General features: G+C 46.3%; 4 protein-coding genes across 5 annotated transcripts; 2 read left to right on the top strand and 2 right to left on the bottom strand.

Annotated features, from left to right (window-relative positions):
* Positions 1-5855: 5855 nt before the first annotated feature.
* CLSTN3 (calsyntenin 3) lies at positions 5856-43010 on the top strand. Its single transcript, XM_035140952.3, has 18 exons — positions 5856-7543; positions 15522-15644; positions 20121-20316; positions 23020-23228; positions 25683-25832; positions 27160-27345; positions 27812-28081; positions 29075-29187; positions 29287-29449; positions 30120-30176; positions 31189-31346; positions 31543-31691; positions 33565-33791; positions 36252-36422; positions 38329-38474; positions 38591-38726; positions 41288-41505; positions 42017-43010. The coding sequence occupies exons 1-18, from the start codon at positions 7471-7473 to the stop codon at positions 42188-42190; spliced, it is 2919 nt and encodes a 972-aa protein (XP_034996843.1). The 5' UTR covers positions 5856-7470; the 3' UTR covers positions 42191-43010.
* A 384-nt stretch (positions 43011-43394) lies between these two features.
* On the bottom strand, positions 43395-58653 carry LOC118097753 (solute carrier family 25 member 36-A). The gene is made up of 7 exons (XM_035140953.3): positions 58295-58653; positions 48614-48790; positions 48373-48450; positions 46969-47069; positions 45888-45954; positions 45056-45339; positions 43395-44929 (listed from the first exon to the last, which is right to left on the bottom strand). The coding sequence occupies exons 1-7, from the start codon at positions 58333-58335 to the stop codon at positions 44733-44735; spliced, it is 945 nt and encodes a 314-aa protein (XP_034996844.1). The 5' UTR covers positions 58336-58653; the 3' UTR covers positions 43395-44732.
* Positions 58654-66596: 7943 nt separating this feature from the next.
* PEX5 (peroxisomal biogenesis factor 5) lies at positions 66597-85089 on the top strand. Of its 2 annotated transcripts, XM_035141149.3 has the most exons (16): positions 66597-66813; positions 68842-69025; positions 69529-69564; positions 70491-70623; positions 70850-70984; positions 71192-71297; positions 72537-72627; positions 73800-73922; positions 74250-74342; positions 74454-74573; positions 75840-75983; positions 76303-76373; positions 79229-79447; positions 80498-80663; positions 81656-81813; positions 83976-85089. In XM_035141149.3, exons 2-16 carry the CDS (start codon positions 68885-68887, stop codon positions 84175-84177), a joined length of 1938 nt encoding a protein of 645 aa, XP_034997040.1. In that variant the 5' UTR covers positions 66597-66813; positions 68842-68884; the 3' UTR covers positions 84178-85089. The 2 variants fall into 2 exon arrangements, with proteins under 2 accessions (XP_034997040.1, XP_034997042.1); XM_035141151.3 differs by lacking the exon at positions 73800-73922.
* A 7067-nt stretch (positions 85090-92156) lies between these two features.
* On the bottom strand, positions 92157-139618 carry CASR (calcium sensing receptor). Its single transcript, XM_060269210.2, has 7 exons — positions 139467-139618; positions 124346-124802; positions 122510-122816; positions 115372-116253; positions 99902-100132; positions 96208-96331; positions 92157-93729 (listed from the first exon to the last, which is right to left on the bottom strand). The coding sequence occupies exons 2-7, from the start codon at positions 124528-124530 to the stop codon at positions 92288-92290; spliced, it is 3171 nt and encodes a 1056-aa protein (XP_060125193.1). The 5' UTR covers positions 124531-124802; positions 139467-139618; the 3' UTR covers positions 92157-92287.
* Positions 139619-141013: the final 1395 nt, after the last annotated feature.

Here is a 141013-nt window from a genome sequence, read left to right as displayed (position 1 = left end):
AGAAGCCTTTCCCTTTTCTGATGTTCCATATTTGTCAGAGTTGAAAATTCCTGGTCACACCGTCACAGCAATACGTCGTGGAGAATATTGTAGAAGAACAGCTGATGCTTTTGAAAAGAGAGGGGTGTGGATACTGTTTTCGGTTGTATATTTATTTTTTAAAAAATATTTTGATACTATACAATACTACACTGAAATGTTTAAATGTTTCTTTGATTGCCCTTGAATCTCCCCACAACACTTGCCAACTTCTCCTGCCATGCCAGTGTGCTATGCCACCCACACCTTTTGAGAACCACTGACCTAAAGCAAATTGCATGGGACCAAGGGTTTCTCAGCTCAGAATCGTGCAGTCCAGTGGTTTTGTTGTTGTTTAGTTGTCTTAGTCGTTTCGACTCTCTGTGACCCCATGAAACAGAGCATGCCTTGGAAACGCTCGCTTTCTTCTCAAAGCTTCTCCTTCCCCATGGAATTCAAGGGGACTTTTCACCTAACTAAGGACCTATAGAAAGGGCTGTGCAAGGACAGATGTTGTTGGATTCCAGCACTCAGCTGTCCCAGCTGCCATGGACAAAGGTCAAGGATTATAGGTCAAGGTCAAGACATTGGATTCTTATCTCATTATACATGATAAAGCTATCTTTAGCCATCTCACCCCTTGCTTTTTCCTGCAAGACCAATCGCAGTTGTTAACAGTCGTCAACAGGTTTACCACTCCTATCAGCCAATCACCCTTTCCCACCACCCTTCTGAGTAATACCCCTCCCCACCCTCTGACTATACATAAGGGTCTGGTGACTTCTGTTTCAGTGTATCTGAAGAAGTGTGCATGCACACGAAAGCTCATACCAATGACAAACTTAGTTGGTCTCTAAGGTGCTACTGGGACCCAGGTGGCGCTGTGGTTAAACCACTCAGCCTAGGGCTTGCTGACCAGAAGGTCGGTGGTTCGAATCCCTGTGACGGGGTGAGCTTCCGTTGCTCGGTCCCAGCTCCTGCCAACCTAGCAGTTCGAAAGCACGTCAAAATGCAAGTAGATAAATAGGAACCGCTACAGCGGGAAGGTAAACGGCGTTTCCATGTGCTGCTCTGGTTTGCCAGAAGCGGCTTTGTCATGCTGGCCACATGACCTGGAAGCTATACACCGGCACCCTCGGCCAATAATGCGAGATGAGCGCGCAACCCCAGAGTCGGTCACGACTGGACCTAATGGTCAGGGGTCCCTTTACCTTTACCTTTTAAGGTGCTACTGGAAGGAATTTTTTATTTTATTTTTTTGTAAGGATTATGGGAGTTGTGGTTCAAGGGCATTTGGCGGGGGGCACAAGGCAAGCCCCCATCCCTGGCCTACAGGATTGCCCACCTTGTTGCTTGCTTTGCCTGCTTAGCCCGGCCTGGCCACTGCAAACTTAATACAGCTGGTTCCCTAGTGTTTAAATACCAACAAGAGAGGTACCAACACTCAGTCCTCCTTGGACATTCCAATCCATCCTTTGCTGTAAATCCCAGATGTGCGGTTGAAGGTGGAAGGAGTTAGGGGTAGCCATCTTGAGGGGGAAACCCCTCTGTCTGCACATATCAAGACACAGCTCTCTAATGTTTCTAAAGGTGTTTGGGCTCAGCCTTGCATGTCTCAAAGCTGCATGTAGTGTTTTTTGCATTTTTGAAGCACTTCACTAGCACTAGCCCAGTTGTTGGCACCTGTCTGTCCCAATAGACTATGCTGTGCGCCTCCGGGGATGGTGGAGTCAAACCGCTGCATTAGCAGCACCAAAGTGACCTCTCTGGGGCACAAGAAGTGTGTATGGAGGTCCCCGTGTATAGTGTGTCACATTCATTGAATACAGTGGTACCTCGCTAGACGAATGCCTCACAAGACGAATTTTTCACAAGACGAATGCGTTTTGCGATTTCAATGGAGACTCGCAATACGAAGTTTCCTATGGCGCGCTTCGCAAGACGAATTTTTTTCCGTCCCATAAGGTGCCTTGCAAGATAATTTTTTAAAAAAATTCGTCTTGCGAGGTACCCTATGGGAAACTGCACTTCAATGCATTCCTTTGGGAGCCGCTTTGCAAAACGAATTTTTCGCTATACGAAGCGACTCACGGGACGAATTAAATTCGTCTTGCGAGGCACCACTGTATAACCGTACATTCAATCACTGACTTCCCTTCCCCCCCTTCCATGGTTCCATTTATTTGTCCATTAAAACTGCATATTTTAATTTTCTCAATATATTCATATTTCTCCCTTCCCCTTGTATCTTCTATACTTTGAACTGCTGAATTTACATTAACCCTGCTGACACGATACGTATTTAACGTAAGCCTTCAGATATTCTGCAAACATTTCCCACTCTCCCTTAAATACTCCCTGATCTCTTATTCTACTAGTTAAATTTGCTAATTCTACATATTCGGTTAATTTCATCTGCCACTCCTCCATTGTTGGTATTACTCGCTCTTTCAATTTCTGAGCATATACCATTCGGGCTGCCATAATTGCACAGAGAAACAAGTTCCTTTGATCTGTGGGGACCTGCATTTCAAATATTTCTAACAAAAAGGTTTCTGGTCTTTTTATAAAAGCTTTCTTGAACATTTTTTCCCCATTTCATTATATATCATCTCAAAGAAATGCTTCACAAATTTCCATGTCCACCACAGTGGGGAGGACCTAGGCTGCCCAGGCAAGCAGACCCCCCCCCCTCCAAAGGAAAGCAGAGCAATACATTTGGCACCAGCTTGGTGACAGGGAGCTGCTGGAAGGAGGCGTACAAGGCACCATCTAACCGCCTTAGGGACTCCACTCTGAATTTGTGTAGGGCAGGGGTCCCCAAACTAAGGCCCGGGGGCCAGATGCGGCCCAATCACCTTCTAAATCCGGCCTGTGGACGGTCCGGGAATCAGCATGTTTTTACATGAGTAGAATGTGTGTTTTATTTAAAATGCATCTCTGGGTTATTTGTGGGACATAGGAATTCATTCTTTTTTTTTCAAAATATAGTCTGCCCCCCCCCAAGGTGTAAGGGACAGTGGACCGGCCCCCTGCTGAAAATGTTTGCTGACCCCTGGTGTAGGGTTTATTCCTTAGTCTTAAAGCCTTTACCTTTACCTATATGTACACAGAGCATGGATTCCCTTTGTACCTTCTTCCTTCCGCCTCCTATGCCATAGAGAGTTCTCTCCCACCCAGCCCCCATTTGTCAGTCTGGCATGTTCTTCAGGCTCATTCACACATGCAAATTCAGTTGACTTGATGGCTGTATGTGTGAATGAGTCATTGCAGACGTAACACCACCATTTTCAATATTATGCAGTGACTTGGGGCTCATATTGTACTTCCATTAATTCTCTGTTATCCATAGGACATGTTCCTTCAAATCACGGCCTGGGCATAACCAGGGTTTTTTTTGGGGGGGGGAGGACTTTATTAGGGGAGGCAGAACCAATGTGATTGATCCGTGAGTTAAATATTTCTATAGTTTTTCTTGATGGGCGAGGACAGCTGTCCCCCTGCCTAGTACGCCCATGTTCCTCACACTTCTCGTTAAATCTCAGTCTGGATTTTATCATGCCTCTGAAAAGGAGAGGGTTTGAGAGAATCTGGATTGTGAGAGGGGAAACACACACTTGTATTTTAATTACAGGTAGGTAGCCGTGTTGGTCTGAGTCGAAACAAAATAAAAAAATTCCTTCAGTAGCACCTTAAAGACCAACTAAGTTTTTATTTTGGTATGAGCTTTCGTGTGCATGCACACTTCTTCAGATAAGCGCCTGGGGACTCCTATTTCAGTGTATCTGATGAAGTGTGCATGCACACGAAAGCTCATACCAAAATAAAAACTTACCGGTAGTTGGTCTTTAAGGTGCTACTGAAGGAATTTTTTTATTTTAATGTTCTGTTGGAAGCCGCCCAGAGTGGCTGGGGAAACCCTGCCAGATGGGTGGGGTATAAATAAATTATTATTATTATTATTATTATTATTATTATTATTATTATTATTTGGAGGAGACTGTCGCATGGACAATGGAGAATTAATGGAGAGGCAGGGGGCTCGCTATCCACATTAAATGTCAGTGAACCCTTGCTCACCCACTGTCATTCAAGTTATCATACATTGCAGATGTGTGAGCTGCTGTTTATCAGGGGTGAACTTTGGGCTCTCAAATTTCAGCAGCATCCTGTGCAATGCTAAAATTTGGCACCTCCTACCTCTCACACTCCATTCTACATCACTGTTGCGGCGCCTCCTGCGGTGCTGGCACCCAGTGTGGCTGAACCAGTCATGCTACCCTAAAACCGCCTCTACCTTGGGATCATGCAATGACCATCACTTTGTGGTGGCAGATATCCTAGGAGACCCTCATGGTTCTTTCCAACTCTACAATTCTATTATCCTATATGGCGACTTTCATGTGTGAATGATCCACCAGAGATCAAGTGCTAGGCAGGGGTTTACAGTACATCTCACCTGATGACGTGGGTGGCGCTGTGGTCTTCTAAACCACTGAGCCTCTTGGGCTTGCCAATCAGAAGGTCGGTGGTTTGAATCTCTGCGACGGGGTGAGCTCCCGTTGCTCTGTCCCAGCTCCTGCCAACCTAGCAGTTTGAAAGCATACCAGTGCAAGTAGATAAATAGGTACCGCTGCCATGGGAAGGTAAATGGCATTTCCGTGCACTCTGGCTTCTGTCACGGTGTTCCGTTGCACCAGAAGCGGTTTAGTCATGCTGGCCACATGACCCGGAAAGCTGTCTGTGGACAAACGCTGGCTCCCTTGGCCTGAAAGCAAGATGAGCACCCCATAGTTGCCTTTGACTAGACTTAACTGTCCAGGGGTCCTTTACCTTTTTACCTGATGTCACACTAGTGGCGGACCTACATTTTTGGGGGGGGGGCTCTGAAGCTTGAACTGTTATGGGGGGCGCTTTGCAACCAGCAACGAGTTACCATATCTTCTTCAATGGGGTTGCTCCATGACAGATCACCACATTTATTATTATTATTATTATTATTATTAACAACTGCATCTCAGATTTTGATTAAGACTGCTGTGCTGGATTATCTCACGTATCCAAGTTATTGGTGGAAACAAAAATTTGCTATGCCTTGTAGTTTTCGAGTCGTGTCTACAATACGCAACAATTTAAACCAATGTGGACTAAAGTGGGCACCCCTCTGAGGTTAGAGTCCCTGAAGCTTAATCTTCATCAGTTTCACAGTAGATCAGACCCTTTGCGTCACATGAAGCCAAAGAAGGTTTCTCTAGTGGAGGCAGCTCATACTGTCACCTTACAGAAATCAAGTGCTGTGCGTTGAGCCGATGAAAGATTGTACTGCGTACCTACACATGTGAACCTACACAGCCCTGTGTTCTATACAGCACCAAGCACATTTGCCAGCATTGAATACAGTGTGGCCAATTTGCCTCTCAGGATGCCAAGAAGCTCTGCCCCTACCCTAAATAAGAGTGGCAGAAACACAAGCAACTGTGTGAACCTTATCAAGGGAAGACCAGGTACTCTCCAGCCCAGGAGGAATCCACCTTCTAATAGTGCCATGCCTCTGGCATACAGCTATATGACTAACATCCTATATCAGTGGTTCTCAAACTTTACCTTGGTTTCTGTTTCAAGTGTATCTGAAGAAGCGTGCATGCACACGAAAGCTCATACCAAAATAAAAACTTAGTTGGTCTTTAAGGTGCTACTGAAGGAATTTTGTTATTTTACCTTAGGGGGGGCACACTTTCAGAATAAAAAATTGCTTGTGCCATACTAAATGCTTTTTTAAAAATAAGAAAGATGTTGGTAAACAAAAAAGAAACAACTTCTAGAAGTGCTTGATTTGTAACATAGAACACAACAACTTTATAATATAACCATGGGACAGTTACATAAGGACTCGAGTCACCCCCAAAATGAAATTATGAACAAGGCTTTTCCATATGTACTTTGAGTATGTATACAAACTCCATGAGAGGTGTGAGCTTGCTTTTGCCAGGCAATCTCATTTATATGAGGTCTGATGAGACAAATTCTCATCTCCTCATCGACACCAAGAAGTATTTCCCTTTTCTGATGTTTCATATTTGTCAGAGTTGAAAATCCCTGTTCACATTAATATGTTGAGGAGAACTGTAGAAGAATAGCCGATGTTAATATGTTGAGGAGAACTGTAGAAGAATAGCCGATGTATCTGAAGAGAGGTGTGGATGCTGTTTCTGGTTGTATGTCCAAGAAAAATTATTTGGGTGCTATTCTATAGTACACAGAAATGTTCAAATGTTTCTTTGATTGTCCTTGCCACACTTGCCATCCTTGGAGAACCACTATCCTAAATCCTTTTAAATGTGTTTGCGGTATGAGGGGGTGATTGGTTTGTTTTGTTCTTGTTTCTTGTCTTTATTATGCATTCGGTGTTTTTATCTCATATTTTCAAGTTGTGAACCGCCCTGAGACCTACAGGTGAAGGGCGGCATACAAATTTAATAAATAACACAAGCTATTTGTAGGCCGCTTTCTCTCTCCGCAGCTCCATACCAGCTATGGAGCAGAGAACCCGGGGAGAATGAGCTGCGCTTTGTACTTTGTACTCATTTAGTGGTGTCCGACTCTTCGTGACCCCATGGACCAGAGCACGCCAGACACTCCTGTCTTCCACTGCCTCCCGCAGTTTGGTAGCTTCGAGAACACTGTCCAACCATCTCGTCCTCTGTCGTCCCCTTCTCCTTGTGCCCTCCATCTTTCCCAAAATCAGGGTCTTTTCCAGGGAGTCTTCTCTTCTCATAAGGTGGCTAAAGTCTTGGAGCCTCAGCTTCAGGATCTGTCCTTCCAGTGAGCACTCAGGGCTGATTTCCTTAAGAATAGATAGGTTTGATTTTCTTGCAGTCCATGGAACTCTCAAGAGTCTCCTCCAGCACCATAATTCAAAAGCATCAATTCTTCGAAGATCAGCCTTCTTTATGGTCCAGCTACGCTAAGATGCCCCAACTCGGCTGAAGTCCCCTCTAAAGTTCCCAGCCCAGCAGCCTCGACGGCCCACGGCTCGCGCGCAGGAACCCGCCTCCCTCATTCCCCAGAGAGGAAAAAACCCGGGAACCCTCCCCCTCGCCCCCCGCCCAACCTTGGTCCCCTCCCTCTCCTGCAGCACCTGGCTCCGGCGCCCCTCGCATTGGCTGCTAGCGCCCATCAATCAGCGTCGGGCGCTGCTGACATCATGCTGCAGTACAGGGGCTGGGCTGGCTGGGCTGGGCTGGGGCAGTGAAGGCAGCGCGAAGCAGCGAACGGGAGCTGCCCTCCGTCTCCAGCCTGCGCTCGGTCGGTGCCCCGCGAAGCGAGCGCCTCCTCGACAGCCCGCGCCTGCTGGAGCTGAGGTGGGGTGGGAGCAGGCGCGAGGGCGAGGCGACCGCCAAGCCACCTCTGCGAGCGGCCGGAGCGCGCGTCCCGCTGGGGTCGTCGTCCAAGATGGGCAGGGGGCAGCCCCTCGCCGCGCTCCCCCTCGTCCTGCTCGTCCTCGCTTGCGCCCTCGGCAACAAAGGTGAGCGCGCGAGAGGGCGTGTGAGCGGGGAAGCTCCTCGACGGCGGGCGAGCAAGAAGGACCAGGGCTCCCCGAGGTGGAGGAGGAGGAAGAGGAGGGCAGGCAGGCAGGCGCGCGGGTGGGTGGGTGGTTTGCGCCCTCCGCCCGCGCCTCCCCGATCCTAGCCAGCCATCTGGTCCGACCGGGCGCGCAGCTGTTACACTGGCTCCACTTCCACCCGTCCATCCCTGGGGCTGCGGGGAGTGTGTGTGCAGAGACGGAGCTGGGCAGAGGCTCCCCCCGCCGCCCTCTCAGGGCCCAGCCCAGCCAGCAATCGCCCCTTTGCCGCTGCTCGCTCTCCGTCTTCCCACCTGCTCGCTCCCCTTGCAGCTTCAAGTCCTTTCCTGCTGCACCCACTTGTGTGCCTCTCCTGTTTATCTGCCACCCACCCACCTCCCTCCCTCCTTCCCTCGCCTATCCGTTGGCACACGCCCAGCCCATGTTTTCAAGCCCATATCGATTCGAAACGCCATGGGGCTTCTTCTTTAGCTGCCCCCTCTTCTGTGGCTGTTTGCCCATCTCCCCGATGGATGCGCTTCTTCTCTGTACAGCACCCAAGCCAGCCTCCCCATCTCTCCCCGGGTTGCCTCTTTCACAGCCTTAGGTCCTAGTTTGTTCGCCTGTCTGTCGGATTAATTATGGAGAAATCTATAATCTATTTGAGGAGGGTGGGGACAGAGCGGGGGGGGGAGCTGCAGAGCTAAACGGGGAGCTGCAGAGCACGGTGCAACAGCTTCAGCATTCGAGGCACGGACCTTGGAAACACGCACACACGCATCTGTGTGTGTGAGAAAGAGGGAGGGAGGTTACAAGATCTGTGGTCGTGGGCACCAGCAACACAAGAAAAAGTCGGGGGGGGGGTAGAAAGGTGTGCAAAACTCAGGAAAGGGGAAAAGGCAGAACCTAAACATTTGCGGGTGGGATGGAGGAGATTCTTTGCCATCGCATGCAGCAGAAGGAAGGATGGAGAGTGCTAAGGAGTCTTGATTTCTGTTGCCACTACTCTCCTGCCTCAAACCTTGTGTGTGTGTGAGAGAGAGGGGGGGGAGCTGGGGGGAGCTCTGCAGCAGCATTGGGATTCAGCATGCCTGTTGGTTTTGCAGATCAAGTGGAATAGATATTCTTGCTCTCCCTGATACCCAATTCTGAGCACACGATGCAGCCACGGGTGCCTGGCTTGGCCTCTTCATTGGAATTTCTCAGGGAGGTTCAGAATCCGCCCAAGTCCCCAATTGGAAAAGGAAAAGGAAAAAAAGCCTCTTCTGAAGAAATCACCAAGGGCTCTTCAAGTGGCAGACGGGAAAAGTAAAGGATTTAATCCTCTGCTACCTTGCTTGTTACCCCAGCAACAGGGGTATCTTGCACAGCAGCAAATTCCTGTTTTCTATTGGTGGGGTGGTGGCAAGGGGCAATATATGGGGACTCAGAACAGGGTGTGAGATCGGAATGTGTGTGTGTTCCATTTTAGGGTATGCAGGATTGTGGCAAGTCACACAAGCAAGAAATAGCAGCATACTAGCAAGAAAGGGGAAATAGTAGATGTTATGCTGGGTTTTTTTTGTTTTTTAACACGACAACCTTGAAATCAATTTGGTGAGATGAATATCCTACCTTGCAGACCCCCTGTGGCTTCCTTCCCCATTCTCCAACACACACACACACGCCAGTATTCCATCCCAGGTTTTGCACATCTATTCTTCCTCGGAGCTGGTATTGAATGCTAGACATGCACAAGAATATAAGTGCAAAAGGACTGCCTTTCTGGATCAAGACCATCCTCTAGGGTCTACTGGTATTTATTTTCCATTGTTGGGAGTAGAGCCTAGTGATGGCCTCCCTCTCCCTCTCCGCCCCCTCTCTCGTGTTTTGCCCTCAGCCTCTGGTACTCAAAGGCACACTCAAAGCTACCATCACCGGTGATGTGATAGACCTAACCTTATCCTGCTGAATTTGTCCAATGCCATTTGCACCAGCTCCTAGGGGCTGAGGCAGTCCCCTCCATGGTTGCTGTTTTTTGAGGAGGCCGGGGCCCCTCAGTGTTCAGAGGGTGTCCTTGTGATGTTGTGCACATGCAACATCAGGACATCGTGTCTGGCCCCCTCAATCAACTTGAGAAGATGGCACACCTCTGTCCCAGGCTCTTCAAAAGCTGTCAAACAAGGCTGTCCCAATACATTTTGCTGCCTGAGGCAAAGGACTCTGTGGCTCTCCCCTCCTTTGGTTCCATGTAACAAAACTGGACAGGCAACTGAATCTTGTTTCAACACTGGTGGTGGTGCGGCTGCAGCTTCTGCCGTACCTGAGGGCAGCAGGCTGGCTTGCTAGGCGCACAGAGATCTATCGTCCCAACACTTTGCTGGCATCCACCACCACACCCCCAGCATCTGCTGCCTGAGGCAGCAGCCTCCCTCTGCCTTATGGTAGGGCCGAGCCTGTCATCAAAGCTAATGGCTGTTACCACACTGCATCTTGTAATGAATTCTGTAAGGAAGGGTGTTCCTTTCTTGCAAACCATGTTCACTAGAGCTCTCCAGTTCTGGTGTTATTATGACAGAGTGGATTTTCTTCTATCTCTTTTTCTCTCCACCCTGCTCAGCATCCCTGGAATTGGCATGGATCCATAAGCAGGCAGTGCCCCATGGGAGACCCTCAGGAGATACGGAGCCATCAGTGGACTTGCATCTGGACCTGGCTCCATTTGCATGGACTGCTTGCTCCACATGGCAGCTGTGTACATGTCTGCATCCCTTTTTTTTGACCTTGATGGTGCTTTTTTGAGGTGCTGTGGTCATTGCACAAATGGTAACAGCTGTAGATACAGTGCGTGGCTTGGAGGTCACACAGTTCTCCCACATCAGGATGGCCTTGGTGCCTGGCATAAGGACTGGCCTAAGACGTTTTGCTGGAAAAGCCAAATGGCATTCTCTTTCTTTCTTTGAATAAATTTTATTAGGATTCATAAAGAAAAATGCAAAACTTAATATCATATATATATATATATTTGTCCAAAACTAAAACAGTGATCTAAATACAATAGAAACAGGTGAAAAGAGAAAGAAAGAAAAGCAGGAAGAAGAGAGAGAGAGAGAGGAAGAAGCAGAAGAAAAGAAGAAATAGACGAGATTAAAATAAAGAGAGAGAAATCATAGAATCATAGAGTTGGAAGAGACCACAAGGGCCATCCAGTCCAAACCCCTGCCAAGCAGGAAACACCATCAAAGCATTCTTGACATATGGCTGTCAAGCCTCTGCTTAAAGACCTCCAAAGAAGTAGACTCCACCACACTTCTTGGCAGCAAATTCCACTGTCAAACAGCTCTTACTGTCAGGAAGTTCTTCCTAATGTTTAGGTGGAATCTTCTTTCTTATACTTTGAATCCATTGCTCCGTGTCCGCTTCTCTGGAGCAGCAGAAAACAACCTTTCACCCTCCTCTATATGACATCCTTTTATATATTTGAACATGGCTATCATATCACCCCTTAACCTTCTCTTCTCCAGGCTAAACATACCCAGCTCCCTAAGCCGTTCCTCATAAGGCATTGTTTCCAGGAATTTGACCATTTTGGTTGCCCTCCTCTGGACACGTTCCAACTTGTCAGTATCCTTCTTGAACTGTGGTGCCCAGAACTGGACACAGTATTCCAGGTGAGGTCTGACCAGAGCGGAATACAGTGGTACTATTACTTCCCTTGATCTAGATGCTATACTCCTATTGATGCCGCCCAGAATTGCATCGGCTTTTTTAGCTTCTGCATCACACTGTTGACTCATGTCAAGTTTGTGGTCTACCAGGACTCCTAGATCCTTTTCACATGTACTGCTCTCAAGCCAGATGTCTCCCATCCTGTATTTGCGGAAATAAAGTTCCACTAATTAGCAACGACTCCACTCTGCCAGGAAGATCACCTTCATAAGTTTCATGCTTTAGTGCTGCAAGAACTCTTCATTTCAGGGAGGTTTAAGCAGATGAAATTATCACTGGATTCAGTGATTCAGGCGTATCAGCCTCCCACTCTAGAAAAGAGGCAAACTTCTTTTTTCTGAATCAATGTCTCAAAATGGCATCCTTATAAGGAACACTTGTGGAAATCCTCAGTAAGCATAAATGGGCTTAGGGCTGACCTGTGACCTTTCACTGCCTGAGGCCAAGGACAGATGATGCCCCTCCCTAGTCCAAGTTCAGAACCCAAGTGGCAGAGCCGCTGAATCTCATTTCAACACTGGCAAGAGAACTGTATTTTCCCACCACACCTTGGGGGCAGTTGGCTAGCTTAGAGATGTGCTGGCCCTCCAGCATCTGCAGCCTGAGGTGGTTGCCACATTTTGTCTAATGGCAGGGCTGGCCCTGTATAAAAACCCAGAGTATTAGGGTCACCACTAATGCCAGTTTCACACCAGAAGGCTATGGGGTGGTTCACTGCAAGAACTGGGGAAATACTGAGGAGGGAATATCCCCTAAGGGTAGATGCTTTTGAGACATTGGGCTTGTACATACTGGAAACAAAATGTGGACCCCCGTCCCTGTGTTGTTCCGGGCATTTCCACCTTTAAATTCAGGTTTTTCCAGTTGGGACTTTCCAGGGGTTGAAACCCCCGGCATTTAAATAGGGAAAGGTCTGGGACAACACTGGAATGAGGAGGACATTGTGTAGATGCCCATACATCAGTGGAGAGACAGGCTGGTGCAAATCCACATTTTGCTGCTGTGTGAATATCTGAATATTCTGAATATCTTCCCAAGGGCTTTATAGCGTTGCTCAGTTGTGAATGGACAGAGCCCTGTTGCCTCTGTGAGGGATGAGTTCGTGAGCTGGGGGGGTCGCAACTAGGCCATTGTGATCTAATCCCAGAGACCCAATTTTACCAAGGATTGGTTGGTGGGGAGGGAGCGTGTTAATTTATAGCAATTCTCCCTTTCTGAATATTCTCTCTTCACCTCCCCCCCCAAACCTTCCTCTTGTTTTCCTTGCCCTGGAGGTTGTGTGATAAAGATTAATTTGCTATTTCTGGGCCTGTGACATTTTTCAGAGCCTCCTGCCGGCTGCTGCCTCAATGTTGAGCCTGGACCGGATCCAGCCAACAGGATTAGCGCTTTGGGCAACAAGGAGGGGCCAAGGGGAATATGGCACATGCCAGGGCAGAGCAAGGGATATTGGGACGGGTGGATGATGCATGGAGAAAGCTGAGCTGAGGCTATTTCGGGGGGGGGGTGTATCTTAAGGCCTCCGACGTGAATGATAAAAACCTGCTTTTCTCCTTGGGGGTCTCTTAGGCATAACCCTTTAGTCCTCATTTCCAATCAAAACTAGCTAAGGACGACTGCGTTTGCTCTCACGCACCCTTCCCTCAATGTTACTCTTCACTTTTCCTTCTATCCTCTTGTCTGCTGTTGAAACACAGGAGTTGTAAGCTCCTTACAGGCAGGGATCTGATGGTCTGCTTATGAAATTATTGGTTGCATGTGAAATGTATCGATGGCACTGCCTAGAATGAGGGTGATGATTTGCGAGTTGCCGAAGGTTCTATTTTTAAGCTTCTTATTGTGTCAAAGCAAACAGATGGGTTTCGGGATTTTTTTTTAATAGATAGCTTTCCGTCATTCCGCAATCATTTTCTCGAAATGCAGGGCAAAAACTCCCAAGCTTCCACATCCTCAACCCCATCAAATAAATGTCAAACCACGAGATTTACAAGATTTCAGGATACTTTATTATTGTTGTTATTATTATTATTGTTGTTGTTGTTGTTGTTGTTATGATGATGTTGCATCGTCAGATGCTTTGAGTAAGGATCTTTCTGGGCAGAATGTTGTTGGCATGGTTGGTTTGTGTGCATATATAGAAATAAAAGGATTAAACAAACAAAAAACATTGTCTAGATGCTGAAAAAGGTTGAGGAGCTGCCCCGTCAAATATTGACAAATCATGATCAACTATCTCTAAAGCTTTTGACATTATGAGAACAATGTAGAACCACCAGTAGGTTTGATACTGACATTAATAATCACGTTAACAAAAATTCCCAAAACGGAACCCTGCTTTTGTAAAATAATGTTGTTAACGTAAAAAAAAAAATGCCGTGAATTATTTATTTTCATTACATATTTTATTTTACCCCCAAGGTTTATCCCCACAACAACCCTGTTAATTAGGCCAGGCTGAGAGTTTGTGTTTGGCTCAGCTTCATCCTAGGGAGGTTCAAGGCCACTCAGCCCCTTCGACAGTGGCCTCTCTCTGTCTGTCTGTCAATCATTTTATCTATCTATCTATCTACCTATCTATCTATCTATCTATCTATCTATCTATCTATCTATCTATCGCATTTATCTCCCACCTTTTTTCCGCTAAGGAGCTCAAGGTGGTGTACATGCTTCTCCCCACAACAACCTTGTTAGGTAAGTTAGGCTGAGAGGCAGTGAGCGGCCCAAGGTCACCCAATGATCTTCATGGCTGAGTTGGGATTTGAACCCTGGACTCCCAGCTCCTAGTTTGGCACTCTAGCCATTGTTGAAATGTGTCCCTGTTTGGAGACACCCGCAGGCATGGCAGGCAGCCATTGGGAGAAGCTGTGCTATGCCTCTTAGTTTGCCTCTGACTGCTACAGGGCGAGGGGACCTTGCTAACACATAGAATCATAGATTTGTAGAGTTGGAAGGGACCCTGAGGAACATCTAGTCCAGCCCCCTGCAATGCAGGAATATGCAGCTATCCCCTAGGATTGAGGATCAAACCTGCAACCTTGGCATGATCAGCATCATGCTCTAACCATCTGAGCTATCTGTGCACTTGACACTATGATAAAATAAAAACAGCAAGGATCCAGACAGTGGCATTCTTGGAACATTGAACAATATTTGATCAGCCGACTGCTGAACATGCCGACCTTAATCCCGAGTCCCTAAATCCAATTAAAGCTAGTTATATCCTCATTTGCAATTAATTTACATCCCGTTGCTTTCGACGGAATGCTCACCCCAATCCCATCCTTGTTTTCTCAGAAGTAAGTCAAACTGTTTCAGTGGAACGTATTACGTTTAATATAGATGGGACTGCACTCACAGCCATTAATAACCTCAGCTGATTTTTTATTTATTTTTGTGGGGGGGGGGGGTTACTGGGTTCCCCTCAAGTATTTTCTCTGTTCTTGTGAAAAGTAGAACTGTATCCAGAGGAAAAGGTACAAGGACTTGGAAAATCTTCATTGAAAAAATCCTGCGTTAAGCTAGAAGTGTCCAGGGGACAAATTGCTCGAGATAGCTTCTCTGCCATTTGGTCTCATCTTATTTTATATACAAAAGCTGTGGCTCAGGAACGTAGGAACTACAGGGCTATGTGACTTCCTGCATTTACTACAGTCCAGGGTTATTTTTTAATCTTCCTTTTTGAAATAAAAATTTGCAATTGTTCTGATTTAGACCATGAAGCCCTCTGTAATTATAAGGACACATCCTGCTTTCCTGGTACGTTTTATTATTGACTCAGTAAATCATATAGCCAGTGCTTTTTTTTCTGCAGGGACGCAGGGATATGCATACCCCTAAACATTTTGTGAATCTTTGTACTGTACTTTTGTCCATTACAGTAAATTTATTTTCTCCGATTTGAACTATAAAATGGTGATTTCCTTGAGTTAAAATGAGAGTACCTAAACATTTTTTTTAAAACACTGCATATAGCTGTATTCTATACTTGGCAATCGTGGCAACCTGACCTTTTTCAAATGAAAAAAAAACCACCCTCCTTTATTTCTTAAACCTGTTTGTTCTTATTAAAATTCCATTTAAAAAATTGTTGGGAAAATATAAATGAAAGAAAGCTACAAGGAGGATGCAGGGCTGCCGGCAAGGTGTGTGGAAAAACGTGAACCTGAACTCGTGCATATACCTGAATGGTTTTATTCCTGCTTACCACCCTTTTTACGCTCCCGAATTTCCCCAGCCAACAAGCACAAGCCATGGATCGAGGCTGAATATCAGGGCATCGTCATGGAGAATGACAACACAGTCCTGCTGAACCCCCCACTCTTTGCTCTGGACAAAGATGCTCCGTTGCGCTACGCAGGTATGTGGTTGAGATGGAAGAAGTGTGGGAGGAAGGTACAAAAAGCAGAATCATGGCATTCTTAGATAATGTTTCCGTGCAGCCTTAGCTGCAGTGAGAGACTTTGTGGTTGTACTGCTGAGTACGCTGCATGAACGCATCATAACTTGCAAGTCACTCGCATATGTTTGCTTTAAATTTATTTAATTTGATCCACACTGTTTAAATTACAATTGTAGTACTTTTTTTTTTTAAGTGGATGTCAGTTATCCAAGTGTTTTTGTATTCACTGGCTGGCTGGTGGAGGCAGGTTTGTGAGAAATTGGGTGTTAGGCTGCCAGTATATTTTTCATTATATGGGACCCAGGTGGTGCTGTGGTTAAACCACTGAGCCTAGGGCTTGCTGATCAGAAGGTCGGCGGTTCGAATCCCTGTGACGGGGTGAGCTCCCATTGCTTGGTCCCAGCTCCTGCCAACCTAGCAGTTCGAAAGCACGTCAAAATGCAAGTAGATAAATAGGAACCGCTACAGCAGGGTAAATGGCGTTTCCATGTGCTGCTCTGGGTTGCCAGAAGCGGCTTTGTCATGCTGGCCACATGACCTGAAAGCTATACGCCGGCTCCCTCGGCCAATAATGCGAGATGAGCGCGCAACCCCAGAGTCGGTCACGACTGGACCTAATGGTCAGGGGTCCCTTTACGTTTACCTTTTTATATTTTTCATTATATTTGTATAGAGCCAAACTAGATATGTCTTTAAGGCGGAGTGTCACCTTTACATGGTTTCTTGTTTGTTTGTTTGTTTGTTTGTTTGTTTGTTTGTTTGTTAACTAAATAGCAGCTGCTGGAGGACCAGCTCCAGGCTGGTATTGCATCTTGGGGAGAGAGGAGATTTAACCCTTTGTCCCCACTTAATAGCCTCATCTGGATTCCACTTCCTTTCCGCACTCTGGTGGCTGTTAGTTAGTTTACCCAAAGCTTACATGCGTGCAAGAGCCAGCCATGCGTGTAACACAATGTCTGTCTTGACCCTAAAAGATCCAAACTGAGGGCTGGATCCAGACCATAGCTGCCAAGTTTTCCCTTTTCTCACGAGGAAGCCTATTCAGCATAAGGGAAAATCCCTTTAAAAAAGGGATAACTTGGCAGCTATGATCCAGACTATGCTCCTTGTGCAGCAATTTATGCTCTCTCAAAGCGTTCAAAGAGCTCGACTTTTGCATGCGGAAGGAGTGCCAGAAGGTTAGCAGGAGAATCCTGCATATGGAGCAGCAAGTAGGGTGGTGAAAGGCAAAGGAGGACAGGGGTATTGCACCTTTCATAGTTGTGTAGGAGAGGGAGTTTTTATTCCTGCTTCTGTACTACTGTGAAAGGGACAAGACCTGTTTAGCGTATGGCCACCCATGTTTGCCAGACCTCAGGGTTTGATCCAAGGTTTCAGGGGTTTAGCTTCATCTGCTAAATCTCTTGCAGAATGACCGACTGACTCTGGGCTTTACTGCCTCCTTGGGCAGGCATCGCTCCTGAAATCTTAAGGTCCCCTCACTAAGCCCACATTCGCACCATGCATTTAAACCAGGCATAGGCAAACTCTGCCCTCCAGATGTTTTGAGACAACAATTTCCATCATCCCTGACCACTGGTCCTGTTAGCTAGGGATGATGGGAGTTGTAGTCCCAAAACATCTGGAGGGCCGGGTTTGCCTAAGCCTGATTTAAGCTGATATGATACCGCTTTGAACAGCCGTGACTTCCCCCAAAGAGTGCTGGTAGCTCTTGGTGAGAATTGTTAGCCTGACCATACAGTCTTCAGCAGGCTTCCTCAACCTTGGCCCTCCAGGTGTTTTTGGCCTACAACTCCCATGATCCCTAGCTAGCAGGACCAGTGGTCAGGGAAAATGGGAATTGTAGTCTCAAAACATCTGGAGGGCCGAGGTTGAGGAAGCCTGGTCTTCAGGGTTGCTGTGAAGAGGGATTGGTTACTAAACCACTTTGAGAATTGTAGCTCAGGGGTTGGGGGAATAAGGGTCTCCCAACATAGAATTGCAGAGTTGGAAGGTCCACAAGGTCGCTCAACCATTGCTACTGTGTCCTTTCTTCTAGCAGATCAAGTTAATCAGGCAACAGCAAAAACTGCAAAAGTTTCATCAGGGGCAATTAGAATTAGATCTATTATTTGATTATTGATGTAAGCCTCCAGAATGCATTTTTTGTATAGCTGAAGTTTTTTACCTCTATCTTCAGTTACACTGTATTTTATTTTATTGCTATGGCTAGTGGCTGAGGCAAAAAAAGGTTCTTCTGATGATGTCCAACCCCCTGCAATGCAGGAATCTTTTGCCCAATGTGGGGCTCAAACCCATGACCTCTGAGATTAAGAACCTCCTGCTCTACCAACTGAACAGTCCCTGAGAGTTAAATGGTATATAAATTGTTTAGATAAAATAATAATAAAATCAAAATTAAATTACACACATGGATAAGCATTGCGCATAATAGGTTTTCCGGCTATTACCAGCAAGAGCTTCTCTGCTGAGGAGCTTCTGTCCTCAGAGGAGCTGCTTCCCGTGGGTCAGGCTGAGGAGAATCTGCAGTCCCATCTGAGGCTAGACTGCAGGGCCTGGCAGGAATTAGGCAGAATGTGCAGTGGAAGTCCAAAGCCAGAATCTTAGGTGGTGCACTGTGGAAGCCAGAGACAAAAGTTTGATTAGCCAGCAGAACCTCAGCCAGATAAGGAGTCACCTGGGGTGTTGGATTGACAGTGATCTGGGTCCCACTGAGGGCTGAAACAGACTTCCAGGGAGAGGGAGGGAGGGTGTTTCAGGTCCTATCTCCCCAGGAGAGATATCTTCTCAGTTAAAGGGTCTGCACTTAGTTCCTGAGGGATGCCCTCTGGTAAGGCTGTGGTCCTGCTGCCTTTGGAATGGATAAAGGCAGGATCCGCAGAAATGGGGGAGTTTCTGAGGAGGGATAAGTGGTGGGTCACAAATTTCAGTGCGACGCCAAAATTTGGCACACCCCGCCCAGTATGATGGTGCAGTGGGAAATTGATGGCATCCAGTGCCTTGGGACTTCTTTCACTTTCTCGTATGTGGAGGTCTCTGGCAGAGGGACTGTGTCCTGTGATGATCCTGGCAGAGGGTCATAACCACAGTCCAGAGACAGTATGGGCAGGTGGCAACCCAATCTGTGCTAGAATTACGTGAATGTGGGTGGTTCCCCCTCACAGGATGCCAAGCGGAGGGGGGGGCTCCAAAATGATGATGGTGATAGTAATAATACCTACATGTATATGGGTAAATATACATACTTTATCTGTGCTTGGTTTTCCAGCTGCACAGTCATGGATAGGAAAGTGCTCCAGAAGGTCATAACCACAGCCCGAAAGATTATATCAGTCATCCTCTCCCATCTCTGAAAGAACTATACAATTCCAGTTGCCTTAAAAAAAGCAAATAATATTTTACAGGATTCATCTCATCCTGGATATAGTCTTTTTGCACCGTTACCTTCGGGCAAGAGATACAGAACAATTAAACCAAGAACAAATAGATTAAAAAACAGTTTCTATCCAAGAGCTATAACCATCTTAAATGTTGTAACTAAATTATATGATCTTGGGGAGTTGCGATGGGTGTGTGTGTGTGGCTGTAATTGTGTTTTTGTTTTGTTTTTATGGAATGGCATTCAATTTCGTTGTGCTATGTACAATGACAATAAAGTATCTATCTATATATCTATGGGTAAACTGTACCAAACAGAATTACTGTGAAAATAAGAAATATTTAAGGGGTGCCAAATTACGACATGAGTTTGACCAAACTGCGGGAGGCAGTGCAAGACAGGAGTGCCTGGCGTGCTATGGTCCATGGGGTCACGAAGAGTCGGACATGACTAAACGACTAAACAACAACAACAGGGCATCATATTACCAAAGTCCACCCCTGTAGATACATGGCTTTCCAGTCTAGCCTACCAACGAATGAAACACCAGCAGAAAAATTTTCTTAGTGGTGTTGGGAGAAATGATGGCAATTGACTCCATACAAGCGGGTTGCTAGATGCAGCAGTTGCCCCGTGGATGCCGTTTCAGATGGTTCCCGTTCGGCAGCCATTTTGTGTGAGGTGGGTCTTTGTGGCAGAAATCTGGAATGTGTTGAGTGACAGGTCTGGCCTAAGATGTTGTGGTTGTCTGAGGCAGAAAACCCTGAGCGGCATTCTCCCAGCTCCACTGAGGGGAACTCCACGAAAAGCACTTCCCCTAATTTCAGTGGGTCTTGAATAGTAGAACTTCCTTTCAGATTCAGAATCTCTTAGCTGTCCACTTGGCTGACCTTAATGGCATCCGGAACTTTCTGCTGTGGCAGCGGGGAGCATGTGTGGTGCAACGGAATGGTGGGTGGTTGGCCGGCAGGAAAACGGGAATATTTGCCTCTGAAATAAGCTCTTTCTTCACATTCCCTTTTTCCTATGTCTGCTTCATCCTTCTGGGAAACCAGGTGAGATCTGTGGATTCCGGATCCATGGGGCAGGGGTGCCTTTTGAAGCCGTGATCCTGGACAAAGCAACAGGCGAAGGATTGATCCGGGCCAAGGAGCCGGTGGACTGCGAAGCTCACAAGGAGCACACTTTCACCATACAGGCTTATGACTGTGGAGAAGGGCCTGATGGGGCCAACACCAAGAAATCCCACAAGTAAGACTGATTATATGTTCATTTTTCTTTTCATCTGGCAAGGTTTTTAGGCAGCTATCATATGGGATAGTGCAGTGATGGCGAACCTATGACACGCGTGTCAGATGTAACACGCAGAGCCCTCACTGCTGGCACGTGCCCCATCGACCCATTCACACTGTTGTTGTTTCCCCCCTCCCATCTGTTCTCCTGCTCCTCCTCACACTACAGCTTGTCTCCGCTGTTAAAACCCGGATCTTGTTGTTGTTGTTGTTGCTGGTAGCCAGAGATTGGTTTTTAACCCTTTCTATGCTGTTTTGTTCTGGCGCTTTGGCAGACTATGTCGGTGCTGCGTGTTAGTTCCAGCGAAGGTATTATTTGTCCTTTTTTCTGTTCTCTTCCCCCCCCCACCAAAAAAAACGCAGCAGCTTTTGGGCATCCCCCCCCAAAAAAGCAAAGCAACTTTTGCACCCCCCAAAAAAAAACCTCCAAAACTTTGATCAGCAGCTCCCCCAAAAAAGCTTTGGCAGACTATGTCGGTGCTGCGTGTTAGTTCCAGCGAAGGTATTATTTGTCCTTTTTTCTGTTCTCTTCCCCCCCCCCCACCACCACCACCAAAAAAAACGCAGCAGCTTTTGGGCATCCCCCCCAAAAAAGCAAAGCAACTTTTGCACCCCCCCAAAAAAAACCTCCAAAACTTTGATCAGCAGCTCCCCCCAAAAAGCTCAACAACTCTGGGCACTTTGTGATAAATAAGGGTTTTTTGGTTTGGTTTGGTTAAATAATTAGTTTTTGGTTTATTAAATACTGTTATATATTACAATTATACATTTTTGTTATTTAAACTATAAATATCGCAAAATTGTGTTTTTTCTCTCTCGAAGTGACACACCACCCGAGTTATGCTCGGTTTTTTGGCGAATTTTGACACACCAAGCTCAAAAGGTTGTCTATCACTGGGATAGTGTCTTTAACTGAGCCCCTTCCCCACAGAAATACTGTTCATTTTTGGAAATGTGAAATAATCTATGTCAGATGGCTGGGGGATGTTTGAAAGTATATAGTAGAGGCAATGCTTTTTTAAAAAAATTAATAAATAAATCTGGCATTACTTTGATGGCCCTTCTGCTGTCAGTACAGTGGTACCTTGGTACTCAGAACAAATCGGCTTCCGAATGCCGGAAACCCGGAAGTGAGTGTTCCAGTTTGCGAACATTTTTTAGAAGCCGAATTTCTTCCGCGGCTTCCGGTTGAGTGCAGGAAGCTCCTGCAGCCAATCGGAAGCCGCGCTTTGGTTTTCGAATGGTTTTGGGAGTCAAACGGACTCCCGGAATGGATTAAGTTCGAGAACCAAGGTACCACTGTACATTTGGACACACCACACAAGCTCTTGCAGGTTTCTTTGGGATTTTAACCCCTGCCACTTTTTCTTGCCTTCTGCCTGGCATCTACTGCCCAAGAGAGTTCTACTGAAAGTTTTGGAACTCCCTCTCTTTCCCATACTTTTATTTTTGTGATCCATTTTTGTTGTTTAGTCATTTAGTCATGTCCGACTCTTCGTGACCCCATGGAGCAGAGCACGCCAGGCACTCCTGTCTTCCACTGCCTCCTGCAGTTAGGTCAGACTCCTGTTGTGATCTATAAGAAGTCTCATATTCTCATTCTGAAGTGTAGTTTGTACTGTTGGGGACACTCCTTGTCGGCAGCACCTAACTGACCCAGGACTTAAATTTGAGCCACATATTATCACTAAAGCTGGACTGTTACCGCCACCCCTGACCCTTTGGCAGAACCGATTAGCTGGTGAAGGCAGTCCAGCTGCCACTTGAAGTGAGGAAATGGTGTTTATTTTTGTCAGAGAAGGACGGGGGGGGGGGGGGAGAGACCGCCATCCATTTCATGTCTACAGATAAAACATCCCTTCTGTTGAAAATTCTTAGAATTGGACAACTTTTTGAAGCATGAATTTTGGGGGTGGCAGTATTAACGTTAAAGATGAAGGCCCCTCGCCTCCCCCCCAAAAAAGTCTTGCCATCACCTCAGAGTCAGGTTGCATTCTTGCAACAGAATTTCCTGTGGGGGAAAGACCAATGGTCTTAATTCTGTATCATTCCTGTGGGGCATTCTGTCCCTGCAACACGGCTAGATTGTTGAGGGTAGCCAAGCTATTACTTTGAAGCAGCGGCAACACTTTTCTAAGAAAACTTTTCATCTTTAAAGGTTAGACTACCAACTTGGACATTCATAGATTTTTCCCTCATCCCAAAAGTTTACCAGTAATCCTCATAGAGGGAGTTCACCCCTGCGAAAACATACCGCAGCAACTATCGCAACTCAGTCCTGGAAACAGCCACCGTTGAGGTATATTGCCCCAAAAGAATGCCCCTGAGCAGTGCTTTTTTCCCTGGGGGGGACACAGGAGTATGGATACCCCTAAACATTTTGTGAATCTTTGTACTTTTGTCCATTTACTGTCTTTATTTCCCCTGATTTGAACTATAAAATGGTGATTTCCTTGAGTCAAAATGAGAGTACCCCTAAATGTTTTTTTTTTAGAAAAAAGCACTGCCCCTGAGCATATGCAGAATACATTCACTTAACATGGAGTAACTACAGCCAGGTCTTCCATTTCTGAATGGAGGGGTTCAGCCTGAGACAGGCAGGTTGAAGGCCCAGCATTTCTCTTCTTTACAAAGGAGCCCCTGACCTTTCTTCTTTGTTCAGGGCCACAGTTCACGTGCGGGTGAATGATGTCAACGAGTTCGCTCCCGTCTTTGTGGAGAACCTTTACCGCGTGGCGGTGACAGAAGGGAAGCTCTACGATCGCATCCTGCGTGTGGAAGCCATTGATGGCGATTGCTCCCCTCAGTACAGCCAGATCTGCTACTATGAGATCCTGACTCCCAACGTCCCCTTCCTGATTGACAACGATGGTGAGAACCGAAACAGGCCTCTTGGCTGCTGAATCGCACTGGGAACTATGGAGCAGGCACCCCCAAACTCCGGCCCTCCAGATGTTTTGGGCTACAATTCCCATCTTCCCCGACCACTGGTCCTGTTAGCTAGGGATCATGGGGGTTGTAGGCCAAAACATCTGGAGGGCCGAAGTTTGGGGGTGCCTGCTATGGAGCAATGTTGGTGCAGACTTGAAAATTGTACCAATTGTTTTGTGGGCAAACTAGATGATACTTGGGAAACATGTAAAATGTTCCTCTGGGTGTGTCTGGATGATGTTATTTTTTTTTACTGAAAAGCAGTTGTGGAGGACTGCCAGTTTCAGGGGAGGAATGGCGAGCATATATTTCCACCCACAAATTTGAAAACAACCTGAAGGTAGCAGTTCTGAGAGGGAAAATGGCATGAACAATAAAGGTTAAACAGCCCCTCCCTCTGCTGCAGCTCTCACTTCTGAACACAACCTTTGATGCTGCTTTGCAGTTTAAAACAAATGGAGGTAACAGTTCAATACCTCCAGTGTATTGTCAAGTTTGGCACTTGCTTTTTTTGCGAGATGGCAAATATAACTTCATATCACACAGCTTTGAACAGCAGTGCCGGCTCTATGGCCAGGCTGGGTGACGCAGGGCGCCACGGCGCCGGCCCGCCGGGGGGGGGGCACCACGCAGCTGCTCCCGCCGCCCGCTCCGCCGCGCTGTGCGCTAAGCCCGCCCGCCGCGCAGCAGTGCCCTTGGCTGGAAAACGGGGCAGCGGGGGGCGGTGGAGGGATCCGTCGCACCACGGCACCAGGGCGCCAAAGGTGCCTAAGACGGCCCGGTGAACAGCTATGGTTTGCCCCAAAGAATCCTGGGAACAATAGTTTGTAAAGTTTGTGAGTTTTTAGGAGACCCCCCTATTCCCATCACAGAACAATTAACAGAGTGGTTTAACAATCAGTCCCTCTTCCCAGTGAATTCTGGGAATTTGAGCTCTTGGGGTCCTCTTACATTTTTACAAACTAGAGTTCCCAGGATTCTTTGGGGGAAGCCAGACCTGTTTAAAGCAGTATGATACTGGTCTAAACGTATAGCATGACTGCATCCGCACATACTTCAAGGTCAACAAATACTATATTACAGGAACCAGATTGCCAGGTTGTGCGTGCGAATTTTAGCAGAGATTTGACCTAGCAAGCTTGGCTCTTGCCACTTGCTCAGAAAGCACTTAAAGGCAAGTCACATCTTTTACAGATCTTTCCGCACGTTTTATAGCAGCAAGCCACTGGGTGTACACTTGCGCTGTGGCGTATCGCCTGTTTGTAGATGTCTAACTGGCATCGCACCTGTTTGTCCCATGCACTTCACAACATTAGCGCGCACATAAAAATATAACATGCGGAGGGCGAGGTCAAACTTCTTGCAGTAGTAGTAGTAACCCTATGTGTCCTGTCATTTTCATCCGTTTTCAGAGCGGTGTTTTCTTCCTTGGAGGTTTTTAAGCAGAGGTTGGATGGCCACCTGTCATGGATGCTTTAGTTGAGATTCCTGCATTGCAGGGGGGTTGGACTAGATGGCCCTTGCGATCCCTTCCAACTCTACAATTCTGTGATTCTGTAAATTGAATAAATAACCATAGTACTCTAGTGTTTCCTGCAATAAACACACATAGAGTAAAGGGCAGGTTTGTGGTGCTGCCTGGAAAACAGGGACCCAGGTGGCACAGGGACCCAGGTGGCGCTGTGGTTAAAACCACTGAGCCTAGGGCTTGCTGATCAGAAGGTCGGCGGTTCGAATCCGTGTGACGGGGTGAGCTCCCGTTGCTTGGTCCCAGCTCCTGCCAACCTAGCAGTTCGAAAGCACGTCAAAATGCAAGTAGATAAATAGGAACCGCTACAGCGGGAAGGTAAACGGCGTTTCCATGTGCTGCTCTGGTTTGCCAGAAGCGGCTTTGCCATGCTGGCCACATGACCTGGAAGCTATACGCTGGCTCCCTCGGCCAATAATGCGAGATGAGCGCGCAACCCCAGAGTCGGTCACGACTGGACCTAATGGTCAGGGGTCCCTTTACCTTTACCTTTACCTGGAAAACTCCCCATAGCATCTAGGGATACGCACAAGCCCTTTATGATTTACATGCTTTGTATGGAAATCACCAGTGTAACACTAGTACTGATGAATGCGGATGCATAAAGTGGGAAGTAGCTTGGAGGATGGAAACAGCTGGTTCATGTTACCCGGTGATTATTGAAATCATCATGAGTGCCCACCCAGGATGTGTGGATTGTGCCATAGCTGTGGATGAAAGGCTGTGCTTGCTGCAGCCTAGAAATGGCAACAAAGGGATGTTTGGACCATGTGTGTGTGTGTGTGTGTGTGTGTGTGTGTGTGTGTGTGTGTGTGTATCTGTTGTTCTTTGCCTCTCTAACTTCGAGGCCTTTCTATTTCTGGCAGGGAACATTGAGAACACTGAGAAACTACAGTACAGTGGAGAACGCCTCTATAAGTTCACAGTGACAGCCTATGACTGTGGCAAGAAACGCGCCTCCGATGATGCAGAGGTAGAAATCCAGGTGAAGCCCACCTGTAAACCCAGCTGGCAAGGTAGGAAGCCTTCCCCCCCCCATGGTGCATCTTTCTCTTCCTTCCTTCCAGTGACTCCACCAAAGGCGGCGTTCGAAACTCCCATTGTTCTAGGTGCATTTTGTGATGGGGAATTTCATTAAGGCAAGCAGTTTCTGAGCTCGGGGAGCAGTACTGCGTCTAAGATTTCTGATTAAGACTGCCACGGCTGGAACGAGAGGAGGACCTTTTTCTGCCTCCCCAGTTCTACCCACTCTCTCAGGACTGGAGAAGGGACTCTCATAAGAGTATTAGAGGGGCAGCCAGGGGAAGTATGGCTTTGCTTTTTGCAGTCTTCAGATGAGGACTAGACCATGTGAAAAATGAATATAATATTTTAGCTGCAGTTCATTCGTTTTCAGCTTTGTATTGTTATAAAAAAGTGCGCCTAGACATTCCGTTGCGGTGCCCATAACCTACGTTTAAGGTGCCATTTTAGCTCCTAGCTTTCATAGCTCGGTTTCTAACACTGACCAAAGGATCATTCAGATACTTTGCCTTTTATTTTTACCTCTACCGACTTGTTTATTTGATACAGCTCATTTTAAACTACATAGCCTGATATGTATTAACTCATATATCATAGGTGTGTGTGTGTGTGTGTGTGTGTGTGTGTGTGTGTGTGTGTGTATTATGAGAGCTGTTAACATAGATTGCATTAGTCTGCTCTGTTTTGTGTAACTTTTATGTTGTAACATGCCCTGGGAAAAGTTAAAGAAAGAATATATATGTGAGATTGATCGATCGATCGATCGATAGAAATAAATAAATAGGTAGGTAGATAGATAGATAGATAGATAGATAGATAGATAGATAGATAGATAGAGATATTCAGGCTTTAGTCAACCTAAGACTAAGATCTGTTATTGTGCTTGAGGAGCCTGTGTACTGTAATTGACAGTGTTGTTTCTTTATGTATAATGTCCTTTAAAGGAATATTTCCTTAAAGGAAGGTTGGGATAGAAATACATTCCATAATTAAAATAGTTGGTGGATTGGTTTTCCATGTGGCTAGACCTCAGTAGCTCTCAGGGAGGCTGGGAGGTTTATCAAGTCTGTGCCAGTTGCACCAGCCTGGCAATATTCTAGATCCCGGTCCTGGCAATGTTTGAAGGGTGTTAATAAAGGCACAGTGTGTTTGGGGGGGCATACAGATCTGACCCACGGAGCATAATCTGTTAGGAAATGTATGGTCTTGATATTGATGACTGGACAGTACTTACTTTCTCTGTTGTAACCAGCCAGTGGGCGGAATGTGAAGTGTAAACATAAAGCAACATGATTTGCCCATTCAAAAACCTCCCCACAGGTTGGAATAAGAGGATAGAGTACACCCCAGGCACGGGAAGCCTTGCTCTTTTCCCTAACATCCACCTGGAGACCTGCGACGAGCCCCTGTGGAACATCCAGGCCACGGTGGAGCTGCAGACAAACCACGTGGCCAAAGGCTGCGATCGCGACAACTACTCCGAGAAGTCGCTGCGCAAACTCTGTGGTGTGTATTCCCTTATCGCACTGAGTGGTGCTTGCAGGAGGGACCATGGGTCAATTGCCTCACAATATTTTCTTCCAGCAAAACTGGGTGAGGAGTAGCTTTAGGTGCCCTTAAGTCAGAAGCAAAATTAAGTGGCAGATATTGGGCATCGTTAGGGCACATAGATCTGACCCATGGGGCATAGATTGCGAAGTTGTCCTCCTCAAGGCCCATTGAGATGGAGAGGAGCTGTACCAGAGCACTGTAGGGTTGGCACTGTGCCATTCCTCAACATTTGATTGGAAATATTTCTAGTATATTGTGTCCCCTGCTTAATTAGCAGAAGCGGGGAGAGAGGTGTCTCGTGGCTTTTCCATTACCAGGCACCAAAGTGTCTTGGTCTAGCCTTGCCCTTGGCGAAGGCCACCAGTCACCTGTTTTCAGATGGGCCTCCTCTGTTCTTATTTTCCTCTCTTGCCCTCGACAGGTGCTGCCACAGGTGAGGTAGACCTGCTCCCTGTTCCTGGACCCATGGCCAACTGGACGGCACAGCTCTCAGTCCATTACAGCCAGGACAGCAGCCTCATCTATTGGTTCAATGGCAGCCAGGCAACCCAGGTGCCCATGGGGAGTGGGACCGGTGCCCTTGAAGGCCTGAGCGACCATTTCACCTTGTCCCTGTGGATGAAACACGGTGTGACCCCAAGCAAGGGCAAGAGGGAGGAGGAGACGGTGATTTGCAGCACCATGCAAAGTGGTAAGAGCCATTTCCTTCCCCGTGGCAAATATCGGAATAGGTGGGGAGGGAGCAGCTACTTTGCATGCAGAAGGTTCGTTCCATGGCAAGAAATCTCTGAAATATTGGCAACAACACCCTAAAGAAATCTAACCCCTGAGGGCCAGATCAGGACAAAATAGGAGCAGCGGGGTTGTTTTTTTTGCCAAGGATGGGTATCGGAACTGTCCCCAGTAGGGTGATGACTTTTTTACAACCTCATTTCCCTGTATCATAATTTGATGAGCTTTAATTAACGATTAGATAAAATCTTACTTTCAAAGAGATTTGATAAAAAAAAAACCCTCACGCACAAAATGATTTTAAAAAAATTATTTATCAGTTTTTTGACCATTTTTGAAGTCACTGTAAGCAGATATAAAATTGAACCCAAGCTTTAGAGTCACATATATACAACATTATATAGGGCCATCAAACACACAAGGAAGCTTTTTTTAGCTGCAGTAACAGTATAGATGCCGCTAGAGGGCGATGTTTTGCTACCTCTCCTGTAGGTTCTTTTCCCAGCATGTCCGGCAGGGTCTGCTGGCTGAGTTTTGAGGTCCCCAAAAGGGGCTTTTACCTTGCGCAGGTGTGACATTTGTATACCCTCTGTTGCTAAGAACACTCCCCATTGTGGAATGTGGCGTTGTGTCCAAATTTGATACGAAATATATATAGAATTGTTAATACAATTTTATGAAATGGTAAAACGGCATACAATTTTTTAATGGTTTGTGCGTGACCTTTTTAAATATTTCAATGGAATATACCTCATTTTAGTCATTAATAGGCAAAAGTTCATCCATTTGTGCTACAGGACATAATTTTTGAGGGGAAAAAATTGAAAAAGTCATCACCCTAGTCCCCAGTAACCAGGGCAGTTGGAGCATCTGAGAGAGCAGGATGGTCTTAGGTGAATCAGGACAGGCTGGCCATAACTGCTAAGTCTGATGCCTCCTTCCCTATCTGCAGAGGACGGATACTCCCATTATTCCCTTGGTGTGCATGGCTGCCGCATAGCTTTCCTCTACTGGCCCCTGCTGGAGAGTGCAAGGCCTGTCAAGTTCCTCTGGAAACTGGAGCAGGTGAGGAAACAACCGCCATCTTTGTTCGTTCTTCTCCAAACACAAACACACAGACGCTTGACGCTCTATGCCCTGATCTCTCCTTTTCCCTGCTCGCAGGTCTGCGATGACGAGTGGCACCACTATGCCCTTAACCTTGAGTTCCCTACCGTGACGCTTTATGTAGATGGCGTCTCCTACGATCCTGCGCTGATCCACGACAACGGCCTCATCCACCCCCCGCGGCGTGAATCTTCCCTCATGATTGGAGCCTGCTGGGCCGGTGAGCCCTTCTAAGTGACTGGGAAATAGGCAGAGGAAGTGGAGACTCAATATTCTCGGGTTACTCAGAGAGGGATGCAAATTTTCAAAAACGTTGAAGTTTAAAATGGTTCTTGGGGGGAGGGGAGGAGTACCACCCAGCTCCTTTGAGGAAAACCTAAATAATTTGACCAAACTGCGGGAGGCAGTGCAAGACAGGAGTGCCTGGCGTGCTCTGGTCCATGGGGTCACGAAGAGTCGGACACGACTAAACGACTAAACAACAACAACAACAACTGTATTGACTTAGGCTATAATGCTAAACTCCCAATGAAATGGCCTTCAGGTTTCCAGAAAGTGAGCTTGGAAACCTTGGAAAAGCTTCATGGTTCCCTTTTCCAAATCTGCAGTGCCACCCGCTTCCTTTGATTGCGACAAGTCTCATATCCTATTCCCCGAACTACAGATGGCACCTCTGAGGTGTGACAATTTGGTTGCCTCATTCGCCAATGCAGGGCCAGCCCTGTCATGAGGCAAAGTGAGGCAACAGCCTCAGGCAGGTGGTTTTGGATGTCATGAAATGGCAGGAAAGAATTCATTTGCTTGTTCACTTTTACTGGTAGAGAGAGTTCTAAGAAGCACTCAAGGGGTGACTCTTGTTCACCGTTTTGAATTTCACTTCTGTTTTGCAGAGGAAAGAAACAAAGAAAAGGCAAAAGTGAATGAGAACTCCACAGAACTGGGGCAAGGTAGTTGACTTTCTCTGTCACCACGCATGGCTCTCCCCTCTCTTCATGCATGCCATTCCCTGTCCATGGCCATTTCCGTTTCCCTCACCCCTCTGGGAAGAAAGTCTTGGCACCTGGACGACTTTGCCAATGTAGCTTCTTCTGGGCAAGATGGTGTTTTAATCTCTGTGGTTTGTGAGAGGGCCTGAAGGTGGAACAAAGGTGGTCTGTGAGAGGCTTTTTCTTTCCTTTTCCTATTTTTTTAAATTATTTTTAACAAATACAGTTCAAACAAACCAAACAATCATAACTGATAAGTTGCATCAACGCGGTTAACATTTTTTGGAGCAGAGGTCCAGCTCCGAGGGCCTTCTGGAGGTTCCCTCACTGTGAGAAGTGAAGCTACAGGGAACCAGACAGAGGGCCTTTTTGGTAGTGGCGCCTGCCCTGTGGAACGCCCTCCTATCAGATGTAAAGGAAATAAACAACTATCCGACTTTTAGAAGACATCTGTTTAGGGAAGTTTTTAATCTTTGGTGTTTTTTCGTATTTTTGATATTCTGTTGTGAGCCGCCCAGAGTGGCTGGGGACACCCAGCCAGATGGGTGGGTTATGTACGTGTGTGTGTGTGTGTGTGTGTGTGTGTGTAAATATGATGATGATGATGATGATGTGTGTGGAAAATTTCTCAAGAGTGTTACCTTTCAAGGATCTCAAATTTTTGCCTTTCGCTACCACATTGCCTCAAATGGTCTTTGGGGCAATTTTTTCTCCTCACGAACTCTCTGAAACCACAAAGAGGAAACAAGGTCTGCCTCCTTTCCTCGCCACCCCCAACTCCTGCGCTGCAGTCTCCCTATTTCTCAGCTGGCTGCACATTCAAGACTCCCCCCTCCACTCCTCTTCCTTCTTCTTTTGCCTCTCCTCCCACCTGCATCTTCCACCTCCTCCTCCTCCGTGGTCTGTTTTCTCTTTCTCCCCCCTTTCTCTCCATCTGTCTCTCACACCATCCCTCCTCCTGTATCCCCCTTAGGAGACCCTCTGCCGATTCACCACTACTTCCACGGTTACCTGGCTGGCTTCACTGCGCGCCCTGGCAGCCTTGAGAGCCGGGAGGTGATAGAGTGTCTCTATGCCTGTCGCGAAGGGCTAGACTACAGCGACTTTGACAGCCTTGGCAAAGGGATGAAGGTACACCCGGAAGCCCCCCCCCCTTGCCCTCTGGTGGCATGACCTCCCTCCCTTCCCTCTGCTAGCACCTTGGCTTGGCTTCCTGCCTGCTCCTGCCTCCTGCAGAATCTCCTCGTGTTCTCCTGCGTCTGTGCGTCTCGGCCCACCAACCCGAGCCCTTGCCTCAAAGCCCGTTGGCTTCCTCCTTCCCCTGCAGGTTCACGTCAACCCCTCCCAGTCTCTCCTCACCTTGGAGGGCGACGACGTGGAAACCTTCAACCATGCCATCCAGCACGTCGCCTACATGAACTCGCTGCGCTTCGCTACGCCAGGAGTCCGACCCCTGAAGCTCATCACGACGGTCAAGTGAGTGTCAAAGCTTTGGCGGGATTATAACCTGCATCCTTCTGGGCCTGAGGAGTGAGCAGAGCCTTATTTTTTTTAGTTGTGGGCAGATAGGTTTTGCTGCTCAGATTATTATAGCTTTACTTCTTTGTTCAGTTTCACCATTGTATATACAGTCGTTCCTTGGTTCTCAAACAACTTAGTTGTCAAACAAATCGGCTCTCGAACGTCACAAACCCGGAATAGTGTTCCGGTTTGCGAATGTTTTTTGGAAGCCAAACATCTGACGTGGCTTCTGCTAGAGTGCAGGAAGCTCCTGCAGCCAATCAGAAGCCGGACCTTGGTTTTTGAATGGTTTTGGGAGTCGAACAGACTCCCAGAACAGATTAAGTTGAAGAACCAAGGTTCAGGGCCAGATTTAGGTTTGATGAAGCCCTAGGCTGCTGAAGGTAATGGGGCTCTTTATATGTCCAGCCTTCCTTTGTCAACAACAAATTGTCGCTGTTTCTTGTGTTGAATATATGCTATATGGCAGGGGTGGCCACCTCCCAAGAGACTCTGATCTACTCACAGAGTTTAAAACTGGGAGTGATCTACCCCCTTTTGGGGGGTTCAGGTCAAAGCTGTTGAGTTTTTTTCAAAGAAGGGAAGCCCTGTTTGGGGGGGGTTAGGTTAAACTTGTTGAGCTTCTTTTAGGAAGGGAGGGAGGCCCATTTTTGTTTAGGGCTTCAGGTCATAGTTCAACTTTTTTTAGGGAGGAGGAAAATTTTGGGTGAGCTTTTTTTAGGGGTGCCAGTGACCTACCAGTGATCTACCACAGACATCCAGTGATCTACTGGTAGATCACAATCTACCTGTTGGACGTGCCTGCTATATGGTAATTTATGGACCTAAGGTAATAGGTATCTAAAGCCATTTGCACATAACAAATAGGAGCCTACACAATACAAAACCCTGTTGCAGTATGTAGGTTTTATTTTATTTGTTTTTTTATCTTATATTTTGGAAATGTACATTCAGGTTTTTTCCCCTTTAAATTTTTTTTGGGCCCCCAAGAGAATGGGGCCTTAAGCTATAGCTTGTTTAGCTTATACGTCAATCCGGCACTGCCATGGTACCACTGTATGTGGGACTTTACAGAATCAAACAGAAGCTTAGCCTAAGGGTGTGCTCACATGATACCTTTAAAGCACAAAATCTGAATCACATCACTTCACTTAAAGAATTCCAGGCACTGTGGCTTACCCCACACTTTCAGCTCACGACACGACATTAGTATTGGATTAGAGACGCAGAAGAGACTTCAGGTGTGCAAGCTTTGAAGTTCCACAGACCCAGAAGAAGCGATGTGACTCCATTAAGGGTCTCATCTTGCCTGTTTGTGTCGTTCCCCTTACTGCTGCTTTTGCTTTTAACAGCTCTGGATTGATAGTTTGAGTATTTATAAGAATCCTGCTTTGCTCTGCAGGGGAAAAAAAGCAGGGAGGAATGGCACTTACTGGTTCATATGAACATGCTGTGTGGACATGGGTAGCTCAGATTTAATTCCCCTGAAAGATAATGGTGGGATTTCCACAATAGGCTCGGGTAGCTAGCAACATAATCAGAGGGTCTACCACCAAGGAGAGGTAGCTAGTCCCTTGTTCTCAGGCTGCTTTTATTTTCTGCACTTGTGGGTTTCTCTCTCTTTATTTTACAACTATTTGATGGTATTGCTTTAAATACAAGCTGTCCAGGACACTGATTAAATGGAAGGATAGGCTATCAATTTAAAATAAAAATAAAAATGTGTTCTTAGAAACAAAGGTGTCCCTTGGTGCCGAGGAACAAAAGGGAATCCTGCCTTCTTGCAGACTGGGATCAAGGGGTGTTGCTTTCTCCTGTCTTCCATTAGATGCTTCAGCGAGGAATCCTGCGTCTCCATTCCGGATGTGGAGGGTTACGTGGTTGTGCTTCAGCCTGATGCTCCTCAGATCTTACTGAGCGGCAGTTCTCATTTTGCCCGGCCTGTCTCCGACTTCGAAGGTCCCGAGGGAGTCCCTCTCTTTCCTGACCTCCAAATTTCTTGCTCCATTTCGCATCAGGTAGAGCCAAAGAAAGATGAGAGCTGGCATGGCACAGGTGAGCTGAGCGCTTCGGTAGAGATGCTGTAGCAGCACAGGGGGGGTTGTGTGTGTTTGTGTGACAACCCAGGCAACAGAAGCAGAAAAAGCAGGCAGTTTTGCTAGAAGCAGAAAGTGTCATTTTTTACCAATATGATCCTGGAAGGATATGGACTTCCCAACCCTAGTAATAGGAACAAAACCCTCTTGAGACCATTTAACATATTCTTTTTTTCATTTACAGTGGTACCTCGCAAGACGAATTTAATTTGTTCCACGGGTCAATTCATTTTACAAAAAATTCGTCTTGCGAATCGCGGTTTCCCATAGGAATGCATTGAAACTTAATTAATGCATCCCTATGGGCAAAAAAGCAGGAGAAAGCATGCGGGGCTCGCCCTCCTGCCGGCCTGGATCAGCCCCCTCAGCGCCGCAGCCACTGTGCGCTTTCTCCTTTCCTCGGGGAAGGCAGGCGTCGAAAAGCTCCAGCAAGCAGCGCCCATCGCACTTTGGCTCCAGGGGAGGGAGCCGAAGCGCGGCGGGCGCTGCTTGCCAGGGCTTGTCGCCGCCTGCTTGGCAAGCCCCGGGGAACCAGCTGTAGCGCGGGAAGGCGGCAAAGGAAGATCAGCTGTCAGTTTCCCGCGCTGACAGCTGATCTTCCTTTGCCGCCTTCCCGCGCTACATTCTATGGCCGCGCTTCGCAAGATGAAGCGGCGGTCATAGAAAACCTTGTCTCCTTGCGAGTCCCTCACGCAACGCAAAACGCTTTCGTCTTGCGAGTTTTTCGTTGCGCGAGGCATTCATCTTGTGAGGTACTACTGTATAATAATTATACTTCTCCAGCATCTGAAAGGCTAAACACTATCTAGAAAGAACACACAGTCATATAGCGTAATTGTCATGTTGGTTTCTGGAAGCTATAGTTTGCGGAGGCTGCTTGGAGATCCTTAAACTCATTCACAGAACTACAGTTCCCAGTGTTCCCTGGATAGAGGAAATGGGGATTGCTATGGCATGGGAGGCCAGAAACAAAAAGAGGAAGCTGAGAAGGGGTGGGGAAGGGATGGCTAACCAGCAGAGAATGAGAAGGGAGGAAAGATAAGGAGCAAGAGCAGTTAGGATCTTTGGAAAAGAGGTGAGGCGAAGACTGAGTGCGAATGTATTCCAAAAGCAGTAAGGACAAAGACAGAGGTCATTATTTCGGAGCACTCCTACTGTCTTTTATACAGACATATTTGTTCTTCTCCAGGGTCTACCCCTGAAAAAAGTGATTCTGCAAATGTAAAGTAGAGCCAGGCTGTGCTCAGTGCTGATTGGCGGTCCGCTGTGATGTCACCAAACCACCCTCCTCCTTTCCTGGGAGCTGTTTGGCACTTTTTTAAAAAAAATATGTCCTTTTATGTATGTGTGTCTAGGCAAAGCTTTTAAACTTGGGAAGCCCACCTGAAGCAGGGGCAGAGGGGGCTAGACCAGCAGCTAAGCAAGACCAACTGTATGGTTTCCTTTTGCACATGTCTGCCATTTCATTTCTGAATCCAGGCTCCCCATGGCAAAGAGACATGCTGTGATGATAACTCTCTTTGCATTACATCTGCCTTTCCCCTAAGGAGCAGAGAGAGAAATGGAGCTGGGAACAAGAGAATAGGAAGGAATCAAAGCTTCATCAGAGCTGCTTTAATGAGGTCGGGAGGTGTGTAAGGAGATGGAAGAGAAAAGAGAGAGGTAGATGGCAAAGATTGCAAAGAGGTTTAAAATTAGGAGGTAATCAAGGGCAAAATAGGGAAGGGAAGCTACTGAGGACAGTGAAGGAGCAAGAAACTCGAATGGAGATTCAGCCAGACTGGGGGGAGGGGGGGAATCAGTTTTGTATTTTTAAATTGCTTACGTCAATTTGTTTTTATATCTCATTTCATCAGTATTTTTAATTTATATTTCATGCAAACAGCTTAGAGGTTTTGTTGATTAAGTGGTACAGAAATGCAATGCAATGCATAAAATAAAATAAAATATCCAGGCCGTCTCTTTGTTCCCCTTTCTATACTGAATGGGTGTAAGCTGTTTGTTTTCAAGAAAGGTTAGAGAAGCAGGAAGGTAAGATGATAAGCAGAGGGCCAGGCAGGAGAATGAGACCCTTTTTGTTTCTAGTGAGTGAATGAAAATGATCCTATTCTCCCCAGTTCTTATCAGGATGGTAACCGGGGATGAGGGTGCAGAGAAAGGGGTGTGGTGTGAGGGCCCCCAGAGGGCATCTTCCTTGCCCCCCCTCCGAAACCTATCAGCACCTCTGACCACTGTATGTGCTCACCTTTACAATATAATTCTCCTGAGCAAACCTATATTTTGATGCAAAACGCTTAGCAGAGCCGCTTAAACGCACCTCTGGAGGCTCCTTGGGAGGAAGGGTGGAGCGTGGATGCAACAAATAAATGTGGTTCCCGCCCTTCTCTCGTAAGTCTTCCCTGCCTTCTCTCCCTTGCAGTGGCAGATACGCGGATGTCGGACGAGATTGTTCACAATCTGGATGGTTGCGAGATATCCCTGGTCGGAGAAGACCTGGACCCCGAGAGAGAGTACCTGCTCTTAGATGGAGCCTCCCTGCAGCAGCGAGGCCTGGAGCTCATCAACACCTCTGCCTACCTCTCCGTCACAGGTGTCCATCTTCCTTCTCTGGCCTCAACCACCTCCATCACAACACAGTCTGGAAATGCTGAGAGTCCCTGGGATGATAAAGCTCTGGTTACCCATCGGATAGCTTTCATATATCCCATACGCTGGGATAGCTCAGACGGCAGAGGATGGGGCTCTTAATCTCAGGATAATAATAATAATAATAATAATAATAATAATAATAATAATAATTTATTATTTATACCCTGCCCATCTGGCTGGGTTTCCCCAGCCACTCTGGGCAGCTTCCAACAGAAAAATAAAATAAAATAATCTATTAAACATTAAAAGCCTCCCTAAACAGGGCTTCAGATGTCTTCATGGGTTCGAGACATGGGCAAAAGGTTCCTGTATTGCAGGGGGTTGGACTGGATGACCCTCGTTGTCCCTTCCAGCTCTGCAGATCTATGATTGTGTTATTCATGTCCTCACAGCCAAACTACTGGTAGTGGTGTCAGTTCCGTTTGTTAAAGCCAGATCTGCCCCAATCATCTATCAGTGCTTCCCAAACTTGGGTCTCCAGCTGTTTTTCGGACTACAATCCCCATCAGTGATCTTGCTAGCTGCGGATGATGGGACTTGTAGTCCAAAAACAGCTGGAGACCCAAGTTTGGGAAACATGGATCTTTAAAGAGGGTAGGTGGGTGGGCGTGCGTTGAATTTTAACGACAAATGAGTTGTGCAGTGGCATATGTGCACAGACCCCTCCTCCCACTTTCGGTGTATCTCTCTATCCACATATTTCTGTCTCTTATCTAAGCCCCAGTACTGGAAGTGAGTGTGGTTATGGGGGGAAAGCAAGAAAAGCAGACTTCAGGGAAGTAAACTGCAACGGCAACAGGGGTTAGGAGAGGGTTTAAACATGAAATTTATTTACCTCATGATTATATTTTTTTAAAAAAAAAACCTTCAAAGCAGCTTATGAAAAGAATCAAGCAGTAAAATTAATAAAAACATACCCACTAAAATTTAATGAAATAAAATAAAACCAGCAGGAAACTAGAAACACATCTGCATTCTAGGTATCTGGGTAGGCTAGAAGCCTGATAGGCTCTGTCTTATTGGCAACGGTGTGTGAAATGGATGATTTGAAGTGAAGAAGCAGTAAGGATAATGCTTAATCCTTCTCCACCCATTATCTCCCCCTACTTTCCTGCTAAGGCTTCTTTCTTGACCCTGAATTCCAGATGCTTATTTATGAGGTAAAGATGTATGGAACTGTCCAATGAGGAAAGGTGGAATAATAATAATAATAATAATAATTATTATTATTATTATTTTATTTATACCCCGCCCTTCCCAGTCAAGACTGGGCTCAGGGCAGCTAACAACAATAATATCAAAGCAAGCATAAAAGAAACAATTCAATTAAAATGCAGATTAAATACAATGTTAAAATTCAATTTTAAAATTAGGAATCTACATTTAAATATCTGTAGGATAAAGCCTTAGGGGAGGGTAACACCGGGGTCAGACTGAGTCAGTCCAAAGGCCAAGCAGAACAGCTCCGTCTTGCAGGCCCTACGAAAAGATGACAACTCCCGTTGGGTCCTAGTCTCCTGAGAGAGAGCGTTCCACCAGGTCGGGGCTAGTACTGAGAAGGCCCTGGTCCTGGTCGAGGCCAGTCTAACCACCTTGTGACTTGGGATCTCCAGTATATTATTATTTGAAGGAGCAGACTGGAAAAGTAACTTGCAAGGAAGAATTTAAGCACTTATATGCCCCTTCTGCACTTTTGGCTACCCCTGTTTTGCAGTGATAAAGCAGGCCACTGGGTTTTGCATGGGAAGTTTAGTTTATATTGCAAAGCTTGAGCTCAACCAGCTTGGAAGCTTTAAGTCTCCCCTCCCACCCCTGACCTCCGCCTGGATATCTTTCCCCATTTCTAGGCGTGGAGAGCATTGCTGTTTACGAGGAGATCCTTCGCCAAGTCTCCTATTGCATCCATCATGGCGCCGCCCTTTATGAGAGGAAGTTCCGCCTTTCTTGCACCGAGATGAATGGCCGTTACTCCAGCAACGAGTTCACCATTGAGGTAAGCGAACCGCAAGGAAGGGCGCGGGATTCAAAACGTCTGCGAATCAGGCTGCAGCTGCGGTGGGTGGCAGCAGCCTGGAACCAAGAATCCCGACCATGGGTTTCTCGTTGCAGGTCAACGTCCTTCACAACATGAACAGAGCCGCTCACCCCAACCACATTATGAGTGCCCAGCAGTTCATGCACCGGGGACACCATCTGCCTCCAGAACTCTCCGGCCACAGCCTGGCTAGCCCCCACCGCAACTCCAGTACGTACCGATTGATATGCTACTGTGAAGTGGCAGGTTGACTGAGAAAAGGGGGGTGAGAGAGGGTGGCATACTCAATTTTGGGGTCAAAGTTGATGAGGCCTGTGGCTGGGTCCCCCAGTGTATTTTACTTTAGTCCAGGTGTCAGGCTTCAGAGAATCCTATTCCTCCCACGGTGGGACGCCAAGAAGCAGGTAAACAAGAAGAGTTCTTACCAAGTAGTTTATTCAATATTCACAGAGAGAGATGAAGGAATGCGGTCTCTCTTAGATAATGGCATTGCTCCAAGTAAAGTCCCACCCCCTCAGTCCCTTCTATTCTGCATCATCCCTGCGCCGGCTGGTCTGTGCTTTCTGCCTCTGAGCTTTCTGTTCTACTGTTCTCAAGGCACGCCTGGTCCTCGGAGAGCGGGGGTCAGGAATGCTTTCTAGAGACACTGAGTCTGCTAGCTGTCTCTCTTCCTGCTGCTCTCCCAATATTTCCCAGATTTTCCTCTCTGCAGCTTCTGAAATATAACCTTCTGCAAGCCACTGTTCTAAATCTATACTGTTCTCCTCTTCTCGGGAAGGTGCAGGAAGGGGGGCGGCGGTCCCCACCATTCCTCCTCAGTCCAGCCCCTTGAGTGGTGGGAAATGATGGCTGAATTGAACAGGGCTATCTCTCATCTGAGAAAGGGCTAGAGAGGAGGAGGAGTCTTGTTCTCACTGCGAGGAAGAAGGGGAAGGATGCCAAAGAGCAGGGCTGTTGCCAGAGAGCTCTTAGTTTCACCTTTCCATTACACTGATTTAGGTCAGTCCTAAGGAGAGGCTAAGCACTGCACTCATTTCACAGACCCGGAGAGAGGTTGGGAGACTGAGCTTGTCTTGTCGCTGTGGTTTCCCCTGTAAAGTTGGGTTGCTCTGGTGCCAGGATATTATTTTCACCAAAATCACCTGGTGAGGAGGCTCAGCTGTGAGCTTTCTTTTCCTGATTGGAGCCTGGCAATTCTTGCTTATGCCTTCATAACCTCCAGGATTTAACTATTGCAATGCTGGCTGACGTGCCCTTGAAGTTTGTGCAGAATCACAAGCAGGTAGAGTGCTGCTGCAATCGCGTCCCTTCTTCAGGACTTCCAAAGGTATCTGGTTGGCCACTGGACTGAATGAACCATCGGAATCCAGATAGATGAGACATTTGTAACTCATCAAGGCCACTCTAGAACTGCCCTCAACAGTGTTCAGTCCAAGCATTCATCACCTTAGTAATAAAACACATTTCAAAATTATGTTGCTTGAAAATATAGCAGTTTACCTACCTGGAAAAAATGAGGGGGGCTGGGAAGGAGGTAGGCCAAGTGCCATTATCTTAAGGTAGCTTCTAGCACCAAGATGATGAATGGGCAGATATACACACAGAGCGGAAAATTCAGGTGTAAATCATACCTATCAAGGAATCAAATACTGAAGCCACAAGGAAGCCAAGCTCACCATGTGGCCGAAGGGACTGCCACCTGTCCTCTTTTGACAATACCTTGTCACTTCTCCCTTTGACTTGGGACAGCCAGGTAAATGTTTTCTCAAGCAATAAGGCCTTAAGCTCAGTGCTGTCGGTGAGGTATCTAGGCACACTACCCAGGGCAGGGACTGTCAGTGTTTTGAAAAATATGGCAAAGCTTCTGACCTGCTTTGCCTGGCACAAAAGACTCCACGAAAAGAGTGTCCTTGCAGAGTATATTCTGCTTTTATTCTTAAAAGCCTTTTAACTGCAGAACGACTAACTATACAGACATCAACACCACCAGCTTTCTCCAACCAACCAACCAACCAACCAACAAACGCCACTAACATATATACAGGTACAATACAATTAGGTGAAAGGTTGCATGAGTCACTGCAGGCCGCTGACTCATGCTGACTCAGCTCCCCCAGTATTTATGAAACAGCGGCCAATTTTTAGCCGTGACAGGGACTCCCAATATTCAAGATGCTATTTTTACCTGTAAAGCCCTAAATGGCTTGTGTGCCTTCTCCTTAGCAGCTGATCTTTTTAAAATACGCTTGAGCTTTCAGGAAAGGACACGACACCAATGTATATTAAGTAGTACATGAAAGGAGAAACTGGAGGTCATTGGAATACTAGCTGAAAGGAGCCAAGGCAAAGGCCTGGGGGGATAGGCAGCCACTCTTGATGAGCGAAACAGAAGAACTGCCATACTGGGGCTCACATGGCCCAGCATTATGACACCAGCAACAGCCACCCAGATGTTTCTTATAAGCAGGGCATGCAAAAGCAATAGCCCTCTCTTCACCCTTTGCCTCCCTGCAACCGGAATGCAGATATAATGAACCTGGAAGCTCCATTCGCATAGAATCCTCTTCCTGTACTACTTTTCGACAGGCCTCTAAACCACTGGCCATCTCCACATCTTGGGAGCGGCAGGTTCTAGGGAGGGTCTCCCGTTGAAGTGTGGCGTATGCAGCTTCTGCAACAAAAAGCCTGCCCTCTGGAACCACATCCTACCTCCTCAGTGGGCAGCCACGAAACAAGCTGGCTTTATCTTCCCCCTTGCTCTTTCCCTGCAGTGGTCCCCAGCGCTGCAACCATCATCATTGTGGTCTGCGTGGGCTTCCTGGCGCTCATGGTGATCCTGGGCGTCCTACGCATCCACTCCTTGCACAGGCGAGGGGGCGAGCGCGAGGGCACAGGCGAGGCCGCGGAGAGCCACGGAGGTGCCCAGGCCAAGGAGAGCGAGATGTTCTGGGACGACTCTGCTCTCACCATCATCGTCAACCCCATGGAGGTGAGTGGAGTGAAGATTGGGGAGGGAGCAGGGCAGGAAAGAGACTCCACTTCTGACACCAGTGTTGCAAGCTACACCAATCAGTGCCGAGCCGTGTATGAGATTCCAGGGGTCTGTGCTCCTTTGGAGAATTGAAGACGTGGCAGAGGCTGTTGTAGCTTTAAGAAATATGATTTATTCATACATTTAGTTTAAATCCCCACAACAGAGTGAGTTCCCATTGCTCTGTCCCAGCTCCTGCCAACCTAGCAGTTCGAAAGCATGCCAGTGCAAGTAGATAAATGGGTACCGCTGTGACGGGAAGGTAAACGGTGTTTCCGTGTGCTCTGGTTTCCGTCACCGTATTTCATTGTGCCAGAAGCGGTTGTCATGCTGGCCACATGACCCGGAAAGCTGTCTGTGGACAACGCCGGTTCCCTCAGCCTGTAGCAAGATGAGCACCACATCCCATAGTCGCCTTTGACTGGACTTAACCATCCAGAGGTCGTTTACCTTTTTACCTTCTTTCTAGTCATACCAGAGCTGCCAGGAGAGGGCAGCAGAGGCTTCTGGGTCAACCGTCAGAGAAGTAGCTGAAGAGGAGGAAGAGGAAAGCAGTGACTCTGAATCACCGGATAGCCCAGGCAGCGACACAGCTGATGACCAGCGTATTGTGGGCAAGCACGATGCCCCTTGCCGCTTCTAGAGGCATGTGATGGATGGGGGAGAGGAACGCCAGTGAGAGAGGGAGGCCCTGCTTATGTTTATTAATTGGGGGGTGGGGTGTCTGGCCTCCCCCCCATTTCTCTTCCCGCCCCCCCGGCCCTGCATTCTCCAGACCTCTTGTATTTGCACAGCGGAGGCTGGCTCCCAAGACATGACATTTTGGCGCATGAGGCAGACTCCAATTGGCACCTTCCCTTCCCACGAATTAACACGAGAGCACAATCCACCGGGAAGTTCTCCTGCGCAAGTGTCTTTAAAATGGAACGGAAGCTGTGCAAGAGCATCACGGTGGATTAATAGTGCCTTGTGCCTCAGATTCCCCCCCCCTCCATAAAATCTGGCTCTCAAGATGGCTGCTTGCCCTTGCCCCAGCATAGGCCCACTGTTCTGCCTGCTGCCTTTGGATAGCAGCGCCCAGGGGGAGGAGCCTCTCTTCGACCAGGTCCTTGGCTCTTCCCACCTCTCCAGCCGCTTGCTTCAGCTCAGAGAAGGGTAAACTGGATTGGCATGATAAAAGGGAGAGGAGTAGGAGGTGGGGCCACGGCAGCAAACCCAGGGGTACGACGACAAGACGCCCCAAGATACTATATATATATATATTGTATATTTTTTCAATGTCGTTGTTTGAGGTTCAATCTTGTTTTCTTGTTTGATGCAAAGAAACAAACAAAAAAAAAGACCTGCAGCTTGTGTCGCTTTGTAAAATTGTCAATAATATTCCAATAACAAGTGAAGGAAATACATGATGTGAAGAAGAAAAATGGAGCAGATTTTAAAATAAAAAAGGATTTAAAAATGTACGGTCTGGAAAAATTCCTTCAGTGGGATAGCTTTCTTCTCTTAATAACTTCTCCACCCCATGCAGGAATAACAAGAATAGAAAAGGGATAAAGGCTGAGGGTCTTCCAATATCTCATTAGTAGAAAAGGATTTGGTTGCCCTAATGGTTGCTTCCTGCAATGGTTCAATGAGAGGGTCTCCCCATCCTCTGGGCTCCTGGATGAGTCTTAACAATGTAGAAGAGTCTGGCACCAGATCCTAGTAAAGAGCAATCATAGAATTGTGGAGTTGCGAGGGACCCCCAGAGTCATCTAGTCCAACCCCATGCAACGCAGGAATCTTTTGCCTAGCATGGTGCTCGAACCCACAACCCTGAAATTAAGAGTCTCATACTCTACCAAATGAACTGTGTTAACATTGGTTTTTTTAATTAATAAAATACTTTATTAAAAAACATTAACTTAAAACATATAATAATTTCGGTTTGTCCAAGAATGTCTTGCATCCTTACTCCTATGCAACAAATGGAGTCAGAACTCAGTGAACCCCCATAAAGCTATGCACAGCAGGACACACCAAATTTCACTTTCAGGCTGCTCTCCACCCCGTCACAGCGCAGCAACCTCCTGCCCCCTCGAAAGACAGCCCACCCTAGATGCCTTTGTTCTCCCCATGACCCCCCCCTGTTAGGGGAAGGCAAGCTCTACAGTGGGAATACTCTACATATACAGTCATACCTCGGATTACAGACACTTCAGGTTGTGTACCACGCGAACCCCGTTCGGGTTCTTCCGGGTTTCCGCGCTCGTGCAGAAGCGCTAAATCACGGCTTGCGCATGTACAGAAGTGCTGAATTGCGACCCGCACGGATCACATTCACAACCCGAGCGTCCACTGTACAAGCAAGGCAATAGAAAGTAAGCCTGCCAGTGGTCCACTGTGAGCCATTTCTCTTTGCAGCAGGGACCACACACCCCAGGGCCGTTTGACTGTGTTGCTTATGTGCTTCCGTGAGCAAGGGGCCAGGAGCTGACCATGAACTTCCAAGGGCGCAGCTGCCCTGCCTGCCTTCGAGAGATGGCAAGTTGCCAGTGGCAAGCTCAAAAGGGAGTTGGCGTCAAAAGGGAAGGAAGGAAACATCTGTGTCTTCGGCAAGAGTCGGAGGCTCACTGCAGGGTGTCAGTGCCAGGGGAGGGGGGTCCCCCCTTTGAGACTAACCACTGATGGACCACCCTGCTTCCTGGAGAGAGTTCCCCGCTGCTTTTCTTTCATTTTACGTGGCTTCCATACAAACCCTCTCCCTTCCCGGCCAACTGGCAAGCCGGACTCTGGCTGCAGGGGAAGTGGAGCAGAACACTTCCTCCGCACTGAATTGCACAACCAGCACACTGGAGCCTGGCCACTGGGGAAGAGCGTTTGCCAACCGAACCGCCCTCCGCAGCCCTACATTTCTGCATTGTTTCTTCTGCACGTAAAACTCTTGCACCTGTCCAAATGCATCTTCGAGTGGTCCCTTGCCCACTGCTGCCTTTTAAGGCATCTGACGAGAGGCCCAGCACACCTGAAGACGTCCTTCAGTTACCGAGGCTCGCAAAACAAAAGATTACAGGCTGGCTACTAGTTTTCGAGCCTCTCCCCACAGCATCGAAGCATGGAATGGGGGAAATGTGATCGTTATCAAAGGCTTCACATTCCTAAAGGCACTTGCCAACAGCAGCCAATTCTCAGGGATGGGAAAGGAATCACATTTTTGTCGCCAAATGAATGATTAGTTCATAGGTGACCATGACGATCGCTGCGTTGGGGATCTGGCGGGTCAAATGAGTCAGGAGCCCACGGTAAAGAGCGGCAGGGCCCTCTTCTCTCACCACAAGCTGCAGAGTTTGCACAAGGGAGCGGTAACGCGAGCCCTCTTCTCTCAGCCGCGTCCGGATGACCTCTGCAGGGAGCAGAAAGGAAACAGAAAAGAGATTAGTTATTGCAGTCCTCTGGAGAAAGCTCCTCCAGTTCTGGCTAGACAGGTTTTTTTTGGGGGGGGGCAAGCCTGGAACACAGAGCAGCTCACCGTGTGGGTAGGCAATACATGATGCACATGTTTTGGAAACCGCGGCTGCTGCCATCAGCCCAAGGAAGTCCTGGCTGCTTGGTGAAAAGATAGGAGTCGGAGTCAGGAACGACCGATGCTCTCTGAGTCGCTGCTTCAGTGCCTCGTAGATAACAAAGTGGATGATGGTTTCAGAGACGCCAGCATAGGAGGCAGTGATCCCGCGGTAAAAGCCTCGCAGGCCCTCCGTGTGGTAAATGCGCATGGCACATTGAAGGCCGCTGGTGCGTCGCTCGTCTTTGGCCCTGCAGAGGACAAAGGACACAGTTGGGAACTGCTGAGCTCTACCCATTTAATGCACTAAACTGCATTAAAAATGAAATTTTCTGCTAGGGCAACTTGAATTCTCTGCCCCGAGAAACTGAATTCCTGTACGAATGGCAGAAATCAAGAGAAACTGGGCATGATTGTTGTTTCTTGTTTTGCATAGTTGATTTGGCTTCTAGTCCCTGAGGATTATTACCCCACCTTCTAACCATGTGAAATCTGATCCAGAACTCGTTTGGCTACTGAGATGCACCAGGCATTGGGCATGCTTTTGCATATTCATTTGCAACTTTAAAGAGAGTAATGGGGGGGAAAGACTCGGGTTCTTAGGCAGCGGAATTCTGTGCTCCGTGCCAAATTCTGAACTTCGGTGGAATTGCGACATACACCCAATCGCCCTCCTGCCGTTATGTGCTTGGGGGCTTGTCCTGTCTACCAGTCTTCCATTATGTCCGGAATCAAATTCTGCCAGTCCCAGTGCCTCAAAACAATGTTATGAACTGGTACGCAGCCAGGATTTCCTTACCTGGCTTCCAGCTGCATTCTGGTCTTCACCAGCCAGATGGGGTTTGTCAAAGTTGAGGCAGTGACTCCTGCAGGAAGGAGAAGTCAAAGGTACCAAGGTGAAACTTGTGCTACGTGGAAGACATTTGCAATTTGTAGGGTCCTCTGGCGTCTAATCCAAAGCTTTCATATCCAGCTGATCTCAATGGGATAAAATGACAAGCTTAACTGTTTCATAGATTTCAGTGGCAGCTCTGCAAGAGCTTAACTCAGACTGTGAATTCCACCCATGGATTTTAGCTTTAGCTGTGCCTTCCCCTTAGTCACTCGCCACCTCTGCCTGACCTCATTTCTTAGCACTTAAAGCAGAAAAGAGGAGGCAACAGGCTGCTTCAAACCTGAAACGTCCCCTTCACAGATGCAAGGAAGAAAATGCATTCACCCGTACAGTGGTACCTCGGTTTTCGGACGCAATCCGTTCTGGAAGACCGTTCGAGTTCCGAAATGTTCAAAAACCAAAAACTCAGTACAGAAGCCTCAAAACGGAAAACTCAGCATGGAAGCTGCGTTTCCGGTTCGACTTCTGAGGCACGTTCGAAAACCGAAGCATTTCCTTCTGGGTTTACGGCGTTCGAAAACCGAAATGTTCGTCAATGGAGACATTCGAAAACCCAGGTGCCACTGTATTAGCAGGCATATATGAAAATTGTATGCACCCCTGCTTTGCCAGCTGTAGCTTCCCAACATTTGTAACCCCAGAATTTGAAGGCGTGCGGTTAGGCCACGCATCTGAACTCCAGCTGAAGTCGCTGCAGCACACCGGGCGGAGAAGGGTGCAGCAGTGGCATGGTTGGCACACTGCAAATGTGCCAGCAGCGTTGGATTTACCAGGCCAAGCATGCTGCTGCCACGCTCCTCTCCATCCAGGTGTGCTGCAGTGACTTAACCAGAAGGAGGTCAGATAAGCAGTGCGGCTCTGCCACACTGTTTGCTGCTGCGTAGCACGCATGCACAAATGTGTGTCTAGGAGCCTTCCTTTACTCAAAGCTCAGAACACAACAGGTGAAATGACCCAAGGACACTCGAACAGATGTGTGTTTTACCTGCACAGGCTGCCGAAAGCATGTGAACCTTCTTAGACTCTGGCGCAAACACCATGTTGAGTTTCTCCTTGGCACCCGAATATGCAGCAAAATAAATGGCCCTGGAAAAGGGGAGGGAAAGGACTTGAGTCCTTTTAAGCTACTTAACCAACAGAAGCAACGACAAGCAATCTGCTCTAGATTCGCCCCGATAAGCCTGTGCTGTTGCCCAGATTCAGGGGGTTTAAAGGCTGAAAGCAGCTCTCGATTCCTTCTCATGTGAATGGTGGCCAGAAATGCTCATTTGCATGCTTACTGTCTCTCCCTCGGTTTCTGCTCTGTATGAACAATGATCTGCTGTTTACAGGAAGAGCGTCAAAAAGGCTCTGAGGCCGTTTGAGCCTTTGTATAATATTTTTTTAAAAAAACTAGACAAAAGCAAGACTCAAGTACTCCAGTTTGGTCACCCACCAGCACAACCCACAGTCATGGGTCTCAGATGTGTCCCCCTTTAGCCCATATCGTGATATCGGTTTCACAGTTTTTGACCCGGCAATACATTGTGAATCGTGTGTGTGAGCGCGCTATGCAAAAATCACAATGCCGGAAAAACCATTAAGCCAGCCAATGCCTCTACATAGCTCCATCCATATTTCAGACATCACAATATATCACGATGTTTAGCTGGTGCTTTATCACAATGATGAAAACCAGGTATCACCCAACCCTAGGAGGAGATCTCTGGACCCTTTTGAGCAGGCACCCCCAAACTGCGGCCCTCCAGATGTTTTGGCCTACAACTCCCATGATCCCTAGCTAACAGGACCAGTGGTGAGGGATGGTGGGAATTCTTAGAATTTTGAAGTGTCAAGCATAGCTCTAGTGGCTTTAGCCCAAACATAGCAGAGTTTTCCTGCACAGCGCAGAAGCTAGTTGAGGTGGAAATGACTAGCCGGCTAGATGCAGAATAACTATTTACAGGATTTATTAAAAGAAAATAAAAGCAGCAGAGTTTCTGCATACAAAGCAAAGCAAAATAAATCCTCTCTGTCTCTCTCTCTCCAACCACACACAGCACTCCTACTCCTAACACCCAACAAGAAACAACTGTGCTAGCATTCCTAGATAACAGAGTTCAGTGCTGGTCATTAACCAATCAGAGAGCTGATGCCAGGCCAGGCAGACCTTGGCTTTCTGCCAAGAGTAAATTGACACTGCCTTGAGTTAATTGTATGAAGCAAGAATCTGTAAGTTTCCCATGAGAACCAATTAACAGAAACTGAACAGGAATTGTAGTCCAAAACATCTGGAGGGCCGAAGTTTGGGGATGCCTGCTTTTGAGGGTTGGTTTCAACGAGAATCCCTGCGAAAGTTCCGCTTGGGGAAGCAGGAACAGGAACCCTGCCCTTGTAAACACGGTTTTACCTGGAAGGCGCAACTCCGACTAGATTAGGCCCCAGGCCTCGGAAGAGGGAGCGGATTCCTTCTTTCTCTAGGATGGTTCTGTGAAAGGAGAGAACGAACGAGCAGGTCAGTTTCCAACCTCTGCCGGGGGGGGGGGGGCAGCAAAAGCTGCCACCGCCACCAAAGGTACAAAACAAGGGAATCCCATCCAGGGGACCCTCACAAGGACCCCCCCACAGCTACTCCTGTCTCGGCCGCTCACCTCAAGAGCTGAAGAGCCCCTACGGAGGGCAGTCCGGGGCGGATCAATGCTCCGCTCACCCCTTGCATCTGCACGGCAGGGAGGCAAAGCGGCCTCACGGCCAGCGAGGAAGACTGCAGGCGGGTCTTCACCACCTCCAAAGGGCAGGTCAAGATGGCTCCAGCCGTGCCACCAAATCTGGGAAGAGGGGAGAGGAAATGCAGTGTCAGGGCAAGTTTCAGAGGCAGCGTTCAAAACTAGCCAGGCGCATTTTGCACCCGACCATCGGCCACTTGCAACCAAGTGGAATTCGAGAAAAGGGCAACAGAGAATCTAAGGAAGACTGGGAACCATTTATGTTATGTTATACCTACGGAAACAATGTAAAGATATGGACTCACTAGCAAGTTTTGACTAAACATTTACAATTAAAATAATAATGTAACAACAACAGGAATTATAATGATGATGTGAAAATGAGAAGAGTACAGTCAAACCTCGGTTTGCGACCACCTCCGTTTGCGACTGCTTCGGTTTCCGACCACCGCGGACCCGGAAGTGTTTACATCCAGGTTCCGCGGCGCTCAGATGCGCAGAAGCGATTTGCACAGAGCGCGCATGCGCAGAAGCGATCTGCATAGCGCTGCGTGCACAGAAGCGCTCTATCGGCGCTTCGTGCATGCGCAGAAGCGTGCCTTCGGCGAGCGACCAATTCAGGGAGCGACTGCCTCCACAGAACGGATTGCGGTCGCAAACCGAGGTACCACTGTATAATAATAATTTAAAGATATTAAGATATATCAAAACAAGCAGGAGAAGTTCATACAGTATGTATAAGAAAAACCAGAAGAGGAAGTTGAGGGAAATTTTGGAATTGTATTTTTGTTGTTGCTATTTGATATGAGATTTTGATGATTAAAATGTGAAACTTAATAAAAAATTATCTCCACCATGTGGAGGATACATGCCTGGGGATCATTGGATCTTGACTGTTTTCACACACTTAATCCTGTAGAATTCTGCCCATTTTATTCATTTATCTGCACTATCAGAATGAATTTCAGGAACCAAAGTGCTTTTTCTGCACAGCCTGAGCAGGAGCAGCGAACAGCGTTATAGTTAATTGTTGCAGCCTGTCTTCAGTTTACCCCACCCCACTTGCCCTGCTCACAGTGGTGAAGACCATCCCTACATTATGAATGGTCTGTGTCACCATTAAAAGATAAAAAAGGCAGAAATAGAAATATATATGTGGACTGGCCCCGGATCCAGTGCCTTTTCTTTTTTAAGCTCTCAACATTCTTAACCTCGCTCAAGGTTGCCATCTGAGCTAGCCAGGTATTTTAACCAAGAATCAACCACAGTCGGTCCATCCTTGGAAAAAATAAGACTTTAGAGCAGGCATCCCCAAACTTCGGCCCTCCAGATGTTTTGGACTACAATTCCCATCTTCCCCAACCACTGGTCCTGTTAGCTAGGGATCCTGGGAGTTGTAGGCCAAAACATCTGGAGAGCCGCAGGTTGGGGATGCCTGCTTTAGAGCAATCTTGCCCCAACGTTTCAACTACAACCCTGGTTTAAGGAGGCCTTTGGCACCTAGCTTATGCACCTGAGTTTCTAACTGTTCGGAGGCTATCCTCAAGACAGTTATTCAGGGGCAAACAAACAAACAAACCACCCCTTGCCTACATGAAGAGGTCAATCCCCAGTGCTTCAAAGGCTCTTCGCAGCAGGAGTGTCCCCAAAAACTCATGAGAAGGGGGTTCATTTGTATATTTATTAAGATTTTTTTAACCTGCCCTTCCCCAGAAGGTCACAGGTCAACTGACACCAGTGGCAGTATAAGCAAATTATGATTCAGGCACGCAGTCCAAATTCTAAATGCTATCCACAAGAATCACCTAAACTGTTTGAAATTTCGTTATCAGTGTGCAGAATCTGTGCCTCTCTAGTTAAATGTACATTTTAAGCTAGACCAGGAGCCTGGGAGACGAACAGTGGGGACAATGTATGACCAGATAAAAACTGAAAGGACCTCAGATAGGAATACGGGGAATCTAGATATTTTCAAATTAGGTTTGAAACGCTGCCTCTTTTGAAAGTCTTGCGCTCTCGAAGAAGGCCTTTGCTCTTTGAGTCATTGCCTTAAAGCTGTTTGAGGCTTCGTGGGATATTATGGGAAGTTCTGTTTCTTTACAGGGGGGCATCTCATATTTAGAAAACGAAAAAAGAAATATCAAGAGTGGAAGATGGATCTCATTATTAGAATGAAATTAACTGTAGATTTTGATCCAACGGTTCTGATGTCCAACTAGAGGATGGCAAGGCCTGTGAGGATATGATGGGGTTTGCTAAATCTTCTGGGGGGGCATCATCCTAGCTCTGAGTTGCATCAAAATGGGCTGTATATTCACAGTATAGTATAAATGCTTATAGTATTCTCTCAGTGCAGGAATATAACATATACGGTTGTATAATTCTGTTATGAGGATTCATAGGGGGCGGGGAGAAGTTTTCCAATCAATTTGCACAATTGGGGAATGATTTGAGATTTTTCCATTTCAAAGATAGGAGAGAGTTGGGACAGATCAGGAATTATTATTATTATTATTATTATTATTATTATTATTATTATTATTATTATATCGCTCTACAGTGGTACCTCGGTTTATGAACACAATTGGTTCCGGAAGTCTGTTCATAAACTGAAGCGTTCATAAACTGAAGTGAACTTTCCCATTGAAAGTAATGGAAAGTGGATTAATCTGTTCCAGACGGTCCACGGAGTAACCGTTCATAAACTGAAGCGAACTTTCCCATTGAAAGTAATGGAAAGTGAATTAATCCGTTCCAGGTGGGTCCGCGGCGTTCGTAAACCAAAAATTCGTAAACCGAGGTGTTCATAAACCAAGGTTCCACTGTATACCCGCAGATCTCAGGGTGGTTCACAACATAAAACCACAATATAAAATCGCAAAATGCATAATAAACTGGAAACAAGAACAACCCAATAACCTCCCCCCCCCAACACATTTAAAAAGGGCATTGGATGTCAATAGGAATAGGCACCCTTTTTCCTCTTGAAGGCTGCATTCCATTGGGGGTTTATCTATAGGGACTGGTGGGGCTGCCGTGCTAGCTGTGCAGTGCCAGAACCACAGAAACCGGCTCTGGATTAATCAATCCGGAATAAAGACAGCTCGGCATCCGTTTCTACCGCAGCCACTTTGAGATGAGAATTTCCAGCGTGAGGCTGGATTGCTCAGAAGCAAGCTCTACTACATGTGACGAGGTTACTCTCAAGCATACAAAAGGGTCTGTTTGTTTTGCCGGGCTCACCCCGTGCCCCTTGGCTGTGGCGACATGGGGAAGCCTCGCAGCGGAACACAGCGTGTTGGGCAATGCCAGAATGCAAGGCCGTGACGTTTGGGCCAGCGCCTCCCCTGTGGACTTTGGAGCCCTGGCAACCTCTGCTCACAGCAGGGGGGGGGAGCCAAGACGTCAGTGTGCTAATCATTGGCAAATCCGAAGGGTGTCTGTGTGGCGCACTGCCAGAGGAGAGGGAGAGTCGGAGGCGGCGGCGGCAGCTGCCCCAATTTGGCCAGGACATGCTTTACACTTTATGCAACCGGCCCCCTTGCTAGGACAGCCCTTAACTGACAGCAGCAGCAGCCTGTGGTTTTGGTTTGACATTCGCTGAGTGAGTGAATCCTGGCAAGGTGAGGGGTTCTCCATTTACTGCTCCACCTTCATCAAGGGCATTCGCCTTGGCGAAGTTTGCAGTGGGAAGCACAGCACACACACACACCCGATTGATGCAACAGAGCAGCTGTGGGTGTGTTCAAAGCCATTGCACACATTTTTGACCCTGAACACAGGGATCCCTTGGAACAATCCAGTTCTCCCACCAGGGTGCTTTTAACCTGGCGACCACACCTCACTCTTCACATGCTCAGGGGCTTGCTCTAAAATAGCATTGCTGCGAAGAGCTTTTGAAGCACTGCGGAATGACCTCTTCATGTAGGCAAGGGCTGTTGTTGTTTGCCTCCTGAGGATAGCATCCGAACAGTTAGAAACTGAGAGTCAGTGGCTGAGATGGGATCACTAATCAGTAGCTGGATACCTTAAAACATCTGCTTCTACATTCACATTCTCACTAGCAGCAGACAAGCATCACTTCAGGCGTCACGACTGGATGCTCTTCCATACAAAAGCAACAATCCCTCTGCGCCAATAATTAGATGATCGGGATGACACATTTTCCCTGACATGCTTGCTTTCTGCTTGCGGGGATATCATTATTTTATTTTAAAGCAAGGAGAGCTCAACCTTGTGAACGCCCTACCTGCACCTGGGCACAACCTGTCCAGAAACAGGTTTACCATTTCGCTTGATTTTTGTGAGAACCAGGACTAGGATGTGTCCCCAGTGCCGGAAAGAGGGTCTCCTAACTCCATCACCCCTTCCCCTCCATCCTTTTATTTGCAAACCACCTGGAAACTCTGCCGAATATACAAATCCTTTAACTATAAGTGCAGCATGCACACCACTTACAATTCTTGCAAATAAATAAATGATAGCACGGCGGGGAAAACGGTTGCCTCCAAAAGCAGAAAATAACTAAGTACATTTTTAAAATGCACCATGGAAACTGTTTCCAATGGATACAGCAATTCCTGCAACAAGGCTGGCAGAAAGAAACCAATTATTTCTCCTTCCGTTCAGAGGGCTTGTTTGTTGAGAGAAGATGAAACATCTTTAGATGGCCTTTCCTGGCCCAACCCTGAGCCTCCCGTTCTTTTACCGTCGCAGAATATAGACAGATGATGATGAGAGAGACCCGGCCGTGAACCAAAGACCTAACCCACTGTGTCTGTCTTCTGCTCAGCTTGCAGAGATGCTTCTCGCAAGCAGAGCCCCCCTCTGCCGTCTCAAGGGATGTGCGCGGGCGCAGCTTGGGTTAGCAGAAGGGTAGCAGGTCAGAGAGGGCTGGCTGTTGGGCAGTTGGAAGGCTAGGCCAGGAATAACCTTCTAGAGTTGTTCTGAGGACGCTTTATGAAGGAGGACATTCAAAAACTAGATAACTTTGATTTCCATCAAAATATTATAACGGGTGGTGGTACATGTTTCCCGTTGAATCAAGGCATATAGCCCATGCCTCAGATTCCATCTTATCTGTCTGTTCTTTCTGTCGCAGCCCACAGATTCGCCTTCATTAAAGCAAGATTTAATGTCTTCCCATCCAATGTCCTGGGGCACAGGTTTTCCAAAGGTCAAATTTCAGTTTCATGCACGTGTGACAACAGAACAATAGAATCCCTCTACCACATGCCCGCTCGGGCTAGAATCTTGTAGCCTCTAATTCTGGAAATCATGGACAAGCCGCCGGAGTCCCAATTAACATACCTGCTGCAAGATGATGATTCGACCAGAACACTACTTGTAGCAAGATATTTGATTTCAGTTCTTTCTTACAAAAAGCAGCATAATTTACTTTACGATTACTGATATCAAGTCACATCATTCGAGTAACCTTCAGATCTGATGAATGAGCAAGGAAGGCCTGCAAAGTACTACCGTTTTAACCATAGCTAAAAGCCCCACAAAATTACTTGAAACGTTTAAATATGTTGTACATAAGTTCCTTGTATGAGGGGGTTGTTTTTGTCTGATTGTTTTTATGTTTTTATTTTGTCTGATTGTTTTTATGTATGACGGTTTTATACTGTTTTATCCTTGTTTGCTGTGTGTTATGGGCCTATGGCCGAAATAAAGTTTATCTATCTATCTATCTATCTATCTATCTATCTATCTATCTATCTTTATGACGGAGGACAACCCGGCCGAAATAAAGTTTATCTATCTATCTATCTTTATGACGGAGGACAACCTTCAGAGTAAGGAGCACAGCTGGCCCCGGTAAGATGCCGTTCCCTTTCTGCTTCAAAGGGATATTTGGGATATAGAAGGTTGTTATAGTGTGCAGGGTCTCTGGAGACGAAGGGCCCGTGCTTTTCCTGAAGATATACCAGCTGGGAGTCGGCAGATTTCAACAGAAGTCCCACTACATTGGAAGAACGTGAGCTATGGCACTACCTTGGCAAGCAAAGCTGGCAAAGTTACCAAGGGCGGAGTTGTGGTTGGGTGGCACACAGGGTTTGAAATTAGCCAGGCGCATTTCAACCACTTGGAACCAAGTGAAGATGCCTGGGTGCCAGGATGACATTTGACAGGAGTGCCAACATGGCTCCATGACCATGGTGCCATGCAGCGTGCATGGCCCTGGCACTGAATTTTGTGGGTGCCCGGCCCCTTCAAGGGGGAATTTTGTAGGTGCTCGGGCACCAAGGGTGTTGGCACCTGTGCTACCTGACATATCCAACATTTGGGGATCGTTGGATCTGTATTGCTTTCACACACAAATACTCCATCCTGTAGAATTCTATCGGTTATATTTTATCTGCACAATCGGAATGAATTTCTGGAACCAAATTCCTTTTTTCCCCCCTGTGAAGCCTGAGCAGTCACCATTTGCAAAAAGAGGTTGGAATGGGCCAATATAGATGTGGACTGTCGTTTGATCAAGTCACTTTTCTTCTTTAAGTTCTCAAGGCTCTTAACCTTAGCTCAAGGCTGTCAGCTGAACCAACCAGATGAATCAATCACAGTCAGTCCATCATTTGAAAAATAAGACTTGGCCCAAAATGGCAACCAGACTTTCTGTTTTGGTGACTGCAACCTTCGTTTAAGGGGGCCATTTGGCGCCTAGCATATATATTTGAGTTTCTAACACTGCGCCAGAGGGTGGGCTTCAAGGGGCTTCCCAGTTGGGGGATCGCTCCTCTTCCTCTTTTCCAGCCTTTGCAGCAGGGCAGAGGAAAAGATGAAAGATTGTAATTTATCGTTCACTATTAAATTGCCTCCCCTTACCAGCAACGGTGGCTAACCAGCTCTTTTTCCTTTAAAACAAAAGCAGCTGAATTAAGCATGTTTTTAAAGAACATAACATGCAGTTTGACCCTGAATGTAGTCCACCTGCTGGGGGGAAAACAACCCAGCACTATACATTCCCAGATGTGAACACTACAGATTTAAGACGTGCCCTCTTGAACAGGCATCCCCAAACTGCGGCCCTCCAGATGTTTTGGCCTACAACTCCCATGATCCCTAGCTAACAGGACCAGTGGTCAAGGATGATGGGAATTGTAGTCCAAAACATCTGGAGGGCCGAGGTTTGGGGATGCCTGCTCTTGAACATCCTTTTCAGAGGTAGATACCACTGCCTGAGTGTATTCCTAAGAACATGGCCTCAGGGGAACAGCATAGTCAAACTCTCATAAACACACACAAGGGAAAGGCAAGATATTACACGTTTCAGTTAATACAGTTGTATCAGTTAATACAACAAATAGCACCTGGCTTCCCAGAGGCTTCTGCCTCCACTTAATGGGAAGAACAGATGAAGGCAAGAACCCGAGAGCTTCCCCAGGGCTGAGAACTCAACAACAACAGCACCACATCAACAAATTAAAATCCTGCGCTCAGATACAAGTTCTGTACTCAGAAAGCTAAATTCTTTGACTTACATAGTCCTGTTCAAGCATTTAAACACTCATAATCTCAACTGTAGGGACGTGGTCTAAACAGAACCTAGGGCTTGCCGATCAGAATCATAGAGTTGGAAGAGACCACAAGGGCGGTTCGAATCCCCGCCACGGGGTGAGCTCCCGTTGTTCGGTCCCTGCTCCTGCCCACCTAGCAGTTCAAAAGCATGTCAAAGTGCAAGTAGATAAATAGGTACCGCTCTGGCAGGAAGGTAAACGGGGCGTTTCCGTGCGCTGCTCTGGTTTCGCCAGAAGTGGCTTAGTCATGCTGGCCACATGACCCAGAAGCTGTCTGCGGACAAACGCTGGCTCCCTTGGTCTATAGAGCGAGATGAGCGCGCAACCCCAGAGTCATCCGCGGCTGGACCTAACGGTCAGGGGTACCTTTACCTTTACCTAATCTCAACTGTAGGAGAAGTTGAGTCGAACCTGCTGGGTCCAACTCCTCCATCCTATCACCAGGCCAAGCTCAGCAGACCTCTGTGACTGCCAGCCTCAATGAAGGATGGGTGCTGGATAATGTGAACAATTTTATGGGTACGGTAATAGATAAACCCTGTTGTTAATGTAGTTGTTGGCATCTTACTGTCTTGGGAGACAATGGAGTGCGCCTCCAGGGTGAAGCCAAACAGCTGTATTAGCAGCACTGAAGTGACCTCCCTGGGGCGCAAGCCTGGGCAGTGTGCTCCTCGCTGATGGGAATGAAGAGTAGTAATATGTTTGGCACCAGCTTGGCTGGAGGAGTTGCCAGAGGCAGGTGTACAAGGCACCATTCAATCGTCTTAGGGACTCCACTCCAATGTTACCCCAGTTAACTTTGCTCCCACCCTCTGATCCTTCTCGCTTAGGCTCCTTGTGTTAGTGCACCCTCAGTTTATTTTTAAGAAGCTTGCACAGAGGAGCCAATTTTTGCTTTGCAGTGTGGATTTTTTTGCTTGTTGGTTTTTAATTAGTCTATGCTGTAGTTTAAAATATCACTTTTTTTGTAAACTATATGCACTGACGGGTAGCTCTATAATCAATTACGTGACTTAAAAACTTTTTTTTTTTTGCACAAATGTAAAGTGCTTCCTGGCAAGCGTGCATAGGACTGTGTATTCAGGCAGGTCACTATTCCATCAGCCTCAGGTTTTTCACAGCATTACAACAGTAGTAATACTGGTAACAGTTGTAAAGGTGACTGAGATAATGTCTGTACAGGCTATACTAAATGGGTGATACGTTTCCCCACGTGGATCGGCTTGCAGATCGGCTTGCAGATCGTTTCATGCAGTCTTCGCACAACTGGAGGAATTCATGCTGCAATGGCTCATGTGCCAGGAATAGAAGGTGACCACAAATGGGCCCAAGATAGCAACCAACAGTGAACCAAGAAAAGAAGCAGAGGCATCTGACATTTTCTGTTCCTTCTGGCACACAATCCTGACTCATTCCTCCTACCCCATTCCTCCCACAATAAGGAGTGCTACTACAACCGACTTCCAGATCACATGTGAGCCAGACTCACTCCTTTAGAATCTGGGCACTTGGCTGTCTGTTTGCTGGAAACACAGCGGGACAATTCAGTTGGCTGCAGCGTAGTGCAGACAACGCCGAGGTTGCAGGTTCGATCCCTATAAGGGTCAGCTGCATAGTCCTGCATTGCAGAGCGTTGGGACTGGAACTGGATTAATCCTCAGGATCCCGCCCAACTCTATGATTGTACGAGACCAATATGGCTGGCAGTTGCCATTCCGGCACATTCCCAGCCCTGCAACTCGAAATCGCTTCACTAGTAATAATAATTACTATTGCAAACTTCTATTTTCCAAAACAGACGTCTTGCAGAAAGGATAAAACATTTCAAACTATAAAAGCAAACTATTTTCAGAACTTTATGACAATAACGAACTTGTATAAAACGGTGCCCCTCCAAGGTCAGTCGTGCGCCCCTCTAAGGTCTGCGTCCTAGGCCTGGATCGACTTGCCCATGAGCACGCGGCGGATCCGGCCCTGCCGTCGCCGCCCGTTCCCCTTGGCAGCAAGTCCCGGGGAACCAACCCGATTAGGAGCAGACTCGCCTGGGACGCGCACCAGAAGCTCCCTCGTGGCTACTCACCCGCCGGCCATGAGGTGTAGCGCGGTGCTCCGACGGGGCATCCTTCCTCTGTGCCACGCAACGCCGCCGCTCCCTCCGCTTCTCGCCTTCTCTTCCGTGCGCGCCGTCGAGAACCAGGCACGGCTCACTTGCCGATCGTTGCGCGCAGGCGACCCCGTGAGCGCTCCGAGGCGTTTGCCGCGCGCGCTGCGCCCTCCGGCTTCCGGCTGAGCCCCGAGCAGCTCCGCCCTCGCACACGGCCACCCGAAACCCACTCCGCCCTCTCTCCGCCGCTTGCCCCGCCTCCGATCACAGCCGAATTGCTCCGGTTTCCCGAAGCCCTGGCTGGGTGAGACGCCCAGAGCTAGACTGGCTTCGGAAAAGTGCCAGGCGGGACGCAGGTCTACTTGAAATGCCACCCTCCCTGGCGCAACTGTGCAAACTAAGTGGTATTACAGTATTCCCTTTTTTTGGTACACCGCCCGGGAATCTTTTGCTGACGGGCAGGGAAGAAATGTACGTAACCAGCAAATCATTAGCTCTGCCTTTTCTTTTTAAAACACAGTGATTTTGTACACTAAGCCAGACCTTCCACGTGTCCCCATTTTTCAGAAGTCTTCCCCGTTTCTGATTTGATCCCGGAATATCCCGCTTTAACTTAGGAACGTCCTCTGACGCCTCTGCAACATAGCTGCCAAGTTATCCTTTTTTTACAGGGATTTTCCCTTATGCTGAATAGGCTTCCTTGCGAGAAAAGTGAAAACTTGGCAGCTATGCTCTGCAAGCAGGAGGTGCTGCTGGCCGGTCTCCTCCTCCCGCCCTGTTTCTGATACAGATCTTCACTCAGCCCCTTTCCCATGGGAGTGAAGCTACGTTTTGTGGTTCGCCTCAGATGCCAAGATGTCTTGGGCTGCTGAACATTACAGTGCTGGGATGGCTCTGAGCCCAACCACTAAAGTGTGCATAAGACTAGTTACAGGTAGGTAGCCGTGTTGGTCTGAGTCGAAGCAAAATAAAAAAATTCCTTCAGTAGCACCTTAAAGACCAACTAAGTTTATATTTTGGTATGAGCTTTCGTGTGCATGCACACTTCTTCAGATACACTAGAAACAGAAGTGTCAGACCCTATATATATACAGAGGGTGGTGGGGGTGGGTGGGAATGGGAGATGGGCTGATGGGAGTGGTAAACCTGTAGATGGGTGTTAATGGCTGCTGATGGCTGCAATTAGTCCTGGGCTGAGGTGCTAAAGAGAGCTTGATCATGCATAATGAGATAAGAATCCGATGTCTCTATTCATCCCAGGTGCTTCCATGGTTTTAAGCTTGGTAATGATTTCCAATTCAGCAACTTCCCTTTCCAGTCTGTTCCTGAAATTTCTCTGTAATAAAACAGCTGCTTTGAGATCTTGTATAGAATGTCCTGGGAGATTGAAGTGTTCTCCTACTGGTTTTTCAGTCTTATGGTTCCTGATGTCAGATTTATGTCCATTTATCCTTTGGCGTAGGGTTTGGCCTGTTTGTCCAATATAGAGAGCTGAAGGGCACCGTTGGCATTTGATGGCATACACAATGTTAGAAGATGAGCAATTAAATAGTCCTGAGATGGTATGTTGGATGTTGTTGGGGCCAGTAATGGTGTTGTCTGGGTGTATGTGGCAGCAAAGTTGGCATCTGGGTTTATTGCAGGCTCTGGTACCAGTGTCCATGTTAAGTCTGGTGGTTGTATTATTGTGGGTGAGGAGTTGTTTAAGATTGGGTGGCTGTCTGTAGGCAATGAAAGGTCTTCCTCCCAGAGCTTGAGAAAGGGAGCTGTCATTGTCCAGGAGAGGCTGTAGATCTCTGATGATGCGTTGTACTGTTTTAACTTGGGAGCTGTATGTGATGACTAGTGGTGTTCTGTTATTTTCTTTTTTGGGTCTGTCTTGCAGCAGGTTCTCCCTAGGTATCAGTCTGGCTCTGTTGATCTGTTGTTTAACTTCATCAGGTGGATATTTTAGTTCTAAAAAGGTTTGCTGTAGATCTCTTAGGTGAGATTCTCTGTCTGTAGAGTTGGAACAGATACGGTTGTAACGTAGGGCCTGGCTGTATACGATGGATTGTTTGGTATGTTTGGGATGGTAGCTAGAAGCATGTAGATATGTTTGTCGGTCAGTTGGTTTTCTGTATAAGGTGGTGTCTATACGTCCATCCTGTATTTTTATAGTAGTGTCCAAAAAATGTATTTCTTGCATAGATTGGTTCATTGTTAGGTTGATGGTGGGGTGAAAGTCATTGAATGTCTGGTGGAAGGTTTCCAGGGTCTGTTGTCCATGTGTCCAGATAATAAAAATATCGTCAATGTATCGTAGGTACAAGAGAGGTTTGAGTGGGTAGGAGTCTAGGAAACGATGTTCTAAGTCTGCCATGAAGATGTTGGCATACTGTGGGGCCATGCGGGTGCCCATGGCTGTGCCGCTGATCTGGAGGAACAGGTCATCACCAAATTTGAAGTGGTTGTGGGTAAGGACAAAGTGGCAGAGTTTGGTAGCAAAGTCCGCTGTGGTTTTATCTGAAATGGTGTTCCTTATGGCTTTTCAGCATTTCAGCATGGTTTAGATTTTGTTGTAAGTGATGGTGTTTTCTGGTCACATCCGTTTGGATTCTGTGGCGGAAGCAGTCGATGTACAGATCTAGTGTGGTATTGCGTCCATCAGGAGGGGTCCACGTGGAGTCCCTTTTTGTGTAACATCTTTTCGGTGGTGGTTAGTGGTCGATGTTCTGTTCATTAATGTGTTTGGAGGGTGATGGTTGTTCCCCAGTAAGTTGAGAGGTGTTGTGTTGTGGGGATGTAGTTTGTTCTACTTTGTCTTGTTCTTGTTTGTGATGAAAATACTCCTTCAGGCGTAAACGGCGGAAAAATGCTTCCAGGTCCCCGCAGAAAACACCATCACTTACAACAAAATCTAAACCATGCTGAAAGGAGAGCCATAGAAAATCTCAGGAACAACCCAGACATTATAATTAAAGAGGCAGACAAGGGTGGAGCTGTCGTCATCATGAACAAAACTGATTACATCCAAGAGGCCCACAGACAACTTTCCAATACTGCCTTTTACATGAAATTGGACTCAGACCCCACACAAGCATACAAAAAAGAACTGAACAAGATTGTCAAGGAGCTACCCCTACACATCCAAGAACAGATCCTCACAAACACACCAGCGGAACCTCGACCAGGAACTTTCTACCTTCTACCTAAAATACACAAACCAGGAAATCCAGGACGCCCCATCATCTCAGGTATTGGCACCATTACAGTGGGTGTTTCCGGCTATATGGACTCTGTTCTGAAACCATATGCTATCAGTGCTCCCAGCTACGTACGTGACACCACAGATTTTCTGAGGAAAATACAATCTTTGAACAATCTTCCTAACAATGCTATACTAGCCACTATGGATGTGGAATCTCTATACACCAACATCCCACACAATGATGGTTTACAAGCCATACAATGATGTACAAGCCACACAATGATGTACAAGCCACACAATGATGGTTTACAAGCCTTTCCCAAAAAAACCTGAAGCTTTTCTATTGGGACTAATGGGAGAGGATATAGCAAAAGGAGATCAGAGATTATTTATGTATTCTACAACCGCGGCAAGGACTTTGTTAGTCCCAAAAAATGGAAATTACAAGAGATACTGACGATTCAGGAGTGGCAGACGAAAATGATTGACTATGCAGAGTTAGCAAAGTTGACCTGCGGGATCCGTAACCAGGGAGAGACAAAGTTTCAAAGGGAATGGAATAAATTCATTGACTATATAGAGAAAAAATGTAGAAGTTTAAAGACACTTGCAGGACTGAAATAAATCCTATGAACTGATTTAAAATGTGGGTAAAAAGGAACTGCAAGATAAGAGTGAGAAATAAAGCCAAATGACGGGAGGGAGGGAAGTCATAGCTCAGCAGAGCGAACGAACTGAGATGGGGGAATATAAGAGGAATTGTATAAAAAATTGTTTTTGTTTTGTTTTGTTTGTTAAAAGTTAATAAAAATTATTATTTTTAAAAAAAGAATGCGGGATGTCATGTTTGGAAACTACCAGCCGCCTCTGGGCTGGTAGAAATTATGAGAGGAAACCAACCTTTAAAGTCTCGCTCCCTCCCCCAATGAAGAGGGGCTAATAATTAAAAAGAAGGCAGAAGCCACAGGGAGGTAACTTCCAATTAAAGTTGCAGGACACTGCTTATTGAGATTTAATTCTTAAGTATAGAAAGTTGTTGGCGCTGGTATGTGGCAATGCCGGATAACAGAGTGCTGTAGAAGCACCCCTTTAGTTCCAGCAAAATGTGGGGGTGCAGCAGCACCTCAGTAGTGCAAACATGGAAATGTCCCTTCTCTGTTTCTCTATAAGCAAACGTTCCAAGCATTAAACCGGGTTTGATAGACCTCCCAAAGATTTTTCTCTCATTGAATGAAATGGGCTTCTGTAGATAAATCTGACCATGGACTATTGGTTTAACTCAGGGTTTCTCAAGCTTGGGTCTCCAGCTGCTTTTGGACTACAGTTCACATCATCCCTGACCACTGGTCCTGTTAGCTAGGGATGATGGGAGTTGTAGTCCAAAAACATCTGCTGGAGACCCAACTTTGGGAAACCTTAGTTAACTCTTCCACACTTAAAAAGTTTGCTCTTTTCCTAGCTCAGCGGGCTAATCCCAGGTTTGCTAGATCTTGCTGAGTCTTCTGCCCAGGGCCAGTCTACCTATGAGGCAAGGTGAGGCAACGGCCTCAGACAGCAGGATCCTCAAGAGCAGCAGATCCCAGTATCAGTCTTTCTTCCTGTCTTGTTCCTGATGTGTAGATCTACACTCACCCCTTCTTCCCAGGCAGGGAGGGTGCACCATTTCGGGTTTGCCTCAAGTGCCAAAACACCTTAGGCTGACCTGGTTTTTTACCAGTGGACTTTTTACATCTGCCTGACGTATTTTGTAACAGCTGATCCGGCAAAGTCTTTATTTCTAGCTGACTGGATTTGACCTCTCCCTCTAGCGCAGTCTGACTAGGTTGCACTTTGTTCTCCAGAACAGATTAACATGCCTGGTTCTTTTCTTCTGTCAGTAGTGAAATGTGGCCCCTTTGTATCTTTTGTGAGCATCTCCCGGCCCCTTGGTTCACAATGAGGTCCCTGTCTCACGGTTAGTCCCAATTACTGGCCTTCCCCAGGCTGGTGCCCTGCAGTCCATTAGGCAGTGCAAGAGGGAATCTGCTCATCTCTCTCTGGCACAGTTCATCTTGGGAAGCACTCCCTTTTAAAGGAGCTTTTCAAGAGGTCTAAAATGAAGCTTCTCCACTAACCCACTATAAGTGTTTGTGCCTCAAGATACCAACATCTGCATGTACTTCTCTTAAGATGATACAGGCCTGTTTCACATGGCAAGACCCTTATTTACATTAGTGCCCCCACTAGAGTACAGTTCCTTCCAATATTTCTCTGATGAAAATTTGTTGTTGTTTAGTCGTTTAGTCGTGTCCGACTCTTCGTGACCCCATGGACCATAGCACGCCAGGCGCTCCCGTCTTCCACTGCCTCCCGCAGTTTGGTCAAACTCATATTCGTAGCTTCAAGAACAATGTCCAACCATCTCATCATCCCCTTCTCCTTGTGCCCTCAATCTTTCCCAACATCAGGGTCTTTTCCAGGGAGTCTTCTCTTCTCATGAGGTGGCCAAAGTCTTGGAGCCTCAGCTTCAGGATCTGTCCTTCCAGTGAGCACTCAGGGCTGATGAAAATAGGGACATCCTATTCCATAATAATAATAATAATAATAATAATACTATTTATACCCTACATCATCATATTATTTACACATTTGACTGGGTTGCCCCAGCCACTCTGAGCGGCTTTCAACATATATTAATATTAATATTAATAATAAAATTTATTATTATTTATACCCCATCCATTCGGCTGGGTTTCCCCAGCCATTCTGGATGGCTCCGAACAGATTAAAAACAGAATAAAACATCAAACATTAAAAACTTCCCTCTACAGAGCTGCCTTCAGATGTCTTCTAGGAGTCAGGTAGTTGTTTATTTCCTTGACATCTGAAGGGAGGGCGTTCCACAGGGCAGGTGCCACCACCGAGAAGGCCTTCTGCCTGGTTCCCTGCAACCTCACATCTTGCAGTGATGGAAACAGAATAAAACATGTGTTTAAATTTCCCCATACAGGGCTGCCTTCTGGGATGAAGTTGTTTTAGTGCAAATATGTTGTGGTGTAACAGTGGGATTTTATAGAAGTACTAGAGCGCCATCAGATGAACCTGAGGAATGGTGTGAGCTATGAGCAGGAAAATGCCTGGTTCCAATTTCATCCAACTTCACTCCCTGATAGGGTGATTTCTGGTATGGCAACCCATCGTTCTCTCTGCTCCTTCCTATAAATATCCCAACCATATAATATTGGCATACCTGAATGCGCTATTGTACCACTTGTTGAAGGTTACGTATGTGAAGAACTTTGAGCTCCTAACAGTTTCTTTATTATCAATTACTGCAGCACCGGAACATCAGAAACAGCCTTGTACTGAGTCAGAACATTGGTCCACCTAGCTCAGTACCGTCAGCTCTGACTGGCAGCAGTTCTCTAGAATTGCAGACATAAATCTTGCCCAGCACAGCCTAGATCTCCTGTATATCCGTGAGCCCTGGCCTTCTCCCAAGAACGTGCTATATGTGGGACTGCCTTTGAAAACAGTCCAGGAATAGAAACTTCAGTTGGTCCCTGACTGAGCAGCAAGCTTTTTAATTGGGACTGGCTGTTATTTATATATTTGCATGCTGTTTGCAAGATTTGTACTGGCTGCAAATCTGCTACTGAGTAAAGTTCACGGTTTTTGGGGCTAACCCAGGCATCCCCAAACTGCGGCCTTCCAGATGTTTTGGCCTACAACTCCCACGATCCCTAGCTAACAGGACCAGTGGTTGGGGAAGATGGGAATTGTAGTCCAAAACATCTGGAGGGCCGAAGTCTGGGGATGCCTGGGCTAACCTATAAGGCCCTTTAGGCCCCAGGCAAAAACATTCCGCTTTAGATCTTTGGCCAATTGGTATCTGATGACCTCTAAAGGTGTTGTGGAAGGGGGGAATATTGGGTTGTCTTTGGGTGTCCTGCCCCCCCCAAATAAATCCTGGCTACGCCCATGGCCTCTTGAGTAAGGGGGTGTTGATTCATGGCACTGTGCCTGACAGTTTGAGGCAGTTTCAGTCAGCTGCCTCCCTCACTGCTGTGTCTCCTGGTGGATTGATGCCAAAATCCGGCATTGCCTGAGCTCTTTTCTGGAAGGTGTGCTTTTTCCAAGAGAAATAGCAGGAGTAAAGGCTATAGGTCAGCAGAAGAACACATGTTTTGCATACAAATGGTCTTATGATCAGTTCTTGGCATCTCCCAACAGGACTGGGGAAGACCCCTCTCTAAAAAAGCCTTGAAAAACTGTTGCCAGTCAGTAGACAACCCTGTGGTAGAGGGACCAATATTTTGACGTCACATAAAATAGCATGCCAGCTTCCTATGTGGGGGGAGTGGTACTTTGTTGTTGTTGTTTAGTCGTTTAGCCGTGTCTGACTCTTCGTGACCCCATGGACCAGAGCACGCCAGGCACTCCTGTCTTGCACTGCCTCCCGCAGTTTGGTCAGACTCATGTTGGGAGCTTCAAGAACACTGTCCAACCATCTCGTCCTCTGTCGTCCCCTTCACCTTGTGCCCTCCATCTTTCCCAACATCAGGGTCTTTTCCAGGGAGTCTTCTCTTCTCATGAGGTGGCCAAAGTATTGGAGCCTCAGCTTCAGGATCTGTCCTTCCAGTGAGCACTGTGGTACTTTACCTTCCCCTAATGGCTCCATTGAAAGTTGCCTTCTCTCGGAGCAGTTCTGTGTGTGTGGGTACTGCCCCACCTGCAATATCTTATTTGCTCCATTTCAGGTATTTCTGCGTGCACACCTGATCAAAGGGAGCCTAATCCCCGGAAGTTTATGCCACAACCAACGCTGCCTCAATCCAAGCCCCCTCCTTGATTTCTCTGCAACAGACCCTGTCCCGAGGGAGCGCCCCAGGAGAGGGCTTTTAAGAAAGGCCGATTTTTGCAAGCTCAGCGGGACTCGCTCCCAAGCAGCAAAGCTGAAACCACCTCCGAGGAAGGAGCATGCGCCGCTTGGCGGAGCCCGTGTGGGCTTTCACTTCCGACGCCAAGCTCCTCCCCCCCCCACCTTGCAAACAGCGGCCCGCCCGGGTGGCCACCGGAGTTGCGCCTGTGCCTTTAAGAGCTGGCTCCGCCCCCTCCCTGCTTGCTTGGCGAATGTTGCAAGATCCAGGCAGGGAGTTTGCAGGTCGGGGTTCCATTGGGCGGAGGAGGCGGAGGAGGAACCCCGCAGCCGCCGACCACCTCCGGATCCGAGCACCTGGCCGATCCCCCCGCCCCCGCACCGAGTTAGGAACCCAGCCGAGGAAGGGGCTCCGCAGCCGGAGGGAACGAGGCCTTGCAAAGCCTGGTGAGTTGTTTTGCTTCCATTCCCGAAGCTTGCGGGTGGGTGGTGGGGAGCCCGGCTGGGGGGCGGCGTCGTGCAGCTGGGAGGAGCGGCAAGGTCCAGGCATCAAGCCCGCCCCACCCACGGCCTCCCTGTGCAGACGTTGCTGAGATGCGTGGAAAGAGAGTGCCTGGGGGGCTTGGCTTGGAATCCACACACACACACCCCAATTCCAACCAGCCCTAGAGGACCTTCTTTTCCATGCCAGGCTTAGCCCTTGGGTTTTGCGAAGTAGCCACGGGGAGAGCACTTCTGAGCATGTGCAGAGTCGCATTCCACCTCTACACATCACCAGGAGTCGGGAGAGGCCAGAGCCGAACGTGGGAGTTGCCAGGGGTGAAACTTGAATAAAATATTGGGGGGCCCAGGTAAGCCCCGCCCCACAGAATCCATCACATGATGCAGTTGCATGCACACCATGCCCATCAACTTTTTTTGGGGGGGGGGGAGGTAAAGGTAAAGGGACCCCTGACCATTGGGTCCAGTCGCGGACGACTCTGGAGTTGCGGCGCTCATCTCGCTTTACTGGCCGAGGGAGCTGACGTTTGTCCACAGGCAGTTTTTCCAGGTCATGTGACCAGCAGGACTAAGCTGCTTCTGGCGAACCAGAGCAGCGCACGGAAACGCCATTTACCTTCCCGCCGGAGCGATACCTATTTATCTACTTTGGAGGGTCCCAAAGGGACCTCGGCCCTTCGGACTTGGCTCCTCTGGGGTTTGCCACTGCCCCAGTCGAAGTGCCTGCATGATGCGGGTGTGTCGTTGCATTCACATGGTTACATTTTTAGGCGTGTGTGTGAAAACGTACTGTGAAGGGGCTCCCGGGCTTGTAGCTAGGATGGTTCAACCTTTGGTTGGACTTGGCACTCCTCGAGCTTTTGGCTGCTGCAGGTGGTAGTGGTAGGTTGCATAATTTGCAAGTGGCACTTATTCCAGATTACTTCGTAGGTGTGTGGGTGTGTTGCTCCAGCATACAAGGCAAGTGGGCAGAGGAATGTCTCCCCGTGTCCTGCCTCCCTTGGGCCCCACCCACACCATACATTTGAAGCAGGATCCTGCCACTTCCCCTGAAAGAATCCTGGGAGCTGTAGTTGAAGGGTCCCGGCTGTTGTTAGGAGACCCCTGTTCCCCTCACATGGCTAGGGTTCCCAGAGTGTCTTAAAAGTCAATCCCTCCTCTGAGGGAACTTTGTGAGTTACAACTCTGTCACGCCCTTCACAAACAGTTCCCACGATTATTTGGAGGAAGCTTTGATGTGATCCCCCTTTAGATGTGCAGTGCAAATGGGGCCTCAGTTGTTGGTGATTTTTGTAAACCTGTCTGTTGTTGTTGTTGTTGTTGTTGTTGTTTAGTCGTTTAGTCGTGTCCGACTCTTCGTGACCCCATGGACCAGAGCACGCCAGGCACTCCTGTCTTCCACTGCCTCCCGCAGTTTGGTCAAACTCATGTTGGTAGCTTCGAGAACACTGTCCAATGGGTTTATATAAGCTTTTTTGTATATTATTATTATTATTAATTTTACTTGTATCCCACTCATCTGATTGGGCAGCTTCCAACATACATAAAAACATAATAAAACATTACACATCAAAAGGCTTCCTTATACAGGGCTGCCTTCAAAATAATAATAATTCAATATTTCAATTGAACAAAATAAAGCAGCAATAAAACAAGAAGTGCAGGAAAAGTTAGACTTGCTATATACACAGACAGTTTCAATTCCATATTTGCTTGTTGTTATCCTGAACGTATATGTTTAGTCACAGTACTATAGATTGTATAAACGCATTCCGAATGTCATTATGTTTGTCCATGCAGAGTCTACGCAATCTGTTCGTAAGCTGTGAGTGTAGTCGTATCTTCAGTCCGTTGAGTAATCTCTCCAGTGCATCAGTGTCGGAAACTCGCCTCGCCAGATTACCCTGGTGCAGGAGTTGAATAATAATAGCCTTGTGACTCTACACGGTTTGCCATTGCTTCTCTTTTGGGCAGGTGAGGGCCGCCGTGGGGCTGTGGCCTTCTCCTACCTCCCGCCATGGCAATGAGGGAGCTGGTGGAGCCGGAATGCGGAGGCTCCAATCCTCTGATGAAACTGGCCAGCCACTTCACTCAGGACAAAGGTCTGCAGCAGGAGGGGCTCCGGGCTTGGCCTCCCAATGCCCCTGTGCCTGAGGGGGTAAGTTTGGCAAAGCTGGAAGGGGAGAGGGGGGGTTCAGAGAGTGGTACCGCTTTGGGGGGCAGGGAATCATATCTCTCTCATCCAAGGACACTCCTGTTAGTGTCGGTCTGTTCAGGAGCACTGCTTTTTCTTATTAAAAAGGAAAATAATCCCTCGGTGGTTAATTCTAGGCCTTCTTATCTCCCTCCCCCCATATCTCTGCCTATTTTAAAAATGGATAATACCCATTTGTCCTGAAATTGTAAAAAAAAAAGCATAGGGATAAAGAAAGCACAAATTCGTTGGGGGGTGCAACTCTTTAATCCAGGCATCCCCAAACTGCGGCCCTCCAGATGTTTTGGCCTACAACTCCCATGATCCCTAGCTAACAGGACCAGTGGTCGGGGAAGATGGGAATTGTAGTCCAAAACATCTGGAGGGGCCGAAGTTTGGGGATGCCTGCTTTTATCCTTTGCGATTTCTATTCTGCCATCGGGTAACAATCTTTTCCTCTTTTGCAGGTGTCCAAACCTCTTGGAAGAGCCTCTGGAGATGAAGTAAGACGTCCTGTGTTTCTTTTCTTTGTTTTCCTCCTTCTCCCTGACCCACTCAGTATTGTTTCCTCGCACACATGCTAGGGCTGGGAGATAACTGGTTTTCAAGATCATGAAATATCACCGGCTAAACATCACGGTATACCAATATGTTACTACAACATCTGAAATAAGGATGGAGCTATGTAGAGGCATTGGCAGGCTTCGCGGTTTTTTCTGCGTCGTGATTTTTCCCCAGTACCTGCTCTCGCGACTCGCTGCCCCCCTGCATGAGACGGGAGAGCTGAGCTGGCAGACCTAACAGGGGCTGCAGGAATCGAGAGAAGCTTCTTTTCCCACACTGTGATTTTTGCCTAGCACACACACACACACACACACACACACACACACACACACACACGTGTCATGATTCGAGATACATCACCAGCTCAAAAATTATGAAACCGATATCGCAATATAGACTTCAAGCTGGTTTTGGACGATACACCACCCAGCCCTAACACACACCATGATTCACAATATCATGCCAGCTCAAAAATTATGAAACGGATATACAGTGGTGCCTCGACTTACAAATTTAATCCGTTCCGAAGGCACCTTCATAGGTCGGAAAATTCGTTAAGTCGAAAAGCGCCATTGGAAACGCGATTTCCCATAGGAATGCATTGGAAACGGAGAAAATCGTAAGTCGAAGCAACCCCATCTAAAAATTCGTAAGTCAAAAAAACCCTATCTAAAACCGCCACGGTTTCCGTTCAGATGTCGAGAAATTCGTAAGCGTGCGGCCATTTGCCCCATTCGTAAGTCGAAAAATTCGGTTGTCGAGTCGTTCGTAAGTCGAGGTACCACTGTAACGATTTGGCCTTCAACTGGTTTGGGACGATAGATCACCCGGCCACAACACATGCTGACGTTATGTTTTCTGGCAGCTGGTGGCAGAGTTCCTTCAAGAGCAGAATGGCCCCCTTCTGTCCCGTGCCCCACAAACATTCAAGATGGATGACCTGCTGGCCGAGATGCAGGAAATTGAGCAATCCAGCTTCCGGCAGGCTCCACAGAGAGGTAAGAGAGGCCTGTCCTGGGAGTCATAGCATGAACAAGAGACCAGCAAAATATTTCTTGGGTGAATGGCGGCCATTGAGGGGGATGTACCCCCCAAGAAAGGGGATGGATTGGGAAGAAGGACAAGGACAGGGAAGCCATTGGGACTTCTCTCATCCTTGTGGGCAGTAGGATGCTAGCACCTGAGCTAGCGCATTTCTGACTCCCTCCGGCTTCCTCTTCTCAGCTCCAGGTGTGGCGGCCTTAGCTTTGTCGGAGAATTGGGCGCAGGAATTCCTTGGCGCTGCCGACAGTACAGTGGACGTCTCAACGGATTACAATGAAGCCGATTGGTCCCAGGAGTTCATTGCTGAGGTTACAGGTGGGGCAGGTGTTGGTGAGAGGGTGACAGGCCTGTTTAGGGAAGTTTTTAATGTTTGATGTTTTATCGTGTTTTTAATATTCTATTGGGAAGCCACCCAGAGTGGCTGGGGAAACCCAGCCAGATGGGTGGGGTATAAATATTATTATTATTATTATTATTATTATTATTATTATTTATTGTTATTTTATTATTGTTTCTTCAAAGATCCCTTGTCTGTGTCTCCTGCCAAGTGGGCCGAAGAATATTTGGAGCAGTCGGAGGAGAAGTTGTGGCTGGGTGAATCAGAAGATCAGACCCTGGCTGATAAATGGTGAGTACCTCCGCTGCTACTTCCTGCAGTGACGTCGACGAGATATTGGGATTTGATCCACGCTGCAGCTCAGAGTAGCACTGCCCAAGTTCTGTGTTGACAGTTACAGGTAGGTAGCCGTGTTGGTCTGACATAGTCGAAACAAAATAAAAAAAATCCTTTCAGCAGCACCTTAAAGACCAACTAAGTTTTTTATTTTGGTATGGCAGTTCCATTTTCATGAAGCAACTGGCTTCTCCTGCAGCCCCAGGGGGAAAGGTTTAAAATTCCACCATGACAGAGAGGTCTTCAGTTTAATGTATTTTTTAAAAGGCTTTTTGGATCAGTGAGACAAAGAACCTTGAAGCTCTCTGGGTTGTTGATGTTTTCCATGTTGCCCTGCCACATTGAATAGAATTATAGTGAACTGAATGGAGAAAGGCATTTAATAAGGGAGCGGCTTAGAAATGGCTGCTGTTACCTATCTTTTGTTAACCTTTAGGTTGGACTACTGCAATGTTTTATATGGGGAGCTCTCCTTTGAAGGCTACTCTGAAATCTCACCTGGAGCAGAATGTGACTGATTCACACTGGGAAAATGCAACATAATCAGGGCTTAAGGATTCCCCCCCCCCCCCAGGTTCATGGTGTATTCTGGGCATTACTGAAAACATAGGTCCTTAACTTTGAAAGCCCTTTATGACTTTGGACAGGCACCCCCAAACTTCGGCCCTCCAGATGTTTTGGACTACAATTCCCATCTTCCCCGACCACTGGTCCTGCTAGCTAGGGATCATGGGAGTTGTAGGCCAAAACATCTGGAGGGCCGCAGTTTGGGGATGCCTGACTTTGGACCACCTTCTCCCTCTTAAGGAGGCCAAACACTTTGATGATCTTTAGAGGCTCCTTTCCCAGGGACAGCCATTTTGTGATATGGAAATCTCTCTCCAGAGAGGAGGACTCTCCCTGCCCTCTGGCCTTGCCTTTCACTTCATTTGCCTTTTTGTTTCTGTTCCTAATTATGGCTTTAGTTTTTGTTGCTCTTGTAGGCTGCTTTCTGCCATTTTCATAGTCTTTCAAATGCTGTTATTGAAATGGTTGTGTACTGATCGTTTTATAAACTGCATTGCAAACTGGAGGGGTGGGAGATATAAAATAAACACACCAAAGGTTTATTTTTGTGATGGTGTGCCCAAACACTTCAGTACATAGCACCTTCCTAGCTTGCTCCTGAACCACGTTTATTCTTTCTGATCATAGGTATGAGGAATACCAGCCTGAAGAAGACCTCAAGAAAACTGCCAATGAGTTTCTCGCAAAAGTGGATGACCCAAAACTGAATGACTCTGAGGTAAAAAAAAAAGAGACTAGAGTTGTCTTCGTAGGGAACTGGGCACAGATAATATGAGTGCTTGACCATCAGAGTGCCCGCCCATCTGATTTCCCCAGCCACTCTTGGGCAGCTTACAGCGTATCTAAAAATAAAATAAAAACATCAAGCGTTAAAAACCTCCCAGTAAAGGGCTGCCTTCAGATGTCTTCTAAAAGTTGTCTCCTTGACATCTGTAGGGAGGGCGCCACTACCGAGAAGGCCTTCTTCCTGGTTCCCTGTAACTTCGCTTCTCGCAATGGGGGAACCAGCAGAAGACCCTCAGAGGAGGCAACGTTTTGTTTCCTCCTCAAAATATTTATGTCTGTCTACACTCACACATTCTTCTCCCCACACACCTCTCCTTTCTCTGCCTTCACTCCTTGAAAAATGGCAGTCTTGTTTTAAGAATTGGGATTCAGATGTTCCCTGATCTTCTTGCTTCCAATCCAGGGCAAAAGGTTGGCAGAAAGGGCTTTGAGGTAGGGTGGGAGTTGGGCCTAGAGTCCCAGGGGTCAGCAAACCTTTTCGCAGGAGGCCGGTCCACTGTCCCTCAGACCTTGTGGGGGGACGGACTATATTAGGGGGGGAATGAACGAATTCCTTTGCCCCACAAATAACCCAGAGATGCATTTTTTTAAAAAGGACACATTCCAGTCATGTAAAAACTGATTCCCGGACCGTCTGCGGGCCGGATTGAGAAGGCAATTGGGCCGCATTCGGCCCCCGGGCCTTAGTTTGGGAACCCATGACCTAGACCAGACATCCCCAAACTTTGGCCCTCCAGATGTTTTGGACTACAATTCCCATCTTCCCCAACCACTGGTCCTGTTAGCTAGGGATCATGGGAGTTGTGGGCCAAAACATCTGGAGGGCCGCAGTTTGGGGATCCCTGACCTAGACCTTCCAGCCTGGTGTTATTCTTGGCGTTGCTTTCAAGGAAATGAGAGTTTCTGATCCTGTTCAACTGTTTTAAGCGGCTACCACTTGAGAGGGACCGGCTCCCCGGTTCCTTTTCCTTCAGGGTAGCCGAATGTGTCTCTTCTTTTCTTTCCTGCTGGCTCTGCTCAGTCCAGGCTAGTTCAGATAGAAGAGATTGTGCCGCGGGATGAATGGTGATGGTCTCTCTACCTGTGTCTCCTTTCTTCACGCAGTTCCTAAAGTTTGTCCGCCAGATTGGAGATGGGAGGGTGTCCATCGAGGCAAATCGGGTGACCATTACCCCCAGAAACCAGGATCAGGCAGAACAATGGGCAACTGAGTTTATACAGCAGCAGGTAGGACTCCCAACAGGTAGAGCTCTGCTGCTCACGGGCTGTGTGCTTCTTTGCAACATGCTCTTGTGTGGCCAGTAACCAACGTCTTCAGTGTTGGGAGTAGAACTGGGGGCCAGGAGTGTCAACTTCCACAGAGAGCAGTGTGCATGTAGTCTAGGGGAAGAGAAGACCCACAGCGCAGACCTTCCAGTGATGATTCTGTCCTGTAGGCCCAGATTTTTACACTACGTTGTGCCTGCCATATTGTTTGCCAAGAAATGGGACAGGGCTGCACCCTTTATCTTTGAGATGGGGGGAAAGAACCTTCCTGCTATGTTCTCTTTCTAGAACACATCCGAAGCCTGGGTAGATCAGTTTGCACACTCTGCGGACACGCTGGGCCTGGAGACCGATTTTGAGGAAGCCAAGACTGCTGTGGAGGTAACGTAACCCCCGGTGGGAGCAGGGCTCCCTTGGAGTGAGACTTTTGCTGCGTTTATTTGAGAGACACCTGGTGGGTTCCCCTCATCTTCCTTTCCCCCTCTTCTTTAGTCAGATGTGGACTTCTGGGACAAGCTCCAGGCTGAGTGGGAGGAGATGGCCAAGCGAGATGCAGAGGCTCACCCTTGGCTAACAGACTACGAGGATCTTGCCAGCTCCACTTATGACAAGGTACTCCTGCGGAGGCTCTGCTTGGGGCCTTCTCCTTCTCCACCCCACCCCCCCGGCCTGCTCATCCCTATCGGTTGCTCAACTTCAGATTGTGAGCAAGTGGGTACAGAATTCTCTCTGTGTGTGTTTAATTATACAGTGCTTAGTAACTACAATGCCCTCGCCCTGCACTTGTCATCTGAGGCCCTTCTCTATGTCCCTCATCCCAGAGAGGTTCAGAGGGTGGCAACAAGAGAGCTGGCCTTTTCTGTGGTGGCTCCGTCTGTGGAATGCTCTCCCCAGAGAGGCTTGCCTGGCTCTTTACCCAGGCCTATGGCTATTAAATAATCTATGGCAGGCATCCCCAAACTCGGCCCTCCAGCTGTTTTGGGACTACAACTCCCATCATCCCTCGCTAACATCCCCAGTGGTCAAGGATGATGGGAATTGTAGTCCCAAAACAGCTGGAGGGCTGAGTTTGGGGATGCCTGATCTATGGCCTGTGCTAGACTATGACCTATGATGATTACTGTTTTATTATTAGGCTGTCTGCCGTTATACTTTTTACAGTGGAACCCCTGTTTTCGAACGTCTCAGCTGCCAAAAGTTTTGGATGCTGAAAACCCAGAAGTGAATGCTTCCGTTTTTTAGCGCGTCTCATTTTTCTCCATTGAATTTGCCGACAGCCCTTTGATCCTCAGTTTTCGAACGTTTAGGAAGTTGAACGGTCTTCCGGAACAGATGACGTTCGAAAACCGAGGTTCCACTGTATTTTGTTTTTATCATTGGTGTTCTGTGATGTATTTTCAATGTTGTACACCGCCCTAGGATCTTTTGATAAACTCCGTGTATAAATTGAATCAATAATAATAATAATAACTTGCGAAGTAACCTTCATAAATAAAATATAAAATGGAGGTACAAGCAACTCCCAACTTGTGCATGACACACACGGTGCCGAGAACTCAGAAGTGGGGAGCACCCTGGAGAGTGTTTGTTGGAGGTGAACAGCTGATCACAGGGAAGCAGCTGCTGCTGCTGCGCTACCCCACACACCAGCTGTTAGGCAGGGAAGCTGAGCAGCCCTCAACAAAGCCATTCTGCCCCTCCTGCTCATGAGGAAATCCTCCTTGGAGCCCAAAGAGAATGTCCTCTTTGGGCTCTGGGGAAGCGTCTCCTTGCTATGTGACGAATGAATGGTCTTGTGTTCCTCTGCCCCTTGAATAAAATTGCTGCAAGATCCACTTTAAAAGCAACAACAACAACTTTACTCTCCCTCCCTGGTAGGGATACCAGTTTGAAGAAGAGAACCCCGTGCGTGATCATCCCCAGGCCTTTGAGGAAGGGCTGAAGTGCCTGGAGGAGGGCGACCTCCCCAATGCCGTCTTGTACTTTGAGGCTGCTGTGCAGCAGAACCCGGATCACATGGAGGTGAGTGAAGGGAGGCGGAGCCAGGTCTCCTCTCCTCTCCTTGGGATTAGGCCAGGCTGGGGAAGGATCCCGGGTGTGTGTGTGTTGGCCCTTTGTCAAGACAAACTGGGTCAGTGCTCATTGCTTTGTTGCACTGTGCTAGCTGCTTAGTTGCCCGGCTGTGGACGATGGGCTTCCCTTTCAGAGCGCTGAGAAGTTGGGCACTTTGGGGGAGAGGATGCAGAAATGTTTCAAAAGTTGGGGACTCGCCCCTCCCCTTCAGCACTGCTGGTAAGCAGAGAGAAAACAGCCCTGACTCCTTGTCATATCTCCGTTTCAGGCCTGGCAGTACCTGGGAACGACACAAGCAGAGAATGAGCAGGAGCTTTCAGCCATCAGTGCTCTCAGGCGGTGAGTAACCTGCCTGGCGTAGTAACACCTTGAGGTTGTGCTTCTTTTTTGGGAATTGCAGAGGCAAAGTCCAGGATGACGCCTGAAACCAAATGGCTAGAGATGCTGGTGGTATATTGAAACCTTAAATCTCATTCTTCCATGACCTGAGTCCTAGCATTGATATGAGAAAGGGAAACTCCATTCAAGAATTTATAAGCCTTTGTAAGAGAGAATTTTAAGGGACCCAGGTGGCGCTGTGGGCTAAACCACTGAGCCTAGGGCTTGCTGATAAGAAGGTCGGCGGTTCGAATCCCTGTGACGGGGTGAGCTCCCGTTGCTTGGTCCCAGCTCCTGCCAACCTAGCAGTTCGAAAGCACATCAAAATGCAAGTAGATAAATAGGAACCGCTATAGCGGGAAGGTAAACGGCATTTCCATGTGCTGCTCTGGTTTGCCAGAAGCGGCTTTGTCATGCTGGCCACATGACCTGGAAGCTGTACGCCGGCTCCCTCGGCCAATAATGTGAGATGAGCGCGCAACCCTAGAGTCGGTCACGACTGGACCTAATAGTCAGGGGTCCCTTTACCTTTTTAAGAGAGAATTTATAAGAGAATAGCTCTGGGCGATATATTGATATAGCGTACAAAACTAGTTTGAACTCCATATTATGATAACAGTTTCATAACTTTTCAACCTGGCGATAGATTGCGAATCATGGTGTGTGTGTGTGTGTGTGCTTTGCAAAAAATCACAGTACTGTATGGGGAAAACTGTGAAGCCAGCCAATGCCTCTACACACCTCCATCCTTATTTCGGACATTGTGATATATCTCAATGTTTAGCAAATGATATATCACAATTTTGAAAACCAGGTATCGCCCATTGCTACTGTTCACCTTTATATAGTTTTGTCCTTATTTAAAACAATGATATATTAGTTAGTGATATATTGTGATGTTATCCCTAGTGGAGAAACAGTCCCTTTAAACCTAATTTGTTTGGGTTTTTTGGAAGCTGCTAGAAATTCTGGACTAACGGATCGGAGCGCAGATGTTCCTTAACAGGCTCTCAAGTCCAAAACTAAGGAAAATGAGTTGAGAACTCGTGATGCATACAGATGTTTGCTCCTTTAGGATGGGAGGGGTGAATGCCCATTTTCTCGAAGGCTGTACCAATTGGACATCCTGATTGGCTGCCTCGGGTTATGAGACCTGGGCCCAGCATTCACTTAAATTTGGGCTTTGGGCTATTGTGTAGTAGCTTTCATCGCAAAGGTTCCTGTCATGATTCCAGATTGAAGTCTGCCCTGCTGCTCAACTTCCAGTATCTTGTGTGTTACTTAATCTTTAGCCAGATAAGATAGTTTTGTTGTTTTCTTTCCTTCTGAGTTGCTTTAAATTGTGTTGTCATCTGAAACCCCTTTTCTCCAACAAACCTTGTTTTTTTAAAATAATTTTTTAAAATGTTTTTATGAAGAATTGCTTTTTGTTTGAGTTCCTGAACCTTGGCTGGACCCTAAAGACAGTGCAATCACTAAAGCTTTCTATTTTGTTCCTAGTTGTCTTCCTTTGCTTTATAAACTAAAATATTTCAAGCCTTTTTCCTGTTAGGGACGGTCCTCCCCCAAATTCTGATCATTTTGCTTGCCCTTCTCTGCATTTCTTTCCGCTCTATCGTTAGTCCCTTGTTTTGAGATGAACTGTATATAGTACTCTTAACTGTAGCTGCACCATAGATTTATGCAAGGCCACTGCGATTCTGCTCTCTTTTGGGCCAGGAACAGCAAACCCATTGTGGAAAGCAAGCAGAACAAACAGGTTACGCAAGTATCTGGTGTAAGACGTCCTTTGAAAAATACAATATTATGGTCGTAAATTTTATTTGGCATCAGGAGATGAGACAGTAGTTTGACACTGTGCTCAAACTGCAGGATAGTAGCAAAGGAAGGATGACAGCTGGGGGGGGGGGGGAAGCAGAGCCAAAGAATGGCCAGGAAGCTGTGAAGAATTAGATTTTTTCTTGGCGTGACTGATGGCAGCCCATAGAGTTCCCTCACAGTTCCTGAGCTTTTGGCAGACACTCGCCACACCTCATTTTAGCATGAAAACCTGAGAGTTAACAGGACAGAAAACACATGTTCGTGGCAGAGGTCCATCTCTCAATGCTGCCCAGTTGCAAACCTCCTTGTGGGGGAAGAGCTTTATTTTGTTACAAATTTCCAGGCTTACAGGTGAAACTCGCAAAATTAGAATATCGTCGAAAAGTGCGTTTATTTCAGTAACGCAGCTTAAAAGGTGAAACCAGCATATGAGATAGATGCATGGCATGCAAAGCAAGATATGTCAAGCCTTTTATTTGTTGTAATTGTAATTGTTTGTCGTTAGCTGGGTCAATTATAAATGGAATGTAATTAATGAAATGTAATAGCGATGTTTATTTTTTTATTATTGTAACTATTTGTTTTATTACTGTGGAATTTCCAAAAGAAAACATTTGTAAAAAATAAAAATAAAAATAAAAAAATAAAAAGTTGCATTACTGAAAGCAATGCACTTTTCGACCATATCATAATTTTCGAGTTTCACCTGTAGGAGCTCTCTGCAGCCAGCACATTTGCAATAGCTGCTGCAGATCAACCAGCTGGGGAGGGTCTGCATTTCAGGAGGGAGCCTGGACCCTCCTAGCCAGCTGGGCTGCTATTTTTTTTTGTAAGAATGGTATGAGATGAGGAGAAACAAGAAACCTCCTCCTCCTCCTCCTCCTCCTCCTCCTCCTCCTCCTCCTCCTCCTCCTCCTCCTCCTCCTCCTCCTGAGGTTACAGAAATGATCCCCTTCAGTTTTTTGACTTGCGTGCTTTGACCTCTTTCCCCACAGGTGCCTGGAGTTGCAGCCCGGGAACCTCACGGCGCTCATGGCTTTGGCGGTCAGCTTCACCAATGAGTCGCTGCAGAAGCAGGCCTGCGAGACCCTGCGCGACTGGTTGCGCCACAAGCCAGCCTACGCTCACCTGATAGGGAAGGAGGAGGAGGAAGCGGGGAGCCCAGGCCCAGGCCTCGGGCCTTCCAAGCGCATCCTGGGCTCCCTTTTAACCGAGTGAGTCTGGGGAACGGGGGAAAGCGAGGATGGAAGGGGACTTGGGAAATACAGGTGGGGCTCCTCACAGCAGGGGTGTGGCCCGGCTGACCATCAGGGCTCCCTTCCAGCTATTCTGTGATTCGTTACCCTGTTGTATATCTCTCTGGGACGCGGGTGGCACTGTGTTCTAAACCCCTGAGCCTCTTGGGCTTGCTGATCAGGTCAGCGGTTTGAATCCCCGTGACAGGGCGAGCTCCTGTTGCTCTATCCCAGCTCCTGCCAACCTACCGTGTTTCTCCAAAAATAAGACACTGTCTTATATTTATTTTTCCTCAAAAAAACACATGGTGGCTTATTTTCAGGGGATGTCTTTTTTATTATTATTCATTCAGTATGGTACAGTTTAACCTACAAGGTTAAACTGCCTATCACTATGGCTTATTTTGGGGGTATGGCTTATTTTGGGGGTATGGCTTATTTTGGGGGTATGGCTTATTTTTGGAGAAACACGGTAGTAGTAGTAGTAATAATAATAATAATAATATAATAATAATAATAATAATAATAAATTTATTATTTATACCCCACCCATCTGGCTAGGTTTCCCCAGCCACTCTGGGCGGCTTCCAACAAGACATTTAAATACAATGATCTATTAAACATTAAAAGCTTCCCTAAAACAGGGCTGCCTTCAGATGTCTCCTAAAAGTCTGGTAGTTGTTTTTCTCTTTGACATCTGGTGGGACGGCGTTCCACAGGGCGGGTGCCACTACCGAGAAGGCCTAGCAGTTCGAAAGCATGCCAGTGCAAGTAGATAAATAGGTGGGAAGGTAAACTGCGTTTCCGTGCACTCTGGTTTCCGTCACGATGTTCCGTTGCGCCAGAAGTGGTTTAGTCCTGCTGACCACATGACCTGGAAAAAGCTGTTGACAAACGCCGGCTCCCTTGGCCTGAAAGCGAGATGAGCGCCGCAACCCCATAGTCGCCTTTGACTGGACTTGACTGTCCAGGGGTCCTTTACCTTTTTTTTACCTGTACATCTCTCTCTCCTTTCCGGACGTGCCCCAGCTCTCTCTTTGTGGAAGTAAAGGAGCTCTTTTTGGCGGCTGTGCGTAGCAACACCTCTGCCGTGGACCCTGATGTGCAGTGTGGCCTGGGCGTTCTCTTCAACCTGAGCAGCGAGTACGAAAAGGCTGTGGACTGCTTCACTGCTGCGCTGAGTGCGCGGCCCAATGTAAGGCATGAGCGCAAGCGGCGCTGAGAAAAGTGTGAGGTTGGGGAGGTGGACTTACAGGGTGGGAATTCGGCCTCGGGGCTGCACCGCTCAGTTCGCGGGAGTGGGGATTGTCTGACCTGAATGCTCAACCATGCGAAGAACAAATAAATGTGCCCACATAGAAAATGGAGCACACCAGAGGCAAATGAGTTCGGACTTGGCCTTCTCTTGAACCCTGCTAAGTGTGGGGATGTTTGTTTCATTTTCAGAATCAAAGCCCACAGTCTTTCCGCCAATTTTTAAGGCAAAGGCAGGTTCATAAAGGCGAAAGGCAGTTCTTTAAGCGTCCAGATTCTAGGCTGTCATGGGCTTTAAACCTCTACTACTACTAATAGTTTATTATTTGCATCCTGCCCAGCGGACTGGGTTGCCCCAGCCACTCTGGGCGGCTTCCAATGTATATAAAAACATAACGAAACATTACACGTTAAAAAGCTCCCCTATACAGGGCTGCTTTCGAATGTCTTCTAAAAGTTGTGTAGTTACTCATCTCCTTGACATCTGATGGGAGGGCATTCCACAGGGTGGGTACTGCTACCGAGAAGGCCCTCTGCCTGGTTCCCTGTAGCTTTACTTCTCATAGTGAGGGAACCGCTAGAAGACCCTCGGAGCTGGACCAGTGTCCAGGCTGAATGATGGGGGTGGAGACGCTCCTTCAGGTGTACAGGGCCCGAGGCCATTTAGGGCTTTAAAGGTCAGCAGCAACCCTTGGAGTTGTGCTCAGAAAAGTACTGTTTTCTAAACAAAAGCACTTGGAATTGGACCTATAGATAACTATGCAACGTAGGTACCAGTGAGCTTTTTAAAATCATGGGGAACTTGCGGGATACAGGGGTAACCAGTGGGTGGGATCTGGAAGCCGGGAAGGAATGTGCTGCTCTTGAATGAAGCATGCATTCTCTGTGGAAGAACTCATGGGTTTAATAAGGCTCTCTCTGGTCTCCTCGCAGGATCATCTCCTCTGGAACAAGCTAGGGGCTACTTTGGCCAATGGAAACCGGAGTGAAGAAGCTGTGGCAGCGTATAGGCATGCTTTGGAACTGCAGCCTGGCTACATCCGCTCCCGCTACAATCTCGGCATCAGCTGCATCAACCTAGGCGCTCACAGGTGAGTGGCAGGGAGTGGCTTAAGGGTTGCAAAGAGCATGGGTAGGCAAACTAAGGCCCGGAGGCCAGAACCGGCCCAACTGCCTTTTAAATCCGGTCCGCGGATGGTCCGGGGATCAGCGTGTTTTTACATGAGTAGAATGTGTCCTTTTATTTAAAAAGCATCTCTGGGTTATTTGTGGGGCATATGAATTCGTTCTTTTTTCTTTCTTTTTTCAAAATGTAGTCCGGCCCCCCAAAAGGTCTGAGGGACAGTGGACCGGTCCCCTGCTGAAAAAGTTTGCTGACCCCTGGCATAGAGGGACAAGGAAAAGTCAAGCTTGCCTCTACCCCCTACGCCAGGCATCCCCAAACTGCTGCCCTCCAGATGTTTTGGCCTACAACTCCCATCATCCCTAGCTAACAGGACCAGTGGTCAGGGATGATGGGAATTGTAGTCCAAAACATCTGGAGGGCCGAAGTTTGGGGATGCCTGCCCTAAGCCCCCAAAGCTATTGACCAAATTCTGGGTCCAATTCTTGAGATCTGTTGAAAATGGCACCGTTTTGATAGTGGTTTTGTGGCTCGTCTTGAGAATGATCCGCTAGTCTTTTGGAATGTGGACGGAGCCCAGGCAGTTGTCCGCTGTACTTTTCTGCATGTCAGGGAAAGTCTGAAATCATTCCCAAGAGCCGTGGAAGCTAACCAGAAGTTGCTGGGGGGGGGGGGCTGCATTTCAAGAGGGAGCCTGGAAGGCTGGGCAGCTTTTTGCAAGCGATAATGTTCTGAGATGAGAAGAGACTTTAAGGTCGTTACCAGGTCAAAATGGTCACCTTCGCTCACCCTTGGTGTTCCTTGTTTGAATGCTTAAAGGAAGGAGCTCTCCGTGCCTTTCTGTAGGTCAGATCAATCCTTTAAACTGGACACACTGTGGATATGTCTTTGTTTTGGAGCCTGGTCTGTGGGTTCTACAGTCCCTGACAAATATTACCTGTCACCTGAGGTCAGAGGCACCTTTTAAAATCAGTGGTGCTTTCTTGGAATGCAGAGTTAAAGTAAATTATCGAATCATCAATTCTAGCACGTTGGGGGGTGGGCAACAAAATAATATAATTTGGCATCTGAACAATTGGCATTATTAATTGTATAATCATTTGGTATTGACAATGAGGCTTTTATTGGGTAATTGAAATTGTAATTGAAATTGAATTACAATTTCAATTGTAATTGAAAACTATTGCAATTGAAAACTAATTAAAAAATTATTATATGAGCAAAAAACAACAACCAGTGATGCTTCTTCCATGCAGACAAGCTGAGATTGGTTTGGCCATGATTTGGCTTCTTGCCTTGGCTTTACGATTTGCAAGGGTTAAGCGGAGTAGAGCCGGCAGAGCAGTGTCTATTACAAAAGTATTTCCATAGCTCCTGGGGAGTTGCCTGACAAGCAGAGGGCATGGAAGACGTGGGAGCCCTAGAACTGCTGCCTTGATCTCGCCATGTGTCATGGGCTGGTTGGATGCAGAGGAATTGGGGAGGGAACCAGCTGAGGAACCATCAAGGGGAAAGGACTTAGAGCCCGGGGAGTGGTGGTGGGACAACAGTGAGTGGTCAGAGGGAGAACATAGGGAAGAGGTGGTTTTGGAAGCTGACGAGGTAACGGGTCTTAGTGAGCTGGGAGAATCTGTGGCAGAGAGAAGTCCAGAAGCGGAGGCAGAAGCGGAAGCAGGTAAGTTGGAGGCCAAGAGGCGGAGATGAGTCCAGCTGGTGAAGAGTCACCGGTGTCTCCCTCTCCTGCTGCAAAAAGCTCACCTTCCCCAGGTCTCCCAGAACCAGCAGAGGCATGAAGAGGGCAGAGAAGTTGGCTTCATGCAGGCACAGTCTCCGATTGCTTGAGAAAAGCCCTGGAGAGGAGGGGACTTAGGCAGCTGTGGACCTTCAGTCCCAGCAACTGCTTCAAGGGGGCAAGACCTGTCGGAGATAAGTTGCACTGCTCCTTAGCCCTGACACTCCTGTCTCGGCCATGTTGTTGTTGCTATTGAAAGAGTTAACTCCCAACCTGCGTGGTGTGGTTTACTGCTGGCTTGTTCCTGACACCATGCCTAATGATCGGGGCACGTTTTCCTCCATGGTCCCTTCTCTCCGCTTCCTTTTGTCACTTGCTCTCTTGCTGTCTCGAAACAGGGAGGCTGTGGAGCACTTCCTGGAGGCCTTGTACATGCAACAGAAGAGCCGGGGCCCGCGAGGCCAGCAGGGGGCCATGTCTGACAACATCTGGAGCACCCTCCGTATGGCGCTCTCAATGCTGGGCCAGAGTGACCTTTACGGGGCGGCTGACGCCCGGGACCTTCCGACACTGCTGCAAGCTTTTGGGATTCAGCAGTGACTCTTGGACGGGCTCCCCTGCGAGTGCAGGATGAGCCCTCGCCAGCGCTGATCTCCCCCGCCCACAACTGCCCATCTGCCCAACACGTGCACACCTCATTCAGGCAGCTTCCTCCCCCCCCTCCCAATCTCACTTCCCACCCCCATCCCCTATGTTTCAGATCAACACATTTTCAGTTGTCTTTGGTCCAGGGCTGTTCAGTCGCTCATGGTTTTATCTTGGACCTGCCACTGTAGAATTGTAGCCTGTGTTCAGCAGCAGTAAGCTGGCTTGCGTGCCTCCCTTAACGTCTTCTGGGTTTGCTTTCTCCAGCGATGCAAATCCCCTTGAGCAGGAAAAAACGTTTATACTTTTCCCTGCACTTCATCAGTGCGCTGAAATTGCACCTCTTTGTAGTGTCTTTACATGATCATTCTACTTAAGAGTCTTTTCCCCCCAAAAGGGATGAATGAATGAATCATGGTGTAGAATTCTGGGGCTCTCGTCTTCAAAAAGGTGCTGTTAACTTTTAAGGTACGACACAAAATGATCGGACATATCTCACTGGGCACCAGCATAGCGGGGTTTTCTACAGTGTTCTGTTTTGTCCCAACCCGCCCGGGGAAGAAGTGAGTGAAGGACTAAGCTCTCCAGTGCGATACTGACAAAACCAAGGATGTACATTGGGGGGGGGGCAGAAATGGGGTTCACTTCAAAAGATCAGGGCAGGACCTATGTCTTAATATCCTGCCACTTAGCTCTTTTGTAAAGTAAAAGGGGGACTGGTTATCTCTCTGCATATGATTCTCCCCTTCTGTGTAATTGGGCCCTTTCATTATAAATATCTGTATATGATTTTTGTTGGGAAATGTTTTTAAATTGTAAAATATTTTGTATAATAGAAGGGAAAAAGAATTAAACCTGCCAAATGAAGCTGCCTGCTTTTCATTCTTGTGCATGAAAACATTCCATGGTTGGAGGCTCTTCATTCCTTTTCCTCTTATCCTTCACCTCTGCATCTATTTGATACTCTGAATGTCCTACTCTGCAGAATAAAGCTAAAATAACTAGGCTGATGATTTCCCCGTCGGCTGTGTAGTTTCCAAATCTCAATAGATGAGGAGATTTGGTCTTCATTGGTAGAGCAGAGCAGAGCAGCAGCGTTGTCTGTGCCTCCTCTCATTTGCTAAATCACGATACATTTCTAACAAGGTGCCAACTTGCAAAGGGATCTCTAGTGACCTGCCATGGATGCTTTAGTTGACATTCCTGCATTGTAGGCGGTTGGACTAGATGACCTTTGGGGGGCGTCCCTTCCAGCTCTATAACTCTATGCACTTTATATTAAGTTCTAACCAGCTCAATTTAACAGGCTGCAGCTGCATATGGGACTCCCTTTAAGAGTTTTACTGTCTAGAACAGGCATCCCCAAACTTTGGACCTCCAGATGTTTTTGACTACAGTTCCCATCTTCCCTGACCACTGGTCCTGTTAGCTAGGGATTATGGGAGTTGTAGGCCAAACATCTGGAGGGCTGCAGTTTGGGGATGCCTGGTCTAGAAACTTCCTAGACAAGAATGAGCAAGTGCCTAACTTTTGTTGTGTCAAAGCAAGCACACTTTCCCCCAGTGAATTCCCCTGCCACTTTTATTACAAAGGGGAAGTGGGTTCGTTGCACAAGACCCTCCAAATCAACTTCACTTGTGTAACCTGAATTTGCCAGTATGCAATTGGATCCCACCTGAAAATAACAGCAGTCTGGAAGGGTCTACAGCAGGCGTGGCCAAACTTGGCCCTCCAGCTGTTTTAGGACTACAGTTCCCATCATCCCTGACCACTGGTTCTGTTAGCTAGGGGCGATGGGAGTTGTAGTCCCCAAACTTGTAGTCCCCAAGTTTGGCCATGCCTGGTCTACAGGGTATGTCAGCAAAAGCTACCAATCGGCAAATACTCAGTTCAAATATGGTTTCTGCCCTGGAGAAGCCACTATTTTCCCTGCCCTAGCCCCACTGCATAGAACATGATGGGAATTGTAGTCCAAAAACAGCTGGAGACCCAAGTTTGGTAAATCCTGCCCTGCAGGAATGGTTTTAAGGATTAGTGAGATAACGTGTGTGTGTGTGTGTGTGTGTGTGTGTGTGTGTGTGTGTGTGTGTGAAGTGCATTGAACACTCAGAGCTAGGTATGTTTAAAGGGTTTCCCTTGAAATGGAATAAAACCTTAAAATTAAACCTTAAAATGGAATAAAACAACCTCAAATTGAAAATTTAGGACACTCACAATGTAAAGTCTTTTCACAATGCCTTCACAATAGATGCTCAATATTCTGTAATGAATGTTCTTACTGAATTGTTCCTGTAGCTTTATGACCCTGTCTAGGATTAATTTTAGCATCTTCCAGTTCTTGTGTTTTGACTGAGCAAGTGTGAATGACTCTATTCTGAATGAGAATAGCCAGCAAACACCCTCAGCACCAAGAAGACAAGACATTATCAGCTGAAAACAGACTTTACTTGCAGCTGCAAAGTACAAAAGGCAACTGTACTCCTTTTAAGTTGAAGACAAGATGCTCAGCCACACATTATAAATATTACAATGCACTAACAAATGTTAAAATAACTGTAGTGTACAAGGATAGAGTTAAGACTCCAGCAAAGCTTTCTGTATTCTATTAAAGCTGGCAGGCCCGACGTCGTGAGGCAGATGCTGAGGCGTCAGAAAAATGGCCTCTCTTTAAAAAAGAAATGAAAAGTAATCCATTTTTATGGCCTGGTGCTCCAAAGCAAAATGGCATTTGAGGCCACTGAAATTGTCTTGGCTAGCAGTTCTCTTTGGAGGACCAGGGGAGTCCTGCTGCAGAATCTTAGGAAGTCGGAAGGAGGCCTCCACCAAAGCACATTCTCTTGGGCCAACCGAGAGGTGCTATGAAGTGGGATCTCTGCTTTGCAGAATCTTTCTCTTAACAGTTTTGTCCCTTTTGGAAGTTTCACTATTAATACCCATTGTCCATGTACAGTAGGACTTTGAAAATGGAGGCTTTGAAATTTTAGAGCAAAGATTATTGGGGGAATTGGGTCGCCGTCCCCCCCCCCAAATACTGTACTGAATTTTATAAAATAATCGTGTTTGGGGAACTGGCTAAAGATGGTTTTTTTTGTCCCTCTCCTATAACACTCGCACTCAAGAGGCACACAAAGAAATTGAGTGGCAGTTGAGACAAGGATAGGCAAAATAAAAGCACTTCTTACCCAGGGACATATTGACATAGGGGATTTGCTACCAAGATGTGGTGGTGACTAGTGCCACTAGATGCATTCATGGGAGGACTGCTCAATCCACGATGTCTGCATGAACCAGGCATCCCCAAACTTCGGCCCTCCAGATGTTTTGGACTACAACTCCCATGATCCCAAGCTAACAGGACCAGTGATCAGGCATGATGGGAATTGTAGTCCAAAACACCTGGTGGGCCGAAGTTTGGGGATGCCTGGCATGGACCATCACGGTCCAGAGACGAGTCTGTCCCTGAATTCCAGTTGTTGGGTGGATGTTGCCTTCATGCACAGCTCATGTGCACTTCATAGAAGCATTTGAGCTGGCAAGTGTTAAGAACAGGATTGCACCTAAATGGACCCCTGGTCTGTTCTAGCAGGCTCTTCTCATCTTTTTAATCACTAAATGGTACCGTAATTCAATGGGATGTAAGCTCCATTAGAAAGACAGACCTACTTCTGAGCAGACATGCATCAGATTGCACTGTAAGGCAACAACTGGTTTTTCAACTTTTAATTGTTTGAATGGAAAATTAAGTTGGCCATAGTCGTGATTTATTAAGGCATACATCACTAAAATATGCTGGCTAGCTAGTCCTTAAGGCAGGCATCCCCAAACTTTGGCCCTCCAGATGTTTTGAACTACTGTACAATTCCCATATTCCCCGACCGCTGGTCCTGTTAGCTAGGGATCATGGGAGTTGTAGGCCAAAACATTTGGAGGGCCGCAGTTTGGGGATGCCTGCCTTAAGGTAAAGGGACCCCTGACCATTAGGTCCAGTTGTGACCGACTCTAGGGTTGCGGCGCTCATCTCGCGTTATTGGCCGAGAGAGCCAGCATACAGCTTCCAGGTCATGTAGCCAGCATGACTAAGCTGCTTCTGGCGAACCAGAGCAGCACACGGAAACGCCATTTACCTTCCCGCCGGAGCAGTATCTATTTATCTACTTGCACTTTGACGTGCTTTCGAACTGCTAGGTTGGCAGGAGCTGGGACCGAGCAACGGGAGCTCACCCCGTCGCGGGGATTTGAACTGCCAACCTACTGATCGGCAAGCCCTAGGCTCTGTGGTTTAACCCACAGTGCTAGTCATTAATGGCTGTTAAAAAGAAAATCTCACTAATTTGGTAAGGAGTAGTTGTGAAAGTGCAGCAAACAAGGATGCAGAGACAGACAGAAGCTTCTCAAGCTTTTGGTTCAATGCTTGTAGAGTGCAGGGTAAGTGTAGGATGCAAAAAGAACAAGTATTTTGCCAAAGAAGAGGCCCTTTTTGCTGAACTCAGAGCTCAGTTCTTGTTCCACACACTTCAGCCTGAAATGTCTACTAGGAAGTACAGAGGGTATATATACTGGATGCCCATTCTTTCCCATTCAAAACTACAATCTGGGTGTACCCTTAGGCTACTTCCATATGTACAAGGCAAACAGCATGTGATATGCTGTTAGGAAGACATGCCTTTAATCTGCTTTTCCCACAAAGTAAGGGAGTACATCCCCCATGCCTATATGTGTTAAGCCTTGCATGGGTTGAAAGTCATGCAACTCAGCCTATATTCACTGCAGGGTGTCGGACGCAAAATAAGATGATTAAGCTTCATGCTGGATGCATGATGGAGAGACATGTTGTATGACCACTTCACCATGAGTTGAACTCCGGCTGCATTCATACAACCTACTTCAAAACTACATCGACAGTGTTGAGCTGGCTTTGACCTACTGCTGTCTCCTTTATTGCTACTGTACCAAAGCAGGGTGATTCCACAATCCACTCTCTCTGGGGATTAAAGGCAAGGAAGTTGTCTAAGCCAGGGGTCCCCAAACTAAGGCCCGGGGGCCAGAGGCGGCCCAATCGCCTTCTAAATCCGGCCCGCGGACGGTCCAGGAATCACCATGTTTTTACATGAGTAGAATGTGTCCTTTTATTTAAAATGCATCTCTGGGTTATTTGTGGGGCCTGCCTGGTGTTTTTACATGAGTAGAATGTGTCCTTTTATTTAAAATGCATCTCTGGGTTATTTGTGGGGCATAAGAATTTGTTCATATTTTTTTTTCAAAATATAGTCCGGCCCCCCCACAAGGTCTGAGGGACAGTGGACCGGCCCCCTGCTGAAAAAGTTTGCTGACCCCTGGTCTAAGCCGTGCAGAAGAGAATGCTGCTGACTTGCACTTCTCTTGCATCAGAAGAAAGCCATGCTCAGAGTTCAGTACTAGCACTTGTGGGTAGATATCCTGCAAACTCTGGTTGCTGGATCTGATGCAAACGGTTGTGGGTTTTTATGTGTGTGTGTGTATTTTTACAAAAGCCAGAAGATCTTTCTGCCCAGCATGTATGTATATGTATGTATGTATGTATGTGTGTGTGTGTGTACACACACACACACACACACACACACACACACACACACACACACACACGTGAAGCAACCTCAGAAACGATAGTCCACTGAGGTTCCTGAAACATAAAGTATAAACTCCTTTCCAGTGTATGTGTAACGGTGACCACTGTCAGGGCCCTTCTAGCACAAAACTATCCTATCACGAAACCCTTAAAACGCCAGTGAAGAATTATTAGGATTTAATATAAGAGGCCAGGCTCAATGCCGTGACTTTCTTTAACCTCAATATGAGGAGTAAGATCTACGGCTACAATACAAGAGACTCTTGCTGAGCAGGAAAGTCTACTTCTTTGGGATTTTTAACAAAACGAGGGTGAAAGAACGTAAGAACGTTTGGCAACGCTGCCATTACATGTCACATTCTTGAGCATGACTACTTGGTGCTAACGTTTTCACAATGCACTGTATGTTGTGTTCTCTGGACTCACAAATAGAGCACAAAATATAGGTATGTAGAGCTACGCATTTTCCTTAGTATCGGCTCAATGGACATTCAACACCTGCTTTTTCATTTCACTTCTTACATATGCAACTTTCTAGGTTGGTGATGGCATGATGCACTTCTCAAGTTTTGTGCACGCTTTGTAGGATGATATGATGTGGTTCAACTGCAAGAACTTTGGGGGAAAGAGCTGTTTGATAAGCTGCAAACATTTGGAAAGTATCCAGTCATAAATTCCTTAGTTTTTTCTCTTAGGGGCAGGCCCAATATTACTTATGGATGCATTCTCTACTTACAGGAGCCTGCTGTTAGTGTGAATAGCTCATAGGTCTTGACTGTCACAACAACCTCTGCTATCTGTAAGATACATTTTGGAACTCCAGCGGTTGCAGAAGTTGGGGTGACAGAGATCTTGGTGTTTCATTCTACCCTTAGCAAAATCATTAGCCACACCTACCACTGGGTAGCCACTTTAATTCTTCCTAAAGAACAAAACCAGGCACATGCCTATTTTGTGCCTGTTTGCCATTATTTAAGGCTCCCATTCATACACTTCCTTGGAGAAGCTTTTTGAAGTACCTTGGGCTGTCAGCTGCTTTCTGCAACGGAGCCTAGCTTTCCAGGTATTTAATCTCCAAAATGATCCTCGGTGCCCTGGGGCACGGTTATTATTCCCTGAACGTATTGTCTGTTTGTTATAAATATTGTTTTAACTTGCTAGACACATGACACTTGGGAAAACCTCAGGTAATTAATGACAGTATGCTTCTGCAGCCATGAAAAGTTCAATGAGGCGTCCTTGGGGATGTGACTCCTTACTGTCCAGGACCTTTTCTTTTAGACCACCTCCTTCCTTTAATGCTTAGTTGTTAGCCCAGTTAAGCCTGCAAATGTATAGGGTTACTCCCCAAAACAGCCATGGGTTTGACAGAGGTTAACACAGTACATTGCAAATGGCAGAGCAGAGCTAACCAATGAGGCAGTTATGGGTACACAAGCACCCAAAAAGGATCCCCAACACCTGTTGATATTAGACTTGAAAGAAGCATTCTGTTATAGCCAACTGAAAAGGCTGCTCTGTGTGTGGCAGTGGGAGGGCATCCACGATGATTTATCTGGTTTGCAAATGTGCCCAAGAGGAGATTGGTGACCCCTGCTGTAATAAAATGCCAGCCATTTGCACCACAGAAGCCATAACAACAGTAGCCTAAATCACCCTAAGTTATGGGCACATGCTATTGAGATCTCTGTAAATCCTCCAGGAGCACAGGCTGCTCTTCCTTCTTGCCTACCAAGTGAGTCAACCCTGGGCACACATCTCTGGGAGGACAGCCGCTCTGCATAAAGCAGTGATGTTTCTCAGGACATTATTCCTCTTTGATGAGACATTGGGAACAGTATAAAGCGGCTAATCCTTTGGTTGTAAATACAAGGAGCGAGGTCTTCTTATTTTTAAATACTTTGCATGCGGAGGGCAGCAGCTGAAATTCGTTTAGCATCTTTGCCTAGGGTCTGGAGGATGACGTTCTCCCAAGTCAAACCACGTGCCCTGTTTTGTGTAAAGCAGAAAGGTTTTCCTCCTGGCAATATGGCTAAGTAGTTTTACATATAAATAGGGGCTATTACACACCATGAAGAAAAGGGATAATATACATCAATGTAAAAGCAGAGCACGTTACTAGAACCTTTTGCAGATGTTCACTAACCAGCAAGTTGGTGGCCTTGGACCAAGACTAGGGTAGAACGAGGATAAATTCCACACACAAAAATCTGCTGGGAAAAAAGTACTAGTCCTTCCAACCTGCTGCTTCTCCTCATATCTTCCACAACCAGCACAGACGTTCGCTAAAAGGATCACTAGGCATATTCTTCCCCCTCCCACCCTCAACAGCCCTTTGGAGGCGAGTTTATCCTGCTGATTCTAACCGTAAGAAGTGGCTGGCTGCGTTGCAGATGTATCCAGTCCTTTGCCCCCCTGTTTTAGAGAAGAGCAGGGGGGAACAGACTCCTTTTGCTTTGATTATGAATGGATGGCGTTCTCTAGGATGGAGTCATTGCCTACAAAATCCCGCAAGTATGCATCTGACAAAGAAGGTTGCTCTTCTTCCGAGTTTTGCCCTTCTTGCTTGGCTTCTGCCATTACTGCTTCCTGTGTGTTGGAGTCTTGAATTGAGGGCATCTGGAAGCCGGGCTCATTGCCTCGTGGCTCGCTGGGTTGCAGAGGAAGCAGGGCCTTGTGGCGCATGAGGCTGTCGTCGCTGTTTTGGGCTTCCAGTGAGTTCCTGTGCTTTGCATTCCGGTTGGCTACTGCGTTTGTCTGGTGCTCCTCGAAGCTCAGCGAGAAAGTGACAGTCCCGCCGCCAAAGCTCACCTTTTGCTTGCACCCGTGTGGCTGCTGGTGGTCCACAGGACTTGGCAGCGAAAAGGGGTTTTCATGGTTGCTTTTACTGCTGATGGATGAGGATGGCGTCGAGGCTGTGGAGCCTCCAAGGCTGTTGGACCTCTTGCGGGACACATTGCTGCGCCGCAGCGTAGCCTTGGCAGCCACCTTGAAGGCGTGGGCGGCAGTGCTGGAACGCACCTCCTCGATGGTGTTGCGCGAGGGCTTGAAGAGGATGATGTAGACCTTGTTGAAGAAGATGCAAGCCAGCTGCCCAAAGCTGGCAGCCAGGATAGCAATCACCTCCACTGCCGAGACAAATTTGCCGTAGGTGCTGGCGTAAGCAGGGATAAAAGAGATCCAGACGATGAAGAAGATCAGCATGCTAAAGGTGATGAACTTGGCCTCGTTGAAGTTCTCGGGCAGCTTGCGGGACTTGAAAGCGAAGAAGAAGCAGATAGCAGCCAGGAGGCATGTGTAGCCGATCAGGAAGCCCAGTGCCATCAAGGAGCCCTCATTGCAGGTGATGAAGATGATCTCGTCCTCCAGCTCATGATTCCGGTAGCTGGAAGGGGGAGCCGTATAGAGCCAGATGACACAGATGACTATCTGCACAAAAGTGCAGAGGAAGACCAGCAGGAACTGGAGGTTAAGGCCCCACCACTTGCGATGGAGGCTTGTGGGTATCTTGGCCTCAAAGACCAGGAGGACACGGTTGGTCTTGACCAGGATGCAGGAGATGCAGAGGACGAAGCTGATGCCAAAGGCCGGCTGCCGTAAGCGGCAGTTCCAATCCTGGGGCTCCCCAATGAAGAAGAGGGAGCTGGAGAAGCAGCACAGCAAGGAGAAGAGGAGGAGGTAAGAGAGTTCGCGGTTTGTGGCCTTGACGATGGGTGTGTTGCGGAACCTGGTAAAGACCCCTAGGACAAACGATGTGAGGAAGATGCCTAGTATAGCGAAAAGGGTGAGAGCGATCCCAAACGGCTCTGTCCAAGACAAAAATTCTATTTGCTTGGGAATGCAGAAGGTGTGGTTTTCGTTGGACCAGAAGTCTTCATCACACCTCTCACAGGCACTAGCATCTGGAAAAGACAAGACACTCTTGAGAAAGAAAGAAAGAAAGAAAGAAAGAAAGAAAGAAAGAAAGAAAGAAAGAAGAAAGAAAGAAAGAAGAGAAATTTCTGAACCTGAACAGCATGTATGTTACGTGTTGTCTTATCCGCTGCCTGTGCTTATTAAAGTGATCTAGGACCCCAGGGTAGGTTACATCAACAAATTACATGAAGCTGTGAATAAATATTAAAACACACATGTAATTTTACAGTGGTCCCTCGGTTTACAAACACAATTGGTTCTGGTAGTCTGTACTTAACCTGAAGCGTACTGCACCTGAAGCAAACATTCCCATTGAAAGTAATGGAAAGTGGATTAATCCGTTCCAGGCGTGTCCGCGGAGTACTCAACCTGAAGCGTACTTAACTCGAGGTATGAGTGTAATTAGTTCCGGAAGTCCGTACAGTAGTACCTCGGGTTACGAACAAGATCCGTTCCGGGTCGCAGTTCGTAACCCGAAAAGTTCATAACCCGAACCGCCATTTTGCGCATGCGCAAAGCGCTATTTTTGCACTTTGCACATGCGCAGACTGCGTGCATGCTTCTGCGCACGTGCAAACCGCGATCACGGCTGAAAATACTTCCGGGTTTGCGCAGTTCGTAACCCGAGTTGTTCGTAACCCGAGGTACGACTGTACTTAACCTGAAGCGTACTTAACCTGAAGCAAACTTTCCCATTGAAAGTAATGGAAAGTGGATTAATCCGTTCCAGACAGGTCCGCAGAGTACTCAAACCGAGGCGAAAATACTCAAACCGAGGCGTACTTAAACCGAGGTATGACTGTACAAGCTTAAGAACATTACACACCTGTCAAAATTACAATATAGGGCCTGGCTAAGTCATTGCATTAGACTGAGGTTCACTGTAGGGTCTCAGCCGTCTTTTTTCTTTTTTTCTTTGTTTGTGTAATGTTGAGAGGTAGATGGGGGTCTGGTGCAAGACCCCTAGAACATGAGCCCTTGAGGGGTATCAGGGCTGTAGTTGCCCCTGCAGGCTCTATGTACAGAGGGCCACAACACCTGTATCAGCTAACCTTATCATCATCATCATCATTTTATTAAACTTGTTAGATACTTTATCTTGCCCAAAGCAACCTGAAGTGACTTGCTACCAAACAACCAACCAAACAAAAATAAACAAAAGCCCACAATGAAGATGATGACCCAAAACATTACAAACATTTCATCCACTTCTAAAAGGCCAAAGATAGATAGATAAAGGCCAAAGGGAGAGGCAGTAGATGATAAGAGGAAACCTCATTATTTTGCAAATTATTCCCCTTCCTCAAAAATATGAAGGCAGAAATTCCAAAATGGTTGCAAGGCAGTTCCAGGCCTAGATGTCACTATAGAGGTAAATAGGTAAAGGTAAAGGTAAAGGGACCCCTGACCATTAGGTCCAGTCGTGACCGACTCTGGGGTTGCGCGCTCATCTCGCATTATTGGCCAAGGGAGCCGGCGTATAGCTTCCAGGTCATGTGGCCAGCATGACAAAGCCGCTTCTGGCAAACCAGAGCAGCGCATGGAAACGCCGTTTACCTTCCCGCTGTAGCGGTTCCTATTTATCTACTTGCATTTTGACGTGCTTTCGAACTGCTAGGCTGGCAGGAGCTGGGACCAAGCAACGGGAGCTCACCCCGTCACAGGGATTCGAACCGCCGACCTTCTGATCAGCAAGCCCTAGGCTCAGTGGTTTAACCACAGCGCCACCATAGCTGCCAAGTTCTCCCTTTTTTAAAGGGAAATTCCCTCATGCTGAATAGGCTTCCTCGCGAGAAAAGGGAAAACCTGGCAGCTATGAGCGCCACCTGGGTCCCTCATAGAGGTAAATAAGCATCTACAAATAAATTTCCTCCATACAGAAAACTAGTGTGCCAGAGATTGTAACTAGGCTTCTCTCTGACACACTAGTTTTCTGTCATGTGCTTCCATCATGATGCCCCAGAATGCAGGTTTGCCACCTTACAACTAGGCTGGAAATGGTACCTGGCTGACATAAGGACAGTTCCAGGGAGTGCCCAATTTAGCACAATGTGGGCAGTTTCTCCACACAGGTTGACAAGCAGAGGAGGAGGAGGAGGAGGATGGTACCTACTGAGAAGATCCATAAAAAGCCAAATTTTGTCCTTGCTTAGGACACCAAATTACCAAGGGGTGAAGGCCCTGCAAACAAAGTTTCTGAGAGCTGTGATCTATTACTGATTCTACCACTCAAAACAAACACCTTCCTATTTTGATGCTGTGACAACTGACTTCCCTCAACGAGGCCATGGAATTCTTCCAGAGGTCAAATTTATCTTCTGTGACAACACTGCTACATCCTCAGTTTGCTAAAAAACCTTTTGACTGTGGGCTCCGGTTTCAAAATACGCTTTCCGACTCCATCTTGGGAAACGTCTCCAAAGCAGAAGAGAGCAGAGCATTGGTTTCTCCGCATCAGACCATACCTGTCTCATCACTGATCTCCCCGTCAGTGCATTCCACACATTCAAAACAACAAGTAGAAGTCCCCTCGAGGATGCCTTTTCTTCTGCCTGGCGGGCAGTCTTTGCTGCAGTTGGAGAATGGCACCTGAAGGAATTAAAAACAAACCAACCATGAGCAGAAAGAGGCACAGTCATCAGGCAGAGTGTGAAAACCTAGATAAAGATACTCGGGAGAGAAACTGAACTTCACCAAGCAGGAACAGGTATGAAGCAAAGCCCCTCCTAGTGGAGGCTCCTGCTCACAGAGGGTTGATGGCAGACTAGATGCCACTGTCTGTGGTGGTGGCACCTCCCCTTTTCCACCTAAGGAGAGGACAGGTGGCAGCTATACAGCAACTTCTCTTCTGTGCCACTGCCAACCATTCACCTGAGCAAATTGGCAAGGGAGTAGCAATGCTGACTACGAGCAGCAGCAGAAAGGGGAGAGAGAGGAGATGGCGAAATTGACATCAGAAAGAAGAGAGCAGAAAGAAGAAACGCTTGAATGGAGACCCTTTTCTGATTATCTGAGAAAACATTATAGTCAAATGAAATGGAAGGCAGGACTTGAAGCGAAGGAATGAGAATGGTAAAGGAATGTAATGTCTTAGAGAAATATTACCTTTAGGGCAGTATTTGAAAAGAAACATCATGGGAGGAAGGGTGGGAAGCCAAAATCTTAATGGAACATTGCACTGAAACTGAATTTGTTAAATTGTTTGAAAACCAATAAAAATTTATGTTCAGAAGAAAGAAGAATCAGTGGTGCATTTATTGCCCCTTGCTTCACCAGGCAAGCAAGTAGCTACTGCTCTTTTATTTTTATTATTTTATTCCATTCTATTAAAGTGATTTATGTACTGCTTAACTACAATCATATCTCAGTGGTGTGCAAGAAATACAATATAGAATATTGGTTAAGTGGCAAAGGCTCTAAGAAAGCAGTGGCAGCTGCCCAGCTCCCCAGCTCCATCCCTCTGTGCAGACAATGTGAGGTCGATGCTGCTGTTGATGCAGGTGGCAGCACCAAGGAGGGGGGCCACCACCCAAGGGGCCCCGTCCTTACCACTAGCTGGAGAGAGGAGGCAGGAGACAGTGTCTGCTGCTGCTTCTCCTGGGACACTGTGGTCCTAGCAGCTGCTTTTAAGGATGGTTTTGTGACAGAAAGATTGTCCTGGGGGACTCTTGAGAGGCATAACCATATTGTGGGCTGGGGTGTGGGTAGGGAATGGTGTGCCTGTTCCTCCAAAATGTGAGCCTGGCATTACTCCAATACACCATATTCCAACATATCTATCCTCCCTTTCCACTGCTTCCCACCGATTTGCGTTTATTAAAGCGAGGTTTAATGTGTTTCCTTCCAATGTTTTGAGACATAGATTCTCCAAGGGTCTAGTTCCTGCTTTATGCGCTTGCGACAATAAGTCGACGGAATCCCTCCATCATATAATTTTTACATGTCCGTTGCACAGAGATGCTCGGGGAAACCTACTAAGAGCAATAATTCAGAAATTGGTTGGTTCGCCAGTAGTCACACCTTGCCCTAATCTTGCAAGACAGTGATCCTCACACAACCTTGCAGGTGGCAAGGTTTTTAAACTCTGTTCTGTCCCAAAAAAGGCGAATTGGTCAATTACATGTCTATTAAAGGCTTCTGTTATCCTTCCAACTGTTGCCTTAATATTCCTGTGTTTATGGTTATTTTTGATGGCAGTGATATGGTCTTCTGCTGTTGCGTTCCTTATGAATTTTGTGATTTTATGCTTTATGCTCTGTGCTTTTATGCTTTATGTTTTTATGTTTATATGGGCTCATAGCCGCAATAAACTTTGAACTGAATGTTCCAAGTCCCAAATTGACTTGAAAAATGATAAAACGCAAGGGTGATCTTTGTGCTGCTGAGGGCTTAGAACAGGCATCCCCAAACTTCGGCCCTCCAGATGTTTTGGACTACAATTCCCATCATCCCTGACCACTGGTCCTGTTAGCTAGGGATCATGGGAGTTGTAGGCCAAAACATCTGGAGGGCCGCAGTTTGGGGATGCCTGGCTTAGAATCTGCATTATCTGTCAGTATCTAACATGGTAATGGGTTGTTTCTCATTTCCAGTGGCAAGGGCAGCGTCATGCTGACATGCACAACAGCTGCTTACCTTTGTGTTAAGAGAGCGAACAAGCTCAGGATCCATGCTGTGCATCACCCCGGCAAGCCTTGCTGCCTGGCATTGCAGGGAACTGCCACACACGATCTAATGGCAGATTTTTGCACGTATACCAAACAGCCACAAGGTGGAAGCAGAAATCAAAACTGTGACTTTCGAAACAGTGGTCTGGTGCGGAATGTTGCTTAGCGCATTTGAGCAATTTCATGGAGTGGCCTTTCCCCCTCAGGAACCACAACAATTTGCTAGCTGTGGTCTCATCCAGACCTGCACTTGTCTTGTGCCTAGAAAGCATGAGTCCAAGCAGTTTCCTGCTTGTTCCACCTTTCTAGGCATAGGTCGGTCTGTCTTCTTCTTCTTCTTCTTCTTCTTCTTCTTCTTCTTCTTCTTCTTCTTCTTCTTCTTCTTCTTCTTCTTCTTCTTCTTCTTCCTCGTCTTCTTCTTCTTCTTCTTCTTCTTCTAATACCGCCCTACACTCGCAGGTCTCAGGGCGGTTTACAGAATAAAATCAAAATATAAAACCACAAAATCCAAAAAAAATAAAAAAATAAAAACACCAACCCAATAACCTGCTTTCTCCTGGAAAACCTGCTCTTTAGCGATCAATCGGAGCAAACTTCAATCCGCTTGATAGACATTTGCTCCAACTCGGTGGTAAAGATCGGGTTTCACTGGGGCAAAGCAACAGAGCAAGGGCAAGTCTGGGTGGGCCCTATGTATAACAACATAGGAACAAATTAACTGCTAAATAACAAGGCACCAGCAGCTTGAGGCTGTGTGTAAATCTGTATGCCTTCCTTTGAAAGCATCGCTGGCGCTCAGAGGTAGGAAAGACCCTCCAAAAAGCTTGGTACATTTGTGATTCTAGCACCAGACACAGGGCCGGGAGATCAATGGAAAGGAGCAGGACAAAAAGGGCATATAGCAACAGAAGGGCTCTCAGGGAGGCAAGGGCATGGCACACCCAGCTCTGTCCTCTAATTCCTCACTGCCACCCCTCAGTGTCTGCCACCTGAAGCAGATGCCTCATGTTGCTTAGTGACAGCGTTTCCCAAACTTAAAATAATCGCATACCCCTTTTGAGAATGTCGTCTTACCAGTGCAGTTTTAATAATACTATTTTATCTTTGGATTGTTTTCTGCAGCTAAAAAGACTATGATGAAGTAAAATAAAGAATTCTGCTATCTACCTATGGAACCCTCAAGGGTACACATACCACACTTTGGGAAACACTGTTATACAGTTCAGCATTCAAAATGGCAACGCCAGCACTATGATTTGGAGGACAGGAACTGATACTAGCACACATATGCGCACTTTGCCTGCTGCTCATCCACAAAAAACCAGACAGCGGTAACAAAAACGATGCGTTCCCCCCCCCCCCCCGGACCCAAGAAAACAGAACCTCGCCATTGGCTATGGGAAATAACTTCAGCCAAAAAAAAATATCTGTGGACCTTGTGGGAAAAGTTGATCAATATTAATGTTAGTTCGGGGTGACTGGTGTCTCTTACCTCCTTGGAGAACCCACTCCACAGAATCTTGTTCTCATTGATAAACAGCCTCTCTCCTTTCTTGGCATAAACATTATAGTGTCCAACTTCCTCAAAGACAATGGAGCCGTCCTCTGGTGACAGGTGCCAATTGATGATTGAGTAATTCCCTATCAGGCCCCCAGATTCGTCAAAATCCACTTGCTCTCCCATGTTGTTTGTGAAGTTCAAGTGCCGCAGGTGTTTCAGTACCTATGGAGAAGGACACAGAGACAGGCTGAATCAGGCCATCACTGATACTGGCATCTCTTGATGGACCAACCCTGCTGCGCCAAAAGTAAAAGCCATGAAAATGCCTGAAGTTAGGTAGAAACAGAAATGGCGGCTCGTGCTGCTGAAACGGTGACTTGTCAAATGCTTGTGTTGTTTTAATACATCCTTTTGCAAATGGGTGTGAGATGACATTCCTGCATTGCAAAGGGGTTGGACTAGATCAGGGTTACCCAAACGTGGGTCTCCAGCTGTTTTGGACTACAACTCCCATCACCCCTTGCTAGCAGAACCAGTGATCATGGATGATGGGAACTGTAGTCCAAAACAGCTGGAGACCCAAGTCTGGGAAACCCTGGACTAGATGACGCTTGTGACCCTTCCAATTCTATGATCCCCCCCCCAAAAGGAAAATGAACCTCTTATTTTTGAGAAGGGATAGGGGGCTATAGATGCTGGGGGAAGACTTACGGTATTAGAGACACTTGACTAGCCTCTCTTGAACTGGAAATGACACCATTGTCAGGGAGTTTTCATGGACTAGGGATATTCAGTTCTGTCAGGGAGCATAGGATTTGTAGTTTTCTCTGCCTCCCAATAGTTTTCTTTTCACTTTAACCTTCTCAGAGGTATTTGGGGTGGGGAGAGGGCTGGTAGTGGAAGGGTGTGTGATAAAACAATGTGTTTGGTTGAGATAGTTCAGTTGGTAGCACATGAGACTCTTAATCCCAGAGTTGTGAGTTTGAGTCTCACATTGGGCAAAAGATTCATCCATTGCAGAGGGTTGGACTACTAGATGGCTCTTGTGGTCCCTTCCAACTCTATATGATTCTATGGTTCTAAATACAGTGGACCCTCAAGTTACGTACCACTCTGGATATGTAACTTTCGGGTTGCGAACGCGGCAAACCTGGAAGTGTATACTTCTGGGTTTCACCACGCGAGCATGCGCAAAAGCGCTCTGTGCACCATGTGCGTGCGCAGAAGCGCTCTATCATGCCACCTGCGTGTGCAGAAGCAGCGCCTCCAGTTACAGACTTTTCAGGTTAAGTACGGACCCCCGGAACGAATTTAATTCATATACGGAGGGTCCACTGTACTTTTTAAAAAAACCTCTCAAGTCTTTTCAAGTATTTCCATGGTATGCTTGAAAATGAACGCGAATACATACTTTTTTTTTAAAGTGAGCTAAATTGTGTGATGATTTTTTAAATTAAAAATACACCAAAATGTGTTTATGCCAGCTTTCAGATTTAAGAATTTCCAGGGTGCCTCACACCATTAAAATACAGTATCAAGATAAAAACCGTAGCAGAACAGTAAAACCTGAGCAGAACAAAAAAAACCAACAACCAACAGTACTTGTCAAAAACTAGTACCTTAAAACGAGCTTAAAGAGGCAAATTGGTCAGCCTGGTTAAATGAAAAAGTCTTTGTCTGGTGTTAAAAGAACGTTGAGAAGAAAAATAGTACACACAGGGTACCACAACTGAAAAAGCACCACAACACATTTGTTTCATGTGGTCTGAGGGCTGACTCCCACCCCCCCTCTGTCTCACACACACTTTTTAAAACAAGTACCAGCTGCTCAAAGTGGCTAAAAATGCTACTCTTATCATTCACATTGAACATTTAGTTGCAGAAGAGTTAAATGATGTGTTGATGTGCTGTCCCAACTAGAAATATTGTAGTAGTGGCTATTGACATGGGTGAAAAGGGACGACTATCTGTTCCTGCCTGCAATGTTCCTGAGAACCTTGAAAAATGCCAGGGGTGGGATGGGGGCAGCCATGATTTTTCCAGTACAACATTCTTGGTTGGGACAGTACGCCTTCATGTGCCATTATTCTCCAGCCACATTTTCAACATACGGTACATGTGACATGACAGGAGTTGCACTTTTTAGTGCCTGTGGTTTTTGTTTTGTTTTGTTTTAAGTACAAGTCAGATCTCAGACCAGCTTGTATTCTTAGTACTGTAGTTAAAAATAAACACGACATATGTGTGCAGGTTTTGGGTGTGTGTGTAGGTAAATCCGCATGGAAATGGGACAGGACATATGAACACACGTAAAAGGGACACAGTCTGCCTCAAGACTGGCCCATCCATCCTTAATGATTACTTTAGTATCCAGACAGACTTGTGCAAAAAGGCAGTCCTTTAGTAGATCGGTTGCTTAATTTCTGTGAAACAGGCTAATATTAGATATAAGGCCTGTAATAACTTAGTCCGAAAAAGGTAAGAATTTAACCAGGCATCCCCAAACTTTGGCCCTCCAGATGTTTTGGACTACAATTCCCATCTTCCCCAACCACTGGTCCTGTTAGCTAGGGATCATGGGAGTTGTAGGCCAAAACATCTGGAGGGCCGCAGTTTGGGGATGCCTGCTCTAACCACTATGCCACACTGGTATAGCATTACTCAAATCACTCAAATACATAAACTAGTCTGACAGTTTTGCACATAGAAGATAACGCAGGGCTCTGTTCAGTGGTAGGCAATATATTTTTGCACATGGTATATCCTGGTTCAATCATTGGCATCCCCAGTTCAAAGGATGCACAGAAGCCTTTCGGAGAAGAGGACAAGTCAAGCTGTCTCCCGCTTAACTAATGTGAGAACATTTGTTTGCCTGAATTTAACTAACAAAAATACTGTTTTCTTAAACGTTATGGTAGCTTTTCAGAGAACAGTTTTCAAAGAGAAAGGCAAAAAACAAACTACTATATACTATAGTTACTCGAAACACAGCAATGCTGGTTTTCCCTGATGTGCTCCAAGCCACAGAGGGGACAAGGAAGTCTTCACCCAATGTGCTTTACCTGACTTGCTTCTCTGCACTTGCAACCCCCACCCCCAAATCGTCTTCAGTGATGCTGCCATCCACACATGCGCAAGGGATGCCTCAAATGTCCACCCACTCAGCTTAACCGCACCTTACATTTTTCAAATTGGATGGAAGCTGGTTTGAGGGAAAAGGCATCAAACAGCAGTATTTCTCAAGAAACTATAGGATATAGATGGATTGTGGCTGACGTTCATGTACACTTGAGATAAAAATTGCCCGGCTTCTTAGATTGTCATCCCAAATCTTTACTTTTCTGGTCTATCACCACCACAGTTATTAACACTGGGCTTCAGCAAATGCTTTAATTAGACAGCGCCTATATGATACTGAGCGTCAGAATAATTTGGCCACAATAAGGAAATTATGTCCATGGTATGATTCTTTTCCATCTAGTCGTTTTGATATGTTGGCACCCTATTTGCAAAATTTAACAATTCCAATACACAGATGTGCTTTCACTTACGCAAGATTACATATACTGCCTTCAGCTGTACTTGAGGGTCGATTTCAAAAAATTCCGCTTATGTCCATGTGGAGATGGCAGTATTGAATCAATAGCTCATGTGCTTCTAGCTTGCACTCTTTATAAAGATTTGAGGAGTGAGGTTATTACCCCTCTATTATTGTCCATGCTGCGTTGCTCAATCATTGCCACTGTGTCCTTTCTTCTAGCAGATCAAGATAACCAGGTGACTGCAAAAACTGCAAATTTTTTAGCAGGGGCAATTAGAATAAGATCTATTATTTGATTATTGACGTAAACCTCCAGTTTTTACCTCTGTCTTCAGTACATTGTGTTTTATTTTATTGCTACGGCTAGTGGCTGATGCAAATAAAGATTCTTCTTCATGTGCGCTTGGAGTCGAATAGCAAGGGTGAGAAAGCACTGGAACCTGAGTAAAGGCTAATGTGTGCACAGCCTGAAATAATATACAAATAATATAATAATTTATTATTTATACCCCACCCATCTGGCTGGGTTTCCCCAGCTACTCTGGGCGGCTTCCAACAGAAAAATAAAATAAAATAATCTATTAAACATTAAAAGCCTCCCTAAACAGGGCTGCCTTCAGATGTCTTCTAAAAACCTGGTAGCTGTTTTTCTCTTTGACATCTGATGGGAGGGCGTTCCACAGGGCAGGCCCCACCACCGAGAAGGCCTGGTTCCCTGCAACTTGGCTTCTCGCAACGAGGGAACTGCCAGAATGCTTTGGGGTATAGCAAACCTAACTATTATAGGCTGTTACAGTTCTAATTCAACTTCTATTTGCACTCAGTGCACACAAAGCAAAGAAACTGAAAAAGCAAGAGATATAGCTCTGAATGAACCCCAATACCTGATGAAGAGCTGCATGAAAGCCAAAAACCTTGTGACTTTTAAAAAAAGGATTCTCTCATTAAAGATACTAGTTTCTACTATTCTATTACCCTCATTCTAGTTTCGCTAGTGCTGCAATGGCATTTGTCTAACATTAACTTGTCATGAAAATGGAAATATGACAGGAGCAAGGCGGGGGGGGGGAGATAGCAAATGTTATCAAAATCAGGAGAGGCAGTAAAACCTGGACAATCTGCATAGTCCATCTGCTCACGCTCAGCTAATGGCCAACCTGAAACACACCTGACGCATTTGTTTCCAAACAAATATTCTCACATTAGTTAAGCGGGAGACAGCTTGACTTGTCCTCTTCTCTGAAAGGCTTCTGTGCATCTTTTGAACTGGGGATGCCAATGATTGAACCAGGATATACCATGTGCAAAAATATATTGCCTACCACTGAACAGAGCCCTGCGTTATCTTCTATGTGCAAAACTGTCAGACTAGTTTATGTATTTGAGTGATTTGAGTAGTGCTATACCAGTGTGGCATAGTGGTTAGAGCAGGCATCCCAAAACTGTGGCCCTCCAGATGTTTTGGCCTACAACTCCCATGATCCCTAGCTAACAGGACCAGTGGTCGGGGAAGATGGGAATTGTAGTCCAAAACATCTGGAGAGCCGAAGTTTTGGGATGCCTGGGTTAGAGTGTCAGGCCTGGGAGACCAGGGTTCAAGTCCCCACTCAGCTATGAAGCTCACTGCCTCTCAGCCTAACCTACCTCGCAGGGTTGTTGTGAAGATTAGAGGAGTAGGAGGACCATGTGCACTGCTTTGAGCTCCTTAAAGAAAAAGGAAGGCTATAAATGCAACATACTGTATACATATGTATGTATCAAAGGGTGGCATTCAACACTAGTCCTACTCAGAGCAGACCTATTAAAGTAAATATACATGACTAAGGTTCATTAGTTTCTATGGGTCTACGCCGAGTAGGGCTTAGCAGAATAAATGTGTACCTAATACAAATAACGAAACTGACAGTAGACAGCGGCTGTAATGAAGATTAAACTTTTCCTCCACCTAAAGTGGCGATAAGCCAAAACTAATTTCTAGTTTACTATTTCTGCATATTTGTCTGCCTTGATGATCTCTGTGAGTGGCCAGCGAATTACCAAAATAATGTTGTTGATCTCCTGAAAGGTGGCACCATCTTTTCTGCTTTTGGAATATAAAATCATCAAGAGTTTGAGAAGTTTACACCCCACAAAACTAGAGTGGACAGGATGGAGAAACCATCTGAAGTCAAATCTGATATTTTGAATTTAGAGCGAAAATTTGTAGCTGTGAGTTGATGGATGATGCACCTTGAGACATAAAGTCTCTCTCTGTAAATTTGCTCTGTGATCTACTGCCAACTCTAATAAGTGTTATGGTTTGCTTCCTATATCCTCTTGCTTCTATATCTGTAAGCAAACTATTACTAAGACAACATAATTCTTTTGTGCTTTCCCATCCAAATGAATCTCCAAGGGCAGTTCGATTTTTCTAGAAAAAGAGGTGCCAGAACTCATCATGAACACCTCCCTTGTTCTCTTATAATGGCAATGGTGCCCATCTGAGAGGAACTGAGTTCAAGCTGGAAAAAATCCCTGTCCAAGTGTTGCCCGGGCACATCTCACCCTGGGGGGGGAGTGAGAACTGTGTAACATAATAAAATATTTGGATCGGAGTCCAATTTATCAAAGGGAAGAGGAAATGTAAGGAATTGCTCCCTCGCACCAGGGATGCTTCTAGACATAGGTGGTCTTAGTGCACCTATTCATGGCTGTTTTGCTTCAAACAAGAAGTGGTATAGCAGGATTGCTTCCAGATGAATGGAATTCAAATGATATTCAGCAGCTAAGAAAGCAGTGTCTAGCCCAAATATTGGGCAGGGTGATTTACATCTGAAGCATGGCATGGGGGAAAGGTCCAGTGAGAGCTGGACCATACAGAAAGCTGATCGCCGAAGAACTGATGCTTTTGAATTATGGTGCTGGAGGAGACTCTTGAGAGTCCCACAGACTGCAAGAAGATCAAACCTATCCATTCTGAAGGAAATCAGCCCTGAGTGCTCACTGGAAGGACAGATCCTGAAGCTGAGGCTCCAATACTTTGCCCACCTCATGAGAAGAGAAGACTCCCTGGAAAAGACCCTGGTGTTGAGAAAGATGGGGGGCACTAGGAGAAGGGGACGACAGAGGACGAGATGGTTGGACAGTGTTCCCAAAGCCACCAACATGAGTCTGACCAAACTGCGGGAGGCAGTGGAAGACAGGAGCGCCTGGCATGCTCTGGTTCATGGGGTCACGAAGAGTCAGACACAACTAAACGACTAAACAACAATGGGGGAAAGGGTTAAATGCGCACACACACCAGCTTTAATCCTCACTGTGATCAGCCTGTGGCTGCAACTGGGGTGACACTGATGTAAAGACAATGCTATTTGGAAAGGTTAAAGTGACAGAGTTGACTCCAACAGAGGAGAGACAGACCACAGAGAACAAAATGGTAGGAGGGATCTATACTGACCATAACCAGCAACATTCCCCTTCCCCTCGGAAAGTACTGGAACAGCTGCACAATGGGTCATCTTTACCTATGGAGACTGTGCACTTGTTCCTTTGTGCTTTGTGTCAGAAGATTGAGGGGGAAAGCTCAAGAGCAGGGCGTTTTACTCACAATAACATGCAGATGCCTCAAAAAGAGTGAGTGAACAAAGTGTGGCTATTCCATAACACATGACCGTTGTGGAAGCAGCTCGGGAATGATGTGCTGCGGTAGAGCTCACCAATCACAGTCCTCTAATCCAAGCCCACGGCTGCAATCACTTACAATTCTACACATTTCTATGCAGAAGTCCCACTGTGTTCACTTACCTTCCAAGTTAAGAGTGCTTGCTTCAAAATAAATCCCATTGAAATGGATGGGACTTTTTTTTCTGAGGAAAGAGGGCTAGGATTGTACCTTTATCTCTGTCCTTAGCTGAACCAACCCACTGAGGGCTACTGAAAATGCCAACCCCTCCCCTCTCTTCCTCTTTCATTGAAGAAAGGAAAACCAATGGGGGGGGGGAAAGCAATGAAGTAGAATGTCCTTCATTATTTAATGTAATAGTAAACAGCACCCTCTTTCCTTTGCATTAACATCCTCATAAATCCTTTCCTCTGTGTGTGATAAATGATAATGACCCTGGCCGGTATCATGGTTTTAAAAGCAGGTGCTCAACACAGGAAAGGCAAAGAAGAGTTTCTGTTCTTGTCAATCGGAAGCAGATGCTGAAAGATTAGATGTCCTTCTCCATGAGCATCATTTCAAACCAGCAGCCCCCCGTCATTTGCCCCATGGTCTTTTTAAAACAAGACCTTTTGTTTCATATTACTAGCCTAATATACTAATTTTACCCCTTTAGCCCTTGCACAGAGTTGCCCTGAATGAACTGGGCTTCTTTTTAAAACGCCGCTGAATTGATTCCTTGGCATTTATGTTTCTATCTTTAGTTACAAAACATACATGACAAGCCCTTAACAGTGAATTGTTTTGGCTAATCATTGACAGTCTGTAACCTATAAAAAGCTGCAAAAGTCACACAGTGATAAGGGCAGAGGATGTGGATTTTTTTTAAAAAAAATGCTTTAGAAAAAAAGAAAGCATTCGTTCAAGAGGAAGGCAAAGGTGATATATTATTAAGGGAAGTGCCCTATCCGTTGTGAAATGCACAATGGGTCATCTTTACCTATTGGAGACTGTGCACTTGTTCCTTTGTGCTTTGTGTCAGAAGATTGAGGGGGAAAGCTCAAGAGCAGGACATTTTACTCACAATATCATGCAGATGCCTCAAAAACAGTACGCCTTGGTGCAAACATTGCGTTTTATTTTTCCTCATAAAAATGAATAATGGGGGGAGGGGCAAAAGGGATGTTTATGGGGTACCACTAGAGTGGGGGTACTATTGACTCTCTTGTGGAGGAGGCATGTATGTATACTAGGGTTGCCATATTTCAGAAAATGAAAATCCAGACAAAAATGTTGACTTTTTGGGGGAGGAGGGGGTGTCAAAGTTGTTGAGCTTTTCCCCCAGCTAGTTTTAATAAAATAAAAAGGTAAAGGTAAAGGGACCCCTGACCATTAGGTCCAGTCGTGACCGACTCTGGGGTTGCGCGCTCATCTCGCATTATTGGCCGAGGGAGCCAGCGTATAGCTTCCAGGTCATGTGGCCAGCATGACAAAGCCGCTTCTGGCAAACCAGAGCAGCACACGGAAACGCCGTTTACCTTCCCGCTGTAGAGGTACCTATTTATCCACTTGCATTTTGACGTGCTTTCGAACTGCTAGGTTGGCAGGAGCTGGGACTGAGCAACGGGAGCTCAGCCCCATCACAGGGATTCGAACCGCCGACCTTCTGATCAGCAAGCCCTAGGCTCAGTGGTTTAACCACAGCGCCACCTGGGTCACCTGGGTTAATAAAATAGGCACACACGAAAACCCCACTTACAACATGGGTTGCCATACATTAAAATTTTCACCCGGACACCATTTTTGGAATCAAAATCCCACCAATGTCCAGGATTTTCCGGACGTATGGCAGCCCTTTTTTAGCCTGCAGAATGTTTGAAGATGACTTTGCAGGAGGAATGACAATGACTAGGGCAGTGGTTGGGACAGGAGGGCAGGGGCACAAAGGGTGCTTCTTTGTGGCAGTTCATCGAGGACTCACAAGCTGCTCATGCGAAGTTGTTGTTTTTTTGCAGCATCCACACAACGTAGCTCTAATCAAATTGCCTTTCTCTCTCTCTCTCTCTCTCTCTCTCTCTCTCTCTCTCTCTCTCTCTCTCTCTCTCTCTCTCCATTAATTCAGATTTACCATTTCTGCAGAAAATCCATCAACTAAAAAGGCCCTGCAGAAACAGTAAATCTGGATCAAATGGAAAAATCTGAGGATGGCATCCTATAGATGCTACACAAAACTAGCATGCAAGAGTAGCACAAGTCCATAATAAACTGCTATGTGGAAGCACCAATATGTCTGGGTATGTGCGGGTTTCCTGGAGAGCATCGTCTCAGTCCTTCTGTTCCAGCCATCCATACTGCACAGTTGTCATTCCCCCCCCCCCTGCAAAACCATCTCCAAACATTCTGTAGGCTACATACATACATACATACATACATACACGCTATACCATTAAAGCACACTGATGCAGGGTCCCACTTGGATACAATTCTATGACAATATATGCAATGTTAATCCTATTCAGAGTAGACCTGCTCCGTTAAAATTAGTAGACATTACTAACTTGGGTACATAAACTTTTCTGGGTCTATTCTGGAGAGGACTAATTGTTGGATACAACCCATAGCATTTTTAAAAAACACATTTATAAATAATCTTCCATACCAATCTCAAGATGGGTTACAGCCTTAGAAGACCGTCTAGTAAGCTTGATTTTTTTTATTTTTATAAAAAAAATTGTAGTTCGCAAGGTGCTAAGAAGGCAAGTCTATGCACATTTACTTGGGAGTACACTCCATTTAGCTCAGTGATACTTACTGCTGGGCAAACATGTGTGAAGGACTTTACTAAGCTATCAGTCATGATACTGGACAAACTGCAGTTCTGCATGCCACCAAAAAACAACCATCAAATAGGCGAAGAGACTGAATGCTGAATGGCAGCTTCTTTTGTGAATGAATGCTCCATGTGGCTATAGGGCTTGCTAATCAGAAGGTCAGCAGTTCAAATCCCCGTGACGGGGTGGGTGAGCTCCCATTGCTCGGTCCCTGCTCCTGCCAACCTAGCAGTTCGAAAGTATGTCAAAGTGCAAGTAGATAAATAGGTACCGCTATGGTGGGAAGGTAAACGGCGTTTCCGTGCGCTGCTCTGGTTCGCCAGAAGCGGCTTAGTCATGCTGGCCACATGACCTGGAAGCTGTAAGGCAGCTCCCTCAGCCAGTAAAGCGAGACGAGCACCGCAACCCCAGAGCCGTCCGCAACTGGACCTAAGTCCCCCATCAGAGGACGAGATGGTTGGACAGTGTTCTCGAAGCTACGAACATGAGTTTGACCAAGCTGTGAGAGGCAGTGGAAGACAGGAGTGCCTGGCGTGCTCTGGTCCATGGGGTCACGAAGAATCAGACATGACTAAACAACAAGTCCCCCATTTGTGGCACTGTAATGGTCTGGGTCCTGTCCTGACTCAGACACAACCGAGAAACAGAGCTGTGTATCATCAACATGCCAGTGAAGCCTCTCTCCAAATTTTCCAGTGACCATTCCCCACGGCCTCATATAGGTGTTAAAATTGGGGACCAAATAACACCCTTTGGGACCCCACAACAAAAATGTCATGGGGCTGATGCTACTCTGAAACTATAGTCATTTATGGATTAACCCATATCTTAAGATCCATATCCCGCTCTGTTATTTCCAGTCAATACATCACCTTAAATTGTGAACTCCTAAATCCCTTTCCATTTCTGTTATAGCGATTCCTGTCACGGCATTCATTGTGTGGTTTTTCCCAAATCATCTCCTATATTTACAGTATTTCCTATCTTGCTGTCAACCATAATTTCAACCATACACTCTTACTTTCCTCCTTCCAAGTACAAAATAATACCGGTATATATTGTGCTAGTGACAGTAAAACCATGACACATCATGATGGTCAGTGGTCCCATCTTTATCCAATTTTAAGCATCAGGCAAAAGCTTTCCCTTTTCCTCAGCTTTCAGCTCTTAATTTGAAGTGAGGCAGCATCTGTAAAACCTGCCTTTTAATTGTACAGGGGTGTGTGTGTGTGTGTGTGTGTGTAATTTAGGTTTTTAATTAGCTGTGTTTTTTGTAATTGGTTTTACTGTTTGTAAAGTTGCTTTGAGTTGCTTTTTTGAGGAAAGCAACTGATAAATAATAATAATAATAATAATAATAATAATAATAATAATACTATTCACACATGCAAACCACGTGCTCTACAACTAATCTATCAGACCCACTACTTTTTTCCTAAGACTGAAAACAATATAGACTTTGAATTATTTTATATACAGTGGTGCCTCGCAAGACAAATTTAATTCGTTCCGCGAGTCAATTCGTCTTGCGAAAAATTCGTCTTGCGAATCGCAGTTTCCCACAGGAACGAATTGAATTTTTTTTTTGCCCATAGGAACGCATTAATTAAATTTCAATGCATTCCTATGGGAAACCGCGATTCGCAAGACGAATTTTTCGCAAAATGGATTCGTCTTGCGAGTCACCATCAGATCACAAGATGCATTCGTCTTGCAGGGCATTCGTCTTGCGAGGTACCACTGTATATATAAAAAATCCCTGGTAAAGTCCATCTATTGATTAATGGAAAGTCAAATGTCACTTCATGAAGTGCACCAGTGTTTTACAGAGATTAATCTGTTGAAATAAGTGTTTCGGTGACGCTCAGGAGTTTCCCATCAGATGAACCCAGTGACACAGAGTCAAACTACCAGCCTCCCTCTGCGAATATTTTATGGGTGACTTGCTAAGTCATCTGCTAAAACTCCTCATAATTTAAACAACACCAGAACAAAACAGCCAGTTCCCACAAAACAAGAGTGCCACTTGCTTTCTGCACACGGCCATCGACTCTGGTACATGCGCAGATGGAGAACTTCAGGGTGAACTTTATATGGGGATAGCTAAAAACACTGAACTTGCTGCACACATCTTGCTACCTGATGTGGGGGGGGGGAATCCTCTCCTTTATACAGTGGTACCTCGGGTTACAAATGCTTCAGGTTACAGACTCTGCTAACCCAGAAATAGTACCTCAGGTTAAGAACTTTGCTTCAGGATGAGAACAGAAATCGTGCTCCTGCGGCGCGGCGGCAGCAGGAGGCCCCATTAGCTAAAGTGGTGTCTCAAGTTAAGAACAGTTTCAGGTTAAGAATGGACCTCCAGAATGAATTAAGTTCTGAACCAGAGGTACCACTGTAGTACAATGTACTCTGGAGGTTACCAACCCAGTGCTCATGAATGCCCTCATTAGCAACCCCAGGATGGAGAGACCCAGACCCTCAGCTTTCATCACCAATCCCACAGCAGTGAGAAACTTCAGGGATTCTGTTTCCTTTGAATGAAAGTCACTGGAGACTGTGGTGTCTTCGTGACATATGATTTTATTGACACATCTATACAAGCTGAACATAAAATGGGGTGCTAATCCTGCCGGCCCCTCCAACAGATCTTGTTCCACCAGTGAGTTTCTAGGAGGGGTTCAAAACAGGGAGCAAGTCAAGCCTCTGTGTCTTCCCAGCTTTAGACAAGACTAGCCAAAAACTGGGCTCTGGTGTATTATTATCCAACACCTTGTATGACATGGCCTTAAGCCAGGAGAGGTGGGGCAGGCCTGCACTCTACTTCTGAAAGCATTCACTGCTCAGGACCTCAATATATTAAGGACCACCTCTCCCCATATGAACCGGCCCAAACCCAGCGCTTGTCATCTGAGGCCTTTCTCTGTGTCCCCCGTCCCTGAGAGGTTTAGAGGTTGGCAGCATGAGAATGGGGCCTTTTGGTGGTGGCTCCCTGGTTGTAGAATGCTCTCCCCAGAGAGGCTTGCCTGGTGCCATCATTACACGTCTTTAGGTGCCAGGTGAAAACATTCCTCTTTATCCAGACCTTTGGCCATTAAACAATCCATGGCTTTTAAAAAGTGGGGGCGGGGGACTGTTATTATTTCTTTTTCTGTGGTTGTTTTATTTATTATTATTATTATTATTATTATTATTATTATTATTATGCTATGTAAATTATGCTTTTAACGTTGTACTGTGCCCTGGAATCTTCAGATAAAAGGCGGTATAAAATTTGAATATGAACAAGAAAGAAATCACAAGCTAGCTGCTTAAAAGCCAACAGGCCAACTCTCTAGTCATGTAAATAAGATGCTTAACAGCCTTGAAAACAGCCATCAACTGAACTAAGAGACTGGTTTGACCACTTCAGTAGTTCCATCTACTACAGCAGGCATGTCCAACAGGTAGATCGTGATCTACCGGTAGATCACTGGACGTCTACAGTAGATCACTGGTAGCTCCCCCCAAAGAAGCTGAACAACTGTGGCTCCCCTTTAAAAAGCTCAACATTTTACCCCCTCCCTGAAAAAACTCAACAACTTTGACCCGAACCCCAAAAAAGGGGGTAGATCACTGCCAGTTTTTAACTCCGTGAGTAGATGGCAGTCTCTTGGGAGTTGGCCACCCCTGTACTACAGAATCCCATCCTACAGATATAATACCACAGACATGGAGGGGACCAAACACGGCATCCAAACCAACCCCCTCAATCCTATAACAATACCATGCCTCTAAAATCCAGGTGCAGCTCACCACATCAAGAGGGTGGGTGGGGATGCAGTACTCATTATGATGCACAGACATAAAAACCTACCCTTAGAGATACCAGAGAGGAAGAACAAAATACCGTATCATTGAATGAAAGTGTATTATTGTTTACAGGTACCTAGGTAGCCGTGTTGGTCTGACGTAGTCGAAACAAAAAATAAAAAAAATCCTTCCAGTAGCACCTTACAGACCAACTAAGTTTGTCATAGGTATGAGCTTCCATGTGCATGCACACTTCTTCAGATTCAGTGTATTATTGTATTATTTAATGAAAGTGTATGTGTCCCACACACATACAGATTTTTAAAAAAGAAATATACAGTGGTGCCTTGGTTTACAACCATAATCAGTTCCGGAGGTCTGTTTGTAAACCAAAACAGGTTGTAACCCAAGGCACACCTTCGCCAATGGGGCCTCCAAATTTTGTTTGTAATCCTCCCCAAAAAGGGTTGTAATCCAAAAAAAAAGGTTGCAAACTGGGACATGCACTTCCAGGTTTCACGTGTTTGTAATCAAAAATGTAAGCAAACCAAGACGTATGCAAACCAAGGTACCACTGTATATGATTCTTCAGCTCATCTGGTATCTACAAGCCCTAGAGCAGCCCCACATTCAACTTGCTGAGCTACCACCCCACCTCCTTTTTCAATGGGTGGGAGAGAGCAGAACAGATGGAGGCATGGCAGAATGAATCACCCACATGGCAATGCTGGAGAGGCAACGCTCATTTGCCACACTAACCGGATCTTCTCCTTGGGTGAATCCTTCCTGTGAAGGTTTAGCCCTAATGTGCTGAACCAGAGATTTAGGGAGCTCCTGAGACGCTGAAGAAACAGAGAAGAGAACAGAAGGAATAGGAAAGCTTTTTGAAGGACATAAAAAGGAGGAGTGCATGAAACCTGAAAGATTAAGTGGAGAGGAATAACAGAATGATGAAGTGAGGTGGGTGGAAGTGGATGAATGGGTGGATCACTAAACAAACCAATGTAGCAGAGAGGGAGAAAGGTAGTAGAACTGACTCAAAATGTGAGCTAGAGCAAGTATTTTCAGCCTTTCCAGACCCAGGACCTACTTTTAACCCAAACATGCATTTCTGGACCCATTTCTTTATCATTTACCATATATTTGCATGGTGGTGGTGCTCCTGTGGCAACCTACCTTGGTTCAAGCCGTGACTCAACAGTTGAAGACCAGTGAGCTAAATGATTTGTCTCCCTGCCATGTCCTCCTCTGCCCTAACCCCTGAAGAGAGTCTCCTCTTCCTGTATGCCGATATATGCCATGATGGCTCCTATGTGTCCTTTGACAACAAAAACAGGGGTGGGGTGTTGCCAAGCATAGCCTATCAGTGTTTCTCAAACTTGGGTGTCCAGCTGTTGTTCAACTACAACTCCAATCATCCCTAGCTAGCAGAACCAGTGTCATGGATGATGGGGGTTGTAGCCCAACAACATTGGCTGGAGACCCAAGTTTGAGATACACTGGCTTACACGGTTGCGTCTGTGAAACCAGAGGGGAATGTATCACCCAACACTCCACACCTCCCATGGTTAGGCTCTTGCTAAAAGCACTGAAGAATGTTGACCTTTAACAATGCATATATTGTGTTCAATTTTGTAACTGCAGCGAAAAAATTTACCTGCCATGCTTCCACTTTCTTGATGTCAGCACATGACCCATTGGTGAACAGTCCTTTCCCAGGGGTGCAAGTGTATATATCCTGCAAAGCATGGGCAATGGAGTATACGGCCAAGTAGACATTGTAGGATATCCGCAGGTGAGTATAATCCATGTAGGGAGTCTCCACACTGGAGATATTTTCGTGCCCAGTACAGGGGGCACGGAAGGCACTTGTGCCATTTCCAACTCCAATGCCTTCTTCGCGGCTCTTCTGGAAAGAAGCAGAACCTGGATAATTTTTGTTGCTATCTGCCAGGTAGCAGTTAAAAGTCTCCTCCCAAAACTCTTTGATAAATCCATTGTTAACAGATTTCCTCGGATTCACCTTCCGCAGAAATTTGCGGAAGCCCGAGATCTGCCCTGCCTTCAGAGCAAATCCAATTGTGCCACCCATGACATGGAAGAACTCTGGCATAGCTATCAGCGAAGAGCTGGCCCAGGCTTCACTGGCCAGCCAAATCCTGCCAGTGATGTTACGCGTGACAATCTCTTTGATCAGGGGTTCCAGATCCGGCCCACTTGAGAAAACGACTATCACCTTCGCTGTGGAATTCTCAATGACTTTCACCACCTGCTGGATCTGGTCCTCGGGCAAGTACTGTGCGATGAGCTCACTGAAGTCAATGCAGATGTTTCTCTCCTCGGTCTCTTCTCTGAACTTTTCGATTCCCGGCCGTCCGTAATTGTCATCTGCTGCAATGGTGCCCACCCAGTTCCAGCGGAAGTACTCGACAATGTCTGCCATGGCGGTGGCCTGATGTTCGTCGTTGGGTATGGTACGCAGGAAAGATTTGTACTCGTTCCTGTTGCTCAGCAGACGGCTGGATGAAGCATAGCTAACCTGCGAGTGGGGACAGCGAAGAAGCGGTTAAGCAAACCGAGTAAAAGCAGCAAGTCAGCAAAAACAATTCGTAAAAGGTTTCCTTTGCTCTTGCCGTCTTGGAATTCTTAGGGTGTATGAGGAAAACGATGCCCCAAACACAAATATTTAAAACGTTCTAAAGGTCTTATAGGGGACCTAGGTGGCGCTGTGGGCTAAACCACTGAGCCTAGGGCTTGCTGATCAGAAGGTCGGCGGTTCGAATCCCTGTGACGGGGTGAGCTCCCGTTGCTTGGTCCCAGCTCCTGCCAACCTAGCAGTTCGAAAGCACATCAAAATGCAAGTAGATAAATAGGAACCGCTATAGCGGGAAGGTAAACGGCGTTTCCATGTGCTGCTCTGGTTTGCCAGAAGCGGCTTTGTCATGCTGGCCACAAGACCTGGAAGCTATACGCCGGCTCCCTCGGCCAATAATGCGAGATGAGCGCGCAACCCCAGAGTCGGTCACGACTGGACCTAATGGTCAGGGGTCCCTTTACCTTTAAAGGTCTTATAGTCGGTCTTTCCACTGGCTTACCTCAAACTTTGTCTTGTGCTCCTTCTACTAAGGTGCAAAATACCCAGAATTATATAGACAAAAAGGTTGGGCGTAACTATTTATTCCCCCCAACGTACGGTATGCTTGAAATTGAATTCTCAGTGGGAAGCTGGAATTAGAGTTTATAGGCAGCTGAGACTGTAAAATTAAGAAGTCCGACAATAAGATGGAAAAATGGATAGAAATGAAGCATCCTTCTCCTTTCCTCATAGGGGAAAAACTTACACTTTGCCTCCTCTACTCTTGACAGAAACGAAAGGGAGGAAACCAAGGACTGATCAGGATACCGCCCTGAGATCTCAAGTTATAGGGCGGTATATAAATTCAATAAATAAATAAAATGAATAAATCTAGGCTACTGGGCAGGTCCACACTATATGTTTGAAGTGCATCCAACAGAAATGGAAATCTCATGCTTTCCCCAGATAATCCTGGGAACTGTAGTTTCCCCCCAGACTCACAAACCCCAATACCAATAACAAACTACAGTTCCCATGATTCTCTTGGAGAAAGTCATGTGCTGTAAAATGTGCATTGTATAGGCTTTAAATGTATTATCAATGAAGCTGCATGTGCAGAGGTGCTGCAATGGATAGGAGATGAAACTGGTCACTGGTTATAGGTGGAAGAGAGCCTAAAACTGGGCTGCACAATGACTTTGAAATAGAGCACATACAACCCGCAGATGTGAAGTTGACAGGGGCAGGTTTTAATTAGGGTGCTAAACAAGATTGTGTAGCACACAGGGACCACAAATGGGTCAATTCTGAGCATAGTTTAATTCTTAATTCCTGTTCCCAGAGAACTCCGGGAATTGCATCTCTGTGAAGGAATTAGGGGTCCTGCCCACCTAGCAGTTCGAAAGCACATCAAAGTGCAAGTAGATAAATAGGGACCGCTCCGGCGGGAAGGTAAACGGCGTTTCCGTGCGCTGCTCTGGTTCGCCAGAAGCAGCTTTGTCATGCTGGCCACATGACCCGGAAGCTGTCTGCGGACAAATGCTGGCTCCCTCGGCCTATAGAGCGAGATGAGCGCCGCAACCCCAGAGTCGGACACGACTGGACCTGATGGTCAGGGGCCCCTTTACCTTTTAAGCAATTCTCAGCACCCTTAACAAGCTACATCTCCCAGGATTCTTTGAGGGAAGCCATGACTATTTAAAGTGGTATGATACTGCTTTAAATGAATGGTGCAGAAGTGGCCTAGTTCTATACTCTCATCCTACTCTGATTAACCCCTCTTCCCTCACTCAGTCTGGCTCCCCTCCCCTCATTAACCCAGTTCATATGTTAATTGTGTGAAAGTTGTCCTACATAATTACACTCAGGATTATAAAGGAAATTAAAGGTGTACTAAAGCAGGACAACAAAAGGGAAAGGGGAAAAAACCCTGAAGAAATTATCTGTGCACTCTTCACTGTGAAAATGAAAAGCACACCTTGCCTGAACTGACTTTTTGCAGGGAGTCCAAAGACAAATAGTAATGACAGGAGACAACATTCTAGGCTTTACTAACAGTCAAATAATAACAAATTATCATGTCCAGGTGACATCTACCTGAAAGTTTTAAATAACACAGATATTAAACTGCTGATTTTCTGATGTCTCAAATCACTCACATTTATGCGTGAAACTCCCTCAGCTCCCTCAACACACAGCACACATTTAGAAATATGGCTATAGTTCTCAATAACCACCACAACAATGAATCCACAAACAAAATGTAGTGATCTGACCATTTTGGGTTTGAATTCAGAACATCCTATTATTATGGCTTGGAAGCAAGAATCCACCCTTGGATTTCTTTATTAATTTCTGATAGAATACACTGAGAAGAAGCTATCAGAAAACAGCATTTTTCTTTCCTTCAAAATGTATACACTTACATTAGAATTCTGGGGGGGGGATGAAAACTGGGAAATACAAGCTAGCTGTTCCTTCAAAGACAACTCCAGCCATGAGGTTCTAAAATGCAAGAGTGCACCTTGCTAATGCAGCTGGACAGCTCATCAAATGGTTAATGTAGGATGCCTTACCATTTGACGCAGCTACCAGCCTTTAGCATGGGACTCGGGTGGCGCTGTGGTCTAAACCACTGAGCTTGCTGATCAGAAGGTCAGCAGTTCGAATCCCTGCGACGGAGTGAGCTTCCATTGTTCGGTCCCTGCTTCTGCCAACCTAGCAGCTCGAAAGCACGTCAAAGTGCAAGTAGATAAACAGGTACCACTCCGGTGGGAAGGTAAACAGCGTTTCCGTGCGCTGCTCTGGTTCGCCAGAAGTGGTTTAGTCATGCTGGACACATGACCCAGAAGCTGTCTGCGGACAAATGCCAGCTCCCTCGGCCTATAGAGCAAGATGAGCACGCAACTCCAGAGTCGTCCGCGACTGGACCAGATGGTCCGGGGTCCCTTTACCTTTACCAGCCTTTAGCACATGTTAAAATTCACAGCAGGGGGGATGACAACTCCCTCCCGCTTTTTAATCAATATTGAGAATCACTTCTTGAGTCCACTATCTGTACAGATCTGTTCATGAAACTTGCCTTCAGCTTCTGGAACTGGGAACAAAATGCTGCTGGTTCCCCTTTGGTGACTTTAAACAATCTACTTGACCTAAAACCTGCTTGACACTGCCTCTCAAAGAACTAGAGATGTAAGGATTCCTAGAAATCTAGTGCTGAATATTTTCTTCAAGGCTTTCTCCAAAGGGCTGACATTCAGAGTACTAAACAACTTGCAACCCTCAAAATGGGGGAAGTGAGGGGGAGGGGAGAGAGAGAGAGAGAGAGAGAGAGAGAGAGAGAGAGAGAGAGAGAGAGAGAGAGAGAGAGAATGACCTTCCACCCATGCCTTCTCTGTCTCATTTGGTAGAAGTCTCAGAAAGGCAACCGTAACAATATTCCCTCCCCATGCAATCTGCTAGGTGACAAGCAGTATTCATTTGCTGCTTGGTCAGTCTAAAATGCTTCCATCTGCGGAACCTTATCCAACTGCTTCTCGTCTGGGAGTGAGATACGCTTCCATGAAAAAAGATGAGATATGCTTCCATAAAAACAACTGGTATCTTCCCATAATGGCTTGATAATTGGCAATTTGGAAAGCCAAAGCTGCTGAAGAATAAACTTTCCTCCTAATCATGTCCAGTTCTCTGCCCTCCTTATCTATACAAGCCAAGTAAATTATATGCCCTTCATGGCCTCTACCACTAATGAGTTAGCTGGGGGATGAGTAAATAGAAAAGAACCCTATGCTGGGTCTTATACATATATTATTTTTTATCTTTCTCCTAGCAGCAGAAGCTGGCACTAGAATCTCCCACAGACGCGAAGCCGCATCCAAGAGACCCAGCATTACAAACAAAGGCAAAGCTAGAAGACCCATAAATTCCAAATTGAGGTTCTAAATAAGAATCAAATGCTTTCAGTAAATGGGGAGGCGTTCCTGATTGCAGGGGTTCCCCATCACGTGGAAACTCACACTTAGGTTTCCCTCTTGCATATATCCCCGCATATGCATGCATATACCGGGGACAGGACCAGTGGTGCAGAGTCCATTTGTGCAATGAATGCAGAAAAGAGGGCTTTGGGGTGCTGGTGTTCAAAGCAACCCTCCGATTCCAAATGAGACCTAGTTTCCACTGCTAATGTCAACATCACAGACTCTCTTTACTTCTAAATTACTAAACATCCGAATGCTATGTCTGCTTTGGAACAAAGAAACGTTGCAATGGTAATCCACACTCTCATAACCTACAGCGTTGATTATTGCAACAGAGTCTATGTGGGGCTGTCCTTGAACCAACAACAGTGGACGCTTGGGTTGTGAACATGATCTGTGTAGGAGGCACGTTCGCAACCCGCAGCGTTTGCAACCTGTGTCTGCGCGGGTCGCGATACAGCACTTCTGCGCATGCGCAAAGTGCAATTTAGTGCTTCTGCGCATGCACGCACGCCGAAACCCGGACATAACCCGTTCCAGTACTTCCGGGTTCAGTGCAGAGCGCAACCTGAAAAGACGCAACCTGAAGCGGGTGTCACCTGAGGTATGGCTGTACTTTAATTTTATGTTCCAATAAATTATAGAATATGTGACACTGTAAACATTTTACAGTAACTGTAACTGCTTACAGTACTGTAACATTACAGTTACAGAACAGTTAACTTTAAAGCTTTATATATTTCTACTCCAGTGGCACACCCAAGAGATTTGCAGCATAAAGAAGAAAACACACAGAAAAAATATCATGGACACTAACCAGACTAAAATGCAAGAGAGAAGTGAAGGCGGGGGGCGTGGATTAAACAAAGGCTTGCCTAAGGAAAAAAAAAATTCTTCAAATAGGCCAGGGGCAGGAGATAAAAACGGCATGGCATGGAATGCTACAGCTTATGAACAACAAGAGAGAAGACCTTGTTCCTTTTTTCTACCAACTGTGTCCAGATGGTGGTAGGAAATATACAGGAGGTACTCCTGCTGATCACAGTGGATGGACCAGAATACATGGTAGGAGATAATCCTTATATTTGTTGGTTGCCTCATACTGAAACTTCCAGGTGACATATAAGGAAGCCGATTAAAACAACCAAATACAAGCTATTAACAGATGCACCAGCCAATCACAACACCCCAGCTGCAACCCCAGCACAATATATATCTATAAATGTGTGTGTGTGTGCGCGCTTATATATACAGTATATGTGTGTGTGTATGTACAGTATATGCTTTAAAGCAGGTGACTCAGCACAGCCCTGCTTTGCTTCGGTGGGGGTGGGATTGCTCCAGCAGTGTTGGCGGCAAGGGCTGGGCTGGTACTTGGGCATGCCTGCCCACCCCAAGTGAATGTTACCTTAAATAGGATTAAAGTTTCAGTGTGCTTGCTCACATCCAGTTAATGACTAAGTCCAAACAACAGTTTTCAAATCTCAACCCTTTGCGCTTCCACACCCAATTTAAGGTGCTGGTGCTTACTTTTAAACCCCTAAATGGCTAGCAACCTGGATATGTGACCCAAATCAGCCTACAAAGCAAAGAGCCTTTTCTGTGGTGGCATGTGAACAATATATATATTCTGCCAATTTTCTAGTCTCTCCAGTGCCAGATTAAATCCTTTTAGATGGAATTTTAGTCAGAATTGATTCTTCAGTTCCCTTGTGTTTTAGACTTCCTTTTAATTTGTGACTCCTTTAGGGGCGCGCATGCACACACACACACACGCTCTACATATATTGTGCAGATTGTTTCCCTGGTTTCTTGTACACCACTCTGGAAACTTCTGATGAAGGGTGGTTAAGAAATATATTAAGTGAATAGATAAGACCGCTTCCCTGTCTTAAGATGGAAAGGAGAGGTACAGCTTCTTGTCATCAGAATACTGTTGACAGCAAACGTAAGCCAATAGCCTCCAGCAGCTTCAAGTAGATACTAACCAGCATGATAAGACAGAACTCTGCAGAACCCCATTATAAGTGGCCAGCATGGAGACAGGACTTAGGTAGCCGACAAATTACGTGCAAGTTTTATTCCGCCAGTCTTTTGTGTACTTTAATTTTGCTGACTGTGGATTTGTTTTATCTGCTTTTAGTTGAATGCTCTTTGGTTTTAATTGAAAGGAGCTGAAAAAGCCCCTACGCTACACACACACACATTCCACATTCGGGAAAAGAGTAGCATATATTCAGTACCTGAGGTATGTAAAAGAGACCCAGAAGATTGGCCACAGCAGTAGAGATCCCAGAACCAGTTGCTCCCACCACTGCGATCGTGGAGGGAATGTGCTCTGAGCAATTGCAGAACTCATCCAGATTCAGAGAGTCTATCTTGTTCTGGGCCACAAAACTCAGCGTGGCTTCCAGGGCTTTGGAGACCGTGTTGCAGGTATCAAATATGCTGTATCCAAGGGTCATGTTGGGAAGAAGCGTTGGGCTGTTGTTAATTTCCTCAATGGCAAAGATCATTGCCTGAAGCCAACGGAAACCACGAAAATTATACCTACGAAAAAGAGGGGGGAAATTAAAATAATGACAACAGGCTTGAAGGTGGGTGGAAAGAGTGAAGAACAAGTGTCTGAGTAAACTAAGAAGCATGGTCAAAGTCCATCTTTCCATCAAAAAGCTATGATTCTATTCATTTCAAAGAAGTAAACTCAAAACTGCAGAACAACTAGCCATTTCATACATGCTGAAACAGACAACAGACCAAGATTAATTTTGATAGTGACAGGCGAGGTGTGTAACTTTGTTGATTCTTCTGGACCTCTCAATGTTTTTTTTTTAAATGCCTATTGACCAAGGTATCCTTCTGGAACAGCTTCTTAGGCAGACATCCCCAAACTGGGCCCTCCAGCTGTTTTGGGACTACAATTCCCATCATCCCTGACCACTGGTCCTGTTAGCTAGGGATGACGGGAGTTGTAGTCCCAAAACAGCTGGAGGGCCGAGTTTGGAAATGCCCGTTCTTAAGGATAGCACTTGCAGGGGGAGGGCAAGCACTGCATTGCCATGGTTCTAGTCATTTTGGGGAAGTAGGTTCCAAAAGATAGGCAAAAAACTATTATTCTTCCCATTAGGAGTTATCCTAGCCACCTGGACCCCTAGTCAATCCAAACAATTATTTGCATAAAGAGGAACTTTTGTGATGGTGCTAAAACCAATCGGCTTCAAGCCCTCCAATTACTGACCTCCACGAGTCACTAACAGAATGCAGGGCAACAGCACCCACATCTGTGGAGAGCTCTCAGAGTCAGGCCAGTAATAGCAAGGTAGTTCTAACCTCCTCCACCCTCCCTCAGTGCTCCGAATGCACTATGCTCAAATTTTGCCTACTGTGGGAGCAAAGGAGGAGGTGATTATGTATTTATTACCGTGTCTGATAAATTTGCATGCCCTGAAATGAAGTTTCACAGGTGATCTGTAGTTTCTTTGCCCACCACTGTGCTATATCAGTGGTGGATGAAGAAACTTTCAGCCTATACATCTGCAGGGACAAGAATTGCAAAAGAGTTTGGGTGCCTGCACTAGCTACTGAAATGTACATTCACTATTTTTTTCAAGAGCTACAGATCAGCTGTAAAACTTCATTTCAAGGCATGCAAACTTATCAGACACCGTTCTGATTGTTCACAAAGCCGGGTGGGGGTGGGAAGCAGGGAAATAATAATTCCATTTATAGTCTTATGTCCCCCGTGGCTCTTTCGTAGGCTGCAATCTTTCCTTTTTTTCACATCAGTCTTGCTGGAGAGTCTTAGCAGAAGCCAACACCCTAATCGTAGCCACTGGCTACGAAGTTGTTATTTTTATGGAGGCTCCCTCTAAGGGTCGATTCCAACAGTTCCTGGGCAGAAACTAAAATGCATTCATTTATTAAACGTATATTAGGATTGCAGCCTTAGAAAGCTGGGCCACTTAAATAACAACAGAACAAGGCTTTAGGCTGCTTAGCAATATAGCGCTTAGTTTGAACTTGGTGGGTAGCAGGCTTTGGGCATGAGCGACTGTTAACACATTTTCATTTGGGCTCACCTTATGCATTCAACGGATTCTGGTCTAGATTTCAGATCCTGGTGTTTAGCAGCCACTCCAAAATGAATGGGGAACAGCCCCCCAAGAATAATGTCTCCTTTCTTCTGTGCCCTTTGATTCGGTCCATAGGCAGAGGTATTCCAAGTAAACGCAAAGAGGAGCAAACAGAAACTATAAAAAGTCATCGTTCCTCCTTTTCACGAGGGACAGAGGTTGCAAACTTCAAAATGGCTACACAAGAGGAGTAGGCCTAATAACCTTCAACAAGCCTTTTCACTTCTGAACACTGCACACTGCGGATCTGGTGGGGATGCCTGGTGTACGGTAAGCCACAGGGTAGCAGCCATAGTTCCACCATCTCCTCAGTGGTCTTCTCCATTGCAATTGACCCAATCCAGCAGTTTCTTGCTTCCTTAGAGCTTGTCGCTTGTTAGACGGAGCCCATCTTCAAGACCCCCTAAAAAGAAAACGGAGATGTAAAAAGGTTATCTCAGGTGCACTCTGAGCTGTCCTTAGACTGTGCCTCTTCCCCACTACCATCGCCTTAAAAATAAGGGATGCACTATGCCAAGGCTTCCCAAATCGTGGTCCATGGCCCACCAGTGGTTTGGGAGCATCATTTGGGTGGTCTGTGGCATGTCAACATTCAACATTCATATTGATTTTCAACTGTATTTTTTTCTTGCTTCTTGCTTCTTCTGTTGTATTTTATTGTATTGCAATTTGAATTCAATACAGTGGTACCTCGGGTTACAAACACCTCAGGTTACAAACACTTCGGGTTACAGACTTTGCTAACCCGGAAGTAATACCTCGAGTTAAGAACTTTACCTCAGGATAAGAACAGAAATAATGCAGCAGCGGCAGCGGGAGGCCCCATTAGCTAAAGTGGTACCTCAGGTTAAGAACCGTTTCAGTTTAAGAACGGACCTCCGGAACGAATTAAGTTCGTAACCAGAGGTACCACTGTATAAGATGAGAAGCAATGAAACCACAGTTAAAAATCACACAGCACCAAGCACAGCATATTGCTATTTCTGTAACAGGCAGAAAGATCAGCAAGTGACCCATCAATTTTAAAGGGGTACATGAGAAAAAAAAGGTTTGGAATTGGAAACCACTGCACTACGCATCTTACAGATTCATTCAGTTTCCTTTCTCATGAGTCTTTTGATAATATACAGCAAATGGTTTTAAAGGTCCGTAAGTTATTTTGCGGTGGGGGAAAGCAAATCATCAGTAACAATAACAGAGCCCCTTACGCCTGTCAACAAAATCACCCCCCATGCTATACAGAGATCATATCTCTGATCTCAAAGTTCTTCATTATTTTGCTGTTAAACATATTTATAGGCTACCTACAGTGCAAAACACTTCAGGCAGCCCACATGTTAAAAGTGACAAGGAGCAAATGCAATGCAATGGATTTTTTTAAATCGCAGAAACAGCAAGGCAAGGCAAATAAATAAAATTCAACAGAACAACACAGCCTGAACACAACAAAACCTGTACACAACCCTATTGGAAAGCCTGGACAAAGAGGAGGGCCTGGCACAGAAAAAACACAACATGTGGGGACAGGCTAGAAGGGGCATTTCGCATAAGTGGTGCCACAACCACTATAGCACTCTCCCCAGTCAGCACTTGTCAAGTTTGGGAGAGTGGGGATGTTGGATGTTGATTGGAGTTGTAGATAAATGTAGTGTTTGGACACGTTTGTGTGGTAAAAGGTGGCTTTTTCAGGTTCAGGGCTTTAAAGCTTAGCCACCAGCTCCATGAATAATTTGTACATGACCCTCCAACCCTTGCTGTGTTTGGCCTCAAAACATCTCTAGGATGTTGGTCATCAGACTCATCACTACTATGATTGTGGAACCGAGGCAGAGAGAAAGTGCCTTGCCAAGGCCATGCAACCAGTTCATGACAAACCCAAGTCCAGTCATGGCACATCACCACATTCTCTGCCATTCCAACCCTAATCATGGTCGCTCCTTAGAAGAAGATGAACAATCTGAAACAAGTAGACCTGCACAAAGAGTAAATAATCATACTGTAATCATAATCATAATTAAAATAGCCTTCTTCTTTTTACAGCTCAAAAGGGGCATACACAAGCATCATGATTCTAAAAATCTCAAACAACAAAGCAAAAATATATACATCAATAAAAAGCAACAAACCATTGGGGGGGGGAGAACTGCCTCCATCACCTGCACTTTCTTTCTCAGCTACCAAATATCCTACATTTTCCTTACAACAGGATTAATTGAGGGTGTGATGGACACAGCTAGATTCAATAGTTGTCTACTGAATTCACCTGCAAGCTGATTTGAGAGCAGGTTGATCACATGATCACTTTACATAAAATAAGATGGTGGGGGCCTAGGGATGTTGCCCCTCCAATTCCTCAGAGGACATGGTTCCCAGACCCCTCACCACCCTGGTAACACCCGCCTTTGGACACGCATTTCTAAAGTGTGGTCTGAAGATCAAGAGACCACCACCTTACTGAAGTTGAGCAGGTCAAGGTATGGTTGGTGCCTGGAGAGATGATGGTCTGGGAACCACATGTAAGCTGGCTTGGGTCCCAAGGTGGGAGAAAGGCAGAATATAAACTAATTCCTGTGCACTTCCTCCTCAAGTAAGAATGTGGCCAATGGCCCATCTAGTCCAGCATCCTGTTCTCACGGTGGCCAACCAGCTGTCTTTCTGAAACCTGCAAGCTGGATTCAAAGCACCAGAGCACTCTTCCCTCTGCACTCTTCCAGCAACTGGTATGCATAAGCACAGTTTAGCTATGGGCTGTGCAAAAAAGTCCTTTCTTTTATCTGTCCTGAATCCTCATACATTCAGTTTCATTGCAGGTCCATGAGCTCTATGAGAGACAGAAAACACCTCTTCTCTATCCATTTTCCCCATGCATAATTTCATAAACTTCTATTATGTTGTTTCTTGCTTGCTTTTTATCTAAACTAACAAGTCCCAAATCCTGCAACCTTTCTTTAATAGGTCACCCGCTTGATCATTTTGGCTGCCCTTTTCTGAACCTTTCTCAACTTTGCAATATCCTTCTTGAGGTGACCAGAACTGTATACACTAGTATTCCAAATGCATTCACAGAATCATAGAATTGTAGAGTTGGAAAGGACCATGAGGGTCATCTAGTCCAACCCCCTATAATGCAGGAATCTTTCACCCAAGATGAGTCTTGAACCCACAGCCCTGAGATGAAGAGTCTCATGCTCTACCAACTGAGCTATCTGTTCACACCATAGATTTGTATAACGGCATTATGATATTGGCAGTTTTATTTTTCAATTCATTTCCCAAGGATCCCTGGTATGGAATCTGCCTTTTTCATGGCCAATGTACACTGGGTTGGCATCTTCATTAAACTATCTACTATGACCAGCGTTGGAAATTCGCCAGGCACATTGTGCACCTTGCAATCGGCCACTTGCAACCAAGTGAAGAAGCAACAGGTGCCAGGATGCAACTGGAGGTGCCTGGCTGCAGATCCTTGGATCTTGGTTGTTTTCAAACACTAGCAACACATCCTCTAGAATTCTATTCATTATATTTTATCGGCACAGAATGAATTTCAGGAACCAAAAAGTTGTACTGAAAAATACAACTTTCAAGCCATCCGGCCCCAAAATGGCAACTAGGCATTCCGTTTTCACAACTGCAAACCTGGTTTAAGGAGCCATTGGCGCCTAGCTTATACATCTGAGTTTCAAACACTGACTATGACCCTCACGTCTTACTCCTGGTCTGTCACTGCAAGTTCAGACCCCATGAGCATATACGTGAAATTGAAATATATATTTTTGCCCCAACGTGCATCATTTTACACTCGTTTACATGTAGCCAGACAGTCCTGCAAAGAAAGGAGTAAGAATGTTGTTGAATAGGTGGGGCAGGTCAAAGGATCCTAGACTCAGCCCCTTCCCCCAGCAGACAAATCCACAATAGCTCTGAGCAGCAGAGAGCATAGGTCTGAAAGCAGAAACAGTACAGCATACCGGTAGCAACTTTAATTCTTCTAATTGCAGCCCGCATCAATGATTTGTTAATACCCGACTCTACCCGGGTTCCTAACTAATGGACAGTAATGAGGGCAGCCCTGCTTAAGCACATGATGTCCCTAAAAATAATTTTTGGAAGTGTTTTAAAAAAAATGCAACCCAAAATATATTGGTTACACTTTCTCTCTGTGAAGGTGATCTTTCTGCACAAGCTGGAATGCGCAAACACCTCGGGTCACCCTTCAGTGATCATCAGCCAGCTCACCTCCCTGCCAAGTCCACGGCAACACACGTTCCATCTCCGGGACGACGGTGTGACTTTTGGAGGCTCTATGCCTCATTTAGCCCTGGTAATGGCCTAATTGGGTTGGAAAAATGCAGGGGCAGGAGTGCGATTAAAAAACCAGCTTTGCGGTGCCTATTTCAGCCGTTGGAAAGGAAGGGAAGAAAGCAAAGAAGAACAAACTTCAACAAAAGGCTTTCTACTCTGAGCACTTAATAGTACATCTTTGCTTTTAATGAAGGCCGATGCTACCTGTTAACACTGAGCATTATCCCTGAAAGTATAAAGAGGGACAGTAAAAACACACACACATCATTTCTGTAAAGGTCTGTGCATGATTCACTCTCTGCAGTTCCGTAAAACACACACACACACACACACACACAAAACCTACTCCACCCCCTTTCAAACCCAAAGGCTTTGCCTTCAGCTCTCTGAGTAGACTGTAGTTATTGTAGAGTTAATAGATGATTTTACTTGGGAGGAAAGAAAGTGACACAGGGAAATTCGAGTGACGAACCCCGCCATCTCATTCAAAAGACATCAGTTCGGGCAGTTCCACTACTATGCACTTTTCACGCTTCTTTTTTTTACACGAATCCATTAAAATATGTGGTCCTTGATAACGTTTCGCTGGTTAATTGCACAAATAGTGCTTATTCCTGCTATAATTCCTCCCCTATTTTACAAATGTTTTAAAACGTCACGTTTTATCAATGCTCCAAGGCCTCTAAAATTACTGCTAAAAGCAAGTTTTTGTTTTTTTAAAAGCACAAACAGATATCCTAATGTTGCATGTTCCTAATTGGAACGTGCAAGTGTTACAAAAGACGAGGGTTGACATCTTAAAAACATAACATTTTAGGATTTATTTCTGAGTAAGCATCCACAAGTGTGTTGTTTGGTCCGATTATTTGGAAGTAGCAAAGAAAAAAATAAAACAAGTTAAGAGTTGTTTATGCTTTCCTCCCATGCCTAGTTTAGCAACTGCTAATTTAGACCAACAATAAAGCTCTAGTATGTGACATTTCTAAACTTACATTAGACAACATTTTAAGCCACTTTAGCTTCAGCCCCCAAGTCATACAGGTATAGGATTGCACCATAAATATTCCAGCAGGGGGAGAGTTGGGAATGAAGGGCCACTCCATCAACTACTAGGCTGACAGACCAACTGCCTTTTGACTCCTCCCCAATCTGAGCTGTTTCCATTCAAGCTGCTGTTTAAGGAACTATGTAACTTTAAGAACTGGTGCCTATGTTTGCTTGTTTTGATTTTCATTCCCCATCCCTTTCCCCCCTGTCTATTATATTGTAAGTGTGGAAGGACTGCCTTTTGTTGAAGTTGTTGCTTTTATTGTTGCTATTGGTGTTGAACTGGGAGACTTTTTGGCTTAAAACCAGGGTGATAGATAGATAAATGCGTTAAAGATAATGTTGCACAATCATAGAATCATAGAATCATAGAGTTGGAAGAGACCACAAGGGCCATCCAGTCCAACCCCCTGCCAAGCAGGAAACACCATCAAAGCATTCCTGACAGATGGCTGTCAAGCCTCTGCTTAAAGACCTCCAAAGAAGGAGACTCCACCACACTCCTTGGCAGCAAATTCCACTGCCGAACAGCTCTTACTGTCAGGAAGTTCTTTCTAATGTTTAGGTGGAATTTTCTTTCTTGTAGTTTGAATCCGTTGCTCCGTGTCCGCTTCTCTGGAGCAGCAGAAAACAATCTTTCTCCCTCCTTTATATGACATCCTTTTATATATTTGAACATGGTTATCATATCACCCCTTAACCTTCTCTTCTCCAGGCTAAACATACCCAGCTCCCTAAGCCGTTCCTCATAAGGCATCGTTTCCAGGCCTTTGACCATTTTGGTTGCCCTCTTCTGGACACGTTCCAGCTTATCAGTATCCTTCTTGAACTGTGGTGCCCAGAACTGGACACAATACTCCAGGTGAGGTCTGACCAGAGCAGAATACAGTGGTACTATTACCTCCCTTGATCTAGATGCTATACTCCTATTGATGCAGCCCAGAATTGCATTGGCTTTTTTAGCTGCTGCATCACACTGCTGACTCATGTCAAGTTTGTGGTCAACCAAAACTCCTAGATCCTTTTCACATGTACTGCTCTCAAGCCAGGTGTCTCCCATCCTGTATCTGTGCCTTTCATTTTTTTTGCCCAAGTGTAGTACTTTACATTTCTCCTTGTTAAAATTCATCTTGTTTGCTTTGGCCCAGTTGTCTAATCTGTTAAGGTCATTCTGAAGTGTGATCCTGTCCTCTGGGGTGTTAGCCACCCCTCCCAACTTGGTGTCATCTGCAAACTTGCTCAGGATTCCCTCAAGCCCATCATCCAAGTCATTGATAAAGATGTTGAACAAGACTGGGCCCAAGACAGAACCCTGTGGCACCCCACTAGTCACCACTCTCCAGGATGAGGAGGAGCCATTGATGAGCACCCTTTGGGTTCGGTCAGTAAGCCAGCTACAAATCCACTGAATGGTAGCATTGTCTAGCCCACCTTTTACCAGCTTCTTTACAAGAATATCATGGGGCACCTTGTCAAAGGCCTTGCTGAAATCAAGATAGGCTACATCCACAGCGTTCCCTTCATCTACCAGGCTTGTAATTCTGTCAAAAAATGAGATCAGATTAGTCTGACATGACTTATTTTTCAGGAACCCATGCTGACTTTTAGTGATCACAGAGTTTCTTTCTAGGTGCTCACAGACTGTTTGCTTAATGATCTGCTCTAGAATCTTTCCTGGTATTGATGTCAGGCTGACTGGGCGGTAATTGTTTGGGTCCTCTCTTTTCCCCTTTTTGAAAATAGGGACAACATTTGCCCTCCTCCAGTCTGCTGGAACTTCGCCTGTTCTCCAGGAATTTTCAAAGATTATTGCCAGTGGTTCTGAAATCACCTCTGCCAGTTCTTTTAATACTCTTGGATGTAGTTCATCTGGCCCTGGAGACTTGAATACATCTAAACTAGCCAAGTATTCTTGTACTACCTCCTTACTTATTCTGGGCTGTGTTTCCCCTGCTGAATCATCTGCTCCATATTCTTCAGGTCGGGCGTTGTTTTCTTTCTTGGAGAAGACTGAGGCAAAGAAGGCATTGAGGAGTTCTGCCCTTTCTCTGTCCCCTGTTTGCATTTCACCATCTTCTCCTCTGAGTGACCCCACTGTTTCCTTGTTTTTCCTTTTGTTACGGACATACCCATAAAAGCCCTTTTTGTTGCTTTTAACCTCTCTGGCGAGCCTGAGTTCATTCTGTGCTTTAGCTTTTCTGACTTTGTCTCTACACGTGCTGGCTATATGTTTGAATTCCTCTCTGGAGATTTCCCCCCTTTTCCATTTTTTGTACATATCCCTTTTAAATCTTAACTCAGTCAAAAGTTCTTTAGATAGCCAGCCTGGCTTCTTTAGGCACCTTCCATGTTTCCGTCTCATTGGTATTGCCTGAAGTTGTGCTTTTAATATCTCCCTTTTAACAAACTCCCAACCATCATGAACTCCCTTCCCTTTTAGTATTACTGTCCATGGGATTTCACCCAGCGTTTCCCTAAGTTTTCTGAAGTCGGCTTTCTTAAAGTCTAGAATTTGGACCTTAGTATGCTTGGTTGCTCCTTTCCGCTGGATAATAAACTCCAGAAGAGCATGGTCACTCCCACCTAATGATCCTGCCACTTCTACCCCACTAACCAAGTCATCACTATTGGTTAGGACCAGATCTAAAATGGCTGATCCTCTTGTTGCCTCTCCCACTTTCTGGACAATGAAGTTGTCTGCAAGGCCAGTGAGGAATCTGTTCGACCTTATGCTCTTGGCTGAGTTTGACATCCAACAAATATCAGGATAGTTGAAATCCCCCATTACTACTATCTCACTTCCTTTGGAATGCTTGGCCATCTGTTCCAGGAAGGCATCATCTGTGTCCTCAGTTTGGCTTGGGGATCTATAGTAAACTCCCACAATGAGGTCACTGTTGTTTTTCTCTCCCTTAATTTTGACCCAGATACTCTCAATTTGGCTTTGAAGTTTTAAATCCTGGATCTCTTCACAGGTATACATATCCCGAACATATAAAGCTACTCCTCCTCCTTTCCTGTTTGGTCTATTTCTCTTAAATAGATTGTATCCCTCTATTACTACATTCCAGTCATGAGACTCATCCCACCAGGTTTCAGTGATGCCTATTATGTCATATTTAGTTTGCTGTACATATTTAGTTTGCAATCGATGTTTTCAAAACCACTGCTGGCATTTCTCAATTAAATGAACCACCATATATATTAATCCTACTATTAATTTGGGATTCTAGGGAGGTATTTACATAATTTATTAGTGTTACATTTTGGAAACAGCTAAGCTTAAGGTAGTGTGAACAAACTGGTTTTTGCAAGATTATCAAAACTGTTACCAGCTATGAAAATGCTTGGAGGGGAGAAAGTGACTTATAGGACATAGTAATTTCAGTATGGAGATCAATCATACAGAATGAATAAGGAACCGAACCCAATGTGTTTTGACTATAATGTACACAATTTTAGCTTAAGGCATGATCCCCAGAATGTAACCCCTGTGTAAATTGCAGGCTTACTATACAAATTCTACAATTCTATGATTCTATGCAAGGAACTTTAAAAACAATCTATAACACAGATGCCTTTCCTCCCCTCAAAAGGTAAAAAGTTTTTTTATAAATTACTGAAAATGCTAGGAGTAAAGTAGATAACAGGTGCTCAGTGTAATAATAATGAGCAACTGCTGTATACCACTCTGATATTTAATGAGAAGAGCGTATAAATACTTTTTATTTGCAAATTAATTAAATTGTGTCAAAATTAATTATTTTTCTTTATTGTACTCATAAAGCTTTACGTAATAAGTTTTGATTAAGACTGGTATTAAGTTAAAATATTTCTGCACACCACCAACATGCATTTCATCTTAGTAACTAGCTCTTCTGTAAGTTCCAATAGAGCATTTGTTTTAAAATATAGATTCCTGCCCATATCCATTCCCCTGTGTGTGTTTTTAAACTTAATTTCACTAAAGCAAGTTTTTCCCCTTATGTCAGCACTATGAGAGTTGCACCTGTGTTTGTGTCATTAGACCCAGATGAGTTCAAATGCTAACGCTGTTATACTGTGGGAGATACTGCAGTGAAGCAGAACATGCCCAGGTTGATTTTTGGATAATAAGCTTGAGGCTGCACTGTCAGCAAACAGAAAATCTTGTTTTGACTCAAAAGCTAAGTGGAATAAAGACAGAACGCACCGGAATTGAATTAGGGCACAGAAAGGAGCCTACCGGTACTTTTCATATGGTTTGAAAATTGGCAACAAGTAGTTACTAGAGGAAAAAGAATTGGTGAGAAGGAGGAAAAGGTTTCTCTTCTCTGTCTGTTGCCCCCACTGCTGCCCCTCTAATTCAGATAGCTGATTGCAAGTGTTGTTCCTTTACTCTCAACAGTTCTTAGTGCCACATTCTGTATTATGCATTTGAAGCACAGTTAAAGCTCATGACTTCACACAAATAATCCTGTAATTCCTGCCCTCCCCAGACCTACAATTCCCAGAACCCTTTACAAGCTATAGTTCCCAGGATTCTTTGTCATGTGCTTTAACTGTGCATTTGCTGTGTTTCAAATGTAAGGTGTGAATCTACCCATTGAGCGTGTCCCGCAGAAGGAAGCCAAGAGAGCAAGGGGTCTAGGAACAAAGTCTTATGAGAAATGGCTGGAAGAGTAAGGTAAAGGGACCCCTGACCGTTAAGTTCAGTCACGGACGACTCTGGGGTTGCGGCGCTCATTTCGCTTTACTGGCCTTGGGAGCTGGCGTTTGTCTGCAGACAGCCGCTTCTTAGTCTTCTGAACCAGAGCAGAGCATGGAAATGCTGTTTACCTTCCCGCCGGAGCGGTACCTATTTATCTACTTGCACTTTGACGTGCTTTCAAACGCTAGGTTGGCAGGAGTAGGGACTGAGCAACGGGAGCTCACCCCATTGTGGGGATTCGAACCGCCAACCTTCTGATCACAAGTAAGTATGTTTAATTTGGGAAGCTGGAGATTTAAGGGGACGCCTGAGTCTTCAAATATCTGAAGGGCTACGTCATGTAGAAGATGGAGCAGACTTGCTCTCTGTTTCCCCAGAGAACGAGAACAATGTGTAGGAATTGTAGGAGGAATAGATTAGGCTAAAGATTAGGAGACATTTCCTAACAGGAAAATCTGTTCACCAAGCTGCCTTAGGGGTTTCTTGGCCATCTGTCAGGGATGATGTAGCTGTGGATCCCGCACTGCACTGAGCAGAGGGGTGGGCCATAATACCTCCAGGGTCCCTTTTAACTCTCTGGCTATATTGGCTACAATGCGTCCACAGGAAATCCAGCAGGGGAAAATTCTGGCTGTTGTGTGCCTTCCTACCATCTCCAAAAAGACATTAACTTCTTCTTTTTTTGTATCAACAAACACATAACTTCTTGTCCTTCTCTCACACGTATGTGAAATATTGAATTTAGAGGAAATGAAGCATTATTTGGATCTGGAAAGTACCAAAACCAGATTGCTCTAAACCAGATTGCTTTTAATACAGATTAATAGTTGTCTTCCTTTCCTGTCACTGTGTGTTGACCCCTTAATTATTTAATTATTTGATTAATTATCACCTTGCTTCATGGGTACCTGCTTCTGAACTTTCTTTAAATATGACAGCCAGCAGTGCACACAGTATTCTGGAATCTCTTCCCTCATCAAGCACACTGTGTTACCACAGTCCAAAATGGCTTTTGTCGGGTTGTAGCAGATGGTAATCTATTGTACGTATAAGCTTTTGGCCACCCTCATGTGATGCTTAAACTATTTTAAGGGCTGCTGAAGATCTCTTGTCTATATGGCAGAAGTCCTTTGAATGATTAGCCGTCACACTTGCCTAGCCCATTTAGAGAAAAACATATATTGACACAAATAGTTGGCTTATTTCTACTTATCCATTCTATCTGCTCATTCATTATTCCCATGAAATTATTTCTTTAGCTGCTTAAGCAGACCTACACAAATTCATCCATCAACTAAACTGGAATAAGTACCTCTGGGCTTTTGACATAGCAGGATACCAGGCAGCATAAAGGTTCTGTCCACCAAGGTGTCTATGAATTTCAGGAATGCCCAGATCCCAATTCACTAAGGATTACTCATCTGCTCCACTTAAATGAATAGGAATGTCATGTTCTTAAGCAGATCCCCTTTATTCAATGCAGCTCATGCACAATAATTTCCAGGTGGATTGTGCTCACTAAATCCTCTCATTGTTTTTAAAATGACCAAAACCATATTTTGCATATGTGAAGTTAAAATTTCAGTGCTAGAACGCCTGGTTTCACCAATTGTGCCATTATAACCTTTGTTCCAAGTTTAATTTCCCTGTTAAATACTATGTTTAAATCATTCAGATCTTGACACTAAGAATAATAATAATAATAATAAACCACCCTTCAAAGATCACAGGGTGGTTTACAGTATAAGAACACAACACTTCATATGACAACAACAACAACAACAACAACAACAACAACAACAACAACAACAACAACAAGTAATAACCCCAAATGATCTGCAATATAGGTAAAGAAGAACAAGTCTTGTTGAAGAACCAGCAGCATGGCTTCCTCAACAGTAAGTCTTGTCTAACAAATATTTTAGAGGTGGGTGGGTTTTTTTAGAGTGTCAATGAACATATGAATGGGGTGATCCAGAAGACACTTTATCCTTAGGCTTTCATAAAGTTTTTGACCAAGTCCCTCCTCAAAGGCTCCTGTGTAAGCTTAGTTATCATGGGATATGAGAACAGACCCTCTTATGGATTAGTAACTGGTAAAAGAACGGGAAGCAACAAATAGGAATACAGTAGATGGTAAGTTCTCTCAGTGGATGAATGTAAGAAGTGGGTTCACCCAAGGATGGGTTTTGGGACCTGGGCTGTTTAATTTGTTTGTAACTGATCTAGAATTAAAGATGAACAGCAAGGTGGCAGAGTTTGCTGATGGCATTGCTTCTCTTGCCCTCTTCCTGGCTCTGACTATGCACCGGCTTCTGACCCCTCTGGTCCTTATTTGATGTTCTGGATGGAATGTGACCTCTACGTACCTTGGATTACATATTTATTTCTGACCTACTTGAATGGACAGCCCACTTCCTAACACGTAGAACCTGACATCATACAGTCTATCCCTACTGTGGCCTGACAATGACTTCCGCTGGCCATGGGCCAAGCTAGTCAGTGGTGAGATCTCAAAGGAAGAATCCTTTTTAAATAAAAAATGAAATTAAAAATTCCTGCAGACGGTGAAACCACTTGTTCCCCAAAACCGCTATGCAAAGCAGGTGTTGATGGTGAAGAGGGGCACATATGTTTGTGTGCACTTGAGGAAAAAACAATAACGTGGATGCCTCTGTGCAGGGCGGGGGGGGGGGGGAGAAAGACACATGGACAGTAAGAGCACCTTGCATAAAATGAGAGAGGGAAAGAATCTGATTTGCCAGGGTGCGCAAGAAAATATTTTGTTTAAGGAGAGATATATGCCTCTGTTGGGTGCACTTCTTGAGGCAATTTAGAAAGAACATTGTCTCACTACATACTTTGGGGGGCTGGATACCTATGATATTATCTCCCATTTAGTTATTTAAACATTTTTACAAGCTAGCTAAATCAACAAGCCCGTAAAAATCCCTAGCCCCAAAGAATATTTACTGGCTTACCTCGGCCACACAGGCTTAATTGCGACTTTAAAGCAATTGCTGAAAAATTGACACACATCATTTGCTCAGCCAAGGGGAGTTGGGGTGGGTAATTTAGATTGCTACACTGTGTAGCATCACTTCATAGTCCTGCTTTTCCCTTATGTAGGGTCAGTGTTTCTCAAACTTGGGTTCCCAGCTGTTGCTGGACTACAACTCCCATCACCTCCGACCACTGGTCCTGCTAGCTAGGGATGATGGGAACTGTAGTTCAACAGCAGCTGGGGACCCAAGTTTCTTCAGTTGTGTGTGTGGGGGGGGGATCTCTAAATTGTGGACAATCTTGGCTATCAGACTGAAAAAGATAACTACCCATCTGTGCTCTGCAGGCATGAACTATGTAGAAGTGATTCAGGGGCAAATATCAATGCAAAAGTTAAGGCTGTTGCTAGGCATTACTACGTAAGCCTCTGCGTAGTAACTTGTGCCTCTCTGCTCTCCTTTTTAAATGTTATGTTCATTATATAACAAAAAACCCAAAGGAACCGCTTTTCTGCCTGAGTGTCTGAAAAAACAATTCTTACTCACTACAGGCAACCAAGTTCAATGGCACTTTCCCCCACATGTGCACGTGATTGTAGCTTGCGGAGCTCCCAAGCATGCTCCACTGAAACGAACTCTGTCCCGAGCAGATCCTTTTTATTTCAATGCAGCTCCTGCAAGAGACCTTCCTTGCTGCATTGTGCCCACTAAACCCTCTACTGTAATTTGGTTTTGTGTGTTTTTTTTAAACCCGGCAACAACCCGGAGCCTGAAATGTATTTCACATGCCCTCATTTGCCAGAACACTTAATTTCACAAATTGTGCCAATCTCATCGTTGCTGCAAACCTCGCTGAAAACTGGCCCTGAGTTAATCATTCTAATCAACAGTTACCTTTTCTCACTTTGATCCACACATGATTTACAGGACACAAAACACAACCAGGGAGAGCTGCAGGACCCACATCACCCCTGTTAGGTCAGCAGCCCAATCCTAAACAGGCTTGCAGTAAGAGCTGCTTCTCAACAGTGGAACGGACTCCCTTGGAAGGTGATGGACTCTACTTCCCTGGAGGTTTTTTAAATCAGAGGCTGAATCATAGAGTTGGAAGGGGTCACGGGAGTCATCTAGCCCAACCCCCTGCAATGCAGGAATCGTTTGCCCAACATGGGACTTGAACCCACGACCCCGTCTCATGCTTTACCAAGTGAGTTGAGTGGCCATCTGTCATGTATTACCGAGATTCCTACATTGCAGTGGGCTGGATTAGATGACCCTCGCGGGTCCCTTTCCAACCCTACAATTCTATGATTCTGTGACCCAGCGATTTTTAGGAACCTGAGGTTGCCACTGCTGGACACAGAAGGCCTTGCTTCCCAGGGTGGGGCTGTCCTATGAATATGAAGGGACCATAGGAGCCAACTCCTAGCCCCCCCCCAATAAAATATTTGGGGGGGGGGCTGGGCCCATCCATTGCCATTCAAATTGTGTGTGTCATGTGATCGATTATGCGAGGCGGGGCTTACTTGCCCCCACCAATATTTTATTCAAGTTGGCACCCCTGGAAGGGGCCGCACAAGGAAATCCTAAGCTTGTTGACTCGGCATCGAGACTCGCTTCGTTTCGACGGGGTTTGCTCTGAAGGAAATGCACTATAGGCTCGCAACCCAAGTTCCCACTCTAGACCCCACTTCTAAATCCACTTCTAAACTGAGACGTGGTCAGATAACGAGGTTTTTTGTTGTTAATAAATAAATAAATAAATAATAAAAAATAATAAAAAATAAATAAATAAATAAATAAATAAATAAAGCACACAAACCCGAAAGGCTCCTTCACGAGCCCAGCGCACAGCCGCCTCAAAACCGGGCACAAACTTGCCCGCTTGCTGGGTCGGTGTGTGCATGGTAAGAAGAAGCACCCAAAATGCCCCCCTCCCAAGACACCCCCAGGTGAAAGCAGCACCACCCCCAAAGAAAGCGACACACTCCCACCCTCGCTCCGTCCCCCGCGCGCCCAGTACCAGAATTTCTCACGGAGAAGAAGAAGCGCGCTCCGGAATCCGCAGCGCCCGCAGGGAAACTTTCCCGCCGCTTCCCGAGCAGCGACGACGACGACGACGCGCAACTCGGCGCGCTCGGCCGACCGTCTGTCTTCTAATCGCCCCGCGAAGACGCGCAGGACCAGCCCACCGGCAGCGCCGCGCACCGCGCGCCCAGGGCGAGCCCACCTGCCGGCGAGCCGCTTCCCCTCAGCGAAAGGCGCCCGGCCTCCTCCATGGCGAGCCCGCTATGACCTTGCGAGGTAGACGGGGCAGCCGCGGGGCTTCCCTCAGCCGCCGTCCGTCCGTCCGTCCGCCTCCGGAGAGGGAGAGAGAGGGAGGGGGCGAGGGAGAGACGGAGGGCCGCGCTGGAGATACCCCGTCGGGGAAGCGCCAAGTCGGCGTAGTAGGGCGCTGAGGCCGCGGCGCTGCAGTGCCGTCCAGGGCGCGCCGATGGCTCTGGCGCTCCACCCTCGAGGGGAAGGGGGCGGAAGGCGGCCCGGGGTCTGCGAGGGAAGAGCTCGCCAGCAGCGGGCGGAGCGGGGTTGGCGGGGGGGCCTCCGTAAGCGGCCTCGTCTTGGTAGCAGAAGTCCTGCTCTCAATACCCCCAGGTATGCCTTGCACGCGCCAGGTCATTCACGGATCTCTTCACAAGCGGTGGGCGCCATTTCTGAAACCAGGAACAAAATAAGCCATGCTGCAAGGTAGCCAACGGGCCGACCTCTCCGTATTACAGTATTCCAAATTCGAGGAGCTTCTGTGCGTTGAGAACTTTCCGAAATATATCCTAGGTAATGAGCAGCAGGAGAGCCATTTCCTTAAAGGCAACTGGAGGCCCCTGGCAGCCTTTCTGGAGGATAATTCGTAGAATCGTAGGGTTGGGAGGGACCCTGAGGGTCATATGTTCCAACCCCCTGCAATGCAGGAATCTCAGGTAGATCCATCTCTGACAGGTAGAATCATAGAATCATAACATCTTGGAGTTGGAAGGGAACGCTAGGGTCATCTAGCCCAACCCAAGTCAGGAATCTTTTGCCCAATGTAGGGCTCGAACCATTGGCGGACCTTGGGGGTCTTAAATACAGCACCTCTCGCCTTCCATTCAAAATCTACTTAAGGATTCAGGGCACAGGTCCACAGGAAAAAAACACCTGCATATAAATTGCATATGCTAATGTCTATCTGCAGGTGCCTCTGGGGAAATAAGGTGGTGGGTGGTGCGCTCCCCGAAATCCACCTCTGCTCAAACCCATGACCCTGAGATTAAGAGCCTTGTGCTCCACCAACTGAGCTGTTGTTGGACTACAACTCCCACCATCCATGACCACTAGCCCTGCTAGCTAGGGATGCTGAGTGTTGTTGTGGTGCAACAAAAGCTGGGGGACCCAAGGTCAAGAAGTGCGGTCTGAGGCCTGTGGCACTTTAAATGCTAACAGATTTATTATGGTACGCAGCCCCAGCCAACATCACCAGTGGCCAGGGATTATGAAGATTTTATTCCAACATCATATGAAGAGCACTACATTGGC

Source organism: Zootoca vivipara, chromosome 15 (genome assembly GCF_965207765.1).
Source record: "Zootoca vivipara chromosome 15, rZooViv2.hap1.1, whole genome shotgun sequence".
In the NCBI taxonomy this organism is placed as follows: Eukaryota; Metazoa; Chordata; class Lepidosauria; order Squamata; family Lacertidae; genus Zootoca; species Zootoca vivipara.
Note: the sequence above shows the minus strand (reverse complement) of the source record. Positions and strands in the feature narration are given on the sequence as shown.

Coding starts and splice junctions, on each gene's coding strand:
- CLSTN3 (XM_035140952.3), top strand. CDS start 7,471: ATGGGCAGGGGGCAGCCCCTCGCCGCGCTCCCCCTCGTCCTGCTCGTC. Junction 30,177..31,188: donor CTCCACAGAACTGGGGCAAG/GTAGTTGACTTT, acceptor TATCCCCCTTAG/GAGACCCTCTGCCGATTCAC. Junction 31,347..31,542: donor GCCTTGGCAAAGGGATGAAG/GTACACCCGGAA, acceptor CTTCCCCTGCAG/GTTCACGTCAACCCCTCCCA.
- LOC118097753 (XM_035140953.3), bottom strand. CDS start 58,335: ATGCCCCGTCGGAGCACCGCGCTACACCTCATGGCCGGCGG. Junction 48,451..48,613: donor GGGGCTCTTCAGCTCTTGAG/GTGAGCGGCCGA, acceptor CTCCTTTCACAG/AACCATCCTAGAGAAAGAAG. Junction 45,340..45,887: donor AGAATGCAGCTGGAAGCCAG/GTAAGGAAATCC, acceptor TGTCCTCTGCAG/GGCCAAAGACGAGCGACGCA.
- PEX5 (XM_035141149.3), top strand. CDS start 68,885: ATGGCAATGAGGGAGCTGGTGGAGCCGGAATGCGGAGGCTCCAATCCT. Junction 70,624..70,849: donor CCGGCAGGCTCCACAGAGAG/GTAAGAGAGGCC, acceptor TCCTCTTCTCAG/CTCCAGGTGTGGCGGCCTTA. Junction 74,574..75,839: donor CCAGCTCCACTTATGACAAG/GTACTCCTGCGG, acceptor CCTCCCTGGTAG/GGATACCAGTTTGAAGAAGA.
- CASR (XM_060269210.2), bottom strand. CDS start 124,530: ATGACTTTTTATAGTTTCTGTTTGCTCCTCTTTGCGTTTACTTGGAAT. Junction 100,133..115,371: donor AGAAAGTGGAAGCATGGCAG/GTAAATTTTTTC, acceptor CCTTCTCCATAG/GTACTGAAACACCTGCGGCA. Junction 93,730..96,207: donor GGAGATCAGTGATGAGACAG/GTATGGTCTGAT, acceptor TGTCTTTTCCAG/ATGCTAGTGCCTGTGAGAGG.